Raw genomic sequence first — 144,179 nt, 5'->3', positions numbered from 1 at the left:
CTTACTATTATACTTAAGTGAAAATTGAGGAAATTTAAGAATAGGGCAACTAAGTAAATTGACCAAGGTCCATCAGCAAATAACATATGGTGCTGAGGTTCAAATTCAGGCAATTTGACTCCAGTATTTGCCCTCTTAAACACTACACTATACCATGACATAATTCAGAAAACATAATTTCATATCACTGACCAATGGAGGAAGAATCTCAGGTATGAATAACAACTATGAAAATACTAATATGTACACTGAGGAGTTACATAAAGTTTCATAAAAGTTCTATGTTCATCATCCCTAATGAACTTCAAATTCAGAATAAAGATTATTGAATAAAGTTGAACTTATGATATCAAAAACATATTACAACTTATATGGTACTTCACTTTTGCTGAATAACTCAGAAAAAGTAAGAGTATATTGCCATGAAGAGAGTACTGAATGTAATTCCAAATTTGGGGAAAATTTTTCTACCCTTCGCCATGGGAAAGGTCACCGCTGAGTTTTCACACAGCTTCTATTTTGTGTTCTTGCAAAAAGATGAATGAGATGCAAGTCAATGTTACTTTCATTCATAGTTGCAAGGCAGAGATCAGTTGACCTATTTGCTCTATCATCATACAGCAGAGATGAGAATTGTGATAGAATACATGTCTTGGAGAGAGGATTATGAGCCTTACTTCAAAGAAGGTTATTCTTTAAAATAGACAGCACTGTAGAATATGAAACAAGGTAATATTCAACCTATTCCAATTCACTGTAAATGTATCTTATTCTTTACATTGGACTCTGTTGTAAAGTATGGTATCCAGACTATATGTGAGGTGATAGAAAACAAATGGAGAGGAGAGTACGTCGTAAACTTTCATTATTTAGTTTTATAAAACCTTTGTTCTTTGCCTTCCATAGGAAACAGATTTTAAATATATTTCATTGACTCCTTAATTTCCCAGCCTTGGCTTTAAATCTATTTTATAAGCTTCAAAATTATTGTAGTTTGAACCATAAAAATAGATGTCATAGCTACTTAAAGATCTCTTTAAGTCACTTATGAAATCAGACAGGGTAGGTTAGGTATTGATACCTTTTCAGTACTTGTGTAAGTACACATTTAAGTGATTATATATAACATTTTCCATAGTAGACCTCTCTCCCATCCTGCCATCCTCATGTTCCAGTACAACAGTTATAAGCCCTTTTTGCTACGTCTTTCATAGATCTGTAGTAGTATCCATGTATTTTTTTTAATATGCAATATATTTACAGTTAAAAGTCATATAAGCACTGACAAAAGTATTTTCCCTAAATCAAAAGAATGGTGAATGTATTATAAAGTAAATATTTACTCAAAGTTTAAGAGAAGCTGTGTTTTCATTCTTGCACCATTCATTAAAAGCAAGGTAACAATCTCCTTGAGCTTGATGGAAAGAAGCCTGTGTCTAATTCTGAGATTCTCTCTGTATTTAGGATTTGCGTTTTTCCTCATAATAACCTTCACTTATTTGTACTGTAATTATAAATGTAACACTCATTGTATCTGAGTCAAAATTCCTGCTCTACCATTTACAAGTCATGATAACACTGAGAAAATTATTTAACTTTTCTGAGGATTTATTTCCTCTTCTTTTAATAAAGTTTATACTACTGACTTCACAGAATTGTTGTCAAAACAAAACAAGTTAGAATACTTAAAATACTTAGTAGAGGACTCAGCATAGATTGTGCTCACTGCACATGACAATAGGTGCTACTGTTGTTTTTGATATTATAATATCTCAAATGACTTTAATCAATAGCTAGCCCAATCTTAGGAAAAAATCAAAACAAAACACACGCACACGATTCTTAATTTATTACAACCATACTTGTTTTGAATTGGCTAGCTAAGGTCTTGAGAGATAAAATCAGGAAGATATTTCCTTTTCAAAATAAGACAATCAAAGGAGTCATTTATAAATATGAAACTAATGATAGTTATAAAATTTAAAGCTAATCTAAAAGTTTTTTTATTTTTAATAACAATTGGGGGAGGGAGTTATTAATTGTAAAGAAAAAAAGGTATATTCTAAAATAAATGTCATTCACATAAGTAGTACTATAATTCTTTAATGGCTGGACATATTATTGAAGGTTAGGACAATAATTGACCTATCCACACAGATAAAATGACTAAGCACAGAAATTATTTTGAGATTCTAAAAGTGCAATTTCCACATAAAAATATATATTTTTAAAGTTTGGTATTATGAGACCATACCTTCTTATTTATGTATTTATCAACATGTTCACTAGGTATTATCACATATTGAATGACACCCCCCCAAAAAAAAAAGACAATCAGAATTTGGTATCCTGTCATTTTGCCTAGAGGAAGCTACAATAACACAGTTGAAAATCCATTTAACACAGATATCAATTACCAGAAGGGAAAAACAAACACACACACACACACCAAGTGTAAGTAAACGATCAAGCTTAAGAGAAGTGCTTAAAGAGCCATAAGTCAGGAAGAGTTTGAAAGTGAGGGGATTATTAAGGTTAACTGTTGTAAGATAAGAAGGTGAGAAAACTTGACAGAACAAAAAGATAGTTATCACTGCTTTAAGGTAAAAATCATTACTTTAGAAGGGCAATTTAATTTGTTCCTAAATAAAAGAAGATTGATTTTCGTTTTCATTTTGTAGGTTTTATTTTCCTATTGAAATTCCAAGCTGTGGATGGAGGGTGGTGGAAAGAATAGAAATACTGATGCATTAAAAAAAAATCTTGTTAAGAGAAATTCATAAGTGTATGTTTCTTTTTGTGACTATTAAAAACTGAAAAATAAAAGTCCCCAAACAACTGGCAACCTATTTTCATTTAATCTAGCTTACTATTATGTTTGCAAAACTAGAAATTTTCATGAAATGAAGAAAATTTATAGAAGAGATATAAGCCTAGGGAATTGCCAACCTTTTGCATACAAGTTTACATTAACTCAGTAATTTTACTAATGTAAGTAATTACTGATTATAGCAAAATGAGAGTAATAACATCTTCAGATATGTTTTACATCTATCCCTAAAAGAAACTGTGAGATGATTTTCAAGGTGAGGATCAGGATTCAAATAGCTCTTTCCTAATTAAGTGAGAATGGTTCTAAATTGCCTTTGGTAGACTCTAATCTTCAAAGCATAATGAAGCTAAATTGACAGAAAAACACATATGTAGAAAAATATAAATACAATGGATAAATACTGAGTCAGCAAAGTCTATGGTGTAAATAGCTTTTTATCTCTCTCTCTCTCTCTCTCTCTCTCTCTCTTTACCTTTTAAAGTGATGACTGTAACCCTGGGCAAGTTTTAGTTAAATATTTTGTTTCTTAAATTGTGCAATAAAAATAATATCCCTTCTGCACCTACTATGGGCTATATTAGGCACTGAAAGTTCAAATACAAATTAAATGTATTTTCTACACTCAAGAAAATCAGGGCTTCCCTGGTGGCACAGTGGTTGAGAATCTGCCTGCCGATGCAGGGGACACAGGTTCGTGCCCCAGTCCGGGAAGATCCCACATACCGTGGAGTGGCTGGGCCCGTGAGCCATGGCCGCTAAGCCTGTGCGTCTGGAGCCTGTGCTCCGCAACAGGAGAGGCCACAGCAGTGAGAGGCCCGCATAGCGCAAAAAAAAAAAAAAAAAAAAAAAGTTGGGACTTCCCTGGTGGTGCAGTGGTAAAGAATCCGCCTGCCAATGCAGGGGACACGGGTTCGAGCCCTGGGCGGGGAAGATCCCACATGCCACAGAGCAACTAAGCCCGTGCACAACAACTACCAAGCCTGTGCTCCGGAGCCTACGAGCCTCAACTACTGAGCCCACGTGCCACAACTACTGAAGCCCGCGCACCTAGAGCCCGTGCTCCACAACAAGAGAAGCCACCACGATGAGAAGCCCGCGCACCGCAACAAAGAGTAGCCCCTGCTTGCCGCAACTAGAGAAAGCCCACGCACAGCAATGAAGACCCAACATGGCCAAAAATAAATAAATAAAATAAAATAAAAAGAAAAAAGAAACCAAGTGTCAGGGCTGCACTACATTAACCCAACTATGTTAGTTCTCATGTTAAATGTAAATGGACTTAACATTCCAAAGTAAAAGCAAAATTAAAAAAAAAAAAAAGAAAATCAAAATCAAAGTTTAAAAACATGTCAAATAACGAAGAACATCCTAAGGATTGGGTTTTATAATTGAGATCGAATACTTGAATTATCCTTTAAAAATGGACATAAATAGGCAATTTCTTTTCTTCATTTCTCCACTACCACCACCACTGTCAAAGAGCTTACTATTGCAGCTGACAGTAAGAAAGTAAGCTCAATGGAATTTAGTAGCTTTACAAAACTTCTGCAACTGTTTCAAAGTTACATATGGTAGAGTCAATAAATCCTTCACCTTTCATAGTTGGATTATCACTTCTTTCTTATATTAGTGCCCCCCACGCAACAACTGTTGTGTAGAGAATATTGTTCTACTAAGCTCCATATTCATTTCAAAAGGTATCGTTACACACTAGAGGCTCATGCACCATTGCTGCAGAAATGCTAGTCACTTCAACCGTTAAACATTATATGGTATTTTCATTTAAATCATGAACTATTAGGGCTTTCACATTCACTACCAAGTTGAACTTCTTCAGAATACTCCAACCAGGGTTGTAGCGAAATCCAGAAAGCATTACCACATAGCCTACCCTCAGTGGACTGGTGCAATTAATTTTCTTGTTTAATTTATAGCCTGTTAAATCTGATTTATCTCACATCCTTGTACTCTTTAAACATTCTCCAATATGAGAGCCCTTACCGCATCATCGTATTCTACCTTGCTCCTCTCCTCTAACGTTGCTCCTCTTTTTACCCAATCCTATAATTCATGTTATCTGAAAACTCCATTCTATGGATAACAATTTTACATAAATCCTCAGGTCTTCATTCTTGTTTTTAATTAAAGAATTTCTTGTTGATGAGGGAATGACTTTACATGAACTCTTTTCAAGTCGTATATCTAGTGAACACTAAAATTGTGACCTAGAGTCTCTCTACTTTGACTGCTTTCCAGGACGTTTCTCTTCTTTGCTCATGAGTAGGTAGTGGTTAAATGTTGCTTCTTTGACACTTCGTCCACTTGACTAAAAATATTCTTTCCTCATCTTTGTCTTGAACTCTGTCACTTCTTCTAATACAATAAAGATTTCAGAACTTAACTTGTGGTCTTTCTTTCCACACCATGTCAATTGCCATCCTGACTTAACAATTCCTTTTCAATAATCTCCAAATATTATTCAAATAATAATTTGAAATAATAATTTCAAACTCCTATCCTTTTAATTATCCAACTATATTATTATCCCACTCCAATATTCCTCTACTTCTTTCCTACCTAACAGATCCTTCACTTTCTTTCATTTATATATCACATTTCATATCCCAACAGCTTACCTAATCTCTTGTCAATGTTCTTAACTCACCTTTCCAATATCCTGCCTGTCTATCCATTTGGCAAAATCACCCATCTGTGAATTTGACTACATTCTCTTTTCCTGCCTCCAGGTTACTGTGGTTGTCAGCCTCAAATTGGCCTCCAGTGATCCATGGCTCTTGATGTGCAGCCTCCTCCTACACTGTACCAAGATTGTTTAGTGTGGAAAACAGAATATAGCAAAAGTGATAGTATGGAACTTCCAAGATTAGGTCCTAAAAAGGCACTGTAACTTCTGACTGTCTCTGTCTCTCTCTTATCACTTGCTCTAGGAAAGCCATGTTGTGACCAATTATATGAACCTTTTTTAACAGCCATGTGAGTGACCTTGCAAGTGATCCTTCAGCCCTCAACAAGTCTTTAGAAACTATAGCTCATACAAATCAATACCAAAAAAACAAACAACCTGATTAAAAAATGGGTAGAAGACCTGATTAGGGCTTAACTTCAGAACACTTGCAGTTGTAAATTCTTTCTCTACCCCTTTGAGTTGTAAATCTCCCAGCTTTTTGCCAGTTTTATAACCCAGGAATGTCTTTCTCAAGTACCTGGGAGCCATCCCTTTGAAATGTAACCATCAAGAAAGATAATGCCACTACCTTCCAGTCTGTTGGGGGATATAAGACTAACATCAGTATATACTTTTTATGTTTTTTAAATTAGAAAACATATATGGCCTAATTATTCTGACCAACTCAGACCCTAATGTCCTTCAGCAGTTTTCCACTAGCTTATCCCAACATTTAAAAACTCCTGCCTTTTTGTTCAGCAGAGTTTACTTCAGTCTCTCTTCTGTGTTGCAATAGTATTGAAAAAAATCTTCCTTGCCTGTTTAACTTATTGGATATAATGTTTCTGACAGCACCCCTGTGTATTTGCTGTGGTGCTCTGGGGGGCACCTCAGTACATCTTTGGGAAACTATCATTCTATGCTTACTTTAATTCCATGGATCTAAGACATAAGAAGGAATAGTAAAACAAACAAAAACAAAACAACAAAAGACTATTATGTATAGAACACCTCTCCCCCCGCTTTTCCTGTCTCTCGTCCCAATTTCTACCCCATTTAACCTCATTTTTAAAGCAAACAGCTGTGGAGAAAAGTTAGAGAATATGATTGGGACTTTGTAATTCTAATAAAAACAAAGGAAATTTTTTCTTCTACTCATTTCTTAAATTGTACTGTGCCTCAGGATTCTCCTTGGCTCTTTCTAATCCAACAAAATATCTAAACAATTTCATCTATGGCCATACCTTCAATTACTACCAATCAGTTATTTTAAATGCGGTAGAAAGATGAAACTTCCACTGGGAAGGGGAAAGCTAATATCAAATCCATCAAGGGGAATTTCAAAATTACATGCCCCTTCCCACCACCCATTACCCAATATAATCCCCTATAGGGAATTCTTGCCTTCTGTTTGGGTATCATTTTTAACGTGAGTTATTGCCATAAAAAGAATGGTTGTAGAAAGAGTATTGGTAACTGCTGAATTCTGGTGACCCTCATTAAAATTCAATGTATTTTTATGCCTAAAACTTCTTTCCTGAGAACTGAACATGTATTTCCAATGGTGTATGGATAGCTGATGTACACTTCAAAAGCAACATATCAGAAGTGAAATTATTCTTTCCTTACCCAAATTAATTCTGCAACTTATTTCCCTAGAACAATAAATAACATGGGTCAAATTGATTCTGCCCTCTTAAAAAAATTGTAAATTGAATATAATTACCCTTCTTCATATACATGATTGCCATTCAAGGTCAGGTCACCAGGCTTCCTCACTTGGGTTTTTATAAGTCTGATCACTGCCATATCAGCTTTTAATATTAGATTATATTCATTGTGGTTAAAAAAAAGTAACATTCCACACAAAATCCGGCACAGAGAAGTATATAGCAGCTTTATTCACAATTTCCAAAACTTGGAAGCACCCAAGATGCCATTCAGTAGGTGAAAGGGTAAATAAACTGTAGTGCATCCAAACTATGGAATTCCTTTCAGCACAGATATCAATGGGTTATCAAGCAATGACAAGACATGGAGGAACCTTAAATGCATATTAGTAAGTGAAAAAAGCCAATCTGAAAAGGCTACATATTGTATGATTCCAACTATATGACACTCTTGAAAAGGCAAAACTATGATGAAAACAAAAAGATCAGTGGTTGCCAGGGTTGAGGGGGTAGGGATAAATAAGCAGAACACAGATTTTTAGGACAGTGAAAATACTTCACATGATATTATAATGATGGATACCTGTCCTTATACATTTGTCCAAATTCATAAAATGTACAACACTAAGAGTGAACTGTAATGTAAACTATGGACTTTGGGTAATACGATGTGTCAGTGTAGGTTCATCAACTGTATCAAGTACTCCTCTCTGGTGGGGATGCTGATAATGAAGAAGGCTATGCATGAGTGGGGAGAGGGAGTATATGGGAACTCTCTCTCGCTCTCAGTTTTGCTGTAAAATTGAAACTACTCAAAAAATAAAGTCTTAAACCACATAACATAAACTTTACCATCTTAACCATTTTTAAGTGTACAGTTCAGGGGTGTTAAGTAAAGTCATGCTGTTTTGCAAGAGAGCTCCAGAACTTTTTCATCTTGCAAAACTGAAACTATTGTCTACCCATTAAACAACTCCCTATTTCTCCCTCACCTAGGTCCTAGTAACCACCATTCTACTTCCTGTTTCTATGAATTTGACTACTTTAGATATTTCACACAGTTGAAATCATACAGTATTTGTCTTTTTGTGCCTTCTTTCACTTAGCATAATGTCCTCAAGGTTCATCTTATTGTTGCATGTAACAGAATTTCCTTCCTTTCTAAGGTCAAACAATGTTCCATTGTATGTATATAGTACATTTCGTTTATCAATTTATTTTCAACACAGACCTGTGAATCAATTTTTTAAAATGTAAATGTAATGATATCATTCACTTCCTTAAATACTTTCCGTAGCATCATTTGACATGTGGATAATCTTCAAGATAACTGGTATGCAATTAGTTAGTAATCTGATATGTTTTTGTTTTTGTTTAAATCCATACAGTCTCATCTCTCACCATTCTCCCTGCCTTGCCTTCTTCTTGGTAACCTATAATTTATTTATGGGGAACTTATTTTAGATTCTCAAACTCCTCAGGATTATTCTTATTTCTGGGCTTTGGTTTATACTGTCCACTCTATCATGAATATTCCATATTTGTTTGCAAATTTCAACTCATCTTTCATATTGTACTTTAAATGCTAATATCTTTGTGAGAATAGTAATAGTACCTATGTTTTTCATTATCTTATTCCAAAAAGCTAACAAAAGAACTACTTCTTGAATGATTAATGAATAAATTGAATATAAAATATTGAATGAGAATTCAGCCCAGTCAGTAATTTTTCACAAACTGTATTCTTAAAATAATGAAATAGTGAAAACTGCATTGTACTAATCTATTAAGACATGAGATATTAGAATGAATCTTTGTGATATAATCTAGGAAGTTGTTCAACAATGTTAGAGGCAAGTGTTTGCAATTAAACAGGAGCTCAAATCAGCAGAACTCTCCAGTCCATAAGCACTGAATTTGATGAAGAATTCATTAGTAATGCAAGGTTGAGATGATGCAATAACAAATTACTGATGTCTAGTTCTAATTCCCTGGCTCCTTAGGCTTTCAGAACAAATATTTCCCCAACAGATGAATACAAGGAGTACCAGAACTCAGAAACAAGTACAAATTCATGTTTATCTGATTCTGGCTTGATGACTCATTTCACAACTGAATCCTTGATAGTTTTCATTAAGTCCAAATATACCTTCATACACTTTCAGCTACTTTACGTTACTTCTCAATTTCAGTCACTCTTACTGATCTCCTGGAAAATAAAATTCAATCCTAAATTCCAGATCCATTGCTGAAATGGCATCGTATTTTACCCAATCTCACTTACTGCTTATGTACTGGAATCTTTACATATTCTCTATCTTTGACAACCCATTACAATGAGAAGACCACTTGCCTTAAATACCACCTGCCACTATATTCTCCTGCATCCCTGCATCCACTTAACCTGTATAAATGCTTGCTTGTTTGTTTATTTAACAAATCTTCTTGAGTGCTTACCATAAACAAGAAACAAATATAAAATTGCAGCTGTGACAAATGACATTAAATGACATTAAAGAGCATCAGTACAGTTCAGAATAATGAACCTCAAAGAGTACAGATTCTGGAAATGTATGGCTTACATTTGAATCCCAGATTTGCCATTTATAAGCTGTGTGCATTTGGGCACTTTACTCAAGTCTTCTCTTCTAATTCCTTATTTGATGTGGTCAGGCCACAAAGTAAAAAGGCTATGTAAGCCTAAAACACCTTAGAGCTAACCAGGATACTTCCTTGCAAGTTTTTAAACATCTCCATCCAAGGATCTTAAGAAACAGCAGCATGCCTGAAGATGGATTTCCCTAATATAAAAAACGTATCTATTTCTTAAGAGCAGCAGATGGAGGACACAATGGGCATCCTATGTGAGTTGCAGAGAAAAAGAAGAGCTCAGGGGCCATGGAGCTTCATAAAAAAGCAGATTAGGGTAAGGTTAACATCAAAGCCTCCACATGGTTTCTGAGCTGTTTTAGCCCACCCTTTCTGGTTATGCCTGGGGAAGAGGGAAGGGACTCCAAGATGCCTCCTATACATACTCTGTTCATAGAATTTTCATTATATTCACCCCAAGCATGTGCTCTTATGTGATTGCAGCATGAAGACTCAAGAGCCTTCCGAAAGGGCAGCAGCAGGGACTAGAGCAGCAACTGACACGACAGCAAACTTAAATTACCATTTCTTCAGTCCTTAGTCAAATATGGAACTAATAAAGTTAATGAAAAAGAAATAAAAGCAAGAGCAGCTGAAGAGGTAGCAGATATAGGTCTTTCACTTAAAAATGTACTGGCCACATTCCCCTCTATAGGAATCTAGGGCATCTTAATAATTGAGTAGAAACACATCTACAACTAGTTCAAGTTCTGCAAGTAACAGATTCAAAAACAAAAAACCGGAATTGGCTTTTTTTGAAGAACTTCAATGTCTGTCTCACTACAAAAACAGTGGTCCACTACATGAAAGAGATGGGCATTGTTTCTAAGACTATGGAGCCATAGCAATAGGGAGGGACATCATGGAGACAGCAGAAAGTGGAGAGCTAAAGATCACTTGCAATATCTGAGACCAATGGAACAATAACTTTGGAAGTTTATTAAATAGAAGCCAAAGCAGAAAGCTCCAATAAAGATCAAGATCATGAAAGTATCTTTATATGGCTAATTTCAGCTTGCTTACTACAATTAAACAAATAGTAGAAAACTATGCATTCTCAGAATGAAATGATGTCTTCTGATTTAATTCATGTGTTCACAGCCTTGTAGTGACCTCAAAGTGGATTCAGTGATGTAAACTATGCTGCAGCTTAAGACACGAATCTCCAGTCATGTGGAACACCATCTCACACCTTTGCTCATGAAGCCAATATAAGTTCTCCCCTTTGCCTCAACACCTTTATGGCTTTAGTTCCTCAAGATTGTGGGTTGGGAAAAAAAAGGACACCTGACCCTTGAAGAGACATTCAAGAGAAGGAGAAAGAGTAGATCAGCATACGGCACCAATAAAGTCAATCATCTAGACCTGCATGGTCCAATATTATAACCACTAGCCACATGTGGCTATTTAAATATCTATTCATTAAAATTATATATGGACCTTGAGGGTATTATACTTAGTGAAATATATTGGACAGAGAGAAAAACTGTATGTTTTCACTTATATGTGGAATCTAAAAATAAAACAAACAAATGTAACAAAATAGAAACAGACTCACAGATACAGAGAACAAACCAGTGGTTACCAGAGGGGAGATGGGTGAGGGGAGGGCCAAAATAGGTGAGGGGGATTAAGAGGGACAAACTACTATGTATAAAGTAAACAAGTTATAAGAGTGTCATGCACAGCACAGGGAATATAGCCCATAATTTATAATAGCTTTATAAAGAGCATAACCTATAAAAATATTGAATGACCATGTTATATATCTGAAATTAACAATATCCTAAGTCAAATATACTTCAATTTAAAAAATTATATAGAATTAAATATCCAAGTCTTCATTATGAATTAGGTGTATTTCAAGTACTGAAAAGCACATGCAGCTAGTGGCTACCTTTTAGACATCCCAGATGTTTACAATATTTATATCATGGCAGAAAGTTCTATTGCACAGTATCAATCTAGATGTAGCAATTTCATTCCTATATATCTACCCTGGAGAAACCCTCAAACATGCTTTCTAGGAGACAACTAGTAAGAATGTTTATAGCAGACGCATGTGTAATATAAAAACACTAAAAACAGCCCAAATGTCCATCAAGAAGAGAATTTATAAACTGAATTATATGCATACTGTGGGATACTATACAACATGGAAAATGAATAATAGATATACACGGTAGTGTGGATGAATATCACATAATGCTAAATTTTACAAAAAGGTCATATAAGAATACAGGTAATACAGTTATCTTGTTATATCAGCTAAAAAACAAAATCATCTTGTTATATCAGCTAAAAAACAAAATCAAACAATAAGTTATTTAGGATAAATATCTGGTAAAACTGTAGAGAAAAAACAGGGAATAAGAAATACAAATTTCACAACATTGATTTCTTCTAGGAAGGATAGTAGGAAGATACTTCTTCAGGGAAGTATGTAACAGCAACATCAACATTGTCAGGAATTATTCTATTTCTTAAGCAAGGTTGTGAGTAGGATGGTGTTTGTTGTTTTTTTTTTTTCACATTTTGATATTTGTAGTCAGGATGGTCTTTCAATCACTGTTAGCCACATAGCAGTTGTGATGTAGTTGTGTTTGCCTTAGAAATAAGTCGCCCAGGTCTTCCCTGGTGGCGCAGTGGTTGAGAATCCGCCTGCCGATGTAGGTGACACGGGTTCGTGCCCCGGTCCGGGAAGATCCCACATGCCACGGAGCGGCTGGGCCCGTGAGCCATGGCCGCTGAGCCTGCGCATCCGGAGCCTGTGCTCCACAAAGGGAGAGGCCACAGCAGTGAGAGGCCCACGTACCACGAAAAAAAAAAAAAAAAAAAAACAATAAAAAGAAATAAGTTGCCCAAAATGATTTCTCAATTTATGTGTAAAAATATGTCAAGAATCTGTGGAAATCTAAAGATCTCTTTTAATACATTTTAAAAAACCCTAAATCACAAGAAGATAAAAATCAGAGAACAAATGACTGAATTTTAAAGATCAACACTATCTCTTGCAAAATAGGAATACTGCTATTATGCATACAGAAAAGTGTTAATATTTCAATGTATGAAAATGATCATTTATATCTGAACCCACTATATTGTCTAAATTTAATATAGTCTTGGGTCTTTTTTATATTTTCTAGTTCCCTGTCAAAATTCTCACTGTGCTCATGTATTCTTTTCCCTAATTCAGTTAAAATTTTTTTTTTTTTTTTTTCGGTATGCGGGCCTCTCACTGTTGTGGCCTCTCCCGTTGCGGAGCACAGGCTCCGGACGCGCAGGCCTAGCGGCCATGGCTCACGGGCTTAGTTGCTCCGCGGCATGTGGGATCTTCCCGGACCAGGGCACGAACCCGTGTCTCCTGCATCGGCAGGCGGATTCTCAACCACTGTGCCACCAGGGAAGCCCGGTTCAGTTAAAATTTTTATTGTCAGTGTTTTGAACTCTTATCTGGTAAATTGTTTATTTCTTTCATTATTTTTTCAGGGTTTTTTTCAGGTTCTTTCGATAGAGAGCAGTTCCTCTGCCTTTTCATTTTGCTTAATTTTCTCTGCCTCTATGAATTTAGGTGAAACTGTTACCTATTGTGGTCTTGAAGGGGTGTTCTTATGTGGGAGCATCCCTATACAGACTGCATGTGCCCAATGCCTTTGGTGGGAGAGCTAGATTTGGTGTGGATGCAAGTCATATCTTTCCCCAGCATGTGCTGGCAGCTATCACCCTGGCAGGGGGTGGGGCTGTAGATAGAGGAGCTAGAGCTGAAGATAGGTGTGAGGCAGGACTTCCCCTCTGCTCAGTGGCCAATACTGCCCTTTCGGGGTAAGGTCTAATTCCAAGTTGATGGAGCAGAAGCCCTGAGGGTCCAGCTCAAGGACCCTGTTCTCTTTAAGTGTGTGTTTTTCCCTATCTGAGTACCAAGACCCTTGCCCCAGAGGGGGTAGTGCTGAAGCAAGGGGGACCCATGTGGGCTCTAAGCACATGTTGGCCACATACAGAGGTCTGAGCTGTCTATGATGCACTACCTATACAGGCACTTGCTATTGCTTCCCTCACTCTGCACAGATGCAGCCTTGAGTGAAAAGTCCCCTTGGTCCCCCGTAGCTGATCACTGCCCCAGCCTCCACCACCCCTGCCCTGTTATGGAGCCACACACAGAGCAGGTGGGACCCACACATGTATCAGGGCAAGTTGCAGTGGACCTTCTGACATGCTGCTTAGGTGCCAACAAGAGCTGCCACCACCCGACCCAGGCTCCACGGGGTCACCTCTGCATCCCAAGGTCAAGTCTTCTCCTTGACCCTGGCCACCCCAGATGCAGTGCTAAACTGTAACAGGGAGTGAGCAGGGCTGGAGCTTTTACTCAGCTCAGGTGACAAGCATGCCAAGGTGGTGGGGGGAAACCTGGCAGCTGCTAGAGCAGACCTCTCTCTGCCCTGCCTCAGGGGCTAGCCAGTGCACGCACGCTCCTCACAAGCAAAGTATGGGCTTCCCACAGCCCTCCCGTTAGTCCCAGGGGTCCTTCAACCAGCCAAGGGGGCTCACCTCCCCTGCGTCAGACCTCAGGTCTAGGGCATCCAACCTGTGGCTCTCCCCAGGGCAGGTCTCCACTTGTGTATTCTCCCTTTCCTCTGAATTGCCTTCCAGGGGCACAGGTCCCAACCAGATCACTTTTCTTTCCTTTCTACTCAATTATGTGTAGATCTTTTTTATAGCCTTGGTTGTACAGGAGTTTCTAACTAGTTTTTGGTGAGAACTGTTCCACACGTAGATGTATTTTTGATGTGTTCATGGGGAGAGGTGAGCTCCACATCCTCTTACTACATCATCTTGATTGATCGCCCTCCAATATAGTCTTTACATTGGTAGATGAGGTAAGGTGAGCATTAGCATAATGGAATGAAAGTGATCTTTTAATAATCACCTATGGACTGTGAGGAAACTGTTCTAAAACAGTAGGAAAACAAAATAGAGGATTTACACTATCTTCCTATGGGTTAAAATGTCCTAGAAGCTATCAAATAAACACATGACAGTGTATCCAAAGAAAGCTGTATTTTTCTCATTCTTACAAAAAGAGATCAGTAACTTTCATGACATATAAGTTATAGGTCTCAGGTACTCATTACAATTGTAGCTGATCTATCTCATGATTACATTTCTTTTAGAAAAATGCATGTTCCTAGTCTTTGTTAGACATCCAAATAGAGAAAATTTATTTTTTTCTTGGAGGTCTGCTTTTTGCATAGTACAATGCACCATTTACAAAAGCTTAAAGAGATTTCTTGGAGTAAATCAAAGTACCTAGCCCTAGTAAATGTTCATGAATGGCAATTCATAGAATATTCTTGAGAGTGGGTGACATGAGTGTTATATCACCACAAAAGAGACAGTTTGGGGACAGAAATTTTCAAATCCCATGTCTTTAGACAAATATGATGCAATATTCAATGTACTTTTTTCAGAAACAGGGGTGGGCTTCACTAAATTAATTTAAAGGAATGAACAAAATTCAGGTTCAGCACTCTAGAAAATAAAGTGTTAAAAAAAAGCAATTTATTCTCTATTATTTTTGTTTGACAATAAAAACATTTTAAAGAGTGGGAGAACTACTCATTAATTTGCTACAAGGACCAGAAAGGGGGGGAAAAGCTTGCCTTTGATTCAGCACTGGTTATCAAGTAAAATCATATTTTAGGTCCTCAGTAGTTTTTGTGTGTGTGTGTGTGTGGTACGCGGGCCTCTCACTGTTGTGGCCTCTCCTGTTGCGGAGCACAGGCTCCAGATGCGCAGGCTCAGCGGCCATGGCTCACGGGCCCAGCCGCTCCGCGGCATGTGGGTTCTTCCCGGACCGGGGCACGAACCCGTGTCCCCTGCATCGGCAGGCGGATTCTCAACAACTGTGCCTCCAGGGAAGCCCCTCAGTAGTTTTATTACTATTAGTGTTTCTCCTGACACATTTTTCCCCAAATTATCTTGCTTATTTCTCCTTCCTTAAAACCCTAAAGGCTGCTTCTGGCTGGCTTTCACAAGCCAAAAAGGTTAATATGCTAATTAACATTAGAGATTCACACTTGATAAGACTGAAAATACATCCCCCACCCCCAAAGGTAAATATCTCCATTCTCATTGCTGGTTTTTTTTTTTTTTTTTGGATTGTAGACAGTTTGAAGAATCCAGCAACACAGAAACTTTCACAGCTTTCATAGAAGAGTCCCTCTTTAGCCACAATTCTTCAATAGTAGTTCAATAAAAGTAGTGATAAGTTCTAGGCCATTGGATACTCTGGAATCAACAGCCTCACAGAGGGTAATAAATGGTCAGGAGCAAAGAATTCCTCCTTAAGATGACTCTGAATTTCCCTTGAGATTTAAAGATTTATTAGGGTGTAACCTTACCTATTTCTCCAGATAGGGCACATAAGTAGTTAAAAGTAGCTGAAAGAAAGAAGCCATGGTCTGAAGGCAATAAGGTTTGCTCACAAAAATGACTAGGGACAGAACTGGACACAATTCACTAGATTTTGTGATCAGAAGACAGCAGGATGTTTAGAGACACTAAGGGAGGACCAATAGCCTATGTCTCAGAGAACAGAACTGATCTAAGTCTAACCACTTCACAATACCTCCCACAATATCACAGAACTATATAAGCCAGGCACTCAGAAATAAACCCAGGGAGAAGAAGAGCGAGTGGACTGGGAAGTTTTAAACCTAAAAGATGTGAAAAGAATCTTCAATTTGATTTTATTTTCCTGGAAATGATTAAATTTTTGGCAGCAGGTTGAAATGGAAATGTAAGATAAAACATGAAGTCCACTATAAATCAAAACAGACAGTTCTGCTTTCTGAACATCAGAATGTGTGCCTTATGAAAATCATAACCACTGAGACTTGCATGTGAGTTAGCTGGTTACCATATGATGAATCTTTTTGAACTAGAAGTTATTCTACTGAGGTACTCTCAGAGTGCATATGAAATTTCTGGTAATCTTACTGCATTTGGCTTACAGGGGTCTTAAACTAAGACCTCTTAAACTTTCTTAAAATGATTTTTAACACAAAATACTACATGCACTTGTGCATTTTTTAAAACATAATTGTGTGAGCTTAGACTTCCCTCCACTAAAATGAACAAACAAAAAATTCCTACATGGTATGTAGTGGAAAGCACATGAGAATTACAATTCAACAAATATGGATTTATATGCCAGTTGGTTATGTAAAGGAGGAAATGTATGTAAACTGTCTTGGACAAGTACATATGAAACAAATGTTTTACTTTCTCCTTTTCATTCTTCATGCCATATTAAATTTGATTAATTATTCCCACCTATGACATATATGAACATGCTGATTCTGTTTGAGTTCAGTCTCTGAAATCTATAAATGTAATAAGGGCAGATGATCAGTGTTTTAATTGTCTACTCATTATTCATTTCCTCAGTTTTCCCTGAAAAAAGAATGCATTGTTTCAGGACAACCTCATCTTAACACCTACATTCATAGTCTCCCTTACAGCAATGAATGGCTATATGACACTGGGCAGCCTAATTAATGGAACATTAGTGTGGGCTATTTTTTTAACTTTTTATTTTACATTGAAGTACAGTTGATAAACAATGTTGTGACAGTTTCAGGTATACAGCAAAGTGATTCAGTTAAACATATACATGTACCTATTCTTTTTCAAATTATTTTCCCATTTAGGTTGTTACATAATATTGAGCAGAGTTCCCTGTGTTATCCAGTAGGTCCTTGTTGGTTATCAATTTTAAATATAGCAATGTGTACATGTCAATCTAGTGTGGGGTTTTGATAAAGCTTTTGCTTTCCTGATTAAGGAAGACAAGTGGTTGTTATTACTGTTGGCTCCATTTTCACTCCTACTTCCTCTATTGAACAAAGATTTAGCATCTGAAGCTGCAGTAGCCACATTTTGACCATGACATAGGTTACAAGATAACATTTTCAGGAAATGGCGTATAAAGATAGGTAGGATCCTGGATCCTTAGTAATACAGCTGAACAATTAAAACAACTCTAGTGCATTTTTCATAGAAACAGAAAACTAATCCTGAAATCTGCATGGAACCACAGAAGACTCCAAATAGTCAAAGCAATCTTGAGAAAGAATAACAAAGCTTAAGGCATCTCATGTCCTGATTTCAAAACATATTACAAAGTACAAAGTTATAGTAATCAAAACAGTATTGTCTGGCATTAAAAACAGACATATAGATCAACAGAAGAGAATAAACATCCCAGAAATAATCCCATGCATATGTGGTCAATTAATTTTCAACAAAGAAGCCAAGAATATACAACAGAGAAAGGATAATCTCTTCAATAAATGGTGTTAGGAAAACTGGATAATTACATGCAAAAGCATGAAAGTGGACCCCATCTTATATCATACAGAAAAAATTAATATTAACTGTATTAAAGATTTTCATATAAGCTCTAAAACCATAAAACTCCTAGATGAAAATAGGGGATAAGCTCCTGAACACTGATCTTGGAAATAATTTTTTGGATTTGACACCAAAAGCAAAGGCAACAAGAGCAAAAGTAAAAAAGTGGGACTACATCAAACTAAAAAGCTTCTCCTCAGCAAAAAAAACCCATCAGTATGCTCATACAGCTCAACATCAAAAATAAATAAACAGATTAAAAATGGGCAGAAGAACTGAACATTTTTTCCAACGAGGACAAGCAGATGACCAACAGGCACATGAAAAGATGCTCAACATTGCTAATCATCAGAGAAATACAAATCAAAACCACAATGAGATAGCACCTCACATCTATCAGAATGGCTATCATCAAAAAGAACACAAATAACAAATGTTGGCAATGATATGGAGAAAAGGAAACGCTAATACACTGTTGGTGGGAATGTAAACTGGTGCAGCCACTCTGGAAAACAGTATGGAGGTGTCTCACAAAACTAAAAATAGAAATACCTTGTGACCCAGCAATTCCACTCCTGGGTATATATCCAAAAAAAAAAACACCAAAAACACTAATTCAAAAAGACACATGCACCCCAGTGTTCATAGAAGCATTGTTTACAATTGCCAAGATATGGAAGCAACCTACATGTCCATCAAGAGATGAATGGATAAAGAAGATGTGGTATATATATACAATGGAATACTACTAAGCCATAAAAAAGAATGGAATTTTGACATTTGCAGCAACATAAATGGACTTGGAGTGAAATAAGTCAGACAGAGAAAGACAAATACTGTATGATATCACTTATATGTGGAATCTAAAAAACCCCAACAAACTAGTGAATATAACAAAAAAGAAGCAGACTCATACATATAGAGAACAAACTAGTGGCTACCAGTGGGGAGAGGGAAGGGGGGAGGGGTAGTATAGGGGTAGGGGATTAAGATGTACAAACTATTAGGTATAAAATAAGCTACAAGGATGTATTGTACAACCGGGAAATATAGCAAATATTTTATGATAAATATAAATGATAAATAAAAATTATGAATTAGTATATTATACACCTGCAACTTACATATTGTATATCAACTATACTTCAATAAAAAATCAATAAAATGAAAAGACACCTACAAAATGGCAGAAAATATTTGCAAACCACCTAGGATTAATATTCAAAATATATAAGGAACTCGAATAACTCGATAGTAAAAAACCAAATAACCCAATTAAAAACTGGGCAAAATACCTGAATAGATATTTTTCCAAAGAAGATACACAATGGCTAACAAATATATGAAAGAGACTCAATTTCAATAATCATCAGGGAAATGCAAATCAAAACCACAATGAGATATCTCGTTATGTCCATTAGAATGGCTATTATAAAAAAAAAATAGAAAAGTGATTGCCAGGGTGTGGGGGAAGTCAGGAGAGATTAGTAAAAGGGTACATACTTTCGATTATAAGATGAGTAAGGTCTGAGTATCTAATGTATAACATGCTCACTAAAATTGATAACACTGTATTGCACAATTGAAATTTGCTCAGAAAGTAGAACTTAAATAAGGTAAATATGTGATGGGGAATAATTCAATGGGGAATCCTTTCACAATGTAGACATATATTAAATCATGCTGTATACTTTAAATGTCTTACAATTTTATTTGTCAATTAAACCTCAATAAAGCTGGAAAAAAGCCATTTCACTCCTGGGTATATATCTGAAAAAAATAAAAACACTAATTTGAAAAGACACATGCACCCCAATGTTGCATCAGTTTAATGGCAATTAGTGTTAGAGTATTATTTTAAAGACTAAAATTGCCATCTGTTTAATGGCAATTAGTATTAACATATTATTTTAAAGACTAAAATTCCAAGGTTCATCCACATTGTGTGGGGAATTAGTGACAAAAAGCACTAGAATTATCAAAATATATATTGGTCTGTGACAAAGACAGTCAGAGCTGTCAGTTTCTTCATTATATATTGCAATGTAATTTTAAATTATACATAGAGAAGTGGATAGGGTATAGACCTGACTTTCTATGCCTATACATGGAAATGTAACTCTCCAGCTTTAGAATGAGAATAAATAGGGCATACTTTATGTCTGACAGAATGCTCAGTTGCCTCAACTATGTCCTACATAATCTCTGATTTAATATTGTTTTACCTCTGTAGGCTTAATTAGAGAATTTTTCTTTCATTGGTATGGGAATAAAGATCAATAGTTTAAATAAGAAAAAAAAACTTTACCAAATTCTTAACTCTAAATTTTTCACTACACAAGAAAAGTAAACTATTTGTTTAAGCCACACTAAAATGTTTTATTGCAGCTGAGCACAATCCAGACTAAGCAGTTATATGCCATCTGTGCTTTAATCCAAGTAACTATGTTAAATATTAAACCATATATGAATAATAGAGCTCTATGACATGCTTGCAAAGAAAGTTATTTTTAGATTGATGGGAATTTATTATTCAACACATCCTATGTACAACTGTTAAATAATTTATAAATGTATGTAACTCAAACTCACAATTTTATCATAAGATAGTGTCACATGAAACTATCACTTATAAAAATTATTTGAAAATATTTAATCAAATAATAATGAAAGAATATAAAATTAAAGTTTTGAAAGAAATAAGTAGGTCCTTACACCCATTTGGTGCCTACTGTCAAAAAAACCAAAAAGTAACAACTGTTGTTGAAGATGCAGAGAAACTGGAATGCTTGCACACTGGTAATTGGAATGTAAAATGAAGCAGCCACTATGAAAAACAGTATGGAGGCTCATTAAATTTTTTTAAAGAATTATTATAAGATCCAGCAATTCCACTTTGGAGTATATTCCCAAAGGAATTGAAAGCAAGATCTAGAAGAAATTATTTATAAAGCTATGTTCATATTAGCACTATTCACAATGGCCAAAAGGTAGGAACAATCTACATGTCCACTGGCAGTTGAATGAATAAGCAAAATGTGGTATGCACATTCAATTATTAAGCCTTAAAAAGGAAGGGAATTCTGAACCATGCCACAAAATGGATAAACCTTGAGGACATAGTGTTAAGCAAAATAATCCAGTCACAAAAAGACAAATTCTGTAAAATTCGACTTATATGATCTAGAGTAATCAAATTCAGAGAAACACAATGTTTTTGTACTTCTTGGGGTTAATAACTAACTTTTTTGGCACATTTTTAGTTTTCTATGTCTCTCTCACTAATTATTTCCAATGAAATTATAAACCTCTCTGAGTAGTAGTCTCCACTTTATGTTACACGTTAGGTACTCACTCATTCCTTCCTTTTCACTCCATCATGGTAAAGCCCTCATGAAACGCTATTTTCCTTCTTCAATCTGTACTGTTTACTGTCTAAATCTGACAAACAGCTATTTTCCTGAGACTCTTTGCCTCAGTTGTGGTTAAACCCTGGTTCCCAGATTCCTTGCTAATTTCTTTTCTGGCTGATTCTATCATTCAATGCCTCAGATTATTCAAAGTTTCTTAAAAAGGGAAATTACACGTTTTTGAAAAATCTATGCTTATAAATAACATCTTTTTGCACTCATTATTTTTCAGAGGGGGGGCCAGGTACAGATTTTTAGATATTTTTGTTCAGAATTTTAAACAGAGATTTACGTTGTTTTCTAGTATGCAGTGTTGTTAATAAGAAATCCTTTCCAATTTGAATTCCTGATCTTTGGTAAGTAACCTATTTTCTCTCTTTATTTTGGTTTTGGACTCCGTGACCTTTTGTGTTGACTACTTTCTCGTGTCTGGCAATCTTCATTGTCCTGTCATTTAATGTTTGAAAGTAGTGTGCATGGGGAAAGCCACTCACCTGCTGTGCTTCACTGTGTGGTGACTATCTGAAGACTCAATTACATTGTCAGAGAATCCCAAATAGTAGAATCTATAGTTTTTAAATTTTGTTTCATCTGAGCCTACTCAGTTTCTCCAAAGAAAGATCCTCTCATCTCCTTCCAAGGGGATAAACACTTGGCTGGACTTCAGTATTCTTTTTCTTTTTAATCTTTTTTAAAAAAATTAATTAATTTAATTTAATTTATTTTTGGCTGTGTTGGGTGTTTGTTGCTGCATGCGGGCTTTCTCTAGTTGCAGCGAGCAGGGTCTACTCTTCATTGCAGTGCACAGGCTTCTCATTGTGCAGAGCACAGGCTCTAGGCACGTGGGCTTCAGCAGCTGCAGCACTGTGGGCTCAGTAGTTGTGGCTCTCAGGCTGTAGAGCGCAGGCTCAGTAGTTGTGGCACGTGGGCTTAGTTGCTCCGTGGCATGAGGGAGCAACTAAGGGCTCAAACCTGTGTCCCCTGCATCGGCAGGCAGATTCTTAACCACTGCGCCACCAGGGAAGACGCTGGACTTAGGTATTATTAAAGCCTAATAATGCAAGAGGGTTGGAAGAATGAGTACTTTCACTTATTCCCCTGTTTCTATTGACTGCCTTTCCCCAGCTATTCACTCTGTCTTAATTCCCTAGGACTATAGTCTCTTTATTCCAATTTATGAATAGAAAATATATCAATCTTTGTAGGAGGGGAGGTTCTTGTACAGATGTATGAACAAGGGAGGGGACCTCAGGATCTCACTACTTTTATGCAAGCCCTCACCTGTTTCCCATCTTTAGCCATTGACTCACCTTGCCTTCATCATCATGCCTTCTGGCTCCGATCCCTGAGGCTTTCTGGGAATATGTGGCTTGGACTATCTTTTTTATCACAGGTACCCCCATGTGCAGGCCCTTGGTGTTTACTTTTTTCAGGAATGCTAAATCCCTTTATTTATTTCCACTACTTGTTGACAGTATTTATTCACTGTTGCCTCCTTATTTTTACTGCATTAATCTCTGTTTTTACAGGTTTATACATTCACTTTTTGTTGTTCTCACATTAACAAAGTTTCAGTATGGGAGCAAAGGTAAATACTTTTGTCTAAACTGCCATGAGACAAACATTCTTTACATCGTATACAGGGCTAGTTAGGAAGGTCTAATGAGAAAAGAATACAAAAATATTATGTAAACTTCAAAATATTATAAAATCTAATGTTATTCCTACAAATATCATGCTCATCAGTTTAAAGCTTTATTTTCCTCTTTTACAAAAGCCTAAAACCATTGTTGAAATCCTGACACAGATCTGCCAGCACCTTGATCTTACACTTCTAGCCTTCAGAACTGTAAGAAATAGTTATTTGTTGTAAGCCACCCAGTCTGTGTTACTTTTGTTATAGTAGTCAGAAATAAGATATCTGAAAACACATATTTTATAACTTATGTTAAATATAGATATATATTAAAACTACATATTTTACATTATGAATAAGTGAACAGTATAATATTTTAAACCTCAGCCAAAAAAAAAAACCATACTAGAATAAGCTCAGGGGTCAGCGGCAGGAGATCAGGATTCTATTCCTAAATTTGCCATTTCTCTGTATAGTTTTGATGAAAAATATTTCATCATTTGTGTTTAGTTTATTAATTTTTATAATAAGAGGACTGGAGTGAGTGTATGTGTGTATATATATATATCTGTGTATATATATATATATATGTATGTCTGTGTATATATATGCCCTCTTAGTTTCCTTATAGGACCAACATTCCATTTATCTATCATGTCTTGAAAATTTCAGATGATTAAGGTGAGTATACATGAGGATGATAACAGTATTGAGAATACTGGATTCATCGAGAGATTTGCCTAAATTATCCAATCATAATGCTTTTATTAAATGGTAGGTAATACAACTCAGGCCAGAAATAAATTTAGCTTTATGTGCTTTATACTCATACTATGATAATACTGATTTCCTCCCGAAGTTCATCTCTTGAGTCTCCTGAATCCCTTGGCTTCCTCCTGTCATTTTCCTACGGCTTCTTAAGCCATTTTGTTCTAATAGATGCTCTTTGCCTTAGAGAGAAACTTGGACTGCATATTAAGATTAGAGTAAATCTCCCACTGCTGTGCATGAGTTAATAACTAGAATAGGAAAAAAGACATTTCAACTGAATATACTCTAGGCAACACTAAAAACCTGGATAGAGGCCTTTTATATATTAGCCCTTTTTGATAAAGTTGAGTGGTTTTTTGGTTTGTTTGCTTGTTTGTTTTATGAAAAAGGAAAATGACATATCTGCCTATCATGATATTTCTTTAGGACATGGATAGAGACCATCATTGGACCCATTAGTTCTCTACACTTACCTAAAATTAAGTAATGCTGAACACTTTACAGAAAATGTGAGCCATTAACTAAATATAAAAATAAATTTACAATGTTCTTACCAGGTAGAAGACAGCTAAATATGCAAGTATCTCAATGGCTTCTTAAGTGATGGGGAAGATGTGATGCATGAAAGACACCAACTCAAGTCTCACAGCTCTAAAAAGGATGAATCAACCAGAGTTAGAATATTTAACTCTAATTTCCAATGTTTTTCTAAAATATTTAATGCAAACTAATACTATGTGAGTTGTCTGTTAGGAAAGAAATTAAATAAAAGTCCTGACTTTCACTAAGGTATAAGCAGGACAACACAAGTGAAATACAATATGATTCCTGAATTTAATTAATTTAGCAAAGCAGGAGCTCAGAGCCAGCAGAAACCATGAAAATGCTAGAGTCAGGGAATGTGAAGAACAATCTTTGAGAGGACATTGTTCTGTAGGGATGCAAAAAGACATCTTAAATATTAAGGACCAAAGAGGCCCTCCCTGGCATCTGGTTATAAGTGCAAGACTTCTGTTTTAAAAGCATTTTCCAAGGTGTTTTAAGGAACTGAGAATCCTGAGATAAAGTTAAATATTGGATATTAGTTTGGCTGTCATTTTGCTTCCAAAGGGATGCTAAAATTTAGTTATTTTTTGGTGAAAAAATTTAATTTAATCAAAATACTTTATTTGTTCAGAATCAGATGTACTTTTAGAAACAGTGGGAAAAACAATAATTCTGAATATTTTAGAAAGATGTGAGTCATTAACTAAAAATGAAAAGATATTAAAAATTTATTTCAGTGGTAAGATTGTAATCTTATTGGAGGAGAATGGTAAGTTTGCAGTTAATGCTGGGAATGAGGCTCATAAGTCCAAGCCATTGAGTTTGGATATACCAGCCTGGGACAGTGCAGTCTAAGAATATTTGAAAGTAAATTGTTCCAAACATTCAAATATTTGAAAGTCATCATGAATTTCAGTGATCTGTTCTTCCTGAAAGGAAAAATTCTACTATTGGTAGAATAAAGAAACTGGTTGAAGAATAGCCCATTGCTTAGTTATACAAGTATTATCAGTTTGTTGACTATATTTCTTAAATATGAACTTGTTTTGCATTTAATAATTATGGTCGATATAATACTAAATGTTCTCTCAGCTATATATTTACATTTTGGTAACTTGGTTTACACTGATTCACTGGAGATAATTTCGTTATGTTATCATTGTTTTATTTAGACTGAGACTGTTTATAGGTCATTCTACACAACCATGTTCCTTAAATGCACTGCATAAGCAGAAGCCCATTCAAAGAAAGGGAGCCTCCCTTTCCTTTAGGCACAAACAACCTCAAGGAGCTAATCTCTTGAACGTCCTCACTCTCTCGCTGAAAGGACTGCACAGTCAAAATTCCCTCCTGGTTAGGAAAAGGGAAGCAAAACCACGGTGTCTCTTCCTTCCTGATCCGAAAAAACCTCTTCTTCCCCTCTCCTAGATTTATAGTAGTATGAAAGAGAAGAGAGGGCTAGAGTGATAATTTGAGGTCACAGAACCAACTCTTTCACCTATTAATATGCCATCTTTTCTCAAGATTCCTTTATAATGAAGCTTTCTTGACTCCTCTCAACCTTTAACTTGCATTTCCAGGTGCCAATGCTGGGTAAACCGTGAAACTCCACTCAACATCTTATCCCTCCTTCATAGAGGAATTGTAACTTTTTGATAGAATATGCTGCTAGTTCATTAACATTTATTTTAAATATTGCTCATAAATAGACAATATGTAAAATTCAATTACTATCATATATTAATTAAACATATGATATAGTAGATATTCCAGTGTTTTGGAAACTACAACTGTTTTAAAAGATAACAATAGCCAAAATGTTAAGGAAACCATTGACCGAAAGTGCCTGCCCTGGCCAGGCACCGTAGTAACCACTTGCATGAGATACCTTACAACAGGAGGTCCTGGTAAGGAATGCGGAACTGCTACAAACCAAAGAATTCAGGAAAGGTCAAAAGGAGAGAGGAGATGCCAGTCCATATGTCTTACCAAGCTCCCAGAATTCTTCTCACTGGAATCCATCTTGGCTGAGTGATGCGCATGCCACCAGGAAGGACCCTGACTCAGAGTGATCGGCCAGAGACAACCCGGAAACTAACCCCATCACCATAAAACCCGAGACTGCAAGCCACGTGACAGAGCAGTCCTCCTGGGTTCCCTTACCCTGGTGCTCTCCACCCGGGTGCCCCTTCCCAATAAAGTCTCTTGCTTTGTCAGCATGTGTCTCCTCAGATAATTCATTTACAAGTGTTAGACGAAAGCCCACTCTCAGGCCCTGGAAGGGGTCCCCTTTCCTGCAATACAAATTCCCTTAGAGAATTCTCTTTTCTTCCTTTTTCTCCTTCTGTGCTAGCTACCCTTAATTCTTCTCACACACACAGACATACACACTTTAACCCAAATACAGTAATCCACGCTATTTTCTACTTGTTAGAAAAAAAAAAGAAACTACTGCCAAAGGACACAAAGTAAAATATATTGTCAGGGAACTATTTCTGTAAAGACTGATTCCTCCAGAGACATATTTTAGCAGCAATTATACTAGGAAGAAGGCATTAGTATAAAAAAGTCACTTTTAAATTTGGAGATGTGAAAAGAGAATATATATTCAGAAGATATTAAACTTACGTAGGTTGATTCGGGTTTCTATAAGACCTAAAACTGATGCTTTTTTGATTGGGGTCTCCATGTTTCATTAGTGTGGAGACCGATCTTATGAAGATTAACTTTAGAATAATATAGCATACTTCCTTTACTCTATTATTATATATATAGTATGGAAATTCTGACTGGAACTTCAGATTTTATGTTAAAATATTTTCTCCAATTATCTAGAGGTACTAAATCAGAACCAGCTGAAATTCACAATTTCACGAGTTTAATTCAAATTTTACTGGCTCTAAGTATGATTTAAAAGTAACTATAGGGTTTCAGCTCTTTTTTATTTTGTGTAAAGAGACGCCATAAACATAACTGACACTTTTTATCTAGCAATCAAAACAACATACTTCAAACTGTCCTCATGAAAAAGGACTGAGTTGAATAAGTTTTCAGGACAAAGTAATATTAAAAAAATCCCATTTACTCATTTCACAATCTGTACAAGGAACTAAACAAATAATTTACCTGCTAGATGACTCATTTTATTGATAAGTATCTCCCTACAACAGAGCATTATTATTGCAGTATTTGCTATGGAGGAAGATACTGAATATATACTTTGTTTTTTTCTCAGACATCACCAATGGAAAGAATTAAAAATTTTACATACCTAAATATGTATAGATATATATTTATACATATGTACATGCATGTGTATATACATATACCTGTGTATGTGTTTACATATATATGTTTGTGTGTATATATATATATATATGTATGTGCGTGTGTGTGTGTGTGTGTATGTATATAATCAGAAACATTCACTGATAAACTTGCCCAATTCTGACCATATAGAGTAATACCTCTATGTATTTTAAATCAGATGTCAGTGAACTTTTCATCCAAAGGCCCATATCATAAATATTCTAAGCTTTGCAGGCCATTTGGTTTCTGTGGCAACTATTGAACTCTACCACTGTAGCATAAAAGCAGCCACAGACAGTACATAAATGAATGAATTCGCTGCACTGCAATAAAATGTTATTTACAAAAACAGGTGGTGGGCTGCATTTGGCCTTGTACTAGTAACCTAGAGCTACCAAAAAAATTTCCATTTGGTGGCTTAAAACAATGGTTTATGTTCTCACAGTTCTGGAACCTAGAGGTCTGAAATCAAGGTGTCAGTCAGTAGGGTTGACTCCTTCTGGGCACTCTGAAAGAGAATTAGTTCCATGCCCCTCTCCTAGCTTCTAGTGATTGCTGGCAATCCTTTGGGTTTCCTTGTAGATTTCTCTCTCCAATCTCAGTCTCCACTGTCACATGGTGTTCTCCCTGTGTCTCTTCTCTTCTTATAAAGATACCACTCACATTATTAGATTAGGGCCCACTCTAGTAGAAACCCTATTTCCAAATAGGATCACATTCACAAGTACCACGGGTTAGGACTCCAACACATCTTTCTGGGGAATATAATTCAACCCATAAAAATTCCCTGGGCTATAGTTTCCTAACCCCTGGTTTAAATAATGTACAGTTTAAGATAACTGGTAAGAGGTAGATAATAGCAGAGGAAGATAAATGTATAAGATGACCTTCCAAATACTTTCTCCATGAAAATTTTTCAATGCACCTTTTTTTTAAATCCAGAGCTAACAACTTCATGACTTGTCTGGTTACCTACTGTTGTATAAAAAATCACCCCAAAATGTAGCAACTCAAAAAATGACCATTTATTTATTCTTATGATTCTGTGGGTTGACAAGGTAGTTCTGAAACTTCTCTTGGTTTCAGGCACTGGATATTTAAAAATGGACTCACTCACCTAGTTGGCACTTGGTGCTAGTTGCTGATTAAAAGCTCACCTTAGATAGCTAGAAGCTTCAGTTCTCTAACATGTCAGCCTCTTCATGAGGCTGCTTGGGTTTACTCAGAGGGAGATAATAGGTTCCAAGAAGGAGTGTTCCAAGATGCAAAGGCAGAACCTGTGGTTGTCTTAAAATTCAGCCTTGAAAGTTACACAGCATCCCTTCCACAATATACTATCTGTCAAAATATGTCAAAAGGTCAGCTCATAAACAAGGAAAGAAGAAACATTCTCCTTCATTTGATGGGCTAAGTTACATCTCAAAATAGAATGTGGGGTGGAAAATATGCCAACCAATCTGTAGTAGATATTCCTCATATTCAGTGTTCATATATTTTGTATAAATAAAAGTACTGTTATAATCTTCCTGCAACTAGACATCTAGTGTTTGGAAGTGGTTTAATTATTTTTGATAGAATAAATTAATAAATATATATATTGTGAGCACTTTGCATATTGTTTGTGTGTATACAATATTTTTAGATGCATAAGCAAAAATGTGTATTCTTCTATTATTTCTCACCACCTGCCAATCTGTCTTCTTCCACATGCAGACTTCTTTGCATATATTACAATGTTAGACTATTTAATACTTATTACATAATGAAAGGAATGCTACCATAGAAAATAGACAAAATTGACTTTTAAGTTTCAAAAGTCTTTGTCCTTAAAGGGAACTTGGCAACTTGGAGTCTGAGGACATAGAACAATTATCCCTTCAAAAAACCAATGATAACTCAGAGGAAGGTTTCCAGCTGTCAAAGCTACAAAGAGATTTCTAAGGCTGAGAGTTTAGCTTAGGTGATTAAGTTATTTAATACTTTAATATTACATGGTACCCAGGATTATATCACACACTCAATAAATATGTGATAAATTAATTAACTTTCCTCCAGGAAATTTGGAGAAATAAGAAATCTATAGTAAAATTTGCAAAGTGTAGACTCAAAGCGAGAAATGTAAAAATTAACCCAACACACCATATGTGCCCATACTGATCTGGAAATTTTAGGCAAAAGTACAATGCATTGATCTGAATTGCATAGAACAGTGTTTCTTATATCTGTGTTTTCTTACCTCCACAAAATCCTTGAGCCTTTATATTTGTTTAATTTTTTATATTGTAATGTTAATCTAAAAATTAATATAAGCACATTCTGAATCATCTGGATAATCACCCTAAAACTGAATACTCAATTTTATTTTATTGACCAAAATTTTGTGTTTTCAACTGTCATTTGACATCATTTTACTGCGCAGTGTATGAATAAAAAATTGCAGTATTTTAATAGAGATATATAAAGGAAAGATTGAGAAATCATACTGCAAGTTAGTAAAGATGTGTCAAATTCAAAAGAATTTGTGTTACTGTACTCTAGACTATGCTATATATACCTTTCAAGCAGATGTAGTGTATGAGCACAATATTTCTTTGAAGTAATTTTATTAGTAAGTACAATTGTAAATCAACAGAGAAAATTTTTCCTATTTTTTTTCAGAATTATATTTTTGTCATGTGTTAGTAAACAGTTTGAAGATAATGGACCTCAATTTAAAATTATCTTTTAAAATCAAAGTAATAATTTTCTGAATTATGTATGATCCATGTCCTAAGAACAAAAGCAGCAAGTCTATAAGGGAAACATAAAATATAAAATTCATATTTTACTACTAAACTGATATAATTCTTAAGCATCTATACAATTTTAAATTATTTTAAATCTATTAAATTGATGTTTTAATTTGAACTGTATTGGTTTGTTAAAGTTTTATGTATGTTGCAAATATTATGGTTTGTATTAATATATTAAAAATCGAGGTAGAATATCTCATTCCATATTGCAAATGTTTCTACAGTATAAATTTTTTAAACTATTTAATTCAGTACTGGTAGTCCTCATGATCTTTTTTCTTGAGAACATTTCAAGTTTGAGATAAAACCATTCTAGACAATTTCAACTACTGACATTATTTAGCATTTGTAGTTTGTTTTCTACTCTTAATTTCAGGCACACATATTGCTATGCTCATCTCCCAAATTTGTGTAAGTAATTAGATAGTCAAGAATTGAGCTATTTGCTAAACATCTTATTACAATTATGCCAATAACTAAATTGCCACTCAAAGTTGGCAAGGCACTCATATGTTGGGATGTTAATATTCTGTTCTATTTGGGAAACCATATTAACAAAGAAGATACTGTTGTGTGGAGACTGTTAATTGCCTTGATCACATGAATGATGTATGGTTACTTCTGGATGTGTTAAAATATTGATACCTTTGTAAAAAGACCAAAGTTATTCATTTTATTTAACTGCTTATTAATTTTTATTCTCAGTAATGTTTGTCATGTAGTAAGTAAAATGTCAGATTTTCCAGCATCTTTGACTAGATACTTGACCTTTATTCATTAATGGCTTTCAAGCTTACTGGTTCAAATTACTATCATATTAAGAATCCAAAGAGCTTCACTATCTATCATTACACTGAAATTAAATGCTGTATGATTTATATAAAGACATTCAAAAGGAGACAATATTATATATATTTTTCTCCTAAAAGCAATTTCTGTGAAATAGTTAATAGCATTCCAGTTGGTTTGCTGACAAAACAGATATATTTACTGCTATAAAAAAGAAAAAAAAAAGAATGGAATCTACATGTTCTTAAATATTTAATGAAAGCCTGTCATATTAGTGATGTTTGCTATTCAAAAATGATTGATAATTGCATACTGGCTTTAAATTGTGTTTTGGAACACCATGAAACTTTGTGCTCACTGCTATGTATTTGTTCCACAGAAAAATGGACTACTATGTGACATGATTTTTCTAAAGTCACATAAATAACTATAACATTATATTCAAATTTGTGTGATAAGACATGTACTTAACACCTTTCTGAAATAATCTGTACCATCTATTTGTGTATTTGGTACTATTATGATATATGATCAATGGCATATAGCAGTAAGACTCTACAGCTTCTTATGCTAGCAATTCTCAAAACATTTTGTTTTCAGGACCACTTTATACTCTTAAAAGTTGTTGAGAGCCCCAAGGAACTTCAGTTATTTAGGTATGTGTCTATCTTTTTCACATATATTCACAGACATATTTTTCATATTAAAAATAAAAACAGAAATTTAAATATATTAATATGTATTGAGTTTATTAATTACTAATTGAATGATAGTAAATACACTGCTGTTAATCAATTTTTAAATTTAAGAAAAAGTATATGTGCAAACTACTTTTTCTATATGTCCACTATGAATGACATACAAAAGGCTGTATGTATTTAATGTATGCAACTTGATGAGTTTATAGATAGTATACATTTGTGAAGCCATCACCACGAAAACATATACTTCATCTCCAAAATTTTTCTCCTACCTACTTTATTTACTATTATTATCCAATGATAATTATTTAATAAAAGATTTACCCTCTTAGCAATTTTTAATGTATACAATATTAAATGTAAGCACTATATTGTAGATTCCTAAAATGTATTTTTCTTGCATAACCAAAACATTGTACCATTTGACTAATACCTTCTCATTTCCCCTGCCCCATCCCAGCCCCTAGCAACCACCATTCCATTTTTTGCTTTTATGAGTTTGACATTTTTAGATCCTTCACATATGTGGTATCAAGCATTGTCATTTTGTTCCTGGTTTATATCGCAGTATAATATTCTCCAGTTTCATCCATGGTTGCAAATGGCAGGATTTCTTTCTTTTTTAAGGCTGAATAATATTCCATTACATATATGCATATTTATGTACATTTTCTTTATCCATTCATTCAACAGTGGGCATTTAGGTTACTCCCATATCTTGACCACTGTGAATAACGCTGCAATGAATATGAGAGTGCAGGTGTCTCTTTGAGATCCTGATTTCAATTTCTTTGGATAGATACCCAGAAAGGAGATTGCTGGATCATATAGTAGTTCTCTTTTTAACATTTGGAGGATTCACCATACTGCTTCCCATAGGTGCACCGATTAACATTCCCACCAACAATGCTTGAGGTTTCCCTTTACTTCCACATCCTTGCCAACAGTTATATTTCATTTTTTTTAGGACAGCCATCCTAACTGGTATAAAATGATATCTCATTGTAATTTTATTTGCATTTCTTTGATAATTGATGATTTTGAGCATCTTTTCATATACCTGTTGGCCATCTGTATGTCTTCTTTGTAGAAATATCTATTCAGGTCCTTGCCCATTTTTAAAGTAGGTATTTGGTTTTTGGCTGTTGGGTTGTAGGAGTTCCCTATATATTTTGGCTATTAACCCTTTATTAGTATAAGGTTTGCAAACATTTTCTACCATTCCACAGGCTGGCATTCATTTTGTGGTTTCCTCTGCTATATAGAAGTTTTTAATTTCATGTAGTCCTACTTATCTAAATTTGTTTTTGATGCCTATGTTTTTGGTTTCATATCATTACTAAAACCAATGTCAAGAACCTTTCCCATGTTTTCATCTAAAAGGTTTATGGTTTCAGGTCTTGCTTTTAAGTATTTTGAGTTGATTTTTGTGTATGGTGTCAGATAAGTGTCTAAATTCATTTTTTTGCATGGATATGCATTCTTTCGTTGATATCCAGTTTTCTCAACACCATTTACTGAAGAGATTATTCTTTTCCTATTGTGTATTCTTGTATCAACTTTTAAAAATCTTTGTGGAAGATCTGTTGATTGTATATGCATGGGTTTATTTCTGGGCTTTCTATTCTGTTCCATTGGTCTCTGTCAGTTTTTATGCCAATACCACAGTATTTTGATTACTATAGCTTTGTAATATAGTTTGAAACCAGGAAGTGCGATGCCTCTAGCTTTGTTCTTGCTTAAAATTATTTTGGCTCTTAAGGGTCTTTTGTGGTTCCTGTTAAATTTTAGAATTGTTATTTCTATGTCTGTAAAAAATGTCATTGGAATTTGATAGGGATTGCACTGAATCTGGAGATCACTTTTGTTAATATGGACATCTAGTTTTCCATGAACTAAGCAGCTAATATAGCTCACAACTCAAACAAACACACAAGTGCTTTACTAGATCCAACCATCATTTTGGGGCATGAATAATAAGTGTGTTATATGCACTTCTCATTTCATCACTCACTCAGAACATTCTTTTGTGAAACTAGCAATTATCCTTTTGTTTTATTCTGTGTGGGCTTGGCAGTGAAGAATACAACTAAGTTGGATGCCATCTTTAAGACAATTAGCTTTCTAATTCAAGAGCAAAAGTTATCCTTTAATATATTTAATTATTCTTCAACAATATTTATTCCTAAGTAGTTTATGGCTTCTACTGATGTTTAATTGGTATTTCTATGAAATTTCATTTTTTACATACACAACCATTTTATCTGTAAAATATTAAAAATCTTGTTTTTAAATTTTATGTTTTTCACCTATCTTTATCACTCTATTACACTATCTGGGACCTCTAGCACATGATTTGATAAAATTGTTGATATCAGGTATATTTTTATTCCTGATTCAGGAAAATCTATCAATAAATCATATTAATATATATTCTCTAGGTTTTTGCTATAATTTAAAACATTAAGAAAATTATCCTCCATCTTTATTTTTCCATTTCTGTAAAACTTCAAATCAGTGTTAAAATTTGTCAAAAATTTTTTCTGGATGTATTGTCAACATTAATTTTTACTTTTTCCCTGTGTTAATGCAGTGAATGAGTATACTAGATATGATTTTTGAATGTTATTCACAATAAACCCTGGTCAAAGACCTATTGTTTTATACCTCTAATTTGTTTTGATAATATTTTAATTAGAAGTTTTGCATCTATGTTCATGAAAAAAGTGGATTTTTAATAATTCTCTGTGGTAAAATCATTGTCAAATTTTTAGTTAAAGTTATAGTTGCTTCATATAACTAGTTGGAAAGTGTTGTTTCTATTCTTTGGAATAATTATTTTAAATTGATATAAAATGTGCCTTAAATACTTAAAAGTATTCACTATTGATGCCATCTAGGCCAGTATATAGTTATTTTTGGTGAATTTAATATGTGCAGTCAAGAATGTATTCTGTCATTTTGTTTTCTAAAGTGCAATGTTCTTTGTATTTCCATTAGGTCACTTTGATCAAATGGTTTTTCAATTCTTTTATACCTTGACTAATGTATCATCTACTTGCTTTGTTAACTACTGAGAGATGTTAAAGCTTCCCAATATGATTACAAATTCTTTAATTTCTCTTTCAGTTCTGTCAATTTTGCTATATATATTTTTCTATCTTCACTGATATATGAGTTATATACAATAAACTGTACCAATTTAAAGTGTACAATTTGATATTATTTGACATGTGTATACATCTACAAAACCATCACCAAAATCAAGATCAAGAACACATAGCTCACCGCCCCATATTTCCTCTTGTTCCTTTGTTATCTCTATCTCTCACCTCTCCTCATCTCCCCACTCCAATTCTGCAAGCAACCACGCACCTGCTTTCTGTCACTATAGATTTCTTTGCAATTTACTAGAGATTTATATAAAATAAATCATATCATGATATATACTTTTTTATATAAGAGGTATAAACAGTTTATAATTCACTTAGTCATACAAACTTAAAATTATGCCACTGATTTTAGTTATTTGCTAGAATTATTTTACTAATATCTTAAATATACACTTTTTTTAACTTCAAACTTAATTTAACTTGTCATAAATCATCCTACCAAAAGCTCAAAGAACTCTCCAAAATATATATATGTACACTTTACAGAAAATATTTTCTTTATACATGATATTCTTAGTAAATTATTACATATGGGCATAATTCATCATATCACTTATCATCGTGAGATTTAGAAGACAAAACTGAAATATAAGAAAACTATGAGGGTTATTTTAACTTTAAGCACTTTTCTAAAGAATTAGAAAATTTTTCTCAGTAAGAAAAATATTTTTTTAAGTTCTTAATTCTTTGTGAATAAAGAATTTGTGAATAAAAACAGGAAACAGTGATGATAACAGCACTGGAAATATAAACCCCTGTACTCTATTTTCAGCATAGATTAGACTGCAAATCCACTACTTTAGTTGCAATTTTACCTTTTATAATTGGGACTTGGAGAACACTTATCTTTCAATTAAATACGCAACAAAGAATATTTTTCTTTTTCCAGAATTTCTTACATGGAGTGTACTTCATTATGCTTTTTAATGTCCTATCTGTCCTCTAAAGTTTTTATATCAAGGTTAAATTGAATACTTTTGTAAAAACGTTGGTTTATGTGGTGAAGCTCAATCCACACTAGTAAACAATAAAGCCAAAATAAATTTCATAAAATGAACTGGTTCGGGCTTCGCCGGTGGCACAGTGGTTGAGAATCCGCCTGCCGATGCAGGGGACACGAGTTTGTGCCCCGGTCCGGGAAGATCCCACATGCCACGGAGCGGCTGGGCCCGTGAGCCATGGCTGCTGAGCCTGCGCGTCCGGAGCCTGTGCTCCGCAACGGGAGAGGCCACAACAATGAGAGGCCCGCGTACCGCAAAAAAAAATAATAAATAAAATTTAAAAATAAAAAAATAAAAATAAATAAAATTAAAAACAAATAAAATGAACTGGTTCAAGATATGAACATATGAGTAAAACTCTTCATCAGTAAAGAAAATTTAAACTAACATAAAATACAAATGGTTTTTGGAAGCAGAATTTAAAGCAAACTAAGGTAATGTTTATTCAAATAATGAGTTTTTTAAATGGGTCAACTGAATACTATTGCAAATTGTATAGAAAGTTTCTAAAGTTTCACAGGAAATGTCAACTTATTGACAATCACTAAATTAATTTGTCTACTTTATGCCTGGACTTGAATTGTTCAATTAAGTAATTTGAATGAATGAGCCAGCATCTGGTCAATAATGAGGAACTGAAGGTTAGACGTGATGTTTTGAGGAGTGGCTTTCCTTGCACATCCTTTCCAATAACCACTGAAAATGCAGCTTTAAGTACTAGAAACTGTTCTCTGAAATCAATGGACTAAGTGATAAAACTGTCACAAGATTTAAGGGATCCATAATCATATCAGAAGTAATTATTCCATCCTAATCACTTTTCCCAACCAACTTCTCCTTCTAGTGACTGCATTTTAGGGTCATGGAAGAAAAATTATGTTCATATATGCATATTTTGCATGGGTTAATTTGTTTTATACTATAGGAGGAGAAAAGTGAAGAGAAGACATCATTATTTTTTAGACATTTGGGCAATTCATAGCAATGAGAACAAATGCAACACCAGTGCTAAGACAAAATAATCACAAGTGTGTAAATGAAAATGTGTCTTCGAAAATGCTAATATTCTGGCCTGTAAAACTCTTAAAAAGTTGCTTTACAAACTGCTTCTCTCTTAAATAATTTCACTGTTACCTCTCTCCAAAGGGTATTTACATTTTAAGTACCTTCTTTTATAATTATGTAAGAATAATTACATTATATTTTGTTTGTTTACATTATTTTGTGTTTGCATCCTATAATCATCAAGGGGGATACGTAGAAACATAGATACTGAGTTGCAAGAGTTTCTTACTAGAAATCTGAGCAACACAAATTGTAATAGGAGTGAGGGGAGCTTCCATGGCTCACAATAAAAGCTCATGTGTATGTAGAAAATGAATAAAATTTCCATGATGTTTTAAATATGAACTATTTCAAAACACAATGATTTCTGTTAAATATGAACTATATGACTACATCCCCAATCCTCCATTCCATTTGGGAAATCCAACAGAGATTTAAATACCATTAACACAAATTTTAATTAGGAGAAAAGTCATAAGGCTTGTGTCTATCATTGTTTCTTAATAGTTATTGACTCTTTCCATCATTATTTAGTAATGAGTTAATTTGACCTTAAAATAAATATTCTAATAAATGCTAGATCAAGTACTAGATCCTTGGAAAATACATTTTAAAAATATGACAAAATGCCTGACTTCACTGAGATTTCATAAATAAGAAAACAAATATATAGTACCATTTTAAATAGTTTTGTATTCAGTAGGAGAATCACAGCAGGATAAGGGGTATGGAACTGTAGATGACGAAGTATAGTACTTCAGTGATGGTATGGACTGAATATTTGTGTTTTCCTAAATCCATATGTTGAAGTCCTAACCTCCAGTGTAGCTGTATTTGGAGATGGGGCCTCAAAGGAAGTAATCAAGGTTAAATGAAGTCATTAGGGTGGGGTCTTGATTAAAAAGAATTACTGTCATTATGAGACACCAGACAATTTGTAAGTGCTCTCTCGCTCTCTCTCTCTCTCTCTCTCTCTCTCTCTCTCTCTGTGCAGGCACTGAGGAAAGGCCCTGTGAGGACATAGCAGGAAGGCAATGATCTACAAGTCATGAAGAGATTCCACACTAGAAATCGAATTTGCCGGTACCCTGAATCTGGACTTCCAAGACTCCAGGACTGTGAGAAAATATGTTGTTTAAATACGTTGTTCTGTTGTTTAAGCCATCCAGTCTTGTGGTATTCTGTTTTTGCAGCCTGGGCAGACTAAGACAAGTGGGAAGAAGACCTCTCTCTGAGATAAACATTATGTATATTTCTTATATGAATAAAGATATAATAACGTGAAGAAATGAGCCAGTTAGGAGATGAGGAAGTTGGGCAGAATTTCATGTAAAGGAGACAATAATGGTAAGGTTTTAAAGCATGAATCAGATTGGTAGGTTTGACAGAGATTAATAGGTGCCATGCAGCTCATCTGGAATGTACCAGGGAAACATGGTTGGAAATTAGAAAAACTGGCAGGGATCAAATCATATAAGATCTACCTTCTAAAAACATTACAAGGATTTTGGATTTGATTCCAAGGATGATGTGAAGCTCTTGGAATGATCTGAACACAGTAGAGACATGATGAGTTTGTTTTTGGAAGATCACTATAGCAGTTGTAATTATGAATAGGCTTGTGTGGATTCAAGGAGCCCGATAAAGAAAATTCTGAAATATCAGGTTGGCCAGAAAGTTTGTTTGGGTTTTTTGTCACATCTTATGCAAAAATCCGAATGAACTTTTTGGCCAATCCAATACTTCACGTCATCTTCAATATTCCATTAAGCCAAGTGGCAAAAGAAATAATTGAAACTCATTTGAGCAGAATGTTGAGATTTATGGAGAAAGAGCAGTGGTGTCTTAAGTTAATAAGAAGTCTTTCTAGCATATTTTAAAGATAAAAACCTAATGTATCAACTTTAATGAATAATTTGTTCTGAATTCAGTGCTGTATCCAGTGTTTAGGCAGAGAACAAAGATACATAGAGATATTTAATACATATCTATATATCTCTATAAATATGTATGTAATTTTATAATAAAATATATATATAGTGCAGAGAGATAAATAAATCACATAATTATGTATTTATTTTATGGATATATCCATAAAAATGGTATTATGACTTGGATAACATGACTTTAGGAGATATAAGACCTAGATTTCTGCAGTATAATGATAGGTTTATTCCACAGAAATAGGAGAGAGAGAGAAATCCTCAATTCTAAACTTTTTAGAAATAGCATCAGGACATAAGAAAGCTATTAGCAGATAAAAAAGAAATATAGGATGAAAACTTTGAGTAACAAAAAGTTAAAGTGAATTACTTTCTTTAATACAATGTGATTTTTAAAAATATTAATTTGTCAATGAAGGGAAAAGGATAACCACCAGCTTTCTGAAATTCATTTGAGCATGATGAGCTCACCACAGACCTAAGATAAGAAGATCTATATTCTAGGAAATAGGTAATGACACAGTTAAACAATGAAAAATATCTTGTCTAATTGAATATATATTTAATTCTTCAATGGAAAAGGAAGACAGATGGCATTATTAAAACAGCTTCAGTAATAAGTAGATTTCCAAAGTTGAGGATGTACTTTAGACACAGAAATCAAAACAGAAAGTCCTTCGCAAAAGGAGGCTAGATAAACTTGTTCAGACACTACAAACAGGAATGTGTTGCAAAAACTCTTTACATATTACGAACTCTTCAGTATCTTATGAAGAAGACTGCTTGCACCAGTAATCTTTCTTCATACCCACTTAAGAGTTGATGACACAATTTGTCCTTGAAATGTTCATATCTTTCAGAAGAGCCTAGGATATACCACAGTAACAAATTCACACTTTCATCTCAATAGCTTATATGAAAAATAATTTCACTCAGGGTTCATGCCAGTGCAAGGACTCTACATAAGCACCCAGGGATCCAGACTCACAGAACCTCCACAAGCATTAACTGTACAATTTTAAATGTATGCTATTCTCCACTTAAAGTTTATCTCAGTGTTAAATAAGTAGAGATTTATAAATATTCATAGAAATGACAAATTATATGAGAGATCAGTAAATTATCCAGTTATATGATGCTCTCTGACTGCTTATTGTGTACAGTTTACTCGAGGCCTGGTCATAGACCTTTTAGACGGATGGAAGCACCAACTTGATTTTGCCTGTCTTCTTCCTTTTAGGCTGGTAAAGTAATTGGCTGATAACTTAGTTTTGATTTTTCAAAACGCATTTTTGGTACATAGGTCTTTTTACAGAGATGAATAAAAACTTGATTAATCTGAAGAATAAAAGAGGATGACTTCTATCAAAATATTTATAAATTGTTAGGAAGACTAGAGTTTTTACTCTATCATTATAAATTGCATAATGCAATAATTTCACCACACTGACCAAAAGCAAAGTTCATATGACTCACACAGTTGGTATGGAGTAATCAAAACTCACCTCGGATACAAAAGGAAAATTTATAAGTGAATTATAATATCCAATATTAAGTCAACCCCATATCATTTGCAGGATTGTTCTGAGAAAACATTTCATAAAGGAAGTGAGTATGATGTTTTCTGACCTTGAAGGAGTTAAAAAAGAGAAACTATTCTGATGGCCTTAAGCCAACTCATTCTCAGCCCTATACCTTGGTTACAGGTAGTCCTATTTAGGGGATACAATTATTTATTCAAGAGAGTTTAAATCCATCTATTTCTTGGGCTGATAGCAGGAATAGCTATAATTCAGGGAAAAAAAAACCATTCAACTATTTTTCCTAAAAAAATTGTATATATTAAGTAGATATGTTTAAAAGAAACAAATATGCATATGTAGAGAAAAAAGCAGTTCATATATTGATTAACCATAACTTCCTTCTCAATGCTTTAAAAATACAAATTATTAACTTATAATGTAAATCTTACACAAATATTTGAGCTGCACATTACTTGAAATATATGGGCTATAGGTTACTAATGTTATGTATTGCTCAGAATCCTTTATAATTCTTATCACTTTGTGCATGTAAATAAAACTTATTTATTGGAAGTTATCCCTCTTCGAGAATTGTTTCTCAGTTGTTCCTTATCTGAAAACGAGTAAGTTTCTCTCAATATACTTGGAGATGGCTGGGTTCGGAAAGAATCACTCACATTAGCCAAACTTACGTAAGATGCATGAATTATTCAGAATATCAACTTCCTGAATGTAAATGAGAAACAGAACTATTAAAAAGATTGGATCATTCATACCTTTCCTAGGAGATAAGGTAGTAATGTCATATTTTGCTTTTCAGTATTCCCTAGACATAGTATATGATAGCATGTTCATATTCTAGATTCTAATAAAAGTCATTTAGCATATTTTCCTAAATTTTAGTTGATAAAAATATATTTGGGATTTTAATGTCAATTTGGAAATATAATTTTAAAATAAATTATATATATACATATAATCAATTAGACAAATGGATATTAAATTACAAATTACAATTTTTGTTTGCTTATTTGAAAATAAATATGAATATGGGTATTAAGACTGACATGTAATTGTGTCATTTCTCTTGATTATTCATCACTTAAAATTATCTTCCAACTTGCATATCTTCTCATAATATTTTAAAATATATTTAGTGTTCATCAGATTTTTTTAAGCATAAAGTAAGCTGGAGGATGTTCATTAACAAGGAATTCTATTACATCCTTACACCCACAAAATAAATATTTGTTGAGCAACTACCAGGTATTAGTCATAATTACTGGCATGGGGTTACAATTTTGAATAAAACCAAATGTTTACTTTCAAGTAGTGCACATTCTATTGGATAATATGGACAATAAGCAAGAAAGTATATAAAATATCTTGACATGTAATGTTAAGTTCTATTCTCTTTATAAAGAAAATAAAGTGGGATAAGGTCATTAGAGAATGACTGATGACTGTGAAAAGGGTTATGTTTTTTATCCCAGCAGTGGTCAAGAAATGTCATTCTATTAACATGACATTCAGTGGAGACAAGAAGAAAGTAAAAAAATTAGACATGCAGCTATCTAGGGGAAAAGGTAAAAGACAATGATAATAAATGGTCTCCAATGATAGAAAAAGCACACTGTCAAATGGATGTATAATAACTTGTCAGTTCTTTTACACAAAAATATTGATATTTAAAGTGCTTCCATTTTCCCAACAGGAAAGAATGGATAATGACCATCTTTGAAAAACTCATCTATGATTATTTCCTGAAACTAGATTTTGAGATGTGGAATATGAAAAGTTATTATTACCTCATCAATGGGGATTTTTTTTTTACTTTTTAAAAGGTTGTAAAGAAAATGTTTTAAATTTACACTCCCACTATCATTGTTTGGCTCTTCATTTCACTGAATTTTAGTCAGTGTTGATTATTACTGAATGCTACTTTTTTCTGCTTTAAGTGGCATTGTTATGAAAAGCAAAAAATGGAAAACTCTACAATTTTTCTGATTTCTAATAGCATTAATTGGTTTACCTTTGTGAGTTATCTGTGTTTCAAAAACTTTCAGAGTTATTATTAATATAGTAAAAAAAAATCAGTTAGCTCTTGCAGGAAAGTGGCCAAGATGGCAGAGTAGAAAAATCCTGAACTCACCGCCTACCACGGATACACTAAAATTAAAACTACTTTTAAAGAAACTATCTATGAGAATAACCTGAAGACTGACAGAAAAGATTTTCCATAACTAAATACAGAAAGAAGGAACCACACCAAGATAGGTAGGAGGGGTAGAGACACAGTACATTCAGGACTAACACCTCCAGGTCAGCAACCCACAAACAGGAGGAATATTACAACTTTAGAAGTCCTCCCCAAGAAGCAAGGATTCCAAGCCACATATCGGGCTCCCCAACCTGGGAGTCTGGCACCAGGAAAATGAGCAGATAGAATGCCTGGCTTTGAAAATCAACAGAGCTTACATTCGGGAAATCCAGAGGGCTAGTTTGAGTCAGATCCACTTGCTGATCTTGGAGAACCTTTCAGAGAGGCAGGAGGCAACTGGAACTCCCCCTAGTTGTAGAGATACTGGCAGCAGTTGATACCAGAAACTTGTTCTCCATCAGTAACACTGGTGCTGGCAAGTGCCATTTTGAAATCTTCTGTTGGCCAATTAGAACCAGAGCTGGCCCTACCCACCTACCCAGGACCAGCTCTGAGCCCCTCGAGGCTGTACAGACAGTGCACAGGGACCCAGTCCCAGTCTCCAGTGGGCTGACACCAGCCCTGAGACTCCCAGGCTGTGAAGACAGCCAGCCACATGGGGAACCAGCCTTGCCCACCTACCAGCTGAATGGCAGCAACTCCACATCTCCTGGGCCATACAGACAGCCATGTGGGGACCCAGCTCCTAACCACCAGCAGGCCAGCACCAGCCTAGGGCCACCTGGGCCATGAGCCAACTGTGTAGGAAGCTGACCACACCTTCCAATGACCCCACAGCCACCATACAAGGCACAGCCTTACAGCCAACAGGACCAGGAGCCAGCCCTGCCTACCAGCCAAAAGTAGTCAGCCTGGCCACAACAGAAGGGTACACTCAGTCCACATAGGAGGCATCCTAGGAATACAGCTCTGGTGACCAGAGGGGAGTGTGCTACTGGGCCCCATTGGACATCTGCTATGTAAGGCTACTTCTCCAAGATTGGGAAGTGTAACTGACCTAACTTAATATACAGAAATAAAGACAGAATTAGGAAAAATGAGGAGATAGAGGAATATGTTCTAAATGACAACACAAAAAAAGACAAACCTTGGAAAAAGAACTAGATGAAGTGGAGATAAGCAATATACCTCATAAGAGTTCAAGGTAATGATGATCAAGATGCTCAACAAACTCAAGGACGCATGGATCAACCCAGTGAGAATATCAACAAGACAGAAAATATAAAGAAGAATCAGAGCTGAAGAATACACTAAATGAAATAAAAAAAAAAAAACTAAAAGGAATCAATAGTACATCATATAATATAGAGGAACAGATCAGTAATCTGGAACACAGAGTAGTGGAAATCACCCAAGCTGAACAGAAAAAAGAATTTTTAAAAATGAGGATAGTTTAAGAACCCTCTTAGACAACATCAAGTGTAATAACATTCATATTATAGAGGTCCCAGAAGGAGTAGAGAAAGAGAAAGGAATAGAGAACTTATTTAAAGAGATAATAGCTGAAAACTTCCCTAATCTGGAGAAGTAAACAGACATCCAAGTCCAGGAAGCCATTACATGGATAAGCAATAACATGGATGGACCTAGAGTATATTATCCTTAGTGAAGAGAGTCAGAGAAAGACAAATACTGTATAGTCCACTTATATATAGAATCTAAAAAACAAAGCAAATGAACAAACAAAAGAAAACAACAGAATCAGATACAGAGAACAAGCAGGTGGTTGCCAGAAGAGAGGAGGTTAGAAGGGGGAGAGAAGTAGTTGAGGGATTTCCAGTTACAAAATAAGTGAATCATGGGTATAAAATGTACAGTGTGGAGAATACAGTCAATAATTATGTAATATCTGTCTATAGAGACAAATGTTAACTAGACTTATGGTGGTGATAATTCTGAAATATGTAGATATAGTGAATCACTATGTTGTGCACCAAGAACTAAAATAGTGTTGTAAGTCAATTATATTTCAAAAACAAACAAACTCATAGAAAAAGAGATCAGATTTGTGGTTACTAGAGGGTGGAGGAAGGGGTGATTGAATGAAGGTAGTCAAAAGGTACAAACTTCCAGTTTTAAGATAAATAAGTACCAGGGATATAATGTACATGATAAATATAATTAACCCTGCTGTATGTTATATATGAAAGTTGTTAAAAGATTAAATCCTAAGAGTTCTCACCACAAGGAAAATAAATTTTCTATTTCTTTTATTTTGTATCTATATGAGATGTTGGATACTTTACTAAATGTATTGTGGTAATCATATCATGATGTATGTAAATCAAATCATTATGCTTCACACCGTAAAGTTATACAGTACTTTATGTCAATTATATCTCAATAAAACTGGAAGAAAAACAAAACAATTGTAATATGGGAGAAGACTAGGTGATTCTCTGATTACTGATAATAATAGTGATGATGACATTATGAAAATATCTTCCATCTGTTCATGCTAGCCAAGCCTGTGTCAAGTTAAACTTGGGATTTCATCCTTAGTAAGTAAAAATACTACATAGGTAAAGAGATTTGTTTTAGTCTCCCAAGAATGAGAACAATAGTGTCAACTGATCTATCTGTTCACAGGAACTAAAAATGTTTTCAAATAACTAATACACATATTGATTTGTAACATCAGCTACCTTGGGTGGTAACAGATAAACACTTTTCGAGATGTTCACGCCTTTCATTTTCTTCTGATGCTTAAATAAATAGACACCTTTAATATTTAGTTTTGCCAATACATTTCAATATCTTAATTCAGATTGTGTTTTCCTTTATTTATCATACCTGGAGGCACTGTCAAAAGTTACCTTGGTACTCCTCAAACTCTGTTGAACACTTTCTGGTTACTTGGCATTAGATTTAATATGATTATTTCAGTTTGATTAGAAGACTGCCTTAGGAATCATCCATATCTTTTTGCTGCTCACCATAATTAAAATTAATCAGATCCTTCCTTTTTATGGTCTTGAGATTTAATATGAAATATGTTGGAGGCCTGGGATTCTCTATGAGGAAAACTCTCATTATTACATTTTGTCCCCTTTGGGAAGATGAAATATATTTTTTGGAACAACTCAAACTTTTCAATTAATAGAAAGTATAAGAGTAAACATTATGTAGATTTGGTGTCAACCCTGGGCTTAAGTTCAGGATGCGTAGGCAAATATTACAGAAAGAAATGTCTTACATGCTGATAATCTATATAACAATGTAACATATATTCAAATTTACTATACAAAAATATAAATTCTTATTTATTTAAATTAGACTGCTTCAATGGATTTTTGGAATTGGAAGCCCTTGTTAGATAATATGCAAGTTAGGATACGGAAACACTTTAAATCTAGTGCTAACCCTTTAATGTAACTGGAAAGATTTTGGTCTTTGTGAAAACAAACTATTTTTTAAAAATTAAGCTCATGCTAGGGAATGCACAGCAAATTTAGCAACCAGAGAATGTTTATATATTATCATATAAAGTAGTATCGAAAACTATGCAGAACTCACCTTGGTGTGCCTCCAGCTAGTCATTTCTTATCACTGGAACACTGAAGAAACCCTTATAAATTGGATACTAAGTTTACCTTCTATTCCAATCCCTACTGCAGACTCTATTTTTCTTGTTTTATAGCTAAAATTCTTTACTCCTAAACCCAACTTTTCCCATTTTTGCTGTTTGGCTTTGCTCCAGGATTGTCTATGGTATATGGAAAAGGGCAACAAATCTAGAGTATTAGTTTGTTCACCATTTGCTAATGAGAGTAATATTGAAATCTTTCTGAAGTTATTATATCTTTAATTGTTCAAATTGAAGGTCAGTAGAAAGGTCCTGAATTTGAGATCTTAAAATAAGTACCAATAGGGTTTACTTCATTGTATAGAAATCTTTTCCTTTCAGAATGTCTGCTATATGAACTGAACTCATTCAGAGAAATAACAATGCTAAAAATAATAACTGATATTTACTGAGAGCTTCATAAGCGCTGAGCAAAGGTATCAGCTTTTTCACTTCACACTCTCACCCTCTTAGTTGTTAGTTATGACCCAATTTTACTGATGGGAAAAGTTAGATACAGAGAGATTAAGTGGCTGACCCATGTCTCTCAGATCCATGTCACTGACTTTCAAATAAAACGTGTCCAAATGGTCATTATGCCATGATGGTAACTTTAAACAAAACCTTAAAATTAGGGACAGAAATTATACAATATATCCCCTAATTGTTTTGGTTGTTACATTTGGAAATGTCATCTCAGTGCCTTGACCTTTCCTGCCCCATGGCTCTTGTCCTCTACTCTGCTTCCATCATCTTCATTGCAAGCGTTCCAGTCTCCAACCAACACTTCTTAACTTTACAGGTTACTACCGCTAGTATCCTGTCTCCAAAAATCTTCTGACCTTCTAGGACTAAAAGTACATTTATTATACCAACTTTTCACTATTGCTTAACTAATTCATATCATACTTCCCTTCCTTCCAAGTGAAATCTCATAGTCCACTGTTAAATTATTCCCTTCACTATATCCTCAACTCCTTTGCCAGTGTCTACTTTCATCACACCTACCTGGTCTAACCTCAAAACCACTGAATTTCCACCCTCTTCCTACTCTTCACCTGCATGTGTACTGCATTGGATAATGTGCCTGAATTGAGGTAACAAAACCAAAGCCCTACACTAAACAAAAAGGAACTCACAAACATGCCAACTACCCTCACTGAAAACTGATAAACATTTCAGGTTGTTCTAAGTGCTGCCCAGTAACCATTCTATATCTTGCCAGCCTACTAATTCACATGAATGTTTCACACCTTCTCATACATATCAAAACTTCAAGCATCTTTCTACTTTAAGCTGTGAACCTTGTAATTCCATGTTCACGGTACTGCCTTTGTTCTCAGTTGCATCTGTGACAGTATTTTCTTCCTTCTTTCTTGTTACTGCTCCATAAAGTATGTTCACTTTTGCAATAAACATGATCCTTTTCCATTTACCAAAGACTCTCTCCTGCCCATCTATTATGTATGTGTAATTTTGCTCACCTTAATTCTTTTCTCTGGACCCACATCACTTTTTCTGCTCCCCTTCCAATTCCTCTCTTCCCACTCTTGCATCAGCTATTTGAAGCACAGGCTTAACTCACAACTTCACCTAAACTGTTCCTGTCAAGGTTACCAGTGATCTCAATATTGTTAAATCTAATTGTCTATTCTCAGTCATCTTACTTGGTCAGCAGCAATTAACACAATTGATTACCTGATTTTTTTTTTCAATTTGGCCAAGGGACATTCTATTCTGATTATATTCCTGCTTCATTAATCATTCCTCTCAGTGACTTTTTCTACTTCCTTCTTATCTCTTGATCTTTAAATGTTGGAATTCCCTGAAGCTTTAAATTTTAGACCTCTTTTCTTCTCTAACTTCACTCAATTCACTCTTCCATAATGATATCTAGACTTATGGCTTTAAAAATCATTTAAACACAGATGACTACCCCAAAGTAGGTCTCCAGCTGTACCTCTTCCCTATATTTTAGATAAATACATCCATGCTTTCAATATCTCCACTTGTATATCTACTTGGCATCTTAAACCCAACATACAAAAATCCAAACTTACTCTTTTTTAGCCAGAATTACTCTTCCAGTCTCTTCCTTTGCAGGTAATTGAAATTCTTCACAGTGGCGTAGGCAAAAAATGTTGAAGTCTCTCTTGACTTTTCCTCTCTCTCACATTGTACAGCCAAAAATAAAGACAAATACAGTGAGATATCATGTCCTACATAAGCAGAACACTGGCTACCTGTCACATATTAACTACAACCACTCTCTTCCTGGCATACACTTTCCTCTCCAAACTTCCTTACAATACCAGTATAGTTAAGGCTGTTCCTACCACAGGGTCTTTGCACTTGCTGTCCTCTCAGCCTTAAGAGTTCTTTCTTCTTATATCCATGACCTCATCTTTTCTAGGTTTCTGCTTAAATGTGACCATATTAGCAAAGCCTTTAGTACTACCTATACTCTTCATTGTTTATTTTTTCTTCACAGGACTCATTACCACCTAACATAATGTATATTTTAGTTTTCATTAGTTTTCTATCTGTCTCCTTCATGAACATGTGTACTGTAAGGGCATGGGATTTTGAAAGGTTTTTTTATGTTATATCCTGTCACTATACAAATGCTGCCAAAATAGAAAGGCACATGGGCTTCCCTGGCGGCGCAGTGGTTGAGAGTCCGCCTGCCAATGCAGGGGACACGGGTTCGTGCCCCGGTCCAGGAGGATCCCACGTGCCGCGGAGCGGCTGGGCCCGTGGGCCATGGCCGCTGGGCCTGCGCGTCCGGAGCCTGTGCTCTGCAACGGGGGAGGCCACAGCAGTGAGAGGCCCGTGTACCGCAAAAAAAAAAAAAAAAAAAGAAAGGCACAATATGCACTGTTGAATTAATTAATTAAGAACAAAATAGACAAGTGTCTTGTTAAATATCCAGATGAAACAATGCAGTATGGTAATTCCAGCGAATCATCAATAAACAAAACAAAAATGAACAAAACACCAATAAGTATGGGGGAAACCTGCACAGATGAAGTGGATAAAGAGTAAAAAAAAAGATGGGTTAGCACCACCAACTCTCAATACACACACAAACTTGGGAGCTCCTTAAGAAAAAAAGAAAACAAACAAAAAAAATAACCAAATAAACAAAAAAGCAGCTATGTGTTAGAAGACATGGTAGGCTATGTTCCTTAAAGATTAAATACTCATCTAGGATATAAAATACGGAAATTCTGTGAAAATAGTTCAACTCAATGTGCTATAGCTTTTCAGTTAATTGCAATTAACATTTATAAGATTCCAAGATGGGCCTGGTAGATTTCTTCTGATGTATCTTTAGAAGACAAGAATAAATAAAACTTACAATTGGAAAGTATCAAGAAGCTTTTCACAATGTGGTAGCCAATTATGCTGCTGTTAAGTACTTCCAGTTGTAATCCATTTCTGGTTTATGGTAAGTTTATAAATCCTGTCCACCTTTTGGTTGAATGCAGTTACTACTGCTGCTTCTGACCAGTGAGTTGTTATCAGATACATGCCACTTCTGGGCCAAAATATTTAATTCCTAGTAAAAGACCCTCCTGAGCTGTGTTTCCTTTCAGGCATGCCAATCAGCAACATTTGAGACTGGTGGGTGCTTCATTAATAACCTTGGTTTCTTACTGACTACGATGAAAAGATATCCAATCCCCAATCTGCACTAACCTGCAGTGCAAGTAGCATGATAGAGTGAAAAAAATACATGTCTATACCTATGTCTCTTTATTTCTATATCTCTGCCTCTATCTCTACCTTTATCTCGACCTCTATACCTAGCCTATTCTGAATGATGCAAAGAGGAAGCCATGGAAACAGCTGTGTCTTAGTATAGGTATAGCTACACTTTTCTAAATTATTGCAGGTGAAATTATGCTTTAATTATATTTATTTTTTGACCACCATTCAAAATATATTTTGAAATCAACTTGGCTTTTTCTACTGTAACATTTATATATTGCTGCATAACAAAAGGTAGCAGCTTAAAACAGCAAAATATGTTATCTTAGAGTGTCTGTGGATCCGGAATTCAGGAGTGGCTTAATTGGGTCCTCTGTCTCTGGGCTGCAATCAAGGACTGTGGTCATCTAAAGGTTTGACTTGGGAATATCCACTTCTACTGATTATTTTTGCAGGCCTCAGAGTCTTGCTAACTCTTGGCAAGAGTCATCTGTTCCTTGCCTCATGGGCCTCTCTTCAGGGCAGCTTACAACATGGCAACTGGCTTCCCTTCAGAGCAAGCAAAAGAGATAGTGAAAGAGGGTGAGACGAGAGGCACAGACTTTATAACCTAATCTCCAATGTGACATATTTTTTCTGTATTGTATTTGTATCAATCATTAGGTCTAGTCCACACTCAAGAAGAGGAGACTCACACAAAGGGGTAAATATCAGCCAGTGAAAATCACTGGGGGCCATTTCAGAGGCTGCCCACCACATCATTACTAGATCTTTTCGTGCCTCTGACCCACTTCTTTGGTCAATCGGTGCTTAACTGGTTTTAAGAAGGTAACTTAAAGCATAATATATATTACCTGTGTTTTTAACTCCACTGGTTTTAAAAAAATTAAACCCAATATTTTTTAACATCTTTATTGGAGTATAATTGCTTTACAATGGTGTGTCAGTCTCTGCTTTATAACAAAGTGAATCAGCTATACATATATCCCCATATCTCTTCCCTCTTGCGTCTCCTTCCCTCCCACCCTCCCTATCCCACCCCTCTAGGTGGTCACAAAGCACCGAGCTGATCTCCCTGTGCTATGCAGCTGCTTACCACTAGCTATCTATTTTACATTTGGTAGGGTATATATGTCCATGCCACTCTCTAAGTGTCCACTGACAGATAAATGGATAAGGAAGATGTGGCACATATATACAATGGAATATTACTCAGCCATAAAAAGAAACGAAATTGAGTTATTTGTAGTGAGGTGGATGGACCTAGAGTCTGTCATACAGAGTGAAGTAAGAAAGAAAAACAAATACCATATGCTAACACATATATATGGAATCTAAACCCAATATTCACATTAAAAAAAATGTACTCTCTTGATCTTAAGAAATTTAAAGAAATAAATGTAAACTGCCTATACCTTGAACATTCCTGATCTATAAGAATTTGCATGGTTGATGGTATTCCTTAGAGACTAACACCTGTCAATCAACCTGTGTAATTATTTCTTCCCTTAAATCAAGTTATCTAACTTACAAAAGTTGAAACACTTGTTATAGGTCTACTGTTATAAGCTCTATGACATTTGACTCAGCATTCCTTTTGTTTTACAAGCTCTGTTTTTCTATCATAATTCTAGTATAAAATCCCTCCATGAAAATTTCAATTATTTAAGGAAAAAACTGAGGAAATTATATAAACTAAACACAGACACAGGGAAGAGTGCAAAGAGACTGCTTTATGGCAATTAGAACTCTGAGACATAGAGCAATTATTTAGAAATTGACAGGATAGATACACAGATATCTTTAACAATTCTAATGGTGAATTAAAAATAAAAACCTATGTCTAACTCAGTTGAGGGGTATTGCTACTACTTATACTACCCCTTGGCATCAATAATTACTCCCAGGACTCCAGATAATATTATCTCTGACTGAGTCATCCTTCTGACACTGTGACCTCATACTCAGTTTGCTATTAAATATCATTACACAGAAAATCCTTCAAAGTCTAAGCATCAAAACTTTCAAAAATTTTAGTTTTTTCAATTATATTTAAAAAACAAAAATTCCTAACTCTTAGACAACCTAGAAAGTTCTGCCAATCTCTCCATTCACATTTTGTATCACTGAACTCCCTATTTTTCTATGATAGATACACACTTGATAGGAATAGAGTAGGATAATTAAATAGTTAGTTTAGAAATCCCATTAGGGGATTAAAGACAGAAAGGGAATTTTAAGGGAGTTTGGGAGACTGTTGTAAGCTAATGACCACTCAAGAAAAGAATCCATTAACCTAGCAACAATCTAATCTACCTTGAAAGACCAGGTACATTCAAGTGCCAGGCACACTCAAGCCACAAATCCTGATAGTTAAAACAAAAGACAATAGATATGGGATCTGAATCTTATTACATAAAGTCAGGGAGTTAATAATGGTCCTTGAAGAGTTGCATTTCTGCACACATAGCCAAGACAGGAAGATAGGTGAAAGGAGAAAGAAACTAAGTGAAAGGGGACATTATACCAAAATCTGATTTGAATTACCATATTTTAATATATGTTACAACCCTTCTGTTAATATACATATAATTTAAACAGTGCCATGACAGTCCTGGTTAGACCATATAGGGTCAAAGGAGGAACTAATAATGTAAGCCTTGACGTCTGCCCAAGAATGAGAAAAAAAGTGGTCTTCTCCCATCCCCACTTTCTTTGATTATAAAAATGTAGCCCTCTTTGTTCTCAGGGCTGTGCTCCCTTGCCTGTCCACTTGTACCTCTCACAAGTGTCCTATGCTAACAAACTCACTCGTTGCCTGCCACTTTGCCTCACTCTGAATTTTTTTTTTTGAAAATGCTTTTTTACTTTACCTTCAATTATTTTTCTTAATTTATTTATTCTATTGATTGATTTGTGGCTGCATTGGGTATCCGTTGCTGTGCACGGGCTTTCTCTAGTTGCAGCAAGTGAGGTCTACTCTTTGTTGCAGTGCGCAGGCTTCTCATCGCGGTGGCTTCTCTTGCTGCAGAGCATGGGCTCTAGGTGCACGGGCTTCAGTAGTTATAGCACATGGGCTCAGTAGTTGTGGCTCGTGGGCTCTAGAGCACAGGCTCAGTAGTTGTGGTGCACGGGCTTAGCTCCTCTGTGGCATGTGGGATCTTCCCAGACCAGGGCTTGAATCTGTGTCCCCTGCAAGCGGATTCTTAACCACTGCGCCACCAGGGAAGCCCTAAATTCTTTCTTCAACAAGAAAAAAGAACCTGAGCTTCAGTAAGTGCTGGCTCCAGGTGAGTGGTTTCAATTAAAAGACAGTGGGTTCTAGTCCCTTTCTAAGTCAGGGAACATGGGGTCAAGTCCCAATTTGAGTTTGGGCTGGGTTTGAGTCCCATGAGAGCAGGAGTGCTGTTTCACACTGATCTTCACTTCTGTTCCCATAGTCACTGAAGAACCCTCACAAGCACAATTATAATTATCTTGAGAAAAGAGTGAGAAAATAATTTATACTTTACATATCCACAAGACAGATGCTACAGACTGCCTTGTGATAAGGAATCTCTTAGCCATATAGTATATATTTCTAAATTAAAAGGGGTTTATAAACACATAAATACACACAAACAGGTTACAAGAAAGCGTCTTTCCCTGATAAAGCTTGAATTTTTTTAATACATACACACGTGTGTATGTACATGTACACACATATATGACGGGTATTAAAAAAATTTAAGCATAATCAGGGAAAGAAGCTTCCATGTATCCTAAAAATATCAACTTGTACTTGAAGTGAATAGAAAAGTTTTTCACTTTTTGGAGATAAGTTTAGCAAATCCTCTTGGAAATTACAAGATTTATTAAAATTATTCTCTTATGAAAGTTTTTCTGCTAATTGGCATTGGATACTTCACAAGCCAGCTATCACCTAATTACAGGACCTGAAAATATTTTAGGAGGTTTTACTCTGAATTGAAAACTCCACATAAAAATAAATGAAATTGCTAACATTTTAAAAATCATAAAGCCTGCAGTCTCATTTCTTACTTGGTTTCATATATAACAGGGTCTAAAAATAAGAAAATACAGCATGACACATGAGAATGAAAAAAAGTTTCAATTTTGGGAGGGAGAAAAATGACCCTGAAGTTTTGTGTGAATAAATAACATTCTTAATGTTAATTTCCCACATGGTGGTTACTAGTTTCATTTAACCATTGTAACTCTTGAATCTGGCAAGTGAAACAAAATGCTGTAGACTGCTTGAAAATAAACCCCCTGTATTTGTTTATCTTTAAATGAGTTATCTCTGGAATAACAAGAATATTTCATTAAATTCTCAGAGTTTTGCATTTGTTTAATAAAAGTAGATTTAGAGTTTCCTCCATAATAAAAAACAGAAATATTGTAAGTTGGACTAGACTAACTTGCACATTGTATCAAAACTTACCTGTGTGCAGCCTTTACAAAGGCAAGCCACCTTATGTAAAAAAAAAAAAAAAAAAAAAGCTATTACTTAAAAAATGTTAAACTTGTAATATTGAAAATTTTAATTGTCATGTCTGATATTTCAATATCCATAAAGCAATTACAGACCCAAATAGTATACCACTAATTTCTCATAACAGAATAACTAAACTATGGACTAAAATAGATAAATAACTACCAGTATAGCTTAGATATTGGCTATATTTTTGTCTTTAAATTTGGCTGAAAATTGGAGGGAATGGAAAGTGGTTCTTTACAACACCAGGAAGCAAATAATTTAACCATCTCTGCTTTTATGGTTCTTGTATCTACTGGAAACTTTGAAAATCTCTCACCCCAATGCTTCTCCACAGGCCCTCTTCATCCTCAACTGTCATCTTACAGATTCACCCATGTGTTTATCTTACTCTCTCAAAATCACGCATATTGTTTTCTGTTATATTCCAAATTCTTTTATTTTCTTAAACAGAACATTTTAACCATCTCTTTGTTACCCTGCTCCCTTAGAAGCTGTGCCCTATGAGCCTTAGATTTTATAGTCAAAAACAATTAACAAGCTATTTTCAAAAATCAAATGCCATGAATTCTCAAAATAAATTACAACACTTTCTTAAGACAGATGTTGTTACATTCAAATAAATTATTTAGCAAATCCTCTTATATTTCTATATTTTTATAATAAACTTTACATTTTAGTATATTTTTAGATTTATAGAATTGACCAGATAGAAAATAAAATTCCACATATCCACCTCCCACTTCTGCAGTTTCCTTTATTATTAACATCGTGCATTATTGTGGTATACTTTTTCCAAATAAAGAATCAATGTTGATACATTATTATTAAATATAATCCATAATTTACATTAGGGCTCACTCTTTGTGTTGTATAGTTCTATAAATTTTGACAAATGCATATTCCCATGTGGATATATGGATATACCATTATATAGTTTCATACAGGATAGTTTTACCACCCTAAAAATTCCCTGTGCTTCACCTAGTCATCCTTTCTGAAGGGGAACAAAATATACCACGCCAAAATATAGCTTTAGCATATTGATTATTTTGAGCTGGTTATTTTTAAGAAACAGCAGACATAGGAGAAGCTCTGAAAACTGAGTAGAAGTTACCATTTTGTAAGAGATATTTACATTGTTAGAGAACTCTCCATTTGTAAGAGTTTCTCCCTTTCTGTACCAGGAAGAGCAGGATGACTATAAATCTCTAGAAACTCTTACCAATGGAGAAGGCAACAAGTTAAATTTGTATAATAACCTTACTCTTGTTTACTGTGCTTTTCCTGGTAACCTCCTATAACTGGCCACCCCTCACCCCCAACCTCTTCTTTTGTCTTCAGCTGGAAATGGTATTTAAGGTGGTGGCTTGGGCCATTTAGGGGAGTTAGTTTTCCTGGGTAAATCCCATGTATACAGGAGGTATACATGTTATTAAACTTTTTTGTTTTTCTCCTATTAATCTTTTATCACAGAGAGTATCTCATCCAAGAACCTAGAAGGGTGGAGGGCAAATTATTTTTCCTCCCCTACACTTCCCTCCTTTCCAGAGAACATCTGGCAATTACTCATCTTTTTACTCTCTCTGTAGTTTTGCCTTTTCCATAATGTTATATAATTAAACACATTCATTACTCATACTCATTCTTTCACTCCAGAATATGCATTTATATGCATTTAATGTTCGTCAGGTCTTTATAAACATCATGTGCAGATTACTGTGTGGACATACGTTTTCATCTCACTTGGTAAGTATCTTAAGTGGCCTGTTACTGTGGTAGCAAAGTTCGGTGTGTGGGGGAGGAGAGCACTTTCCATAATCCTATGATTGAGTCTCAGTCTCATAGGGGAACTGTGGCCCTGGCTCATAACTTTTCAAGAGCTTCTCAACATTTCTGGTCCCTTAGTTGAGGAAGTCCAGAGGGGGCTGGAGTTGGGTAATTTCCTCTCCCCCAAGTCAGATAAAGCTTTAGTGAAGTCTTTTCCTTTAATTGATGGGCATTTATTGTGGAGGTCATTGGAGGCCCTTTTTTTTTTTTTTTTTTTTTTTTTTTTTGCGGTACGCGGGCCTCTCACTGTTGTGGCCTCACCCTTTGCGGAGCACAGGCTCCGGACGCACAGGCTCAGCGGCCATGGCTCACGGGCCCAGCCGCTCCGCGGCATGTGGGATCTTCCTGGACCGTGGCACGAACCCGCGTCCCCTGCATCGGCAGGCGGACTCTCAACCACTGTGCCACCAGGGAAGCCCTGCAGGCTCTTTTGAAACCACATTTTCTCTTGGTGTTTGCCAAAATGGTGACTTTTCCCTTCCCCTTGCCAAGCACAGGGGGATTTTTCTCTCATCTTCACTATGAGAACCTGGTGGGGCTCCAAGAGGTAAAACCCACAAAACCGGGGGGTGGGGAAGGGTGCTTAGACTGGGTCCCCAGGAGTTTTTAACCCTCAAGCTGATCCACACTCAGCTTCCATCAATTTACTAAAGTTACCCTGTAAGTATTCTGGCTCCAGCCACTTCTGCTTCAGGTAAACTGATCTTTATTCTCTGTATTCACATTTCTTGCCAGTTTTCGGGGTGGTGGTTTATACCGTGACCTCAGTTCTCTGAAAGATCTAAGAAATTTTGATTTCCAGTTCCTTCAGCTTTTTTCCTGCTGTGAGGTTGAAAGCGATGACTTACACAAGTTCTTTACATGTTGGAGTGGAAATCAGAAATCCTTCAAACGTAGTTTTAACAACAGTTCCCTACCGCCTCCGCACCACCACCCCCGCTCTCTCTCTCTCTGCTCAGAGGAAAGAAAAAAAATAAAGCATGGGGAGAAGGAAGAGGCAGATCAATACTGTCTGCAAAATTCATGTTTGGAATACAGGTCTAGTATACTATTAGCAGTTTATGTGTTTTTTGGTTTTTTTAAAACTAGTAACCAATATGGACTTCATGTTCCCCTCAGCTTGACTAAGCTTTTTTTTTTTTTTTTTTTTTTTGTGGTACGCGGGCCTCTCACTGTTGTGGCCTCTCCCGTTGCGGAGCACAGGCTCCGAACGCGCAGGCTCAGCAGCCATGGCTCACGGGCCCAGCAGCTCCGGGGCATGTGGGATCTTCCCAGACCGGGGCATGAACCCGCTTCCCCTGCATTGGCAGGCGGACTCTCAACCACTGCGCCACCAGAGAAGCCCTTGACTAAGCTTTTGACAAGCTTCTTCCTGACTCTAGATCCCTGACCTCCCATTTCTTAGAGCTTTTACTTTAGAAAACAGATCATTGTAAATTCTTCCTCTATCCCTTAGATCTGTGAATCTTTTTATAAACAACAACTCAGGAATGTCTTTCTTAAGGACCCCAGAATATTCCCTTGAAATGTAATCTTCAAGGGAGAGAGCACACCATCTCCCAGTTTTTGTGGGAGGGTAGGAGCCTAACTTCCCTAGTGCTTTGCTCCAAGTTGCAAAACTACTACCTCTTGCCACAAAAATAAATTTGACTTTTCCTTTGGGTAAAGCCAGTTAGCAAACACAAACAACCTGTGTTTCTCTTTTCACTCCTTTGCTTAAAAATCTTCCTATCTTTTGTTTCAGCCAAGTCAAGGTCAGACTGAGTTCTGATCTCTTCGCTACTGGCAATCACATGCTCACATGTATGTGTGTGTGCATGTATGAGAGATGGAGAGGGAGAAGATGGTGACTCACACAATAAAACTTGAGAATGTAATATAATTCTCATGATCCTCTGTTTATATAAAAGGGAGACAGTAGGACTGTAAGTAGAAGATTATGTAGTATATATAAAAGACCAATGGAATTCTACATATCTTTCCAGAATCAAGTTTTCCAGGAGTTATTCAACATCTAAAAATCTAAGTGAATATTAAACTACCATGAATAAATTACCCCAATTACCCCAATTGTTTTATCATCTAATGTAAAAGGTCAATTTGTTAAATTTGAGACTGCCTCAATTTCCTTACAATCAACAGACTAAAGTATAAGAAATTGGTTTTTATGCAGGAAATAAAAAGGTTCAATATTGGAAATTTAATTTGGATTGACCTAAATACAATATGATTAAAATAATGGACTTTCTTGAAGAGTACTTTTGACAACCTCTTCATGATGGAGCACTGTAAAATGTAACAATAATTATTGTAAATTATAATTACATATTATTAATTGGGCTCCGATTTCATTAGTGTTACAACTTTGTAAAGGGAATCACTTTAAAAATAATTCCTACTTATGGCCCAGCAATTCCACTCCTGGGTATATATCCAAGAAAAATGAAAACACTAATTCAAAAAGCACACCCCAATGTTCATAGCTGCATTATTTACCATAGCTATCATGGAAGCAAGTGTCCATCAACAGATTAATGGATAAAAAAGATGTGGAATATATATACAACAGAATGCTACTCAACCATAAAAAAGAATGAAATTTTGCCATTTGCAATAACATGAATGGACTTGGAGGGTGTTATGCTAGTGAAATAAGTCAAAGAAAGACAAATACTACATGATATCACTTATATGCAGGATCTCAATAAAACTAGTGAATATAACAAAAAGGAAACAGACCCACAGATATAGACAACAAACTGGTGGTTACCAGTGGGGAGAAGGAAGGGGGAGGGGCAAGATGGGGTAGGGGATTAAGAGGTATAAACTATTATGTATAAAGTAAATAAACTACAAGGATATATTGTACAACCCAGGGAATATAGTCAATATTTTATAACAACTATAAATGGAGTATAACCTTTAAAAATTGTGAATAACTATTCAATATATTGTACATCTATAATTTATATAATACTGTACATCATCTTAAATTTTTTTAAATAGTACTAAAAAATATAATTCCTACTTTTACCCCTCCCCAAATCTATCCTCATATGTGAAGAGAGGAGCTTGTCTCCCAACTAGCATCTACTATTCCAGAGACAAACAGATGTATGTTCAGCTGAATACTGCATATAAATATGCATTTTAAGCATTTGTCTCTTACCTACTTTTGCAGTTGTAAATTATGGTCTTTTTAAATTAGAGTACACAACACATGGTATAGAGTTAAAGTGATGTTTCCTTTAATATAAACTACTGTGCCAAGTGATCTCGCACTACAACAGTTTATTCATTCACTAGACCAATGTATATACTGCACTAAAATATACTAGTTTAAATGGGCATTTCAGCCACGTTTGCCATATCGTGAGTCTGGCTTTAAACACAACGTTACTGTAGTGTACTCACCCTATCTAAAGGAAAGAAAAAAATGACAGATGCAGAGAACCTAGTAAGAAATCACACTCTGTGAAATGACAAGATTCAGTATGATAAGAAATTCTATTTCTATCCCCACTTTCCTTTATGGGAAAAGAAATCTTACAAATCCATGATTATAATAATAATGTGGTTTTAACTAAAATGAGTTTCACAGAAAGCAAACTAATAGACTGCTGAAGTACTTTAGCTTCTTCTTGTGTATGTCATTATATTTGTAAATAATAAAAAAGACATGTCATACATACAGTAGGGGATGATTATTCAGTGGGGTTTTGACCATGGATGCCAATGTATTTTAAACAGGTCATGCAGTACTTATATATACATGTATAATATATATACACGTGTACTATCTTGTTTGTGCAAGAGTGTTTGGACATTTTCTGATTATATTATTACACTTTAGGACACACTCAATAAAATTCCCCCAACTTAAAAATGTCTTGAGTTCATAAAATATGCATCCATACAAAGGACCCAAAATATTTAACAGGATGGTAGTCTTTTTTATGGTCATAAACATAATGAAGTCAATTTTATAGGAAATAAAACACTAAAACACATTACAACAGCCAAAGTAATTTGATCTTTCTACACTTTTACAGATCTAGATTTCAATTACGTTAACATATAGAGGCAAGAAAGGTCTGATGTGTGCAACTGGAGAGAGAATTTAAATTCAATTATTTACCTAGTCTTAGTCATTTAAGTATAACCACCCCAGATTATTTTCCAGACCATGAAAATTGTCCCAAGTCAATGGAGGTGTGTGAGGAAGCACTGAATGCACCTTACAGAAGTATCACTGCAGATATATTTATTTCCACTGAAAATATCTTTATGAGTCCTTTAGATCACTGTCTGGTGTAGCTTTTTTGAGTGAGCTGTATTCAGTGAGGGTACACAAAGGAAAAAGAAATATTTAATGGGACTGTCAGTTCTTTACCAAGTAGCTCTCTTTGTATTTTTCCATAGTCATATGCTCTCTAGCATCAGATGTCCCCCTTTAGGTCATTTGTGGGGAGCTGATGTGTAGATCATTCATTGGCCCTGCAGGACCCTCTGAACTGTTCAGCTTTCAGATTTTGTGATGCACTTCCTAGCTAACCTCTTTAAACCTCCTCAGCTCTTGCCTAGCCCTACCCAGTGACGCACTCTGTAAACTTACTGCTGCAGTTACTCTGTTCCAACAGACCATGTTGGTTGGGTCCCCATCAAGATGGAGAACATCCAGCTCCTATTTTGGATGTATACATTGCCCATTACTGGACTTCTTGGCATGAAAATTACAGGTAGTACAGACTTCTCCAATGCCTTTATTTCTTCATTCCAGCTTTGACAGGAAGTTCCAGCTGGCCACTACCCTCAAAATTCTCCAGTCTATTTTTTATTTTTTTAAATACATGATATTCAATTACAGAAAACAGATGGTGACCTTTCCAAAGAACTCTCTCACTACTTCTCTGATACAATGAAGTGGTTATACAATTTTCTATTGCTCACTCAGCAAATATGTAGCCAGGAAGAGAGACGTTAGTTTTCTCTTTGTGAAAATACCTCCTTCTCTCAAGCAACTTTGTTTAAAGTGGGGCAGAAACAACTCTGGAGAGAACAATCTCTCTCCAGAGATTATAGTGATAATCCTCTAGGCTAACACACCACAGATTCTACACTCGTCCTTTTCTATTTTCTTATGTAGGCTGGAAGTGGGTAATCAGGAAGTTATTATCAGGACCTTTTTTATTTCTTTACATTTTGTACATCTTTCATGAACTGGTCTAGCACTTCTCTTTAGAAAATGGAATATTTATCACACATTATTCCAATATAACAAAGACAAAATTTAAAACCACTACCCTGGGACTTCCCTGGTGGCACAGTGGTTAAAAATCCGCCACCTACGCAGGGGACACAGGTTCCAGTCCTGGTCTGGGAAGATCCCACATGCCGCAGAGCAACTAAGCCCGTGTGCCACAACTAATGAGCCTGAGCTCTAGAGCCCACAAGCCACAACTACGGAAGCTAGCGTGCCTAGAGCCCATGATCCGCAACAAGAGAAGCCACCACAATGAGAAGCCCGCAAACCACAACGAAGACCCAACGCAGCCAAAAATAAATTAATTAATTTAAAAAATAAATAAATAAAATAAAATAAAACCACCATCCTGTTGCACAGGTTTTTGCTGTGAATATTTTGGATACTTAAGACATACCACTTTTTGAGCATACTGTTAGGTTGATTTTTAACATAACCAAATGTGTTAAATTATGTTTTTGAAACTTAAGAAAGTAATATTTTATGTTAATCATTCCAAATCTAAAAGATTAAAATTTAATCTTTTTTTCAAAATTATTACTTCTACTTTTTCATAATTATTACTTCTTAATCTTTTAAATGTTGATATACTTGATACTTCCAAGACTCTGCCAGGTGAAATCAATTAAGTGTATCACGTTTTAAAATCTGAATAGAATTTATGGTAAATGTACAGTAGTTCATAACTATTAGGACACAATGCATATCCGTACACATATTTAAATTTACCTTCCTGTCATTTTTACATCAAGTAAAAATTACATCATTAGAACTTTATGTCTTGTAATTTTTTTTCCACAAATGAGTTATTTTTAAAGAAATTACACATTAGAATACTTTGATTTTCTTTTAAAGCATCTGAAGGAGGTTTAAATTATTTGTATGCCTTAGTCCATTCAGGCTGCTGTAATAAAAACCAATAGGATGGGTGGCTTATAAACAACAAACACTACCTAAACTTACACCTAAACCAGCTAAAGAAGAACAAACAAAACCCAAAGTTAGTAAAAGGAAAGAAATCATAAAGATGAGAGCAAAAATAAATAAGAGAAGAAAACAACAGAGAAGATCAATGAAACTAAAAGCTGATTCTCTTAAAAGATAAACAAAATTGATAAACCTTTAGCCAGACTCATCAAATAAAAAAAAAGGAGAGGGCTCAAATTAATAAAATTAGAAATGAAAAAGGAGAAGTTACAACTGACACCACAGAAATACAAAAGATCATAAGAGACTACTATCAGAAACTCTATGCCAATAAAATGGACAACCTAGAAGAAACAAATTCCTAAAAAGGTATAACCTTCCAAGACTGAACCAGGAAGAAACAGAAAATATGAACAGACCAATCACAAGTACTGAAATTGAAACTGTGTTTTTAAAACTTCCAACAAACAAAGTCCAGGACCAGATGGCTTCACAGGCAAATTCAATCATTTAGAGAAGAGTTAACACCTACCCTTCTGAAACTCTTCCAAAAAATTGTAAAGGAAGGAACACTTCTGAACTCATCTATGAAGCCAGCATCATCCTGATATTTAAACCAGACAAGGATGCCACACACACACACAAAAACTACAGACCAATATCACTGATGAACATAGATGCAAAGCTCCTTAACAAAACCAAATCCAACAATACATTAAAAAGGTCATACACCATGATCAAGTGGGATTTATCCCAAGGATGCAAGGATTTTTCAATATCCACAAATCAATCGGTTTGAAACACCACATCAACAAATTGAAGAATAAAAACCATATGATCATCTCAATAGATGCAGAAAAAGCTTCTGACAAAATTCAACACCCATTATGATAAAAACTCTCCAGAAAGTGGGCATAGAGGAAAACTGCCTCAACATCATAAAGGTCATATTTGACAAATCCACAGCTAACATCACACTCAATGATGAAAAGCTGAAAGCCTTTACCCTAAGATCAGGAATCAGACAAGAATGTCCACTCTCACCACTTTTACTCAACATACTTTCGGAAGTCCTACCCACAGTGATCAGAGAAGAAAAAAATAAATAAATATAATCCAACCTGGAAAAGAAAAAGTAAAAATGTCATTGTTTGCAGATGACTTGATGCCATACATAGAAAATCCTAGAGATGCTACCAGAAAACTGCTAGAACTCATCAATGAATCTGGTAAAGTTGCAGAATACAAAATTGATACACAAAAATCTCTTGCATTCCTATATACTTACAACAAGAGATGAGAAAGATAAATTATGGACAAAATCCCATTTACCATTGCATCAAAAGGAATAAAAAACCTAGGAATAAGCTTACCTAATAAGACAAAAGACCTGTACTCTGAAAACTATGACACTGATGAAAGAAATCAAAGGTGACACAAACAGATGGAAAGATATATCATAATCTTGGATGGGAAGAACCAATACTGTCAAAATGACTATATTACCGAAAGTAATCTAGAGATTCAATGCAATTTCTATCAAATTACCAATGGCATTTTTCAAAGAACTAGAACAAAAAAATTTTTAATTTGCATGGAAACACAAAAGATGTCAAATAGCCAAAGCAATATTGAGAAAGAAGGGACTTCCCTGGCAGTCCAGTGGTTAAGACTCTGTGTTTCCAATACAGGGGGCAAGGGTTCAATCCCTGGTCAGGGAACTAAGATCCCACACGCCATGTGGCACTGCCAAAAAATAAAAATAAAGGGCTTCCCTGGTGGCACAGTGGTTAAGAGTCCGCCTGCTGATGCAGGGGATATGGGTTCGTGTCCCGGTCTGGGAAGATCCCACATGCCGTGGAGCAGCTGGGCCTGTGAGCCATGGCCGCTGAGCCTGTGCATCCGGAGCCTGTGCTCTGCAACAGGAGAGGCCACAACAGTGAGAGGCCTGGGTATGGCAAAAATAAAATAAAACAAAATAAAAACAAAAATAAAATACAATAAAACAAGAACTCAAGTATCTCAAAAATGAGGAAATCTGTTTCTGTACATCCTTATTGGAACTCATTAAAGGAGGAAAACGATCTGAAAACAATATATATTGAGAAAGAAAAATGGATCTGGAGGAATCAGGCTCCCTGACTTCAGAGTATACTACAAGGCTACAGTAATCAAAACAGTATGATAATGGCACAAAAAAACAGAAATATAGATCAATGGAACAGGGTAGAAAGCCCAGAGGTAAACCCACACACATATGGTCACCTTATCTTTGATAAAGGAGGGAAGGATATACAATGGAGAAAAGACAGCCTCTTCAATAAGTGCTGGGAAAACTGGACAGCTACATGTAAAAGAATGAAATTAGAACATTCCCTAACACCACACTCAAAAATAAACTCAAAATGGATTAAAGACCTAAGTGTAAGGCAAGACATTATCAAACTCTTAGAGGAAAACATAGGCAGAACACTCTATGACATAAATCACAGCAAGATCTTTTTTGATCCACCTCCTAGAGTAATGAAAATAAAAACAAAAATAAACAAATGGGACCTAATGAAACTTAAAAACTTTTGCACAGAAAAGGATACCGTAAACAAGACCAAAAGACAGCCCTCATAATGAGAGAAAATATTTGCAAATGAAGCAACTGACAAAGGATTAATATCCAAAATTTATAAGCAACTCATGCAGCTCAATAACAAAAAAACAAACAACCCAATCCAAAAATGGCTAGAAGAACTAAATAGACATTTCTCCAAAGAAGATACACAGATTGCCAACAAACACATGAAAGAATGCTCAACATCATTAATCATTAGAGAAATGCAAATCAAAACTACAATGAGATATCATCTCACACTGGTTAGAATGGCCATCCTCAAAAACTCTACAAACAATAAATGCTAGAGAGGGTTTGGAGAAAACAGAACACTCTTGCACTGCTGGTCGGAATGTAAATTGGTAGAGCCACTATGGAGAACATTATGGAGGTACCTTAAAAAACTACAAATAGAACTACCATATGACCCCGCAGTCCCACTACTGGGCATATACCCTGAGAAAACCATAATTCAAAAAGAGTCATGTAACAAAATGTTTATTGCAGCTCTATTCACGATAGCCAGGACATGGAAGCAACCTAAGTGTCCATCAACAGATGAATGGATAAAGAAGATGTGGCACATATATACAATGGAATATCACTCAGCCATAAAAAGAAATGAAACTGAGTTATTTGTAATGAGGTGGCTAGACCTGGAGTCTGTCATACAGAGTGAAGTAAGTCAGAATGAGAAAAACAAATACCATATGCTAACACATATATATGGAATCTAAGAAAAAAAAATGTCATGAAGAGATTAGTGGTAGGACGGGAATAAAACACAGACCTACTAGAGCATGGACTTGATATGGGGTGGGGGAAGGGTAAGCTGTGGCAAAGTGAGAGAGTGGCATGGACATATATGCACTACCAAATGTAAATTAGATAGCTAATGGGAAGCTGCTGCATAGCACAGGGAGATCACCTCTGTGTTTTGTGACCACCTAGAGGGGTGGGATAGGGAGGGTGGGAGGGAGGGTGATGCAAGAGGGAAAAGATATGGGAACATATGTATTTGTATAACTGATTCAGTTTGTTGTAAAGCAGAAACTAACACACCATTGTAAAACAGTTATACTCCAATAAAATGTTAAAAAAAGTAAGCTACAAAAATATATTATATAACATAGGGAATATAGCCAATATTTATAATATTTTATAATAAATGGAGTATAACCTTAAAAATTGTGAATTATTCCCAGAATTGGCAATCTGTATTTCTTTCATTTATTCATAAGATGTCCTAGAGGACTAACAATTTTATTTGATTTTCAAAGAATTTAAACTTTAGTTTGATCTTCTCTTTGTATACATTTAAATTTTTATTTCTGATTTGCTCTCAATTATTTCTTTCTTTCTACTTGTATTTATGCTTAATTTAATGTCTTTTTCCTAGATTATTAAGAAAAAAGAAAGCTCCCTTACAAGCTTTATTTTTCATATTTCCATTTTTCAGTGTGGAATACTTGCAAATTTTGTTTTATTTTTCCTTTAACCTATGGGTTCCTATGAGTTATTTAGAAGTATGCTGCTTGCTTGCTTAATGGATTTTCTATTACTTAATTCTAGCTTAATCCCGCTGTTGTCAAATAATATTTTTTTCTAATTTTAGTCTGGCTTCTGAAATTTGTGGAGCCTTGCTTTTAATGACCAGTACATGATCCATTTTGGTGTTTCAAATGCATTTGAAAATATCTTTCATTGTGGAGGTGTTAGTTGATGTGCTTTATATACATCATTTTGTTCAAGTTTCTTTTTCATGTTGTTCAATTAGTCTTTGTTTTGGGATTTTTTTGGGGGGAGGGTCTACATGGACTATCAGTTACTAAGTTTCCTTTAAGCTTCCAAATATGGGAGCTCCCTGGCTTTCCAGTGGTTAAGATTCTGCACTTCCACTACAGGGGGATCAGGTTCCATCCCTGTTTGGAGAACTAAGATCCCACATGCTGTGTGGCTGTGTGCCACGGACAAAAATTTTTTTAAAAAAACTTCCAAATATGATTCTGAATTTATCTATTTCTCCTTTTATTTCTGCCAGTTTTGCCTTATATATTTTAAACCATGTCAATGCATACAATCTCAGTGTTATTATATATGGAAGTTTAACTTAGTGCTTTAATATTATGAAATGTCCCTCTTTAACTCAGCAATGATTTTTGCCTGAAACTCTACTTATAGAATGTTGGTATTACTAAATTGGCTTTATTATATTTACAGTTTTCCTATCCTTTTATGTTTAACATTTCTGTTTTCTAATACTGAAGATAGATCAGGAGGAAATGATGCTCCTGGATGAAATCTGACTTTTTCCCTAATCCTCCACCTCACCCATGTAATATAATATTTATATTATGGTAAATAATACAGAAAAATAACATTTCTTTAATAATATATTTTTAGAAGACTGAAAATATTATTGGCTTTTTATGTAACATTAAAAATTTACTTTACTCACATCATTGTTTCATAAACTAAACTGTTTCATAATATTGTCAAGAGAAATTTAATCACCCTTTCAAGTAACACAAAGCTTAAGTAATACACCTTGCCATTTAAAGAATTTAAAATAGGTAAATTATTTTTATTTTTTATTTTAAATTCACATTTGAGAAGGAATGCCAATGATGAACTGGGGAAAAATGCATGATGGAAGTAATATAAATTTGACAGACTCATAGGAAAATAACATAATTCAGCAGTTCAGTCAATATTAAAGCTTTTAAAGGGGAATGTTTATAATTTAGACAACTTGAATACGAATGAAGTTGACAAGCATGACCTTTAAATAGTTTCCTCTTTGATGCTAAGAATAAAACACTTTGCAGAAGCATGCCATGACTGACCTTACTACCTACAATATGATATGCAATATTTTGTTGGAAAAGCTGAAATAAATCAGGAGGGGTTTACTTTGTGAAAAAGAATATGAAAAACTTGCTCTTCAATCCTTTTTATAAAGCAAAACACCTTTGTGTCATCTCATTGTGTCTCAGATGACTTGACATTTAGCAGCTTAAAATGCAATTGGCAGCTTAAAATGCAACTGGCACTAAATACTAAGAATTTATTAAAAAATTTATATTTCATATTTTAAAGGAAAAAACATTAATAACACTAAACCAGTGATTTCAATTACCAAAGGAAATGAAGGATTGTTGGACTTAGAATGTTTATAAGACAACCTTTATATTTTCATCCAGAATCATTTCCTCTGTTTTATGACCAGAAGAGTAAGTTCTTCATAGTGGAATTCTGGCTGTGTCCAGCTATTTGTTATTCAATCTCTCAAACATGTGGGAAAAGGGAGACAAATGTAAATTGGAAGAAATATGGATTTGTTTCAAATATAGTTCTTAAAATATTTTTCTGTTCTTGGTTTTATAATACGCTGGTTAAAACTTTGAATTTGACAGACTCCTAGAATGAAAATCTTAGCTCAGCAACAAACAAGTTTAGTGAAAATAAAGATCTTATATAAAATCAGTGTAAATGGGAATGATAAGTTTTCGCATGTGTAAATGGGAATGATAATACCTACTTTATGAATTGCTCTACTGCAATGGCTACTTTTAAGTGTCAATTTGATTAGACTATTGTCCCAGAAATTTAATCAAACACTAATGTCAGTGTTCCTGTGAAGGTATTTTGTAGATATGGTTAACATTTACAATCAGTTGACTTTAAATAAAAAAGACTATTTTTGAGGTAGTGTCTTTGTCTGGTTTTGATATCAGGGTAACGATGGTCTGGTAGAATGAATTTGGGAGTGTTCCCTCCTCTTCAATGTTTTAGAATAGTTTGAGGATAGGTATTAGTTCTTCTTTATATGTTTGGCAGAATTCACCCTGTGAAGTTGCCCAGTCCTGGACTTCTGTTTGCTGGGAGACTTTTTTATTAAAAATTCAATTTCATTACTGATGACCAGTCTGTTCAGACTGTCTATTTCTTCCTGATTCAGACTTGAAAAATTGCATAGTTCTAGAAATTTACCCATTTCTTCTAGGTTATCCAATTTGTTACCATATAAATGTAGTATTCTCTTATGATTTCTTTTAATCTCTGTGGTATCCTTTGTTATTTCTCCTCTTTCATTTATTACTTTGTATATTTGGGTACTTATTTTCTTCCTGATGAGTCTGGTTAAGGCTTACCTATTTGTTTCTCTTTTCAAAAAACTAGCTCTTGGTTTCATTAATCTTTTCCACTTTTGTGTGTGTGTGTGTGGTTTCTATTTTATTTATTTACTCTCTGATCTTTATTATTTCCTTCCTTCTGACTTGGGCTTTCTTTTTCTTCCTAATTCTTTTAGATGGTATATTTATTTCTGATATAAGTTAGCTGTTCTTTCTCTTGTTTTCCTGAGGAAACTTGTCAGAGATTTATCAATTTTACTAGAACTTCCAAAAAAATCTTGAGGGTTTTATTTTTACTTGTCATTATATTTTATTTCTTCATTAATTTCTGTTTCTTCTCTTATCTCATTCTTTCTACTTTCTTTGGGTAGAATGTGCTTTTCTTCTATATTCCTTATATTTTTAAATTAATTTTTATTGAAGTATAGTTGTTTTACAATGTTGTATTAGTTTCTACTGTATAGCAAAATGAATCAGCTATACATACACATATACCCTTCCTTTTTGTATTTCTTTCCCATTCAGGTCACCAACAGTGCATTAAGTAGAGTTCCCTGTGTCTTCTATATTCTTTAGGTATAGACTTCCTCTTGCAACTACTCTCTCCCTCCCTTCTTTCTCGCTCTTCCTGTTCATCATTATCTCTTTGATTGTGGGTAACAGGGTATTAAATCCATCCACTGAACTTTTAATTTTGATTAGTATGCATTTCAGCTTTGAAAGTTCCTAGTTCTCTGCCATATGCTTAATTTTTTATATTTCTAAAATATAAAACAGTTATTTTATATCTAAGTCTGATGACTCATATCTAGAGCTTCTATGAATCTATTTTTATTTTCTGTAACTTTCATTGCTTTTGGTCATGTTGCTCTTTCTTCTCTTCTGGCTGGTTATTTTTTATTGTGTACCACATATCCATGAAAATTGTAGAAATAATGTGAAGTACAACATATTAATCTTTGAGGAACTTATCTTTGCTTCTGCCCTGTGTTTGAGGCACATTCTGTCTGCAATTACTTAATCCAATTTCAGGAATTGAGATTATTTGAGCAAATGGGTTCATCAGAGTTCCCTCTTGTTGTGTTCTTGACACAATAGCCCAACAACGTTAAATCTTTAGCTCAGCTTCTTAACCTACTCATTCTCCTCAAGAAAAAAAAAAAAGATTTAGAAAACAGGACAAAGGGGCATCAACTGCTAGTCTCATGTCACTGGAATTTCATCCTGTCCAGATCTGCTCTATATTTCTCCACTGAATTGTCAGGTATCTTTGCCCTCAAACATGTGTGTCACATATGCTTTCAAGTGAATGGCTGGCCGAAATTATGTGGTCTACCATTACTCAAAGCCTGTATACTGCCTTTGACTCTCCAAAGAGATCTTTAATTATTTGAGAACATTTTTGGAAAAAGATAACCATAAAATTTAGCATTCCATTTAGGTAACTATGAATAGTTTATCACTATCTTCTCTTTGAAACATTTTCTTCACATGCCTATCAGTTCATTTCATTGCTCTCTTGATTATCCTCCTACTTCAATGCCTTCTCCACAGGCTCCTTTGATAAGTTATCTTTATTTCGTTAACACTGCAGTTCCCCAGGGTTCTGCCTCTTGAATTCTCTTTTACATTTATAACCACTTACTTGATGAGCTCAGTCACATGCTTTTATTTACATACTATGTTTATGTATATTTTGGCATATTTCAAATTTATATCTCCAGTCAGAATTCTCCTGAGTTCTGAGAAGATTAATCTATCCAGTTACCTACTAGATATTTCCAAACTTAGCCTATTTCCTACTTGACAGAAACTCAGCATGCCCTGAACTGAACTACTGTTCTTGTTCATCCTTAAACCTGCCTTTTGCACAACTTTTTCCTTCTCCATTAATAAAATCTCCATCTCCAAGTGAAAACCTTAGCAACATGTTCAACTCCAGTCTTTCTCTTACAGCTTACATGTGCTGTTTGAACACATCCTTTTGCTTTTGTTTTGGAAAAATTAAAACATCCAGTCTCTAACCATGTCCACTGCTATTTGCCTGGTGCAAGCCACCATTATTTCTAACCTGGATTAATTAATTAGAAGGTTTCATGCTTCAATCTATTCTTAGCACAACAGCCAAAGTAGTCTTGTCAAAACATAAACCAGATGATATCATTCCTTAATATATTCCAAAGGCTTCCTCTGACACTTAGGGTAAATGTCAAAGTCCTTCCAATCATTTACCTCCCTAATCTCTTCAAGTGCTATTTTTCCTCTTTTTTCAAAGCCCCAGCTTCTTTTACTTCATCAAATATTCAAATGGTTTCTAATTCAAAAACAATAGCTAATGAATGAAATTCATAAGGATTAAGTAAAATGATGCATATATAAATATCTGACACAACTGCTAGCAAGTAATGGATTATCGTTTTTTGTTGTCGTTGAACTTTCATTTTTATTATATTTAAAAGGACCATATTTAGGTCACAGAAGCACACACTATTTTAAGGATATATGTCTCCATATCATTGAATCTGCCTTCCTAAATGCCTTATCTTCAGTGACTCCACAAAATATTAACTTTCTAAAACTATGATTTTTATATGATACTATATTTTTACCCAAATTAGTTTCCAGCAAAAAACAAAAAAACTTCCTGTGATTTACAGAATAATAAGCACTTAAACTTGTTAAGCTCTTCACTGTGTCTGTTTTGGTCTCTTTCAATGTACATATTAAAAAACAAGTAAACTAGTACACAGATTATTGTTATAGAATTTGTAACTTCCACTAACCATCATTTTTTAAAAATCCATCTGTAAATATTGAGACAGTTATTCATTGATTTTTCCTTGTACAAAGTCAATTATCTGACCATGTTTTAATCCTTAAAGAGGTTTTCTCCAAAGAACACTAGGTGCCCATTACAATTATCTCAGCAATATAACAAAAAACTACCTCTGTGAACTTTTAGTCATTGACAGTGGCCTTCCATATTTTGTTCCATATTTACAAGAATTTTACAAGACTATTTGGGCATGAGTTTTACAAAGAAACCACTGAGAGGTTTTAGGTTAAATTTCATCTAATATCTGATTATTGTGTCGTTGTATTATACAAACAACAGTAAATGAAGTACTTTCTTAGAGTAAACCTTAACTGTATCTCAGAAGGACTATTTCAATCGTTCTTTATAATTTATTAGTAAATGTTTTACTACCCAGAGTATTTGAAAAGTGTATTAGTAAAATACATTTTATCCTATGAATAATATATCAAAGACCTCAAAGGAAAAAATGTTTAGTATATTTTTTACTGTACAGAGTCCAAAAGAATATAAAATGAAACAACTATATATTCTGAATTAGTCACATATCAATGGTAACTTTAGGTAAATAATAGTCATACAACAGTAGTAGTTTCATAGAAAAATATTAAGGACCATTTGTAAAATAAAATTCAAAAGCAAAATAGATATGAATCTTTACTTAAAATAAACAATGACCATTTTCTTACCTTTCTCAAGCCCCGATATCATAGAATAAATCAGAATCTGTTTCTCCTGTAATTTTTTAACCATTCATAGCTATTCCCAGTTCTGAACTTTTTAACAAGACAATATTAAGTTCTTTTGTATTCTCCCTGACCTCTCTTGGCATATATGGACTTGGATATACTGCTGCCATTTCTTTGGGACAAAAATGATCATATTCTTGAAGATTAGGTAAACACCTAACCTGACCATATTTCTACTTTTCTTCAAATTTAATTATTCCACACAAGAAGGTAAAGAAGAATGTAGTCTACTATTTTTATGTGCTTAAATATTTCTTGTCCACTAATTATGAGTTATTCATTTATTCTTTTTTAAGGAGCTACTAGATGCTATACATCCAAGGGTAAATCACATTGTTCTTATCTTTAACATCCCCTGCAGTCTAATGGGACAACTACCACTATTGCTACTGCTCCTTCTCTGTCTGCTACTACTACAAATTATTCCTTGCATAACACTTAGCATATGCTAGACACAGTTTTAAATTCTTTACATGTACAATTTTATATGCCATATCTCATGTTACTTATTTGTAACAACAATTGTTCTAGTTGAGGTGTCTTCCCTGTAATGGGTAAAAGTGCTCTTCATGAGTGACTGCTATGACTTTTATTTCCAGTGAAGAGGAATTAGAATGCATTGATAAAGTGGATAATCTTACATTAAAATGCCCTACAGCAAATATTTTAGCAATTATTTGGTAGAGAAAATAACTGAAAAACTGAATATTCATATTTTAAAATAATTTATTTCTCACCTTAAACAAAGATGCAAAAATGGCTACTTAATTCTAGGGGAAATAATAATGCAAGGAAGAGAGTACAAATGATTTTTTATGGTTATTTCTATTTACTTACCCATGACAAAGTTAAGCAGTAACCCTCTGCCTAACTCAACTAACAATTATCTAATTATCTTGTTTTGTGATGTGTATAAATCTTGTGATATTGCTCTTATTGCTATTTCAACTACTGCAAAGGAAAAATGTTTTGAAAAGTTGTGTGTCTCATCTAATGTTACTGAATTAGTATGTATTTGAATGAAAATAAACATTAGAAAGTCTAGCTCAAGATCTTGTGTGCTTAACGTTACATTATTACTCATATCATCAGATTAATCGTGGATTTAAGATAGGAATTTCAGAGAAGCAAAGTTATCCATTCTGAATGACCGAGACAAGTAAATGAGTCTACTTAAGAGTATTAGAGACGTACAATCACAACAACAATTAAAAAAACAACAAAAAACTGTTGCACTACTAAATTATGACAAAGAAGAAAAGATGAGGCAATATAGTACAGATAAGTAGTGGCCTTTGAATTCTCTCTCTGACACTTAAAAAACTGTGTGACCTTAGGCAAATCACTCAACCTCTCTGTGCATCAGTTTCTTCTTCTTTTTTTTGTGTGTGTGGTACACGGGCCTCTCACTGTTGTGGCCTCTCCCGTTGTGGAGCACAGGCTCCGGACACACAGGCTCAGCGGCCATGGCTCATGGGCCCAGCCGCTCCACAGCATGTGGGATCCTCCCGGACCGGGGCGTGAACCCATGTCCCCTGCATCAGCAGGCAGATTCTCAACCACTGCACCACCAGGGAAGCCCAGTTTCTTCATTTTTAAAAGAGACAATAATAGTAACTACCTCATAATATGGTTGTAAGTAAGTGAATTAATATATGTAAATTATATAACAGTGCCTGATATGTAGCATTCTCTGAATTTTAATTACTGACATTATTACTTCACATTATTGCTCAGTAGACATTATTACTCAATGTACAAAGATTATCTTTGTAAAAAGAAAAATATATACATAAGCCTTATATACTTAAAAATCTGTCATTTTATTTATTATAAAAGATTGCTTGGGTTGTGGTCACTAAGTTGTACTGTGTCCTTAATAAGAGAGCCCTAAAATATTCTATTTGGTCACAGTAAAAAAAAAAAAAAAAAAAACAATCGTGCCTCTCATTAATGTCTTTGTCTGTTCTAAAAAATGTTTTTAAATGGTATGGATATTGATAAACGTGATGATAATGCATATTTACTTTTTAGTATCAATTGCTGGGAAACTCAGAGCCAGTTTTTACTTATCACTCAGAGGTAATTTTTCTAAACTAACATTTAACCTGACACAATATTTCAGTCCTCATTTATTTTTCTGTTCATTAATTCCTTCTCTTTTTCAATTTTCAATTGCATTGTATTGTCATTTTCAAGTTTTGCTGATAATATGCAAGACAAAAAGCATTAGCTAACATTTGCAGATTACCTCCTCTGGAACAGACTCTATGATAAATGCCATATGTATATTAATGTATTCAAACACATCAATCATTATAACCTTTGAAGTAGATTCTATTATTATTAGGATAAAACAAGAGAATTGCTCTTTGGGGAGTCTAAGCATGTCAAATAGTAACTTTTCTGTAGATTGTTTAATATTTAGAAAATCAGATTGCCTGCAAATAATATTTTAAATTCGTCCTTTCCAATTTGTATTTCTTTTATTTCATTTTTTTACATATTGCACTGTCTAAGACCTTCAGTGCAATGTTGAATAGAAATGGTTAGAGTGGACAACCATGTCTCATCCTCCATGTCAGAGAGAAGACATTCAGTCTTGGACTATTAATTATGCTGTTAGCCGTGGGTTTTACATAGCTACCCTTCATTTGTTGAGAGTTTTTATAATGAAAGAAGATTGAATTTTGCCAAATTTTTTTTAATGTTCTACAAGGCAATCATATGGCTTTTCTTCTTTAGTCTGTGAATATAGTGAATTACATTGATTTTTGTGTTAACAGAATAATCCCTACTTGGTTATGATGTATTAATCCTTTAATATATTACTAGATTTGATATGCTAACTTTGTGTTAAGGACTTCTGTGTCTAGGTTCATAGTTTTTGTTCTTTCATAGTTTTGGGTTTGTTTGGTTCTTTTGGTAATCTCTTCATCTGAATCAGTTATCAGAGTAACACCAGTCTTATAAAATACATTTTGGAGTATTTGTCCCTTTTCAGTTTTCTAGAAGTATCTATATAGAATTGGTATTATTTCTTAAATATTTGGTATAATCATCCAGGCAACAATCTAAGGGTAGTTATTTTATGCATTTTTTTGCTATGAAACCAATTTCTTTAATAGATATAGGACTACTCAGTATATCTATTTCTTCTTGAGTGACCTTTGGTAATTTTTGTCTTTCAAGGAATTTTTCCATTTTATTTAATTAACCAGACTTCTTGATGGCTGTTAGTAACATTCTCTTATTATTCTCATTGTGTATGTAGGATGTGCAGTAATGTCACCTCTGTCATTCCTGATATTGAAGATTTGTATCTTCTCTCTTTCTTTCCTAAGTTTATTGGTCATTTCAAAGAAACTATTTGTTTCATTGTTTTTCTCTACTGTTTTCTATATGCAAATGTTTATAGCAAATATATAAATCGTCTAAACATCTAAATATATACAATCACCTAAAACAGAAAACTACTGAAATGTCCACCAACAGCTGAACGAATAAACAAATTGTGGAATACCCATACAAGGAAATACTAGCCAGCAACTACTTTTGATACCTGCAAAACCATGAATGAGTCTCAAAATAATTATGCTGAATGAAAGAAGTCAAACCAAAAAGGTACATATTGCAATGATCCCACTCATTAAAAAAAATCTAGAAAAGTCAAACTATCCAGAGAGCAAATCAGTGCTTTCCAGGAGAGAAAGGTAGGGAAAAATGGATTTAAAAGGGGGTACAAGAAAACTTTTTGGAGTGACTACTATGTTTACATCTGAATTATGGCAATGGTTTCTTAGGTATATATGTATTTATGAAAACTCATCAAATTGCATACTTTAAATGTGTTTAGTTTGTTGTAAATCGGTTACACCTAAATTAACTATAAAATAAAACAGCCAAATATAACAATCTCATATGGTTTAGCCTAATATCTTCTCCATTTCATATAAAAGTAACCAGAAAGACAGAAATATAAAATAATTTTCTAAAATCACAAAGCTAGTAAGTTATAGAGATATGATTCAAAGTCAAAGAATATGTCTCCAGAGCCTGAACAATTACACACTACTTAATAGTGCCTCTTTATGTGTTGAGGCACTTTAACAATAAACTTATTGAAACCATATCACACTATTTTCATTCTCCTGAATGTACATGATGGATCAAATAATTTTTCTTTATGAGTTTACTTAAGGGCATATATCTTTAAGTAAGCTCACAAATCAACATATGTATCTATGGAACAAAACTGAATTGTTATTTACAGGTAACATATCTGAGGGGAAATTGTCCTCAGATTGGTAAACACCTATTATCGTGTACTCTTTCTCACATATGTTGTTCATGTATAACAATAATGGAGATTCCAGACTGCTCCCAACTGCTTTGCCAAGAGTTGGGGCCTATCCCTATTATAATATTTATCATACTTTACTATAATTAGTGATGCATTAGATAATTTCTTTTACTGATTAGACAAAAGTTCTTTAAGAAAAGAGTTGTTATATTGACCCTTGTTTACCCAGAGTAAGAACATAAACGTTCAGTAAGAAGTTGTACAATTAATGTAAAAGATGCATATTTTAGAGAGAAATTTTAAAGGTTAAGATTAAACATTACTAAGTAGATAATCTGCTACAGTTGAAATATGAAAACTATAAAAAACTGAGTTTGATTTTAGTAGATGAAAAGATCAGGTTAAGTAGCATGATGGAGCTGCATACTGGAGAGATATCTGTCTAGTCTTTCAAGAGTAATTACAAAAAATTGAAATATTTTCAAAGAATAATCTTGTGTTGAGTTCACTATGCCACACATATATGACTCTGCATATAGTGGTTCTAGAAAATGTACTTTTAAAAATCACACAGAATTTACAGGCAATAATTTGAAGGTTCCCACACATGTTCACAGCACAACTTTTACATATAAATATAACTTGGGAAATACTGCATAACAATATTACATTTAAATTTTTTCTCTAATACAAAACAATTGATACAGAAATGATGAAGGTTCTGTATTTCAGAATTCCTCAGGCTAATATATACTCATATAGCATAAGATTTACCAATCTTAAATGATAGTATCATATGAAAAGAGAGAATTAAAAATCTTGAATATTATATCACTTTTATTCAAAAACAAAAGTATTATTCCGAGATACAGGAATTCGATGTTATCATGATTAACCATCTGCAATCATTCTTAACTATCCTTTCCTTTCAATCAACTTAATCTTATTTTCCCCTCATTTCGTCTTTCCTCTTAATTAATACCCAATCCCTATTGGAACACAACCCCCAAACACTCTGCTTATAAAGCTCCCAAATTATTACATGTAATTTTAATTATGATTAACTAGCAAGGGTAAAATATTCATTGCAAAGGGAATAATCCAATTACATCTAAAAAACTCTACTTGACTCTGTCACCCTGCATTTTATTTCTAAAGCCTAGTTACCCAGCAAAATACTCCTAAGTACTTTTAGCAATTTTCTGTGAACATGAGAGAAGAAAGAAACTCCAAATACCATGTCTCCAATCTGCTGCTTATCCTTAAACTACAAGTGAGTTTTAATCATATACAAGTAATGTAATGATGTATTTATTGTAAATGTATATAAGGAACTATGAACACAATGAATGTTAAATTTGAAGATGAGAGGAAAAACCATCTCTTAGAAATTTTCAAAGGAATTATTTAAAAACTATTTTCACAACTATTAGACCCCTGAGTGTAATGCAGGTAGAAAATATGCAGATGTAGGAGAAAGATTTATTGATGAGAACTCTTGGGTAAGAGCTCTTGCAATCTGTAAGCACTTCAGAGGTAGAGTCCACTTATCCACAGAAGGGTTATGAAGTTATGTCCCTGGAGCCCTCTGAAGAGGAAGACAAAGAGAATCTGGCCCTGTCTCAGGCTATCATCAAGCTCAAGTGTGCTGTACCAGCCTGGCAGAGATGGCTGCATGAGGGTAGGCCTGCATTCCTGGTATTCATCAACACAAGGTGTATGCTAGGATTTCCTATAAACTGGTTTATATATTTTATATATTTCTGGTAAGAAAGAAACTGTGTGTACAGACTGGAGGTTCCTACCACTTCCTCCTTAGGTTCGATTAATTCGCAGAGCGACTCACAGAACTCAGAGAAACATTTTACTCACTAGATCACTGGTTTATTATAAAAGGATATAACTCAAGAACAGCCAGATTCAAGACAAGCACAGGGCAAGGCATGTGTGAAGGAGCACAAGTTATGTGGGAAAAGGTTCCATGCTCTCCGGTAGCACCATTCCCCCAGCATCCCCTCGTGTTCACCAACTCAGAAAGTCTCTGAACCCCACCCTTTGGGTTTTTATGGAGACTTTATTACATAAGCATGATTGATTAAATCACTGACCCTTAGTGACTGATTCAAACTGCAGTCCTTCCCCGGTCCGCAGAGGGCAGGGGGTGAACTGAAGTTCCAACCCCCTAATCACATGGCTGGTTCCCCTGACAACCAGCCCCCTGCCTTTGGATGCCCTTTACCATCCTCAGGTGTTTTCCAAAAGTCTCCTCATTAACATGAACTCAGGTGTAGTTGAAAGGGGTTTGTTGTGAATATCAAGACACTTTTATTACTCTTATCACTTAGGAAACTCTAATGGTTTTAGAAGCTGTGTCAGAAATGAGGATGAAGACCAGATACGTATTTCTTATTATAATTCACATTACCACAGTGTGTATCTATCAAAGGATGAAGGAATTCCAGCAGAAAAGAACTGGGTGATGCAAGATTCCTAAAGACTGGTATAAATTGCCTCTGCCTAGGTCAAAGGAATTGTAGAACAAAGGGGCCTAGAAGGGAACCTTTGTCGTCAGAAAAGACCTCCTTCACAAGGTTAGCTTTAAGCATCTTCAGTCCCAGAGAGTGAGAAGCTAGCTGCCAGTGTAAAATCCTTTCCTGTTCCTTTCCTATTCTCTTCCATTTCTTTTTCCACATCCCCTGGATAGTAACTGACTAATGAGATTGGAGACTGGGAGAAGGAGGGAGGAAGAGGAGAAGCAGAAAGGGGAGAAAGAGACAAAATTCAAGCCTTAGCCCTTATTCCAATAAAGGCTTCTATTGACAGCAGGCTTGAGCTAGTTAAGAGGAGGTTTGCCATTAAAACAAGTTCAGAGTTTGGATAATAATCTGTACTCAAAATTCCAATTCCTTAACTGAGATTATGCTTATAATTTTTGGAAAAGTCATTATGTTAGTTTGGGTACCTAAAGAAGATGATAGATATATATTTGGGCAAATCCCTATGAAGAAAAAGTACTGGGAGCCAGAAAAGGTTGGGAGAGCCTTCAGACTTGAAAGCAGGCCTGATGCCTGTCTCCCTGAAGGAGACTGGGTGGAAAGCATCTCAGATGGCAGAACATGTCTAAGAAAGTTTCCTCCAGTCAGACGGGCAATCTCTGAGTCAAAGTTGCCCATTAGAGGACTTCAATATCTTGCATAAATATCCCTTTCTCATACACCTGCTGTGTATAACCATTGACTATTAGCAGTCCATGGGATCCAGTGTTTGTTAGATCCAAAAAGGCTACAGCTGGTGGCCATCAGAAAATTAAGTTGTCTGGCACAGTAAAATAACTGAACGACACATTTTTATGACCAACAAAGCCATATACTTGCTTGAATTTTCACCCAGGGCACAGGAAATGACTCACACTAAACAGATGTTAAAAAAATCTTGGGAGATAAAACAATACAGTATTTTCAGTATATCAGGATACATGTGTAATTCACATACCTGTGGCTTATCCCATGGTCCCCTAGCATCCTATCATCACTATTTTAAGAGAAAAATGAAATGACTCAAGACCTATTCCACATAATAGCTACGTTCTATTAGTTCTAATGTGTTGTCAACACCAGGCCCCCTCCAGTAAAGCAGTAAAGGTCAATTTCCTTGGTTAATTTGGTGAAAATGGGTTTGCTGCATGTGTGTTCCTGAGTCATAATATCCTATATACTGCTTGATGGGGGTCTTTTGGCTTCCATTTATGGTTCTTCCTTCCTAGAGTTCCTAGGACATGATAATATACAATAATCTAGTAGAGGAATTTATTTTCAAAAGTTTGAAAGAAAGTTTCTGGGAGCTGCTGCTTAATAAGTCAATGCATCTGCAGAAACTTCCAGTATTTCTAAATTGGTAAATTTGTTTGCAAGACATAGTCATGGCTGGACAAGCAAACACCTGTTTGCCTCGGCACAGCTGTATCTGATGGAGGAAAATGCAATATTTGTTCTTCCCTACTTCATGTCATACCATAAAATCACTAGACCTAGTCTGCAGGTTACAGGACAAAGTAGAAGAAACCAATTTTTTTTTTTTTTTTTTTTTTTGCCTCGTGTTCCCTTTCCTTTGCTTTTCTTCTTGACTAACATTCTTGTTTTCTTTCTCCAATCTACCATCTTCCTTTTAACTAAGAGTCAGAATGAACCTTTGATCTATGAAAATCTAAAAGGCTTTACAATTCCGACTCGTTTATTTCCAGACATCAGGGAAAAAAAAAAATTAAAGGATGTAATTTTCTCTAGTTTGAATTAATCTTCTGGGCTAACACCTGGGGCCTGGGCTGGATGGGTGGCATGTGGAGTTTCCCAAGGAGGCAAATAGGGCACAGTTGGAGCCCACAGGGTACGCTTGTGGGAAGTAAGGGCAGGTCCTGATAAAGGGACAGGAAAAGGACAGGTTCTGATGTGCTGAGCTTCAAAGGCGGCACCCCGACCACTCCTCCCAAAAGAAGCTCACGGGATATCAGGAGGGAACTCCTGGGATGAGAAAACACCTGGGTGCCTTTGGTGCCGGGATCCCCTCCTATCTCGCAAACACCAATCCTCTAGGAGGACTGCCTCCCCTTATCCCCCCAAAATCCCATATTCAGACTCACCGTGCAGCACCTCCTCGCTGCAAAGGCCGAGTCAGGTGCGAGGGAAAGGCTGTCGCTCTCATGCCTTGCAGGAAAGAAGCCCGCGAGGCTGGCGCAGGACGCAGGCGCAGGACGCAGGCGCAGGAGACAGGCGCAGGCGCAGAACTGAACTGCGCATGCGTGCCCTGGAAATCTCGAGCCTTTTAGAAGCCAGAAGTACCCCAAAGGCGTCCGGTTCGGATCAAGTCGGCCATCGAGGGTCAAGGCGGCAGCAACCTAGAGTCGCTCTGTTGCACATCGTTGGGGCCAGTTGTTCCTACTAGCAGCTGCAAGGTGAGACTGTCGCTACCTGTTCCTTGAGCCTTTCCCCTGAAGAGCAGCCTCAGGGAATTAGTCTTTCTCCCTAACCTACCTCATCTAGCAACACCTAGACATGAGGGAACTAGCTCCTTCACCTTTTAAATTTATTTTTATTTTTTAGCTTTTAAAACTTTATTTCACTTCAAAACATTTATTAGAGACATGGTTCTATTCTGGGGTAGGAGGTGGCCTTGAGCTCCTTAGCGGCTCTGATCTTAACTCTTCCCCCGGCAGGAAAAACCAGACGTCTCCCTCCCCAGTAAAGGGATGCAGCCTGGAGCTCATGGCCAGACTGTGGAGGGGGTGTCAGGCTTCCGAGTGCTCACTGAGACGGAAAGATTTTGAGTCACTCCAATGGAGGATCAAAGTTTGGGTGCTAGCTTCCCCTCACCCTGGAAAAGGGGTGGGGAAGTCTCAGGGGTTTTTGGAGGGAGCAGAAAACAAGCACCCACCTCTCCATCTGGCTGCAGGAAGCTGGGACAGGGGCCAAGAGGGGCCCATCTGTCACCCTCCAGTCCTGCCAGGTTGCTGGCCTGGGACAGGGGGTGGGGGACAGCCATCTGGCCTGGGTCCTCTCAGGCCAGGGTGGGAATGGGGCCACTTTTGGAGGGTGGGAAGTATGGGTGTTTTGTTTTAAAGTTTTTTTATTTTTTTCTAATGCCTAAGTAAATAAAGTAAAATAGATATATCTTTATAGATATGTATATACATAAATTCTTGTGGAGTGGGCTAAGGTGGGCGCTGTGGGTGCCTGCCCTCCCAGTTTCATTCCTCATCAAAGTTCTGGGTCAGGAGGAAATTGCAGCCAAGTTCTCCAGTTTTTCTCGCAAGAAAAGTGGTTCTGGATCACCAGGTTCTCTGGGAAGCCCAGGGTTTTCAAGTATAGCTTCTTTCTCCTGAATTTTCACTTGGATGTAGTTCATCTGCCAGGCCTCCTCTCTTATGGACCCACCTCAGACTCCACATCCAAGATATCCACCAGCTCCCCAGGGTGCTCATTTCAGCATCTGGATGAATTGCTCCTGTTGCTGGCTAATTTACAGCAACAGCTGAGAGTTCTCCTGGCCCACAATTAAATAAAGGGACGTGCATGGATTTTAACTCACTTTAAACATCCCACAGCAAAAATCTATTTCATAGGGTAGAGGGGTATAAATGAGCAGTGTGCATTTCTCAGGCAGGAATGTTTTTATTTGCTCACCTACTTTGGCAGATATAGGATTATCTTTATGGGTAATATTTTATTTATGCATTATAAAAATAGTCTGGCTGAGATTTTATGTTTAAAGGATAGGTCTGAGCACTGGGGACACAGCAATGAACAATGGCAAAAAAAGAAAAACAAAAATTCCTGCCCACCCCTTATGCTTAAATTTGTTTGGGAATAAAAATATATATATAGACACACATATACATATTATATATATATACTTATACATATTATATACATATACATATATATATATATATATACATACACCACATCTTTACCCATTTGTCTGTTGACGGGCAGTTGAGTAGCTTCCATATCTTGGCTATTGTTAATAATGCAGTGGACATAGGGGTGCATATATCTTTTCTAATTAATGTTCTTGTTTTCTTCAGGTAAATACCTAGGAGTGGAATTAGCAGATTATATGATAGTTCTATTTTAAATTGTTTTTAGGAATCTCCACACTGTTTTCCATAGTGGCTGCACCAATTTACATTCTGACCAACAGTACATGAGGGTTCCTTCTTCTCTACAACCATGACAACACTTGTTATTTGTTGTCTTTTTGATAATAGCCATTCTGAGGCTTTTATCAAATAGGTCTGAGGTCATAGCTCATTTGGGTTTGATTTACATTTACTTGCTGGTCAAAAAAAATGTGAAGGCCAATGTAAAGAACTTACTATGATTTTTTTCTAGAACTTTTATGGTTTCAGTTCTCACATTTAACTCTTCATTCCATTTTGAGTTTATTTTTGTATATGGTGTGAGAAACTAGTCCAGTATGCTTCTTTTTTATGTAACTGTCCAGTTTTCCCAGCTCCATTTATTAAAGAGGCTGTCTTTTCCCCATGATAATATACTTGTCTCCTATGTCATAGATTAATTGACCATATGAGGGTGGATTTATTTCTGGGCTCTCTTTTCTGTCCCATTGATTTGTGTGTGTGCTAGCACCATAGTGCTTTGATTACTGTAGCTTCATAGTATAGTTTGAAATCAAAGAACATGATACCTCCAGCTTTGTTTTTCTTTCTCAAGAATGTTTTGGTTTTTGAGCTATTTTGTGTTTCCTTATGGATTTTAGAATTATTTGTTTTAGTTCTGTGAAAAATTCCATTGTATTTTGATAGGAATTGCATTGAATCTGTAGATTACCTTGAGTAGTATGGTCATTTTAATAATATTAATTGTTCCAATCCATGAACAGGGTACATATTTCCATTTGTGTCATCTTCAATTTACTTCATCAGTGTTTTATAGTTTTTTGAGTACAGGTTTATCTTCTTAGATTTATTCTTTCTGTTGCAAGTGTAAATGAGATTCTTTTCTTAAGTTCTCTCTCTGATAATTCATTATTAGTGTATAGGAATGCAACTGATTTCTGGGTATTAATTTTGTGTCCTACAACTTTATTGAATTCATGTTTTACTTCTAATAACTTTCTGGTAGCATTTTTAGCTTTTTTATATATAGTATCACGTCATTGGCAAATAATGACAGTTTTACTTCTTTCTTTCCGATTTGGGTGCCTTTTATTTCCTTTTTTAAAAATTCTGTCTGATTGCTGTGTCTAGGATGTCTCATACTATGTTGAATAAAAGTGGTGAAGATGGGCATCCTTGTCTTGTTCCTGATCTTAGAAAAAAAGCTTTCATATATAGCTTTTATTATATTGAGATGTGTTCCCTCTATAGCCACTTTGTTGAGAGTTTTTATCATTAATGGATATTGAATTTTGTCAGAAGCTTTTTCTGCACCTTTGAGATCATCATAAGATTTTTATTCTTCAATTTGTTAATGGGATGTATCACATTGACTGATTTTCAAATACTGAACCATCCTTGAATCACTGGGATAAATCCCACTTGTTCATGGTGTATGATCTTCTTAATGTACTGTTGAATTTGGTTCCCTAATTTTTTTTTTGAGGATTTTGCATCTGTATTCATTAGTGATGGCCTGTAAATTTCTTTTTTTGCGGTATCTGGTCTTGGACTTTTGTTTGTTGGGAGTTTTTAAAATTACTGATTCAATTTCATTATTGTTAATTGGTCTGATTATATTTTTTGTTTCTTCCTGATTTGGTCTTGGGAGATTGAATGTTTCTAGGAATTTATCCATTTCTTCTAGGTTGTTCATTTTATTGACATATAATTATAGTACCCTCTTATAATCCTTTGTATTTAATTTCTGACTTTATTTCCTTGGACCCTTTCTCCTTCTTTCTTGATGAGTCTGCTAAAGGTTTATCAATTTTGTTTATTTTTTCAAAAAACCAGCTCTTAGTTTCATTGATCTTTTCTACTGTTTTTCTTATCCTCTATTTCATTTATTTCTGTTCTGATCTTTATTGTTTCTTTCCTTCTACTAATTTTTGGTTTTGTTTATTCTTCTATTTCTAGTTCCACCAGGTTTAAAATTAGGTCATTTAAGATTTTTCTTGTTTCCTGAGGTAGGCTTGTATCTCTATACACTAACCTCTCAGAACTGCTTTTGTTGTGTCCCATAGATTTGGGATCATTGTGTTTCCATTTTCGTTTGTCTCCAAGTATTTTTTGGTTTCCTCTTTGATTTTTTCAGTGATTCATTGGTTGTTTAGTAGCATAGTGTTTAGGCTCCACACATTTATGCTTTTTGCATGTTTTTTGTTTGTTTATTTGATTTGTTTTGTCTTTCTTTTTGTTTTTTCCTTGTAGTTGATTTCTGGTCTCATACTGTTGTGGTCTGAAAATATACTTGATATGATTTCAGCCTTCTGCTTGGGTGATTTCCACTACTGTATCTTCTAGTTTGCTGATCCATTCTTCTGTATCATCTAATCTACTGTTGATTCTTTCTAGTGTATTTTTTATTTTAGTTATTGTAGTTTTCAGCTCTATTTGGTTCTGTTTTATATTTTCTCTTTGTTAAACTTCTGTGTTCATCCATTTTTATCCTGAGCTCATTGAGCTTCTTTATGGTCATTAACTTGGACTCTTAATTGGAGAGATTTCTTATCTCCACTTCAGTTAGTTCTTTCTCTGACATTTTATCTTGTTCCTTCCTTTTGAAAATATTCTTTTGTCATCTCATTCTCCTGACATCTGTTTTTATTTCTACATATTAGGCAGGTCAGTTACCTTTCTTGTTTTGGAGAAGTGACTTTATGTAGGAGACATCCTATGTGCCCCAGCAACACTCTCCCCTCTGTCACAGAGCTATATGCTCAAGGGGTGCTCCAAAGGTGGGCTGCATGGGCCCTTCTGTTGTTGCTGGGCTGACTGCTATGAGTGTGTTGATAGGTGGAACTGTCCTTTGATCCAGTTGGCTGCCAGGCCTTACTTCATGCAGGCTTCAGGCTGCTGGTGGGTGGGGCTGTATCATGGGGCACTGCTTGTAGGATTCAGGGGTCCTAGTGCTGGTGCCCAGCCTGCTGGTGGACAGGGTTGGGTCCTCACGTGACTGACTGCTTTGCCTGAGATGTCTCAGGACTGGAGCTGACCAGCTGGTGGGTGGGTAAGACCTCAGTGTTGACTCCAGAATGGCACTTGCCAGCACCAGTGTCCTCATGGTAGAACAAGCTCCCCAAAATAGCTTCTGCCTGTATCTGTGTCCCCAGAGGGTTCTGAGTTTCATCCTGTTTCATTTGGAGGCTCTCCAACATCAGCAAGTGGGTCTGACCCAGTCTCCTTTCAAATGATTGCCTCCACACTGGATCTTGGAGCATGTGAGATTTTTCCTGACCTGAGTCCCTTAAGCATGAAGTGTCTGTTTTCTTCAGCCCTCTGGCTCTCCCATACATAAGCCCCACTGGCCTTCAAAACCAGATGTTCTGGTGGGTCGTCTTCCTAGTTCAAGTCCCTAGGGCAGGGAGCCTAAAGTGGGTCTGAGACCCCTCACTCCTTGGGGAGAACCTCTTCAGTTGTAATTATCCTCCCATTTGTGGGTGTCCTACTCAGGAATGTGGGTCTTGACTATACCACTTCTCCACCCCTCCTACAGTCTCACTGCGGTTCTTTATTTATATCTTTAGTTGTGGAAAATCTTTTCCATTAGTCTTCAGTCATTCTCATCAATAGTTGCTCTGCAAATAGGTGTCATATTGGTGTGCCTATGAGAGTAATTGAGCTCTGGGTCTTCCTACTTTGCCCTCTTGGTCACACCCTTGTTCCAAAGCCTTTTTGAATTAATCAACTTCTTAACATTGTTTGAAAACATTGCATATTTTTCTTCCATGTGAAATAAGTCTTATTAAAGCAAAATTAATTGTTACTAACTATATTGCTTGATATAAAATATAAAGACCCTTTTATGGTTGTTGAACAAGGACATTGCTCATATGCTGAAAAGCATTAGTCTGGATTAATGCCAGAGGAACTCATTGATTAGTGAATTAAAAGAAGTTTATATCTTAAGTTTTGAACTTGCAGAAGGCTGTTTGCTCTGTTTTTTAAATTAAGTCAGTTTCAACTCAGTTCTCAGAAAACAAAGAGTAGATAAAAAATTGACTACTTTATAAGTCAGGGATAATACCTAAACTATAACTTGCACATTTTATTTGTAGGCTTCAGGAGTTCTTAATTTGAAACTAAAATTTTTGATTCTGTTTTACTTAATATAAAATTGTATTCAAATGTATCTGTTCTAAGGTCATGAGTAATTTTTATAACATAAAAATGAGATAAACTTTATCCCTTTAGGCATTTCCTTCAAGTGTGTTCAAATTTAACTTTGGTTCCTCAGAATTACATGAACAACAAGGTGAAGAAATTTAGATTTTCCTTACTCACCACACATGGCTGCAACTAGAGAAAGCCCAGGAACAGCAACAAGGACCAATGCAGCCAAAAATAAATAAATAAATAAAATTTTTTTTTTTTAAAGTTACCTTTAAATTGCTCCAAAAATTAGCAATGTAATATGTGCAAGATTTGTATTTTGAAAAGTACACAAAGCTGATAAAAGAAAGAAAAGGCGTAAATAAGAGAGAGAGATACAACATGTTCATGGATTTGAAGACTCAGTATAAAGACATTAATTCTCTCAAATTGTTCTATGGATTAAAGAAATCCCAATCAAATTCCAGCAGGACTTTTTGTGATATTTACATGTGGGATCGAAATTGTTTATGGAACACAAAATTATTGGGATAGCCAAAATGATTTTGAAAAGAACAAAGCTAGAAGTCTCAATATCTGGTTTTATCTATAACTGTATTAAGCTACATTAATCAAACTAGTGTTATCTTTGTGAGAGGATAGAAATATAGATGTGTAAAATAGAATAGAGTGCAGAAATAGAGTCACATAAACATATTCAATTGATTTTGACAAAGATAAAAAGGTAATTTAATGGTAAAAGGATAGACTTTGCAACAAATTATGCTATAACAACTGAATATCAATATACAAAAAAAAATTAAACATTGATCTTTGCCTTTGCAAGGGAGGTAAAATATTTTCCTCTATCCATCTTAGGTTATCATTAGGGGCCCTGTGTAGGAGACTGGCCAAAAACATGTTAATGAGAGAAAAACAAATAAGCTTAGTATCATGTGCATAGCACTTACAACTGGGAGTACTCAGAGATGAGTAACTGGAATTGGTAAAAACTTTGGTTTATATATCATCTTAAGCTAAAAGAAAGGAAAAGGGATTTTGGATTTCTGGGCAGAGGGAGCAAGTTATGGGAAGGTGACCAGGAAAAAAAACTGGTAAACAAGGGTTGTTTAGTAAGGTGTGTGTTGCAGCTTTAGGTCAGTGCCTGCTCCATTAGTAAGAATTGTTAAGAAACCTCCTCTTCTTGGTAGACATTTCTAAGGAAACGGAAATTTCCTTTATAAATGTAAATTTCCTTAAAAAGGAAAATTTGTGCCCTGATTTTAGAGTTTTCCCTGTGTCTCTTGGTTCTCAGTGCCCTTTGGCTCCCAATGATTCATATGCCACAGAAACATATTTTGGGGTTGCACAGTCTGGTACCTTTTACCTTATACTTTGTATAAAAATTAATTTAAAATGAATGATGTGTCTAAATATAAGTGTAAAACTAATATTTTTAGAAGAAAAGAGAAAATTTTCAGGACCACAGATTAACTCAACTGTTCTTTGTTAAAACATCAAAATCATGATTCATAAAAGAAAAATTTGATAATTGGGCTTCATCAAAATTAAAAATTTTTGCTCTGAGAAAAATACTGTTAATAGAATAAAGAGACAAGCTAAAGATGGAAGAATATATTTTCTCCATAGCTGTTGACAGATGAAGTTAAAATATTTGAATAAATTTGAATATTTGAATGATAATTTACTACTGAAGATATACTAATGGCAAATATGCACAGTAAAAGATGCTCAACATCATTAGGCATTGGAAAATGTAAAATAAAACCCCAGTGAGATACCACTGCACACCTATTAAAATGAATACATATTTTTAAAATGACAATAGTAAATGTTGAGGATCTGAGCAAATGTAACTCATGAATTGCCAGAGGGAATGCAAAAATGTATTTCTTATAAATTAAACATACTTTTACAATATGACCAAGCAATTCCATTCTTAGTTGTATATTCAGAGAAATAGAAACTTGTTGACAACCTTCTTATGAATGTCTGTAGCAGTATAATTTATAATTATTGAAATCTAGAAACAGATGTCCTATGGATGTACAGTCATACAGTGGTACAATACTCAGCAGTAAAAAGAACATGCAGCAACATAGATGAGTCTCAAATGCTTCCTGAAACAATCCATAATCAAGGTTACTACCATACTGTATGGTTTAATTTACATGACATTCTGGAAAAGTCAAAACAGTTAGTGGTAGCCATGGGTTGATATGTGAAGAGAATGTGAATAAAACAGGAGATATTTTTACAGTAAGGAAATTTTTCTGTATTCCAATCATTGTTGTGATTACATGACTACATGAATTTCTCAAAATTCACTGAATATACATATATATATTCTGTTCAGTTTTCCAATATACATATAGTCCATTCAGTGAATTTTCTGTGCGAATGCATATATATATGTGTTTATGCATATAAATATATATGTGTATTTAATTATTATAGCATATAACTAAACCAAATTTAAACAAAATTCCAATTAGACATATTTTAGGATTTCTATTTCTCTTCTCAGTGTCTCCATCATACTCTCTATCCCTCTGTGAATTTTTGCTAATTCAACAGGATTTCATTAGAGCTATCTTTCTTGTTACAATTTCTCTTTTTAGCTGCATCTGCTATACTGCGACCTATCCTCTGTGTTTTCATTACAATTATACTGTTTTTCTTAGAAGTTCTGGTTGGTTATTTTTCCTATCTGTTCTGTGTTCTAGGGGTAATACCTTTTTTCTTATTCTCTTGTACTATCTTTTATTTACTAAAATATTTTACATGTCTATTTTATATTCTATATAAATTCATATTATGTATTTTGTTATTTTTTGTTTTTTTAATTGGAGTATAGTTGATTTATAATATATTAGTTTCAGGTACAGCATAATAATTCAGTATTTTTTTAGATTATACTTCAGTAAAAGTTATTATAAGATAATAGTTATAATTCCCTGTACTATGTAATATATCCTTTTTGCTTATCTGTGTTATGCATAGTAATTTGTATCCCATACCCCTAACTTGTCCCACCCCCTTCCCTCTCCCCTCTGGTAACCGCTAGTTTGTTTTTTTTTTTAAATCTATGAGTCTGTTTCTGTTTTGCTATAAACATTTGTTATTTTTTAGATTCCACATATAAGTGATAACATGCGGTATTTGTCTTTGACTTATTTCACGAAGCATAATATTCCTTAAGTCCATCCATATTGCTGCAAATGGCAGAATTTCATTTCTTTTTATGACTGGGTGGTAATCCATATGTGTGTGTGTGTGCGTGTTTGTGTGTGTGTGTGTGTGTGTGTGACATCTTCTATATCTCTTCCTCTGTTAATAGACCCTTAGGTTGCTTCTGTGCTTCTGTTTCTTGGCTATTGTAAGTGATGCTGCTGTGAACATTGGAGTGCATGTATCTTATTGAATTAGTGTTTTGTTTTTTCTGTATGTATAGCCAGGAGTAGTATTGCTGGATCATATGGTAGTTCTAGTTTTAGTTTTTTGAAGAACTTCTATACTCTTTCCATAGTGACTGCACCAATTTACATTCCCACCAACAGTATACAAAGGTTCCCTTTTCTCCACATCCTCTCCAACATTTGTTATTTGTAGACTTTTTGATGATAACCATTCTGAGGAGTGATATTTCATTGTTGTTTTACCATTTCTCTAATAACTAGTGTGTTGAGCATCTTTTCCTATGCCTGTTAGATAACTGTATGTACTCTTTGGGAAAATGTCTGTTCAGGTCCTCTGCCCATTTTTTGATTGGGTTGTTTGGTTTTTGATATTGAGTTGTATGAGCTCTTTATATATTTCGGATATTAATCCTTTGTCGGTGATATCATTTGCAAATATGTTCTTTCATCTGTAGGTTGTCTTTTTGCTTTGTTGATGGTTTCTTTTTTCTGTGCAGAAGCTTTTAAGCTTAAATAGGTACTATTTGGTTATTTTTGCTTTTGTTTCTTTTGCCTTAGGAGATATATCCAAAAAAATACTGCTATGATTTATGTCAAAAAGTGTTCAGCCTATGTTCTTTTCTAGGAATTTTATGGTTTCGGGTTTTACATTTAGGTCTTTAATCCATTTTGATTTTATTTTTGTATATAGTGTGAGGAAATATTTTAATCTCATTGTTTTACATGTAGCTGTTTATTTCCTAGAACCACTTATTGAAAAGACTGTCCTTTCTCCATTGTATATTCTTGCCTGTTTTGTTTTAGATTAATTGACCAAAGTGTGTGGGTTTGTTTCTGGGCTATCCACTCTGTTCCATTGATCTGTGTGTCTGTTCTTCTGCTAGTAGTGTTTTGATCACTGTAGCTTTGTAATATAGTTTGAAGTCCAGAAGTTGATACTTCTAGCTTTGTTCTTTTTTTTTTTTTTTTTTTTTTGGTACACGGGCCTCTCACTGTTGTGACCTCTCCCGTTGCGGAGCACAGGCTCCAGACGCACAGTCTCAGCGGCCATGGCTCACAGGCCTAGCCGCTCCGCAGCATGTGGGATCTTCACGGACCGGGGCACCAACCCGTGTCCCCTGCATCGGCAGGCAGACTCTCAACCACTGCGCCACCAGGGAAGCCCCTAGCTTTGTTCTTTTTTCTCTAGACTGCTTTGGCAGTGTGGGGTCTTTTATGATTCCATATGAATTTTAGAATTATTTGCTCTACATCTGTGAAAAATGTCATGGGTATTTTGGTAGGGATTACATTAAATCTGTAGATTGTTTTGGGTAGTATGGACATTTCAACAACATTAATTATTCCAATTAAATCTTTCTACTTCATTTTAATTCTTCCAATTAAATCTTTCCACTTCATTTTATCATCTTCAATTTCCTTCATCAGTGCTTTCTAGTTTTTTAGAGTATAGGTCTTTCATCTCCTTGGTTAAGTTTATTCCTAGGTATTTTATTCCTCCTCTACAAAGCAGATATTTTTCTGCTTAGACTGGAAATATCATATAATTTGTGTACTTTATATGTAGCTGATGTAACTAAATTTATTCCTAGTTATTCCAAAAACTGATAATTACGCTGATAAGAGTCTTGGCCAATGAGCCAGATTGGATATGTAGAGAGGGAATGAATGATCTAGAAGCATGTCCAGAAGCAAAAAAAGTTATGCTTCAAGTAGGTCACACACAGATTTGGCAAACATTAAGTGATAGGTTCATCAGCCTGGAACTGGCCGGCTAATGGGAGTCAATCCAGAATGGGTAAACAAACACATGGATTGGCTTGGATTTAAATTGGATTTAAATGTGAACACAGTTGACTAAAATGTGTCACATTGAAGAAGCCACAGAGGAGATTCCAAGAGTGAAGAATTTGGGATGACCAATGTGTAAGAAAAAGCAACATAGCAGAAAAAGAGAGGAGCAAGAGTATATTCATACACTTCTATACAAAATTTTTGCAGGTGTGTCATTTGTGCAATTGTCTAGTCTCTACAGGTGCTTCACTTGTGAATCCTGAAGATTATCATCAAATCTCTAATACTCAGTATTTCTGTGCTTTCCTTATCTGGAATGTGTTGGCAGAGTGGCACTAAGAGTCTATGCTTATCAACAGAAGCAATCTTAATCCTTTCCCCCATGTGCTGCAAAAGTAAAATTTCAAAATGTGTAACTTTCTATTTCAGTTTGCACAGAAAGCAATGTCTTTGCAGATTTGTACTTCTTTTGTTTTTGTTGTTTACATAATTTGAAAACCTATGAGAAAATGATTATGAAAGAGCACTTTAAGTGTTTTTAAGTAGGATAAAATTTTTAAGCAAGATAGTGACTTGAATTTATATATTTACCTGTTTTTAACTTACTTTCTGAGATATTAAATAGTTCTCTCAGTTTAATATAATAATATTTCGTAAATATATTTAAAAATCAAACCAGTTTACAGAAGGTTTTTATAAAATGTGCAATGGCAATTCTACTAAATGATGGCATGACAAAGGATAATGAATGTTTATAAAAGCATTAGTTTCACAGATATGTGTTCCCAGATTCATTAATATCAATTGATATTAATATTGATATCAATTTATTTAACGTATTTCTAATCTTTAAGCCAATCATTTTTCAATCACATTTAGAGTTAAAGGAAGCCATCACAAAATATGGACATATGTGAATATACTGTAGTTGATCAAGAAAAATCATTTAAATATTTACATAAATGATTATTTTTAAATATTAAAGCATAGACTTGCAATTATCTCATTTGGTGATAAACAACATCTGGTTGATTTTTATCTGCTTCCCACCTACTTACTAGAGTTCTGATGATAGTGATTTTAATAAAACAGACAATTTCAAAATTTTATGTGTACAGTTATAACTCCTCTAACAAAAGTCGTAAACATAAGACTAAATAGTTCATACTTATGAAAAGATTTTTTAAATATTATAATAATTTTAAAACACATACAATCTACCATTGAAAACAATAACATTTTTCTCAAGCTTTTTGCAATCTACCTGATAGCACAAAGTTAGGTCTTTACTAATTTGAACAACACTGGAATGAAAACACATTTATTCAAATGAGAATAAAAAAAAGAAACTCAGCATGATTATTGTAGGATGTACAATTACTAAGTAATAATTTACAATAGAGATATAATGCATATGAAGCTGTTGGCTTATTATTCTTCCAGGGAATGAAAGGATAATGGCTATTGAAATTCCTTCTACATGTCATTATATTCTAACTTCAAATATTTCAAACCCTTTACAGACTATTGAATACATTGGTTCATTCATTAAGTTCTCTAGCTTTTCAGCTCACAGAAGTAATTCCTTTGTATGTGCCCATGCCAAGGTTCTAAGTCCTTTTATGTGTTGTTCTCTTTTTGTGTTTTATTGGCATTGACCCCCACCCTTCTATCACTAAATACATTATTAGAGTAAGTAAGTTCTAAATAGGAAGAATAAACAGGGAACACTTTGTGGATCTTTAGAGTAGTAAAGCAAATGTCTAGAATAAAAGTAGAAAAGAGCGGGATTGAAAAGGTAAGTGTCAGTGTTACAAGGAAACTGAAGTTTACACCAGTCTGATTTTGCTGGTTTGTAGACAACCACAGTTTTAAAGCAAAATACATATTAAAGAAACACACTTTGAGAATAACTCTGTAAACTACATATAAAACTAGTCATCTTTAAGCCAGGCTTTTCTGTAATCATGTTCCAATACAAATGAAAAGTAAATGCCTCTCTGGAAGATTACTCTTCATTAGCAGAGCCCCATTGCTCTCTATAATCTTATATCCTTCCACTTCACACATTTTATGTTAGTGTCTATTCTCTGTAAGGATATGAATTTGAAACCCCTGCCAAATATACCAATTTATTGAAAAGAACAAGATCATGCATGTGCTGTGAGAAAAGTCATTTTCTTCCTTTATCTTAGAGCTTGTTCATAATTACAATGGCAAATAATTTTACTTACCTTGTAATTAATATTTGGCATTACTTAATCCTCTCATTTATTTTTTCTAACAGCATTGTACATAAAGTGTTATAAATGCTCCTTTTCCAGATTAAGTGGAAAAGGATCAGAGGGGTTACATGGCATTTCCAAGGTCACACAGCTATATTTCAGGGCCTCTGGCTTTCTAAGACCGAACAATAGAGTGAAGAATCTATATTCAAAATGAAAAGCACTAGATAAAATATCTCTCTATAGCTGTGTTAAAAATTATTCTTTTCTATGACTATATAATATATAATTCACCCTTTATGGGACAGTTTTAATCATTTTCAAGACCCTGTCTTTGTGGCATAAAATATAAGAATTATATCATCAAATTGCTGAGGAAAACTAACTGAAAATCTAGAATTCTATATTCTGCTAAAGTATCTTTTAAGAATTAGAGCAAAATTAGGTCATTTTAAGACATTAAAAAAAGCAAATACGTTAAGTCCCCTACATACAAACCTTCAAGTTGTGAACTTTCAGACATGTGTTCACATGTCCAATCACATGTTAGTTCACACGTCTGGCATACATAGTCACGTGCGTTTATCCTTGACAAGTGGTTGTGCTTTTGTGCATTTGTACAGTACTCTATAGATTAGTACAGTATTTATTTCAAGCCCAGGATATCCGGAAGCAAGTGTAAAAGCAGCCGTGATATAGCTGGTACTGCTAAAAAGTGCCAAGAGATAACAATGGAAACAAAAGTGAAAATAATTGAGAGAGTGGAGCAACAAGAGGAAGAAGAAGTAACTGAAGAACCAAAGAGATTCATGACGCAGGAAATGGCAAGGGGATTTTCTTTATTTGAGGCGGCACTGTTAGTTTTTGAGGCACAGGACCCAAACGTAGAACGGTACACGAAGGTTGCAGCAGCTGTTCAGAATGCAATCCAGTGCTACCGTATCATCTATGATGAGAAAAAAAGCTACTACCCAGACATCACTGGATAGTTTTTTCAAAGGGGTTGATAGAATCGAATCCAGTGAGGAACCAGAACCTGTGCCATCAATGTCAGGCGTAGTGAAATTGCAGTTTGCTCTCCGTCTCCTATTGCTGATGATCCTTCAGCCCTGCTATCTCCCACCTCCTCTCCCTCCTCCAGTCAGTAACTCTTCTTGCCTGTTCACCCAATGCCAGCCCCTGTATGCCAGCTGTTGTACTACTGTACTTTTCAAGGTACTGTGCTATAAGATTTTAAATGTTTTCTTTATTTTTTGCATTTGTTTGCTTTTTATGTATTATTTGTATGAAATGTATTATAAACCTATTCCAGTACAGTACTATGTAGCTGATTGTGTTAGTTGGGTACCTAACTTTGTTGGACTTAACAAACAAATTAGACTTACAAATGCGCTCTTGGAACAGGACTTGTTGGTATGTAGGGGACTTACTGTACTTTTTATACCCATAAACTTCCAGTGGCACTTCTGAAATTATAATATGTATGTGATAACACATTGAGAGAGTTTCAGTGTTGTGTTTATTAGTTTATTCATTTTCAGTTATTTCATTTAGAATATAGCTACAACGTCCAAAATAACTCAAAAATGCATTACTCTTCATTTTTCAGTTGTTCCCGAAACTTTGAATAATGAAGATTGGTACAAATATATTTTCTTCATACATATTCTCTTTATTATTCTTTCATTTTCTCATATATATATATACACACACACACATATACATGTATATATGTACAAATATATATAATTGTTTATATATTGGCTTTATATACATTTATTTTAATATATATTTCCCCTGAGTTATCCAAATTTCTTTGTTCCTTCTTAAATAAATTCTTCAATGCCATCATTTGTTCTGTTAGTAGTAAATAATTGTAAAATGCACAAATGCAAACAATTCAGGACACATAGCATTTATGAGTGCAGTTGTTGAAATAGTTCATGTGAAGCTCTATTAAAAGGTCAAGACTCTTTCCTCTACTAAATCATTTTTCTCTGGTCTGGTGTGTCTTCTCTCTTGATCCATTATTCTCACTATTTTTTAGAGAAGGATTCACCAGTGCCTCTAGATATATTTCCTAGGTATTAAATTCATTTTCATTAGATCAGTAGATTTAAGAAGACAACAGAAATGGAATTTAAAAGATAACCATCACATCCTGTAGCATATGACTGAAATCTGTTTGTGGTATTAAAGTTCTTCCTTGCAATGGAAGGAACAATTGGGGAACATCAGGTTGTATTTACTTCACCAACTGCACTTGCTTTTCAAAGATCCAGTAATTATAAATGTCACTGCTGGTACTTTTAAAATAATCCCTCCTAGGTGTACTCAAGCAACACAACAATTTTCTGAGTTTCTTGAAACAGCTAACAGTAAAATGTTAAATAGAATTAACTGGCCAACTAAGCTGACAAGATTAATTTTAATGCTAAATAAACCTCATCCTTTGGAAGAACAATAGAGCAAGCAAACTTTTCTTTTCTGCCCTCAAAATAAATGCATATGCATTACACAGTAAATTTATATAGAAAAGCCCCAAGTAAATAAAATTTGGTAAAACTAACTGAAATATACAAACATGAATTTATGTTTAAGCTGATTATAAATTAAACAATTAAATTTAATAAATTAAAATTAATGAGAGGAGCCACCTTTACTTCATTAGGCAAATGCTCACAATATATTACCATAATCTAAAGAAACCCATTGAGTGACAGAGAAAGATCGTGGGTAGAATAAACCAGAGAAATTTCTAGAACGTCCACACACTAGAGTCTCCTCCACTGTATACTCTAACAGGTATAGAAAGCCAATTCACATGGTGTCCAAAGATGGATGCATATTAGTTTCAGAAGGAATTAATCTCTATGGAGATCTAACGTGGTGTGAGGAGACATGATAAAGAGAATTCTAGGGGAAAGTAATAGATAAACCCAGATGGATTTGTAATCAGTTTAAAGCCCATTTGTATAAGTTAAAATTGCTTAGCAGGAAGTTAAATTGTTTCTGGACACATAGCTATGTACGTTTCCCGATAGTCTAGTAAAAAAAAATTTCAGATACTCCAGATAAAATGAATCTCAGTGTTAAGATAAATCTAGGACCCACTAATGTTGAGGGTGATGCAAGACTAAACTCAGATTGGCTGAGCTTCATATCAGAAACAAAGTTTCTAGGTGGGAAGCACTAGAGAAGTGAAACACTGAAATAATATATATATAATTTCATGATATCATTTATAAATCTCACTTTCCACTTTTATTGATTTTATATCACGATTTTCATGCTATTAATAAAATATTTCATCTGATGTATCTTTCCATGAAATTATAAATTGACCACAGTGAAATAATATGTTCCTACATTTTTATATAGTTATCACATTCTTAGGTAAAGTAATCAATGAACTGATTATTAAATACCACCTAATGATTATAATGATGATGGTGATGGTGATGATCACTCAGGAAGCAATTAAAAATATAATAAAGTAAAAAACTTCTTTTAACATCTTTATTGGAGTATAACTGCTTTACAATGGTGTGTTAGTTTCTGCTTTATAACAAAGTAAATCAGCTATACATACACATATATCCCCATATCTCCTCCCTCTTGCATCTCCCTCCAACACTCCCTATCCCACCCCCTAGGTGGATACAGATCACCAAGCTGATCTCCCTGTGCTATGCGGCTCCTTCCGACTAGCTATCTGATTTACATTTGGTAGTGTATATATATGTCCATGCAACTCTCTCACTTCGTCCCAGCTTACCCTTCCCCCTCCCCATGTCCTCAAGTCCATTCTCTACGTCTGTGTCTTTATTCCTGACCTGCCGCTAGGTTCTTCAGATACTTTTTTTTTCAGATTCCATATATATGTGTCAGCATAGAGTATTTGTTTCTCTTTCTGACTTCACTCTGCATGACAGTCTCTAGGTCCATCCACCTCACTATAAATAACTCAATTTCATTTCTTTTTATAGCTGAGTAATATTCCAATGTATATATGTGCCACATCTTCTTTATCCATTCATCTGTTGATGGACACTTAGGTTGCTTTCATGTCCTAGCTATTGTAAATAGAGCTGCAGTGAACATTGTGGTACATGACTCTTTGAATTATGGTTTTCTCAGGGTATATGCCCAGTAGTGGAATTGCTAGGTAATATGGTAGTTCTACTTTTAGTTTTTTAAGGAACCTCTATACTGTTCTCCATAGTGGCTGTATCAATTTACATTTCCACCAACAGTGCAAGAGGGTTCCCTTTTCTCCACACCCTCTCCAACACTTGTTGTTTGTAGATTTTTTGATGATGGCCCTTTTGACCAGTGTGAGCTGATACCTCATTGTACTTTTGACTTGCATTTCTCTAATGATGAGTGATGTTGAGCATTCTTTCATGTGTTTGTTGGCAATCTGTATATCTTCTTTGGAAAAATGCCTGTTTAGATCTTCTGCCCATTTTTGGATTGGGTTGTTTATTTTTTTGATATTGAGCTTCATGAGCTGCTTGTAAATTTTAGAGATTAATCCTTTGTTAGTTGCTTCATTTGCAAATATTTTCTCCCATTCTGAGGGTTGTCATTTTGTCTTGTTTATGGTTTCCTTTGCTGTGCAAAAGCTTTTAAGTTTCATTGGGTCCCATTTGTTTATTTTTATTTTTATTTTTATTTCCATTTCTCTAGGAGGTGGGTCAAAAAGGATCTTGCTGTGATTTATGTAATAGAGTGTTCTGCCTATGTTTGCTTCTTAGAGTTTTATAGTGTCTGGCCTTACATTTAGGACTTTAATCCATTTTGAGTTTATTTTTGTGTATGGTGTTAGGGAGTGTTCTAATTTTATTCTTTTACATGTACCTGTCCAGTTTTCCCAGCACCACTTATTGGAGAAGCTGTCTTTTCTCCATTATATATTCTTGCCTCTCTTATCAAAGATAAAGTGGGTTTTTCTCTAGGCTTTCTGTCCTGTTCCATTGATCTATATGTCTGTTTTTGTGCCAGTGCCATACTGTCTTGATTACTGTGGCTTTGTAATGTAGTCTGAAGTCTGGGAGCCTGTTTCCTCCAGCTCTTGTTTTTCTTTCTCAAGATTGCTTTGGCTATTCAGGTTCTTTTGCGTTTACATACAAATTGTGAAAGTTTTTGTTCTAGTTATGTGAGAAATGCCATTGGTAGTTTGATAGGGATAGAATTGAATCTGTACTTTGCTTTGGGTAGTATAGTGATTTTCACAATGTTGATTCTTCCAATCCAAGAACATGGTATATCTCTCCATCTGTTTGTATCATCTTTAATTTCTTTCATCACTGTCGTATAGTTTTCTTCATACAGGTCTTTTGTCTCCTTAGGTAGGTTTATTCCTAGGTATTTTATTCTTTTTGTTGCAGTGGTGAAGGGGACTGTTTCATTAATTTCTCTTTCAGATTTTTCATCATTAGTATATAGGAATGTAAGAGATTTCTGTGCATTAATTTTGTACCCTGCTACTTTACCAAATTCATTGATTAGCTCTAGTAGTTTCCTAGTAGCATCTTTGGGATTCTCTATGTATAGTATCATGTCATCTGCAAACAGTGACAGCTTTACTTCTTCTTTTCCTATTTGGATTCCTTTTATTTCTTTATTTTCTCTGATTGCTGTGGCTAGAACTTCCAAAACTAGGTTGAATAAGAGTGGTGAGAGTGGGCAACCTTGTCTTGTTCCTGACCTTAGTGGAAATGGTTTCAGTTTTTCACCATTGAGAACAATGCTGGCTGTGGGTTTGTCATATATGGCCTTTATTATGTTGAGGTATGTTCCCTCTATGCCTACTTTCTGCAGGGTTTTTATCATAAATCGGTGTTGAATTTTGTCAAAAGCTTTCTCTGCATCTATTGAGATGATCATATGATTTTTCTCCTTCAGTTTGTTGATATGGTGTATCACATTGATTGATTTGCGTATATTGAAGAATCCTTGAATTCCTGGGATAAACCCCACTTGATCATGGTGTATGATCCTTTTAATGTGCTGTTGGATTCTGTTTGCTAGTATTTTGTTGAAGAGTTTTGCATCTATGTTCATCAGTGATATTGGCTTGTAGTTTTCTTTCTTTGTGACATCTTTGTCTGGTTTTGGAATCAGGGTGATGGTGGCCTCGTAGAATGAGTTTGGGAGTGTTCCTCCCTCTTCTATCTTTTGGAAGAGTTTGAGAAGGATAGGTTTTAGCTCTTCCCTAAATGTTTGATAGAATTCGCCTGTGAAGCCATCTGGTCCTGGGCTTTTGTTTTTTGGAAGATTTTTAATCACAGTCTCAATTTCAGTGCTTGTGATTGGTCTGTTTATGTTTCTATTTCTTCCTGGTTCAATCTTGGAAGGTTGTGCCTTTCTAAGTATTTGTCCGTTTCTTCCAGGTTGTCCATTTTATTGGCATAGAGTTGCTTGTAGTAATCTCTAATAATATTTTGTATTTCTGCAGAGTCAGTTGTTACATCTCCTTTTTCATTTCTAATTCTATTGATTTGAGTCTTCTCCCTTTTTTTCTTGATGAGTCTGGCTAATGGTTTATCAATTTTATTAATCTTCTCAAAGAACCAGCTTTTAGTTTTATTGATCTTTGCTATCATTTCCTTCATTTCTTTTTCAGTTATTTCTGATCTGATCTTTATGATTTCTTGTGCTCACGTTGGGGGTTTTTTGTTCTTTCTCTAATTGCTTTAGGTGTAAGGTTATGTTGTTTATTTGAGATTTTTCTTGTTTTTTGAGGTAGGATTGTATTGCTATAAACTTCCCTCTTAGAATTGCTTTTGCTGCATCCCATAGATTTTGGGTTGTCGTGTTTTGATTGTCTCTTGGTTCTAGGTATTTTTTATTTCCTCTTTGATTTCTTCAGTGATCTCTTGGTTATTTAATAGAGTATTGTTTAGCCTCCATGTGTATGTATGTTTTGTAGATTTTTTTCCTGTAATTGATATCTAGCCTTATAGCATTGTGGTTGGAAAAGATACTTGCTACATTTTCAGTTTTGTTAAATTTACCAAGGTTTGATTTGTGACCCAAGATATGAGCTATCCTGAAGAACATTCCACGAGCACTTGAGAAGAAAGTGTGTTCTGTTGTTTTGGAATGGAATGTCTTATAAATATAAGTGCAACTTGTTTAAAGTATCATTTAAAGCTCATGTTTCCTTATTTATTTTCATTTTGGATGATCTGTCCATTGGTGAAACTTGGGGTCATAAAGTCCCCTATTATTTTGTTACTGTCAATTTCCTCTTTTATGGCTGTTAGCATTTGCCTGATGTATTGAGGTGCTTCTATGTTGGGTGCATAAATATTTACAATTCTTATATCTTCTTCTTGGATTGATCCCTTGATCATTATGTAGTGTCCTTCTTTGTCTTTTGTAATAGTCTTTATTTTAAAGTCTGTTTTGTCTGATATGAGAATTGTTATTCCAGATTTCTTTTGTTTTCCATTTGCATGGAATCTGTTTTTCCAAACCCTCACTTTCACTCTGTATTTGTCCCTAGGTCTGAAGTGAGTCTCTTGTAGACAGCATAAATACAGTTCATGTTTTTATATCCATTCAGCCAGCCTATGTCTTTTGGTTGGGGCATTTAATCCATTTACATTTAAGGTAGTTATCAACATGTATGTTCCTATTACCATTTCCTTAATTGATTTGGCTTTGTTATTGTAGGTCTTTTCCTTCTCTTGTGTTTCCTGCCTAGAGAAGTTCCTTTAGCATTTGTTGTAAAGCTGCTTTGGTGGTGCTGAATTCTCTTAGCTTTTGCTTGTGTGTAAGGTTTTAATTTCTCTGTTGAATCTGAATGAGATCCTTGCTGGGTAGAGTAATCTTGGTTATAGGTTTTTCCCTTACAGCACTTTAAATATGTCCTGCCACTCCCTTCTGGCTTGTAGAGTTTCTGCTGAAAGATCAGCTGTTAACCTTATGAAGATTCTCTTGTATGTTATTTGTTGCTTTCCCTTGCTGTTTTAATATTTTTTCTTTATACTTAATTTTTGATAGTTTGATTAATATGTGTCTTGGTGTATTTCTCCTTGGATTTATCCTGAATGGGACTCTGTGTGCTTCCTGTATTTGACTGACTCTTTCCTTTCCCATATTAGGGAAGTTTTCAACTATAATCTCTTCAAATAGTTTCTCAGTCCCTTTCTTTTTGTTTTCTTCTTCTGGGACCCTTATAATTCAAATGTTGGTGCATTTAATGTTGTCCCAGAAGTCTCTGAGACTGTCCTCAATTCTTTTCATTCTTTTTTCTCTATTCTGCTCTGTGGTAGTTATTTCTACTATTTTATCTTTCAATTCACTTATCCATTCTTCTGCCTCAGTTATTCTGCTATTGATTCCTTCTAGAGAATTTTTAATTTCATTTATTGTATTGTACATCATTGTTTGTTTGCTCTTTAGTTCTTCTAGGTCCTTGTTAAACAGTTCTTGTATTTTCTCCATTCTATTTCCAAGATTTTGGATCATCTTTACTGTCATTACTCTGAATTCTTTTTCAGGTAGACTTCCTATTTCCTCTTCATTTGTTTGCTCTGGTGGGTTTTTACCTTGTTCCTTCATCTGCTGTGTATTTCTCTGTCTTCTCATTTTGTTTAACTTACTATTTTGGGGTCCCCTTTTTGCAGGCTGCAAGTTCGTAGTTCCCATTGTTTTTGGTGTCTTCCCCCACTGGGTAAGGTTGGATCAGTGGGTTGTGTAGGCTTTCTGGTCGAGGGGACTGGTGCCTTTGTTCTTGTGGATGAGGCTGAATCTTGTCTTTCTGGTGGGCAGTACTGCATCTGGTGGTGTGTTTGGGGTTGTCTGAGAACATATTATGATTTTAGGCAGCCTCTCTGCTAATGGGTGGTGTTGTGTTCCTGTCTTGCTAGTTTTTGGCATACCGTATCCAGCAGCGTAGCTTGCTGGTTCTTGAGTGGTGCTGGGTCTTAGAGTTGAGATGGAGATCTCTGGGAGAGCTTTCGCCATTTGATATTACATGGAGCTTGGATGTCTCTGGGGGACAAGTGTCCTATACTCGGTTCTCCCACCCCAGAGTCTTAGGCCTGACCCACGGCTGGAGCACTAAGACCCTGTCAGCCACACGGCTCAGAAGAAAAGGGAGGAAAAAGAAAGAAAGAAAGAGAGAAAGAGAGAGAGAGAGAGAGGGAGGGAGGGAGGAAGGAAGGAAGGAAGAAAGAAAGAGGAGAGGGAGGGAGGGAGGGAGGGAGAGAGGGAGGAAGGAAATAAAATAAATAAAGGTATTAAAATTATTAAGATTATAAAAGTAATTAAAAAAAGAAAGAAGAGAGCAACCAAACCAAAAAACAAACCCACCAATGATAACAAGTGCTAAAAACTATAGAAAAAAAAAAAAAACAACAGGGCCTCCCTGGTGGTGCATTGGTTGAGAGTCCGCCTGCTGATGCAGGGGACATGGGTTCCTGCCCTGGTCCGGGAAGATAGCACGTGCTGCGGAGTGGCTAGGCCCGTGAGCCATGGCCGCTGAGCCTGCGCATCCAGAGCCTGTGCTCCACAACAGGAGAGGCCACAACAGTGAGAGGCCCATGTACCACAAAACAACAACAACAACAACAACAAAAAGACAGAACCCTAGGACAAATGGTAAAAGCAAAGCTATGCAGACAAAATGACACAAAGAGACATATACACACTGACAAAAAGAGAAAAAGGAAAGAAAAAGTGTATATATATATATTTTTTTAAAGGGAGAGCAACTAAGTCAATAAACAAATCTACCAATGATAATAAGCTCTAAATACCAAACTAAGATAAGCATAAAACCAGAAACAAATTAGATTCAGAAAGCAAACCCCAAGTCCACAGTTGTTCCCAAAGTCCTCTGCCTCATTTTTGTGGTGATTCGTTGTCTATTCAGGTATTCCACAGATGCAGGGTACATCAAGTTGATTGTAGAGATTTAATCTACTGCTCCTGAGGCTGCTGGGAGAGATTTCCCTTTCTCTTCTTTGTTCGCACAGCTCCTGGGGTTCAGCTTTGGATTTGGCACCACCTCTCTGTGTAGGTCACCTGAGGGCATCTGTGCTTCACCCAGAGAGGAGGGGGTTAAAGGAGCAGCTGGTTGGGGGGCTCTGGCTCACTCAGGCTGGGGGGTTGGGAGGGGTATCGAATGCGGGGTGAGCCTGCGGCAGCAGAGGCCAACATGACGTTGCAACAGCCTGAGGTGTGCCATGCGTTCTCCCAGGGAAGTTGTCCCTGGATCACGAGACCCTGGCAGTGGCAGGCTGCACAGGCTCCCGGGAGGGGAGTTGTGGATAGTGACCTGTGCTTGCATACAGGCTTCTTGGTGGCTGTAGCAGCAGCCTTAGTTTTTCATGTCTCTTGTGTCCATGCTGATAGTCACGGCTTGCGCCTGTCTCTGGAGCTCATTGAGGTGGTGCTTTGAATCCCCTCTCCTTGAGCACCTTGAAACAATGGTCTCCTGCCTCTTCGGCATCTCCAGACTTTTTCCAGGACTTCCTCCCAGCTAGCTGTGCTGCACTAACCCCTTCAGGCTGTGTTCACGCAGCCAACTCCAGTCCTCTCACGGGGATCTGACCTCCGAAGCCCGAGCCTCAGCTCCCAGCCCCCGCCCACCCCGGCAGGTGAGCAGACAAGCCTCTCAGGCTGGTGAGTGCTGGTCGGCACCGATCCTCTGCGGGAATCTCTCCGCTTTGCCCTCTGCACCCCTGTTGCTGCGCTCTCCTCCGTGGCTCCGAAGCTTCCCCCCCACCACCCCCATCTCCACCAGTGAAGGGGCTTCCTAGTGTGTGGAAACTTTTCCTCCTTCACAGCTCCCTCCCAGAGGTGCTGGTCCCGTCCCTGTTCTTTTGTCTCTGTTTTTTCTTTTTTCCTTTTGCCCTATCCAGGTACATGCGGGAGTTTCTTGCCTTTTGGGAAGTCTGAGGTCTTCTGCCAGCATTCAGTAGGTGTTCTGTAGGAGTTGTTACACATGTAGATGTATTTTTGATGTATTTATGGGGAGGAAGGTGATTGCCAGGTCTTACTCTGCCATCTTGAAGGTCCTAAAATACATTTTTTTACAGAGGTGTAAGCACAAATAGATTAGATATTTATATTTCTTTGCGAGAAGCATATACACTTTGTTTTCTAAAAGGTTGTAATGCATTGCAAATAAACATATTCTGTGATCTTTTTAGTGTGTGAATAACTTTTAAAGAAAATTTAAATATATATATAAATATACAATATATGTAAATAAAAACATGTTCATAACTTCCTCCATATTCCCCTTTATAGGTGTGTGAAAAGCATTATTTTCCTTACAGAGATTCAATCAAACCACAGTTATCTGCCTTAAATTGAAGACAGAAGTAGCACAGATAGCCCCTAAACAAAAGAAGTGTAAAAACCACAAACACTGACTTTTGAATATATTATGAGTTATGTTTACAACATTTATAGGGTGCTATTAATGCTACTTTTAAGGCATTGTTAAAATCAGTTAATATACCTGAAGCACACAGTTAAATAATGGTGAGGAAAGATGAATAAGCAACTTCGTTTGTGGTGGCAGAAGCCTTCCTGACATTAAACATATGGCATAAATCACATCCTTACTAGATAATCAAGGAGAAAAATTGACTGATATTATACTGCAGTTTAATAATTAAGACCGGACTTGAAGACAATTATTTGATCCCTAGTGTACCTACAATATAGTTGAATTCTTAGAATATTCTATGATAAAAGTGATACCATTATAGTACATTTTTCACAAAGCAGTGGTAGGCATGGTGGAAAGTTGTTTCAATGTCATTTTGAGACCAGTTCTTTATATTATCAAAATTCCCATTCTTTTATGACAACTGATCTCATCCAGGCATAAAATAAACAAGATCCTTATTCAACAAATTAATATTAACACCTAAATAACTGAATATTAATGTGTCTTAAATTTGCATTTATAAGAAAAAATAAGGTAACATATTTTATAATTAGTAGAGTTTTAATCATAGAACAAAACCAAAGTGAAGAATTTTACCCTGTGAGTAATGTTTAGCGTATGATGTAGTTAGGACATCCTTACATTGCCTCTTAAATCTGTTATTATATAAGACAACTACTCTCTCTGCACATAAAGCAAGAGTTGAAGTCATCACATTCCATTTCTGTTTCACTAACTAAAATTACACTGTACTTTGCTATTTCCTTTTTCTTTCTTCTTTTACCCCCTTTAAAAAAATTTTCCACACTTCAAATGCTATTTATAGGATTAACCCTATCTCATTATATAGCTTTCATACTTAGGGTCTAGTGTGAATTCTATCCACTGCCCATACCTGAAAGAATGCCAAATTGCAACCACTTAATGATAAAGCAGAATCATTATAAGAAAAGCAAACCTAAGGTTTTACTTCATCCAGAGGGCTTTTGAAATTTTTATTGACCTGTTTCTGACCAAGGCTAAGAAGATTGTATTATTTATCTAGCAGTGATGTTAGCATCCCAGATAAGCAAGAGGCCTATCCATTTTTAACTTTTACGATGAATTCATCTTGTACTTGAATACATTAAACAGACACTACTAAATGTTACATCACTGCATATATAATAAAATGCTATTGAGAGAGGAAGAATATATGCAGTTGATGTGTGAAGAATTACAGAACAGAACTAAAAGACTCTCAGGGATTTTTAAACACTACAGAATCTACCAACTTTCATTTAAATGGCAAGAAAAAACACACACAGGTAAACATTTTTGTAAAGGTATCTTACACAAATTTTTAAGTTCTTTCCCTCTAATTAAAGTTCATAAAATTGCATCCCAACTTCGCATAGCAAGAGGGATATTGGTGATAGAAGGAGAAAGTGATCTCTTGAGATGACCTTCTCATGTGAATAGGGACCTCTGATTGGTATTCAGTGCTTTCTTTGTCAACAGTGCTTCTAGGTGACTTCCACTCTGAGTGATTTCTTAGCTTAAGCAGAAAAATAGAACTTTTGGAAAAAAAACGGCAGAGGTTTAGAGCAATGATTACTAGTGGATGAGATTTGAGGGTAAAAACTTATTCTAAACCCTTTATTTTATAGAAAAGGAAGTAAAACAGATTGAAGTGATTTTTCTCAAATTTGCACACAGATGTTTCCTGTCAGATCTTGGAAGAGAATCATTGCTCTGTCCACTGATGAAGGCTCCAGATCTACACTGTGATTAGAACTAAAAGTTGGGAGAGGTGCATAGAATTAGTGGTTTGGATACTAATTACTGACAACAAATAACCTTCCAGGGTCCATAGTGAGTACTGTTATTCAATAGAATAAGGTTACACCCTCAGTCTTTCAAACCTCTTTTAAGTGATAGCACTAAGGAATATAGGGTATTGACTAGATCTAATAATTTAAATGTGGATACTGTGAAACAGAATCTTTATGCTTTCTCTCTTAAAATTGTTGTATTTCCTAGACAATTTTTTGCCTTTTTTATTTTGCCCTTTCACTTTCTTTTTATATTTTACTTTTGATGACTACTGGAAAATAAGAAATGCCACTTTGTTTAAGGAATTCATAGCTTACTTGGGAGCAAAACAGTAAACAGGTAAATAACAGTCCAAAGCAGTGAAGAGCTCTTAGTACAGTAAGACAACTTTCTTTTAGAATACAGACAATAGCAACTCAGTTCTTCAGGGAACTGAGAAGGCTTCACAAAGGAAGTGACTTGTGAGTCGTTACTTGACTGTTGAGTAGAATCTTGCCAGCGATGGAGAGCAAAATGGGCAGCAAGAGTTGCGCTGTTGGTGAAGCTCAATGCTAGAACCTAATAAACCCAGCTGGTACAGTAGGGGGCTATTCTTCATTCATGTGCCTTTTGCTATCATTAGATCATAACTCACTAATAGTCAGTGTTACTCCCTGTCCTTCAAGAACAAGTAAGTAGCAAGGAAAGAGCCTTGAAGCAGAACAGAAGAAAGTACACTCTTTTTTGCATATGATGAGGCATGTTTCTTTCTTTGATGGATAGAACTTACCTCAGCAATAGAGGTCCCAAGAGGAAATGACTTCCATTCTCCACACTGACAAGGAACATGTCTTTATTGTCCTCTGAAGCACTTAGCACACTTTGGATGTTTAATTAATGAAGACCTCTCTCGCTGCAGTGAGTAATGTTGAATTCTAATATCCAGGCTTATGTTTCACTGTTCCTACGATGGAAATTTAGAGCCTCTTCTCAAGTGCAGAGTCAAGTGACAAGTTGGTAACTTTTTTTCCTTCAAATGCAGAGTCAATAACACTTAACAAAGAGTTGTTACTTTTAAATCACCTTGTTCAGTGGCTCCTAACCTGTTGAGTGTTTCTCCTAGTTATAAACTAAAACCTGATTCATTTATACTAGGCCAACTACAATCTATGGCTAAGTGTGGATTTTCAGAATATTAAACACTCAATATGATTCTTGAGTGACACTCAATATATTTGTCACAAGAACATTCATGATTTGGCATTTGCTTTTAGTCAACATAGAAACATTTTCTACATTTAATAGACTTCCAAAGTTTTAACCTCAAAGGAAAACAAAGGAGTGACTGGTACCTTTACAAGTATGTTTCTAGCATTAAATGAGGTTGATTCTACCCCAATAATGAGTGATATTAGTGTTGAGAAGTTAAATGAGAATAAATTTTTTATATTAATTCTATGCTAGAGTATTTTTCTTATCATACTGTTGGTGTAAATATGTATGAGGTGAATCCAAGTAGCAAGTCACAGTAATCCTGGACTATAAAAAGGCCCATAGATTCCCATATAGATTTGGAAGTTTCACGTATCTGACCTAGAAGTAAATGAAATTAGATTTTAGTGACCAGTAAAGAGTCATTATGAGGTAGTTATTAATAACTAATAAAACATATATGAACACATACCAATAAACATACACTATATTCTTCTTAGAAATGGTATGCATTATTACCAATCACAAGGTATTTAAAACATAAATGTGTTTCATCTTTGAATTCCAGTTGTGGGATATTTAATAAAGAGAAAAAGGGAACAAATAAAGCAGCAAAAAACAACAAAGAAAACCAAAATAGAAATTTCCAAAGTAATATTAATATTGACCTAACGTTTCTTAATATTTTTAGCAATACAGAAGCTAGTTATACTAATTGAACAAAATGAAGCCCAAGTCTCAGTTACATTGGATATTTTTTCAAAACTCGGGGCTACAATAAGTTACAGTCTCTAGGAGTAATGTGAGTCTTACTTTTTGTTTTGTTTTGTTTTGTTTTTTTGTTTTTTTTTTTTTTTTTTTTTTGCAGTATGCGGGCCTCTCACTGTTGTGGCCTCTCCCGTTGCGGAGCACAGGCTCCGGACGCGCAGGCCTAGCGGCCATGGCTCACGGGCTTAGTTGCTCCGCGGCATGTGGGATCTTCCCGGACCAGGGCACGAACCCGTGTCTCCTGCATCGGCAGGCGGATTCTCAACCACTGCGCCACCAGGGAAGCCCGAGTCTTACTTTTTAACCCTTGATCTGATCAATGATCAGGGGGGAATTTGGAAATACACTGTTGTAAGAACCTTACACTACTGGTGAAGTAAGGCAAGATTATTTGGAAGTAGAGTCTGATTAATTAAAGATGCATAATCTGAATCCTGAAGCAGCCAATCAAAAAACAATCAAGGAAAAAAAATCAAATCATAGAAGAAAAGCTCAATTAAAACCAGATAAGTCCAATAATTCCCCATGAATTGTATGTTTTTCCAGCTTGGCTGGTGTGAATGCTTAGAACTGGTCTATAATTAACACTCTACCAAATTCTCTGGGGATACCATTTTCACATTTCTGAAAAAGTTGAAAGTTTTCCAATATTTACCATATTTTTCCATTTACTTTGTTAATGGTGAGCATATGATGTAAACTATGGAAATGTGATTTTCAAAATACTTATTGAATATTAGATTGGGAAAAAAGTTATAAAATTTTAATTCATCTATTGCTATATATTATAGTATCCAGTGTTGAAATATTGTTGAGAAAATAATTTTCAAAACTTTAATGGGCACTGTTCTGGGAGAGAATAGATTTCTTAAGGGGACAACTTTGTTTGCAGTTTTCGATATCCTTTTTTTTTTTTTTTTTTTTTTTTTTTAATTCCCAATAGCAACTGGCAGGCCTTTGCTCCTACAGTGATACATGTTTGTTGAATAAAGGAAAGAATGAATGTGTGAGTGAATGACTGACATGGAATAAGATTAGTCAATAGATGGCTACAGATATTGTTATTATTTATCTGATTGCTTTACTTTCTCTTTGCAACATACCTTTAGAAAGGCTATATAAGTCAGGTTTGTTGTGGCAAGGAAATAATCCCCAAATCAGTGTATTTCAACAGTAAAAAGTTATTTCAGACTCACAGTTTTGCAGGTCAGTTCTGTTCTGCTCTGTTCAGCTTAGCTCTATTGTGTTCAGCTCTGCTCCTCAAGTCACCTTCCTCCATGACCTATGACCTAGGATAGCACGTAACTGGAGCAAGCTGTTCTCATGGAAGAAGAGGGGAGCAAGAAACTTAACTGAACTGGGCAAGTACGCTTACATCTTCTATTCATATATGGTGTACCCATCCGTTTTCTTGGTCAAAGTAAGTCACATGACTAAGCCTCAAAATAAGAGGGACTATATTGCAACTAAAAGGAGACTTGGCAAGAATGAGGACGGATGATACTCCTACAGGAGAGAGTGGATTATTGAGGACAATAATACAAAGACCTTGATGCATTTTTACGTTATCTGAACCTAGAGATTCTCTTGGGTCTATTTACATGAATTTCACAATCTTCTGTCATGGTGGACATGAACACCAGAATATTATTTTCCAAAAAGTTTTAGAACAATCCTAGTATTGTGTGAACAGATATTTGCTGGATTTACATATTGCTTGAATTCTAAGGATGTGTTTTAAAAACATATTTGTCTATTAAATAAGAATGCTCCTTTCACATATTCCCAATCTTCTTGGGCTATAAATATTTATCATTATTTATCCAGATTATATTCAATTGAAGCTCGAAAGCACAAAGTTTTAGTAACATGAATATAAACATGTAAAAACTTCCTAAAATGAAATAAAAAGAGAAAACTTTCAAAATATAAAAAAGAGGTTTAGTAAATAATATGTCCTACTGTTAAAATAAATATGTATATTAAGTGAAATTAATAATTATAAGATATACTGGAAAGTATACCTTAAAGGCAGAAGTCAAATACCTTTAAATGTGAATGTCCTTCTTTGACTGTCCCTGGGATACCCAAGTTCATACATTTCTATGTATCTTGCAAAATTTAAAGTATAAAATACAATAGATAATTTACATCAGGTTGATTGAGAAAAGTGAGAATTTGTTACACACACCCCTGAAAATGACAGAAGTGAGAGGTAAACACCTTTATATGGCAGTATAAAATTAATTTTTAAATGAACATGGCAGTTTACCTAAATTGATTGGAGATGGAAACACCCAATCTTCTTTAATGAATGGCAGTTTAAACTCTGTATAATAATGTTAGAACCACTCGAAACCACCTTTAAGATAGAGACAGTTTCTATTTAAATAATCCTAGTATTTCTGCTTAATCAAAAATTATTCATGTCAAGTTGTATCAGACTATCTGTAGAGTTCATTAGAATAATTGGCAAGAGCAGAATAAACACTGATGACTTTTTTCCCACATAACAATATCTTTATTTAGGAAGTAGGCTGTTTAACTGGGGGCACACTTATTTAAAATCATCTGCTGCATATTAGTTATGTGAACCCTGGTAAGTGATGACTACAAGACCTGTGCTTTATAAATTGCCATATATATGATTTTGGGGGGGAGAACTGGAGTAAAACTAATATACTGTATGTTAAGAGTATGGGAAAGTTGGGCAGAAGCAGGAGTGATCTCGGAGCCAGCAGGGAAAACAAGAGACTGAGAGGCAGAAGACTGATCAAGGGCAATGTTAACACCCAACTTCAGCCACCACTCCTAGTTAGCAGTTAGATTTGGGAACAGAGGCATTTATAAAGTTGTATGCTCTGAGATAAGTGTATTATGTAAGATAGTGTTTAAGATATTAATAGTGTTTCCATACGATGGCTCACTTGATTACTATGTAATGGTTAGTTTTGGATGTCAGCAGAACCAGCGTATGAAAAAGCTGGATATCTGTTAGATGTGGATTCTAACATTCATCCATTCATCCATTTGTTTATGTAGAAATTGGTATGTGTGTTTATTCACATAGAAAATAAACATATGCAATACCTATGAAAATAACTAATGTTCATATGGCACTTTAAAATTGCAAGATATTTTCATATATTTAGTCCTCATAATAGTCTTATGGAGTAAATATTTATATTATCTCATTTTGCCAGAGTGTGATGCATTATATTCAGGAGACTGAAAAATTGAGATTGAAACACAGGTCTCTGAAAAACCAAATTCTTACAAATCACTTAAAGAGCAGTATTTGAAAAATATGTAAGTGTTGATCACTGTATAAATATTTCCAGTAGAGAATATTATACCGAGACATCTGTCATTCTGACCTTTAAAGAGCTACTGGAAATGTCATGTCTAGCCTAAATAGGATACCCAATATATGCTGAAGTGTTCAACAAAATCTAAGCTGGGAACAAACAAGGACAATCTGTCAAGCCAGCTGTTCCCAGAATTTGATAACACACTCTCCTTCAGAAAAAGAAGCTTGTCTCTGGTACTGTTCTCTACTCAGTGGTGATAAATGCCAGTGTGTCAATTCTTCACATATTAAAAGGTTTCTATGTATCAAATTTGACAACAACATGTGGGGTCTCCACTCAACAGAGCAAACACAGCACTGCTAAGACATTTGTGCTTATAATGTAATTAGAGTCTGAATTTGTAGATTACTTGATATTTTTGCTAATGGGTCAAGAAGAAAGAAAGAAGTAGGGAAAAATACAATTAGAACTATTTCATGTTTTTTCTTTTCCCCAACTCCAAATCATTTATTATTTCTTGTAACATTGTTCTTTTAATTTAAGCTGAACTCTCAAAATGCCAACATTACACGTAACAGGAAAATACTATTAAGTTAATCTTTATTAAGGTACCTCAAACCACTTTCTGCCTTTTTTGTTAGAGAAGAACACTTAAAAAAATGAAAATATGAAGAAGAGTATGACTTTTTAATTATTGAATAAAAATTTAGGAGGTAATTAAATTAGAACTTCAGTTAAAATTGACTTTGGAAAATGTGTTTTATCAGATATTAATATAAAATTAGCCTAAAGAGGAAAAGTAGTGATCAAGAATGGGGCAGCATTTAACATCTTTACAAATCGTAATGTTCTTTAAAGCAATCGTTACAACCTGGTACTGTTCACTTTCTGACATTTCTGGGTTTAATATATAAAAACTAGCAAAACAGAGGGGGAAGAGAATGGACTTCTGTTGGATCAAAGTTGCTGTATTCCCTGGCTTGAAAAATATAGTACATTTTGGTGCCCTTTCCTGGGATAAAGAAAGCTGAGGCAAAAATAGGTTATATACAATATATGAATTGAGTCCGAAGCATATTAAGATGCATGTGAGATATGTTAAGTTTTCAGTAAAGAGGCAGGAGATTTAAATTTGAGTATTTTTAGCATGAAGATATGATTGATAGCGAAGGGAAAAAATAAAAAGATGATGCTATCAGTTAAAGTCACGGGGTAGAAAGAGAAGGGGTCTAGGTCTAAAGTAGACAACAGAAATATTTGGGAATCTTGCATGCAAAAGAATCAAATTAAGAAAATATTTTAGTGACGAATAATAAACAGTCTCTATCCTAAAGGCATTTAAAATCTAGATTGGAATCAGACCAGAAACATGATAATTTAAATAGAAAATGATGTGTTAGCAGAGGGTTAGGATGTTTGTCAAGCACTCCGGAGACCTAAAGGACAAGCAGCAAGCAAAGCAAGTTGAGACTTACCAGGCAGCAGGCTTAGGTATGGGGTCCCCAGAGCTGGAAGGAAGTGTAAGAGACAAAGAGAGACAGTGAACATAAGCTGGGCGTGAAGGGCCCTCTTTATCCTGAGGTGGAGGAGAGCCACTGAAGGTGGTTAAACCTGCAAGGGAGGGTGGGGTGGGGGGAGTAGAAGGTGATATATAATGTATTATATTGATGTGTATATATCATAGTAGAGAGAAGAATGCATCAGGTCATTAATAGTCATTAACAAGTATGAAGAATTTGTTCCAGGAAACAAAAGGGGGAGAGGAATTAATGTCAGAATTATATTCTTGCCCTAAAACTGTGGGAAAATAGGGCTTTAAAATCTACCCAGAATTTGTAATCTAGTTGGAAGGTCAAAATCTTTGCATACAAAAATATTAGAGAGTACATATATTAGCCTACAGGGTGGAGATTTCAATGCAGTAGTGGTTCAGGGAAAGGCCTGCTCCAGAGAAGACTGAAGCAGCCTCAAGAGACCTTATGGGGCTTCCCTGGTGGTGCAGTGGTTAAGAATCCGCCTGTTTATAATCTGGTGGGGATGACCCACTAGAGGAGGAAGTTTGATGATGCATAATGGGGAGCAGAAAAGGAAAGGGGTGCATTTGAAAAGATAAGGGCATAGGTAGAGGAATTGGCCTTTGATAGTGAACTGTCAAGTCGTCCATGAATAAGGTGCTAAGATAGATGCATATTTAAGTAGATTTGTAGATTTTACAGTATTCACATATGCCGATGTGTATTTTTCAGAGTTATGAGGCAACATATTGAACTGGAAAATCCTACTAAAAAACTTAAGTTGATATTTACACATAGTTTTCATATATATAATGAAGTACTTTCAAAGAATGAAAACTTGATAGCTAGAAACAGGGACAAAATGCACTTCAGGCATCAAGGACATTTCTGAATCATTTGTATAGGAAGATATTTTAATGCACCAATTGGTTGTATGAAGTTAATCCCAAAATCCTAATCAGAAATAGAAAGGTAATGAGACAAAGAGGAGCTAAATGCTCCGTATAATGATGTAAAAAATTATCTTTCTGAACTGCAGCCCTGAGTGTATCACTCAAGCTAGAGGCAGCTCTGAGAGAAGGGAGAACCTATTTTTGTAATCTATTTGAACCCTGGAAGAGGTTGAATACCTGATTTGGGGGTGATGAAAATAGTCATTGGGGGTGGCTAGGGAATGAGAGAACCGAGAGGTGGAGGATTGGATCCTTTCAACATTTTAGCAGACCAGGAGAGAGATTGACAAGAAACCAGCCAAGGAAAAACAAGACCTACAGAGTTACTCCAGAGAAAGCAGTATCAGTTGTCTCATTTTAGGAATATTTCATTGTACTTTTCATATGCTATGTCTAAGCTTTCAGACATGTTATTTAAAAAGTTATTTATGACAATAAAAGTTGACCAAAGGTCACCTTAACAATGATTGGCTGAGGTACAGAAGAACAATGGATTTGTAGACCATGTAAGCTCTCCCTTAGAATTCTTAAAAATAAAATAAAAACAAAACAAAAAAGAAAGAAAAGTTTTAAAAAATATACTTTGGATGGAAAGCCCAATAAAAGAATTGAAGTGCTGCAGTGTTGCTGGAGAAGACTTTGAAATTTCATTTGGCTGTTAGAGGAATGGATTACATTCTGCAAGATGGAAGATTTGAGAAGATTTCTGTTTCATTATGGGATGATCTCTACAGTTGTTTTAAACTCTGGTACCCCATTTAACTGTAGAGAGGATTCGCTTTTTTAACCAGTGAAATTATCCCTAAAAATCAATCAATATTCCCATTTATCAGCAAAAGTGGTAGATGTCTGAAATGAAAAAAGTGAAAGGCAAAACCAGAATTACTTCTCCTATTTATTTGGTTTATTAACATTATCCTTGGACTCCATTTCTATAGATTCTATAAATGGGCTTTCTAGAAGACAAATATCTTTAGAGTTATCTGCTTAAAAGATTCCCAATAGATCAAATCCCAACCAAAAAAAAGATTTTAGCAGAAGTGATGACATATGAATGAGAATTATGTTGGCTCATAACTGACCACACATTATATAAATTGGTTATATAGGAGTCATACCAGTGAATGGTCCCAATGAATTAAGGAGATCAACTCAAAGACACTTTCTTCTATCAGATGTAATATTCTGTTACTTGTAAATAAAATAGTTATCCTCTACAAAATGGATATCTTGGTGGCTTTCAGAATTGTTCCACTGAAATCTAGGGAGAAATAAGAAAATTTAAAGGGGGAGGACAGTTGGAGAAGGGAATATAGAGTAGTAGAAGAACTAAACAAGGAATAGTGAATATAGTTGTATGTGTGTTTTCTAAGTAAACTTTTGATTGAAGTATGTCATAGACACATAAAAGTACACAAATCATAACTGTATAACAATAATTCTTCACAAAGTTAACACATAGACAGCATTCAAATGAAAAAAGAAAACATTACATGCACTCTAGAGGCTACATTTAAACTCTTTTCTAGTCACCACATTCCTAGAAAGTTAACACTAAGATGTTATGTTATTTTTGCCTAATTTAAAATTTTATGTAATGGAAATATACATTAAATATTCTTTTATCTTGGATTTTTCTCAATGCTATGTTTGTGAGATCCATTTATGTTGATGTGTGTAGCTGTTTTGTTCATTCTCATTATGGCACAGAATTGCATTGACTAAATATACCATAATTTATATATTCATTTTACAGTTAATGGCCAGTGGGTTGTTTCTAGTTTGGGGCAATTATGAACAGTGCTGGAATCAACATTTTTGTTAAGCATCTTTTGGTACACATTTTTCTTGGTTATAGACTTAGAAGTAGAACTGCTGGGTCATCAGCATGAGAATGTTCTTTGATGGTAGATAATGCCAAAAGGCTTTTCAAAGTAGTTAGTCAGTTTGTACTCACAATATATGAAAGCTTCAGTTGTTCCACATACTAAATAACATATAATATTATCCATCTTTTAAAATTTAGTCATGAGGGGACATAAGTAATAGTAGTTCATTATAATATTGTGCATTTTTCAGATGAAAAGTGATGTTGAATATTTTTCATGGTTATTGGTCAATTTGATATCCACATTTGTAAAGTGTCTTTTTCTGTTCCTTTTGTTCATTTTTAATTGTGAGTTTCTTTTTTAATAAATTTGTTGAAATTTATTATATATTTTGAATGAGTAATTTTCTGATTTTTATTTTGCCCTTTCTTTATATGTTTGAAATAATTAAAGTGACAACATTAGGCCTGGGATTTCCTATTTTAAAATATTAAAACATTCCTTTCAAAGATATAGGTATATTCACATTTTCCATATCTTCTTGGATCTTTTTTGGAAAGTTGAGATTTCAAGAGATACAATCATTTCATCTAAATTGTAAATTTTTAACTAGGGGAAAGTAATTTTTAAAGTGTAGAGAAAATACAGACACTATCACAAGGGCTTAGTGTGTATTTAAGAGTATCAGTGAAATTAAATTGGAGAACAAAAAATGAAATAACTTATAACCAAACTGACCCTAATAAGTAATAAAAGTGAAACATGTTTAAAGAAATGTTTGTAGTAACAAAGCAAACATACTATGTGTTCAGATTTATAGAGCTCTGACATAACTACACAGGACTCATTAAGAGCATCATCAAAAACCTCTCAAAAAATTAAATAGAAGCCAAAAATCCCCCCAACTGTCCTTCCTGGCACATGATACAGAGATCTGCATTCCTGAATTTGGGAGGTTCGCTTTTGAACCATTCTTTCTTATTTCTGCCAATGGAGACAATATATAACAGCATGTCTTCTTTACCAAGAATTTAAAGAATCCTTCCTTTATGTCTGAGTTTCAGAGAGATTTTAGAAATGTGAATATTAGAGCATAAAAAAGAGCAACAAACTACACTATGATATAATAAGAAATATATATTTGGTTTTTGCCCCCAGTTCTAGACACAGAACTTCTAAAACCCTTGAGTGATAAGTGTGTCATTTTTATGATAATAAGATGACTGGTTACTGGGTGTCCCTAGATAGCTTCAGCATGGGAGATGGTCAGCCCTACCCCCTGACTTCTGAGGAAGAGAGAGAGTTGGAAGTTGAGTTCAATCACCAATGGCCAATGATTTAATCAATCGTGCCTATTTAACACCTCACACCAGGTTTGGAGAGTTTCTGGGTTAGTGAACACATCAAGATCCTGGGAGGGTGGTGCTCCTGAAGACGTCACAGAGCTCCCTGCTCCATCCACCCATACCTTGCCCAATGCATCTCTTCCATTTGGCTGTTCCTGAGTTGTATTCTTTATAATAAACTGGTAATAATAAGCAAAGTACTTTTCTGAGTTTTGTGAAACGTTCTAGCAAATTATCAAATCTGAAGAGCAAGTAGTGGGAACTCCCAGCTTTATAGGTGGTTGGTCAGAAGTATGTGTGGCCCGGACTTGTAATTGGCATCTGAAGTGAGAGCCATCTTGTGGGAGTGATTTCTTAACCTGTGAAATCTGCATAAGCTCTGGGTAGTCAGTGTCAGAACTGGATTGAATTCTAGAATACCAGTTGGTGTCCAGGTAGTTGGAAAATTGGTTGGTGCAAGGAAAAAAAATCCACACATTTGGTGTCAGAAACACTGTGAGTAAAAATAGTTCACACTCTAAGGGGCAGCTTCTCAGAGAAGACAAGTTCCTAGGATGGTTTTAATGGCTGAATTGAGAAAGAAATACAAAGAAGTATTAAATAGAATTTTCCAGGCATAGAGAGCAGCAGGGAAAAATACAGGACTTTCAGAGAGAATTGAACACTTAGAGAACACCCAGCTTTCAATACTGAAGAATTAGATTATTTGTAAGTGGAAATTGATAAGTAGATATGAAACTTCAATGTTTTGCCCCGGTGCAGTGATCTACAGAGGGAATAGAAGTGTCCTTTGCGTTTAGAAACTTGTATGCCACTGGTGTCCATGGTGAGAGCTTCTACCATGACTTGTTGAGGTCAACATTTTAAGCAGTACCAAGAAATTTTGTAGATAGCATGATAGCTGTCTTAATTTAACTAACTAAAAATCCCAAGGCTATGGGCTAATTCATTTTCAGTTATTTCAGGCATATATATAATTTAAAAATTACATATGGCAAATACACTTATCTATCATTTATTTATTTACTTATATATTTATGTTTACACATGGTTAGAAGCAGAGAAACTATTTCTAACCATGAATGCTCCCCTACAATGCAATAGATTTCCTCTTGAAGTGATTTATTATGAGGCAGTTTTCAAGTAAAACTTCAGGTACTGTTGCTAGATTAACTGAGTTAGGTGAGAGCTTACATTTGAATAACTTTGGAAAGACCCTTAACTTGAAAATTTCAGAATTCTATTACTTTCTCCTAACCCTTGAGAATCTTTCAATATATCAATTAGAGATTTCTGGGGGGGAAAAGGGAGCACCATTTTTCGCCTTGTAATTAAGCAATGTTTAAAATTATCAAGATTCTTCAAAAGTGACTATAGTCAAGAGTGACCATCATATTCATCTTTTAGAATGTGATAGGAACTTAAAATATAAGAGGGACTTCCCTGGTGGTGCAGTGGTTAAGAATCCTCCTGCCAATGCAGGGGACACGGGTTTGAGCCCTCACCCGGGAAGATCCCACATGCCGCAGAGCAAATAAGCCCGTGCACCACAACTACTGAGCCTGCACTCTAGAGCCCGCGAACCACAACTACTGAGCCCACATGCTGCAGCCACTAAAAACTGCACACCTAGAGCCCATGCTCCACAACAAGAGAAGCCCGCGCACTGCAATGAAGCGTAGCAACTAGAGAAAGCCCGTGTGCAGCAACAAAGACCCAGTGGCAGCCAACAAACAAATTTATTTATTTATTTTAAAAGAATAAAGTAAAATAAAATATAAGAGCATTAGTGTACCCTACTTTTTACCTTCAGAAATACCCACCTTACTGATCACTCTCATTAACCATACACAGTCTCAGCACTGTCCATACTAATCAATATCCCATGATTAGCACCGTCCCCTCATGAGAGGAATGCTTGCAGAAGACTGTGCTTAACTATGCCTTGAGATTCACAGTATCAGTTTTTACATAGGGAATGAACTTTTCCCTAGTGGTACACAGTTTAATGGACCAGTGAGACACAATTAAAGACAACTTTGTGGTACAGATTGCCTAGAGTTTCATAGCTTTCTTGAAGGAAAGGCAGTTTTCCACACTTCATGCACGTATTACATACTTATTTCAAATATACAAATACTTAGCTCCAGCTCAGAAGCAGAAATGGAAGATGGAATAGTTTTCATTCTTAACACTATTCTGAGGTTAAGTGGAGGAATATTTTTTTAGAAAGAATGCTTGAAATATAGCTGGAAAGTACAATCATATCAATTACTGTATGTTATATGTACATGGCTATTTACAAATGTAAATTCTATTTGCTACAACTTGGATGAACCTGGAGGACATTAAGCTAAGTGAAATAAGACAGTAATAGACAAATACTACATGATTCCACTTGCATGAAGAATCTAAAATGAAAGTAGAATGTTGGTTGTCAGGAGGAGAGGGAAAAGGGAAACAGAGAGGTATTAGTCAAAGGATACAAAGTTTCAGTTATACAAGAAGAGTAAGTCCTAGAAATCTGATCTTCAACATAAAGCATATAAATAATACCGTATTGTATACTTTAAAACATGTTAAGAGGGTAGATCTTATGTTAAATTTTATTTATTTGTCACAAAAGAAATAAAAAGGATGGGAGTACAGTTTTGGAGGTGATGGATATGTTTAAGGCATATATTGTGGTGCAAGTCTCAAGGATATATACTTATCTCCAAATTCATCAAATTGTATATATTACATATGTACATATTTTTTCAATCATACCTTAGTAAACTTAAAAAATGTAAATTCTGTATATGGTTTTGGCCTTTTATTAGGGACAATTAACATTGCACAACATGTACAGTTCTGACTCCAATAAGAAATTATGTGTTATTTTTAAAATTTTAAATGTATCTTTAAATTTTTAGAATCTTAAATGTAATTTTAACTCACAAAACTCAGAAAATGCAAACCCCTTGTCATTTGCTGAGATTACTAGTGTAGTACTTAAAGAGTGAATCAGAATCCCTGGCAAGAATATCATAAAGCACAGTTGATATTCTTGATAGTCCTTGTTGTTTTTCAAAAAATTTTAATTATGTGATATTTGATTGGCTTGACTGGCTTTTGATCATTGACTACCCAGAATTAATGGTTGTGCTTTCTATTTATTTGTTTTCTTTTTTTCAGTTGGCATTTATATAATTCTAAAATTATGGATTTATTATTACTTGCTTAGCAATGAAAAAGTATGAGAGGAAAAAAAGACTTAGTGCCAGATTTAAAGAATGAAAGTGTCTGACAATTTAAATCACAATCCATGCACAGGTGTACATAACATTAAATTAATATAACCCATTTTTATGGATATAAATATTAACCTTCAATTAATTCAGAACAGAAAATGTGAATCTATGATATTGTGTTTATCTGCCTAGCTAGCGATCTGTCTATCCAGAGAATGACCAGAATACATTAACAGCATACTTAGAAGTTTTTTGAATGCATATACATATGCATAGACATACAGATAATACTAACTGTGCACCACTGTCAGTTTCTATTTCAGATATGACCACTAGTTAGGCTATTTCATGGGTCATACAAGTACAAGGATGACAGAAAATATTTGCAAAATCTTCCTCTGTGTCACACAGATAAAACAGATTCAATAAACTATATCTCACTTTTATAATTAATCCCTAGATCGCCTAAAAGTGATTATTACATGGCAGGTGGCCAAAACACATTTGCTAGTTTCATTTAATTGATAGGCCACAATTTGATTGACGTATGGTTTGGAACTGAGACAAATTTTCCTTCTTCCCCTTTCAAGACTGGGTATAACTAACAGTCTCTTGGATGTGAGAAGAGAATAGAATCTAATATGCATCTGTTCCAGTTAAAATATGGAAGAAGTTTGTAAAATGATTTGTGGTTGAAACCAAACAAAGCTTTGAGTAAGAATACAAGGGCTTCCCTGATGGCGCAGTAGTTGAGAGTCTGCCTGCTGATGCAGGGGACACAGGTTCATGCCCTGGTCTGGGAGGATCCCACATGCCACGGAGTGGCTAGGCCCGTGAGCCGTGGCCACTGAGCCTGCGCGTCTGGAACCTGTGCTCCGCAACGGGAGAGTCCACAACAGTGAGAGGCCCGCGTACCGCAAAAAAAAAAAAAAAAAAAAAAAAAAGAATACATTTGATTGCTTTTCTTTTTTTCATTAATTAATTAATTAATTTTTGGCTGCATTGGGTCTTTGTTGCTGCACATGGGCCTTCTTTAGTTTTGGTGAGCAGGGGCTACTCTTCGTTGCGGTGTGTGGGCTTCTCATTGCGGTGGCTTCTCGTTGTGGAGCATGAGCTTTAGGCACGTGGGCTCAATAGTTGTGGCTCATGGGCTCGGTAGTTGTGGCTTGCGAGTTCTAGAGCACAGGATCAGCAGCTGCAGCACACGGGCTTAGTTGCTCTGCTGTATGTGAGATCTTCCTGAACCAGGGCTCGAACCCGTGTGCCCTATATTGGCAGGCGGGTTCTTAACCACTGCGCCACCAAGGAAGCCCTGATTGCTTTTCTTGAGAAATATAGATGTGTGTATTAATAAGCTTGTTCATAATTTGAATGTAAGGCATTCAGGTCCCTTCCAATACTGAAAATATTTAGAGAGAAGATTTATAAATGACATGTGCAGGAATTCATATCAAGGTGATAATTATAATATTGCAAAAGTGGTTTTTTCCTTACTTTCTATAACTCAGCATGATTTACATACTTGCATTCATATTTGATCTCTTATGACAGTCCATTGCTAATAAAAGCCAAGGAATTTACTTCCATCTTAAATAGATTTAGTAGCCATGAGCTCAAAAATTCATAAGTACTTTTTTCTAATCTCTTTACTGTGTAAATTCACGAGGGTCTCTTAGAAGTTAAGTATTAAGTGAATTTGTTACAATGTTAATTCCTTACAGCTGAATTTAGACATTAAATACAATTAGGTTTACTATAAGATATTAGTTATCTCATACTTATCTTCTTGATGTTTTAAAATCATTTTTATAATCTATTTTATTCATTTTTACTACTTTACTCATATTAAATTTAAATGCTTTTTATATCTTTCTTATGTTTTTAAATAATGTAATTTTTACTTTTTCTTTGAAATTTCATAATCAACTTGTGGTTTATAATGACAAAATTGGGCCAAATTTAATACAAGGATATATATTTTGTAAAACATTTAAATGTTAAAGTTTAGGATATAATCCATCAGATGCATTTGGAATAAGGTTTGCCATTTATCTCATTTACATGAGAGATAGTGATTGTTGTAAACACATTTGATTCAGGGATATGAAGATGGTGGCCTTATTATTCATAATTGTGAATTATTTTCTTCAGCTGTATCATTACAGTAGTCATTTACATGTGCATTGGGAAGCTATTATATTCTCAATGAAATTATATGCTACTTGTTTCTATAGTTGCTTTAAGAATAATTTTTAGACTATCACTATCATATTGTTAACAATTGTGTTAAATTCCAAAGAATATATATGACATATATATGACAACATCTATATTAAGAAAATTTAATAGCCATCTGTGATATCTGGGATATCACTTTACATATATATATAAACATATACCTATATATACTTATGTACCTATACATAATATACATGTATATAATATATATAAATTAAATTATAGTGTATTTTAAAAGCATGCTAAATATGCCATAAATTTAAATAATGAAATGTATATGTACATTATAGCATAAAACACACTACTGATTCTCTATCAGTTCCTCATTGACATTAACCACAAAAATATGATTTTTCACAACACTATCTCAGATTTTCCAAGAGGGTTTTGTAATTTCTATTCTGTTTTTTTTTAAATCATCCTGTCCATATTCAATCTGAAATTTATTTGCTTACATAGGACAGTTTTGATTGTCTAATCGAATCTAATTATTTGTACTTTGAGGATTCAAGTTTGTCTTTGAGTTGCTGGCACTTGTTTGGGGAGATGATTTAAATCTTTGGAAATGTCAAGTTCCCTACACTTCTGTCTTAACTAGGTGAAGATACTGAGTGGCTTATTGGAAACATGAGTTGTGGAGCTCAATAGAAATAGAGGTATTTGTTGTGTATGTAGTTACCTGTGGTGGTGTGTGTGATTGAAACATTGTAATTTAATATGGAACCATACTGAGTAAATTAGTAGGGTGAAAGTAGAAAAATAGCAATATAATAAAAGTAACAAGGAATCACCAACTAGGGAAAGATTGACTAGAAAGATTGATGATAGAAGTAGAATTTGAGAAGCATTATTCATCTACTAACAGAACAAAGAGAGGACTTCATTGTAGAAGCCATGACCCATGAGATTTCCAAAAGGAGGAGAATGTAAGAATTTCCAACTTCCCCCTTGGGGTCAAAAATATATGATCTAAGAAGAAGGTCATTAAATTTAGTAATTGCAAGATAATTAGTGATTTTAGTCACCATAGAACAAATTGGAAACAAGATTTTGATTGATACTAGAATGAAAGGGATTTGAAGAACTTCAGATAGTAAATTTAATCTATTATTTTTACTTGACCTGCATTGTGTCCAATTCTGTAATAATAGTCAAATTATAAATAACTTAATATCTTTGTGCTATAAATTATATGAATTTTAATGGTTATCCCACCTTCACAAATACCTCATAAGTTAGACACTATAATTTTCATTTTATCTATATGAAAACTAAGAAGGGTTTGGGAACTTACCCAAGAATTCATAATGCGGAATGAGAGAGATAGGCTATTAATTCATGTACATAGTCCAACTCCAGTGTTTTTGCCTGTGAACACTAAATTCAGTCTTCCTTAGCATTCTGACTCTCCTCCACTGGGCTCTCTAATTTACCAGAATTCTGAGTGGTAACTGACTCCACCTTGTTATTTTTTTTTTTTAATGAAAATAGCTCTTTATTGTTTGTTTTTTCCAACAAGTCAATATCAGTGGCCTCTCTAGTTAATGGTACTTACATCCACTGAGTAGGAAGGGCTAAAAGAATAATTTTGAAAATACTTAGCTTTTCCTCAGCCACTCCACTCCCCCCAAAATACAAAAATACTTGACTTTACATTATTCTGGTTCTTGCCAGCCCTCAGATGATCCATTATCTACCTAGAACCTTCTCAATCTGTGATTTCCATCCTTTTTCAAAATGTTCTGTGTTGTGAAAACAAAGAAAAAATATGTGTTTATTTTCTTAGTTCTAACACTGGAGCATTTTTTTTTTTTTTTTTTTTTTTGTGGTACGCGGGCCTCTCACTGTTGTGGCCTCTCCCATTGCGGAGCACAGGCTCCAGACGCGCAGGCTCAGTGGCCATGGCTCACGGGCCCAGCCGCTCCGCGGCATGTGGGATCTTCCCGGATCGGGGCACGAACCCGTGTCCCCTGCATCGGCAGGCGGATTCTCAACCACTGCGCCACCAGGGAAGCCCTACACTGGAGCATTTTGAATGTAACTCATTGTTTCAAGGGCCCAAACTTCTTAAATATGATGCATTGCCTTGAGATTTTGATGATCATCTATCATTACTTTTCAAAACAGAAAGATCTGTTGAGGCAGTAATTCTGAGCAATGATAGGTCGGTCCTCATTGTATATTCTAACATGAACCAAGAAAAAGCATGTGGATGCCTGTCAATGATCTTTCTTGTACATGTCTTCAGTTATTCCGAAGCTTTTTCTCATCTTTCTCCACACAAAGATACTGAGATTATTAATTTACAGAAGCAAAATCAAATTGTGTCTTTGCTAATGTTCAGCCTGCTAAACAAGCCACATACCAACTGCTTCACCCAAGATTGGAAAAGAAAAATAGAATTAAAGTGTATGTAGGCATATTCCTTACATAATTATTTTATCATATTTTAAATTATTCTTTTGCATCTTACTGGACTATCAAGGCATAGAAGTAAGGGCAACATGGGACTTCATGAATGATGTCCAGTTGGACCTCCCATTGAGATGATAGTTTCCTGAAGTGACCTCTACATATCATGAGTAGATGATTGGCCTTGGACCCCAGGTCTTCAAAACAGAAAGACAACCCTGATAAGCTTTATGAGCTAAAGTTCAAAGCTCAACAAATTATAAACTATTATAAACCAATTTGCCTCCTCAGTTCTAATCAGCCTCTCTAACTTCTCATCCATAAAATCAGAGCCAACTAACACCTTCCCACAAGGCCCCATGACCAAACAGACAATTGTGGTATTGACACAATTAATATATCAAGCGTTCCTAAGACAGTGGGATATCTTAGTGGTGAAAGCCTACACACTTTTACATAAAGGAATTACAGGAATTAGGAAGAAAAGTGAATTCTAATGAATATCTAGAAAAATACAGAAAAGAAATACTTCTACATATTGTTAATGACTCTCAAGAGTTTGGTGACAGCAGCCTGTCAGCTTATTCAGAATTGCAAGTTCAACATCCTGAACATGAAAATACCCAGCTGATTCTAGAGTACCAGTGGAAAATGTACACCCCAGAATTTGAATCTAAAGAAACCCAACCCTTTGAAAGGCTTGCCTCATGCAGGATCACAAGAAAGAGAATGACAATGAATGAGAAATAGTCAAGAACTAAGTATGGAAGGTGCAGGGAATGAACATCAGTATATTGCAGACATGTGGTGTAAGGCCTGAGCAATGTCACTCATGGAATTTGTGTGTGTCTGCAGGAGAGGGCTTTAAAGGGAAGCATTGATTTCAGCTAACTACAAAGAACTATGTACAATGGACAAAAAGATCTGCAAAAAACCAATAACAAAAAAAAAAAAATCAGCAAAAAACAAAACAAACCATCCATCTGTCTTCAGGATTTTTTCCAAGCTCTCTCAAAGAGCTATACACCTTACAGAGAAAATTGTATTTATAATTGATCATGTCAGAGTGATAGTTTTGATGGGTTTTACTGTAAAAAAAAAAAACTCTATGATCCTGTTTGATGACCCTGAATTAGTGGAATTTATAGAGGGTTTTATTGTTTCTCACATTCTCTTTTCTTATATATAGTACCGTGATTATTTATATAAATTTGTATATAAATATGAATATATTTATGTCAAAATGGAGATAGATTCCATTTGTTTTTCTAGAAAAAGAAAATGTTAATTTGATATTTTAAAAGCAAGTAATAAGGGCCTATTGTTTGCATGGTGATTTTCTCAATTGAGGAAACAAAAGCCTTTGAAAAAAACTATGTAAACCATTTACCCACCTAGTATACTACATTCTAATGGGAAGATACTCATGAATACAGAAATACATATACATATAAATGTATGAGTTTAACAAAAACAAAACAAAAACTATTCACAAAGGGCTTAGGAAAAGGAAGGTACAGTATCTCAAGGGTAGTGACAACAGAAAGTTGTTGACACCCCTCAGCCTAAAATTAGAAGGAGAAGCAGACTCTGAACCCAGAGACATAGCTGCAAGGATAGGGCAGCCTGCGCATAGAGCTGTTGTTTACACTGGAAAGGTAAAACCTATGCACAAGAACTCAATGAAAGGGCTCTGGGTAACAAATACCCTAATCTTATTTTCTTCCCATTTTCTTCTGTTAACTGCCTTCAACAGGGAAACTAAATTGGAAGACAGAGGGCAAGAAAGCCACCCAGGACACAGATCAAAGCTGAGAAGTATAGGGAGTGGGGTTGGGAGAAAAGAAAGTTATCTAGTACATAGGTAGAATGCATTTTCAATGAAAGTTGACTCTTCCACACATCACACAAGTGAGAGTGTATTAAAAAGTCTGAAAAGAACCTCCTCTAAACTACTGATAGTGCTTACTCCTTGGAAGTGAAATTGGGTAGGGGGAAGAAAGGACTTTATGTAACTTTGAGGCAAGGGAGGAGTGAAGCAGGGGGATAAAGGTAATTTTTAACTTATTTTTGATATTTTCAATGTCTACCAAATTTCCCTTATAAACAAGCATTTAGTTTGAAATAAACGTTGAGATCTAATAAAATGTTAAACTGTGCCTAAACTGATGGTTTATAAATTCAATTTAGTTCCAACATAGTGGAATAAACCATCACTACATTTATCACTTGGCAAATTCAGTTTTTTTAACCAAGGCTTTTAAAAACCAATCATACACAAATATTTCACAGCATACATCACATTCATAGATTGAAAAGATTTAAGAGAAAAGAAGAGGAAGTCACATTAAAATCTTAAACTTGTTAAATGCTATTACATAAATTATCTTAATGTGTAAATCAATCTAGGAAGGTAGATATTTAACTTTTCCATTAATATAGATGAAAAAATTAGCTTAGAAATTAAAAAAAATACTAACATAGTAAGGGAAATAATTAGAATTCTTTAGTTAAGTTCTATTTAATGTATATTTTTGGGAACTTACTATTTATCAAGTATGGTTCTAAACAGAGAATAATAATTCCAAAAGGAGTAAGACCACATACACTGATTTTCATCTATTTTGTGCATTTTTAGTCTTTAATAAGCAAAATATTTGAATTGAAAAAATGCACCGAGACAGTAAAATATCAGAACGTTATCATTGATGTGATATGAATAGATTTTTGGAGAAACAACATTTTGGAAAATCATGTTAGTCAATTGAATAATTGACAAGTTATTTTGGAAAGTAGATGCAAGAATTATGTTTGCAGGTATAGATATAATGACTATAGGAGAAAAAAGTTATTTTGAAAAATGTATATGACTTTTTCATAACTTTTCTGCATAGACATCCTATAGATCATTGTATTAAAAAGGGGAGGAAGCATTTGATCTTAAAGTCTATATTATGTTAATATTTTAATATTCATAATATCTTTTTTGTTTTATTTGTGTGATTCATAGGCAACATAGAATTGAGTATATTTTATACAAAATTTTTGCAGCAGTTCTTAAGATCAGAGAATCATTAGAATATTTAAGGATGAATTTTAGGAAGACCATGAATAGTTTTAAAAAGTACAAAAACCATGTGTGTATAGGTGTGTGTTTATATGTAAGATTATATGCATTTTTCTAAGTACAGTAATTTATAGTTTTCATGACATATTTTAGTGTGACAGTTGGTTTTTCTTTTTTGTAATGCAAGTGCTGGCTTAACCTTTGATTGCCAAGGCATCCACTTTAAGACAGCTATATTGAATAATAACATTGCCAGTCACAGGACTAGATAAAGAGGTAGGCTTTCCACCACCCCAGGCTCCTTAGATAACTGACCATTTAGGCCTCTTATTTTCTCTCTTTCTGCACTTTAAATTTCCGCTCTTAGTTTTAAATTCACTAATAAAGAATGAGCCCATCGAACCCTAGGCCATCAATCCATGACTCCAATAAAAGCAGAACCGCAGGCCCATATGCTCTCAGTCTCTCTCTACCTGTGACCTTGATATGTGGCTCCATGTATGTCATATAATTTCTGGGACTTACAAGTAATAAACCTTGTCTCTTTCAAAGCTTCCTGATGGTTATTGCTGAGGATGTCTTGCAATCACGATAAGAACCACAAGGGCTAGTCCAACCACACCATTGGTTAGCAGTAGGCTAAGATCGGCACAAAACACATATTCAAATGGTTATGATGTGCAAAAAATGTTTTAAAGCATGAGCTCTGAATTCTGGGAATGTTTGTTAACAACAAATAACTGATTCTGCCATATTTATATTTTAAAATATTTAGAAACAAAGAATAAATTAGAGCAATATATCATGCTGAAGCTTGAGTCATTAAATATCATTAGATTACTGGAAGTTTGAAGCTAGAACAATCTAGGCAAACTGAGACCAAATCAACAGTATGAGACACCTCTGGGTGTACTACTTAAGCAAAGAGAATATCTGGTAAATGAATGATGCCCTAGAAAAGAATTAGTTTTCTGCTATCCATAACTGATCTGCTATGTGAATTGCAGAGAGCTGGTGACAGGTTGCAGTTTGAGTTTTAAATCAGTTCATAGTATACATTTTCTTATAAAAATTTCAAACTTTGATTAGTGAAATGTAGCCAAAAGAAATCTGGTCGTATATTGTTTTAGGTTTCTTCCTTCTCTAATATCATAAAATATGTCATTTATTTTCTTCAATTTTTTTGCATTTTTTTGTTTCTATAGCTCTTTAAATCAGTTGGTATTTATTTTAGTGTATTAGGAGGTAGAAAACCTTTGTCATCAAATTGTTCTGTAATCCATGACAACACATACAGAATCATCTCAGGTGAAGATTTTCCATGTTATTTTTGGTGTAATTTTATTCTGCTTTGCTAATGTCTTTTTTTGAAGGGGGAGGGAGGCAGCCTAATGTGTCAAGATAATATTGGGAGGATTAACACACATCAGAGCATCTTGCCTATACCAAGGATTAGCACAGATTTCTTTTATCAAAGAATCATGCATAGAAAAATTAGACCCAGCTTCCTTGATAACTTGTCACTTTTGCAAATTATGCACTGTGTTATTCTTTAACTAATGCATTAGTTTCCTAAGGCTGCCATAACAAATTACTACAAAACTGGTGACTTAAATCAACAGGAATTTATTATCTGACAGTGCTGGAGGCTAAGTCTGAAATCAAGGTATCAGCGAAACTGGTTCATTCTGGAAGTTCTGAAGGTGACTGTTCTAATGTATGGTGGTTGCCAAAAATCTTTGGCATTTCTTTGCTTGTAGCTGGGTTACTCAAATCTCTGCTTCCATCATCACGTGACCTTCTTTCCTGTGTGCATCTTTCCTCTTCTTATAAGGACATTAGTGATTGGATTTACAGCCCAGCATCCAGTCTGACCTCATGCTAACTAACTGCTTCTGCAGAGACTCTAAAAAGAAGTCAAAATCTGAGGTTTCAGGTGGACATGAGTTCTCAGAGGACACTATTCAACCCGTTATAACTGGGAATTGTTTAATTTGGTCAATAATTGAATATTTCTATCACGTTCAATTTATAGAATAAGGAACAAAAGCCCACTTATAATTTCCTTCCATTATCTAACTTTCTAATGGAATTTCAGCATGTGTATTTAAATTGATGCCATTTTTTATTTCCCTTTCAAATGTAAGAACTGTTTTCTAAACAAGCCAGTTATTGCTATCAAACTCAAACTCATGCCTCAGATAAACCCTGAAGCAACATAACTGAAATATCTATGTTTCTCTTACTGAGTTAATTGAAAAACCACAGAAACTCTGAAGTCATTTGGGGGAGAGTAAGGCAATAGATTTGGATATAAATTTGTAAGGAGTATTTGAACCTGGATTAGCTTTGTCATCCGTTAAAACAGCAGCAGTGTTTTGCCTAGGTCTATGCTTATTACGTGTGAATTCTTTTCGAGTGATTTCTTCAGTGATGTTACACACGTAAATGAGAGTACCAGCAACATGCCTGATTCCTCATCTGTTCTCACTCTGACTCCATGTGTCAATCTAGATGATGTTAATTTGAATATCAACACACATAAAATATAAACTAATGTGCAGTTAACTTGGGAATTTGCCGTTCATGGTGGCTGAAATTTCACTTCAGAAGATATATTGGTGCTTTTTAATTTGAGATGAAATTCAACATGCAGGCGGCAAAATCTCCTCACTTCTCCAAAGAATTTCCACTTCTTTTAGGAATAGATGATTATTCACAAATTCTGGACATATAACTGGGAAAATATGGCTATGGTCCCAAAAGGGAAAGGAGAGAGTGAATGTTTTCCCAGCTACAGAGTTTCTCATCCTCTTCTTTCCCAATGTGAAGGAGTAGCATAATGTAGTAATACCTCCAGCTGCTCTAGTTCCTCAGGACATCAATTAAGCCATGTACTTCTGAATCTGTTTCTGTTTCTCAATTATGTGCATTTTTTGGATATGCATTTATTGCCCTCTAAATAACATTCCAGTTTTGCTAAGGAAAATGGTGAAAGCATGCAATCTAAGCCTAAGCCCCTCTGTTGGTTAGAAAATAAATGACTCTTGTACTATTCATATTGATACTTCTATAAATATTGTACTAATTTAACATTGCTCTGGACCTTCCATTTTGGCAATGACACTTGTCATGTTTCCACTTAAGTGCATTATATTCAAGAGTCGTAATATGTATTGTACCTAGAGCAAAGGCTTCAATAACATATTTATAATATAAAATATAAAGGCAAGATCAAATATTAAAATGGTAATTCTACACTTCAAATCTCATGAAATTATAATTGCATATTAATAACTACAAGAGGCTTTGGGTCTGATGAAATAATTTAACTTTTATGATAAAGAAAGATTTTTTTCCAGAAATAATGTTTCTTTTCACTGAGGTCAAACTAGCATAAGTACCTTAATAGTCATGGTGTTTAACCTGTCATTCTAGGCAAGTCTAATAGTTATGGCAGAGCTTATATCTTCAAATAAATATTGCATATAAAGTCTCATGAGAACGTAGGAGTTTGTAATTCCAGAAAGTATTCCTCTGACAGTAGATAGCTCTTGTACAAAATATAGCTGGTGGGAATTCCGTGGCAGTCCAGTGGTTAGGACTCCACGCTTTCATTGCCAAGGGCCTGGGCTCAGTCCCTGTTTGGGGAACTAAGATTCTGCAAGTCATGCAGTGCGGCCTGTATATATATATATATATTTTTTTTTCCATATACATATACGGAAAAAGTATTAGCCTGACTTTTATCTACCACAACGACTTGATTTTTACTCCTGCGATGACCTACTAAATCCAAAGGGAAACATATAAGTTCCTTTAAAAAAGAGAGACAGAGAGAGAGAGAGAGAGAGAGAGAGAAGAAAGAAGAGAGAAAGGGGGGAAGGGTTGGTTTAAATAAACCAAGAAGTACAATTGATAAGCTTGATTCAGACCAATTCAAATAGTTCAAAGATTAAAGCTAGGCCAAAAGAGTAAAGCTACAATGATAATGGCTTGTTTCAAATTTCTTACAATCAAATCCCTTCGTATCTCTTCAATGAGAGTCACTATACTACAGCATACTTATACTCTTCCCTTGGCTCTTGGATCTGCTTGGCACCTAGGAAGGCAAGCAAATTCCAGAGCTTAGGATCTTAACTTTAACTGAGACTTATTGTCATGTAATTAATACGACATTATCAGATCAAATAATGAAAATTTTTAATTGAGTTAGAGTTGATTCACAGTATCACATAAGTTTTAGGTGTACAACATAGTGATTTTAAATTTTTATAGATTATATTCCATTTATGGTTTTTATACAGTATTGGCTATATTCCCTGTGCAGTACAATATATCCAATATAGCTTATTTATTTTATACATAGTAGTTTGTTCTTAATACCCTGCCCATATCTTGCCCCCCTCCACTGGTAACTGCTAGTTCTCTATATCTGTGAATCTGTTTCTTTTTTGTTATATTCACTACTTTATTTTATTTTCAGATTCCACATATAAGTGATAACATACAGTATTTGTCTTTCTGTACCTGACTTGTTTCACTAAGCACAATACCTTCCAGGGCCATCCAGGCTGGTGCAAATGGAAAATTTTATTCTTTTTTATGGCTGAATAGTATTCCATGTCTTCTTTATCAGTTCATCTGCTGATGGACATTTAGGTTGCTTCCATATCTTGGCTATTGTAAATACTGCTACTGTGAAAGTTGAGGTGCATGCATCTTTTTGAATTAGTGTTTTCATTTTCTTCAGATATGTACCCAGCAGTGGAATTGCTGGATAATGGGGTAATTCTACTTTTAGCTTTTTGAGGGACTTCCGTACTGTTTTCCACAGTGGCTGCACCAATTTACATTCCCATAAACAGTGTACAGGGGTTCCTTTTTCTCAACATCCTCACCAACATTTCTTATTTGGGGTCTTTTTGATGATAGCCATTCTGACAGATGTGAGGTGATATGTTTTTCATTTGCATTTCTCTGATGATTAGTGATGTTTAGCATCTTTTCATGTGCCTGTATGTCTTCTTTGGAAAAATCTCCATCCAGGTCTTCTGAAGGTTTTTTAATCAGGTCATTTTGTTTTGTTTTTTGGGTTTTTTTTTTTTTAATATAGAATTGTATTAGCTGTTTATATATTTTGGATATTAACCCTTTATTGGTCATATCATTTGCAAATATTTTCTCCCATTCAGCAATTTGTCTTTTCTTATTAATGAAGATTTTCTTTGCTGTACAAAAGCTTTTAAATTTGATTAGGTCCCATTTGTTTAGTTTTGTTTTTGTTTCCTTTGCCTTAGGGGACAGATCCAAAAATATATTGCTTTGATATATGTCAGAGAATGTTCTGCCTATGTTCTTTTTTAGAAGTGTTATGATCTCAGGTTTACATTTAAATCTTTAATCCATTTTGAGTTCATTTTTCTATATGATGTGAGAAAATGTTCTGATTTCATTCTTTTATGTGCAGCTGTCCAATTTTCCCAGCACCACTTATTGAAGAGACTGTCTTTTCTCCGTTATATACTCTTGCCTACTTTGTCATAGACTAATTGACCATACGTGCCTGGGTTTATCTCTGGACTCTCTATTCTGTTCCATTGACCTATGTGTCTGCTTTTGTGCCAATACCATGCTGTTGTGATTACTTAGCTTTGCAGTATAGTCTGAAGTCTGGGAATGTGATACCTCCAGCTACGTTATTCTTTCTCAAGATTGTTTTGCCTATTCAGGGTCTTTTGTGGGCCTATCATATATAGCCTTTATTATGCTGAGGTATGTTCCCTCTATGCCCACTTTCCGGAGAGTTTTATAATTAATTGATTGATGTTGAATTTTGTCAAAAGCCTTTTCTGCATCTGGTTTTTATTCTTCAATGTGTTAATGTGGTGTGTTGCAGTGATTGATTTGTGGGTATTGAAAAATCTTTGCATCTCTGGGATAAATTCCACTTGATCATATGTATGATCCTTTTAAACAGATTGCTGAATTTGGTTTACTAATATTTTATTGAGGATTTTTGCAACTATGTTCATCAGTGATATTTGCCTGTACTTTTACTTATTTGTAGTGTGTTTATCTGGTTTTAGTATAAGGATAACACTCGCCTTGTAGAATGAGTTTGGAACTGTCCCCTCCTCTTCAATTTTTTTTTGAATAGTTTGAGAAGGGATATGTATTAACTTTTCTCTAAATGTTTTGTAGAATTCACCTGTGAAGCCATCTGGTCCTGGACTTTTGTTTCTTGGGAGGTTTTTTGTATTTTTGCTTTTTTTGTTTTTTTAAACTACTGATTCAATTTCATTATTGATAATTAGTCTGTTCATATTATCTATTTCTTCCCGTTCAGTCTTGAGAGATTGTACATTTCTAGGAATTTGTCTGTTTCTTCTAGGTTGTCCATTTTATTGGTGTAGAGTTGCTCTTAGTAGTCTCATGATTATTTGTATTTCTGTGGTGTCAGGTGTAACTCTCCTTTTTCAGTTCTGACTTTATTGATTTGGACCCTCTCTTTTTTTCTTGATGAGTCTGGCTAAACGTTTATCAATTTTGTTTATCTTTTCAGAGAACTAGTTCTTTTTTTTGTCTCTATTTCATTTATTTCTGCTCTCATCTTTGTGATTTCTTTCCTTCTACTAACTTTGGGTTTTGTTTGTTCTTCTTTTTCTAGTTCCTTTAGGTGTAAGTTTAGGTTGTTTATTTGAGATTTTTCTTATTGCCAGTGGTAAGGTTGTATTGTTATAAATGTTCCTCTTAGAACTGCTTTTGCTGCATACCATAAATTTTGGATAATTATGTTTCTATTTTTATATATCTCCAGGAATTTTTTGATTTCCTTGATTTCTTCAGTGATCCAATAGTCATTTGGTAGCCTCCACTTGTTTGTCCATCTGGTATGATGTGTCATTTAAGGCCAGTGTTTCCTTAATGATTTTCTGTCAGGATGATCTGACCATTGATGTAAGTATAGTGTTGAAGTCCCCTACTATTATTGTATTGCTGTCAGTTTTTCCCTTTATATCTGTTAATATTTGCTTTATGTATTTAGGTGCTCCCGTGTTGGGGATATATACAATTGTTATATCTTCTTCTTTGGTCAATCCCTTGATCATTATGTAATGTTCTTCTTTGTCTCTTATAACAGTTTCTGTTTTAAAGTGTATTTTGTCTGATATAAGGATTGATACTCGAGCTTTCTTTTGATTCCCATTTGCACAGAATACATTTTTCCAACCCCTCACTTTCAGTATATGTGTGTCTTTAGATCTGAAGTGAGTCTCTTGTAGGCAGTATATATACAAGCCCTGTTTTTGTATCCATTCAGCCACTCTTGTGTCTTCTGATTGGAGCATTTAGTCTGTTTACATTTAAAGTAATTATCGATTTGTGTGTTCTTATTACCACTTTGTAAATGGTTTGGGGATTGTTTTTGTAGGGTTTTTGTTTGTTTGTTTGTTTTCTTATGTTCTCTTCCCTTGTGATTAGATGATTATCTTTCTGTTAAGTTTGGATTCCTTTCTCCTGTATGTGTGTGTGTATCATTATAGATTTCTGGTTTTGGTTACCATGAGGTTTATATATAGTAAACCATATATATATAGAGAGAGACGGGGGTGGGAGGAAGAAAGAGAGAGAGTTAGGAGCCTAACTTCAGTTAGCTTCTCATTCTAGGTGGTAAAACTACCTCCTGTCATGACAAAAGGAGAAAATTTAATTTTCCTTTGGGTATGACCAGTTAGCAAACACAGGTAGCCTACAATCCCCCCACCCCAGCTCTTAAAAACTCTGCTGCTTTTGTTTCAGTGGAATTGAGTTCAGTGTCTCTTCCCTGTTGTAATACAATTGGGATAAAATTGACTTCTGTTTGTTCATCCTGTTCAGTATTTATTTTTTCTTTAACAATTGCCACCTTGGACCTGAGATGGCTATCCCTAGATTTACTGTTATTTGAAAGAAAGTTAATCTCAATCTTATTTAGTTACTGTTATTTTTGAAATTGAATCTAATCTCTAACTGATATATAATAACCCTCTAAGAGAGCCAGAAATTTTAAGGTTGAATCACAGCTTACAACCACTTAAAGCTCAATCCTCTTAGGTATGTAAATCGAGAGAGAGAGAGAGAGAGAGAGAGAGAGAGAGAGAAAGGAAGGAAGGAGGTGAAGGAAGGGGTGGGGGGGAGGGAGGGAGGAAGGAAGGAAAGAAGGAAGGAAGGGAGGGAGGAAGGGAGGGAGGGAGAGGGAGAGAGAGAGAGAAAGAAAGAAAAAGAAAGAAAGAAAGGAAGGAAGGGGGAGGGAGGGAGGAAGGAAAGGAGAAAGAAAGGAGGGAGGGAGGAAGGAAGGAAAAAAGGAAGGAAAGAACGGAGACAAAGAGAACAAGAAAAATGCAATCCAAGTATTAAACTGAACGATTGAAGTCAATTTTTATAAAATAGTAATTTAAAAAATCGTGGAGCTAAGGAAGATTAGCTATTCTATGATGAAACCAATCCTTACTATCTAAAATGTTTTACATTTATTTCTTAATAAAATTAAATAACTCTTTTATTGAAAATTTTATCTTAGAGAAAAAGACAATTATTTGCCATTTATCGTAAAATCTTTCCAAAAGTAAAAATTGAAAAAAAAAAGAAAAAATATCATGCAGTTAGTTTTAATTTGCCTGTTGTTTTCATATGTGTATTCAGTAAAAGTACAGAGAATCTTGTGTAGGAAAAACTATTTGTCATTCAGAGTGGAAATACAGAAAAGCAATGCCATACCTAATTAAATTAGCTAAATGTTGCTGTCTAAGTTTATCTAGCTGTTGTAATTTAATCAAAGCTAAATGAAATCATAATTTAAAATTGAAACTAATTCATTGTTCCAACTGTTGTTTCTATGAAAATGCAATTTCTTAACAAAACCACTTTGATGAAGTGAAGAGATCTTTTAGAACATTGCCTTAGGACCATTGCTCTGAATTGAAGTCATTCACAATATAATCATTTTCTTATTTTGAATTAACATACAACATTGAAGAGGAAATATTTACTTTAAGTATTGGGCCTCCTAACTGTATTTTTAAGACAAAAAATTTATTTATTTATTAAAATAACTTTTTTGAGGAAATATAATAGGCACTAAAACAGTTAAAAGAGTTGAATTAAAAAAATTTACTCACCTTCTATTCATTTTCTGACCCAAACTGATCTGATTTCCATTTCTGCTACACTGCTTATAAATATTTTTCAGTTTTAATTTTACAAAATGTTTTAGTGTTATTTGACTTGATTGATCTTTCTGTCTGACTTACCTGATTTCTGCTCCATTCCTCTCTCCTGATTTTTCTTATACTAACTCTGCTTTGGTTAGGCAGTGCTCATCCTAATCCACTGAAAGTGTGACATTTCTTATCATTTCTACTTTTCATTGATGGTTTGCACCCAGGGTGTGGACCAGAGAGGGGGGGTCAGTGTTCAGGTGCATTCCTGACATCTGTAGCAGTTTGAGCAAAGCCATGATGGCACTTGCTAGCATGTTTGGGAATCTCAAGTAGTTTCAGCTAGAAGAAGCCTAGATTTGGAAACAACAAAGTTAAAAATTATCGTTTGTTTCTGGTGTTTTTTCCCCCCATCTCAATAAGTTGAAAGAATTGATACTAGTTCTGTAACCAGAAAGGGAAACATACATTTCTTGCTCTATTTTTCTTTACCACATCTCATTATCACTGTATTTTTCTTTTGAACTCTGATCCAATATGCCCTTCCACATCACCATGGTGACAGGCAACCAAGAGAAAGACTCAGGACAGAATTGTCTCACTCTCCGTTGCACATGAGCACTCTGATCCTGTGCACCTTGGTGGAAATGGGCTATTCTTTATTAAGTTTAGCTCACCAAAGTGTTAGCATCCATACTGTGCGTGAGAAAAATAGGGAGCTCTTGACTCATGCACCCTAAAGGCTTGGTGGGGCTATCTTTCTATAATCACTCTTCCTCTGGCTAAAACCAGGGGAATGTTGAAAACTACTTTTGGCTAAATATCAGCCTGTCCAAGTGAGATATGTTTTTTTTTATAAAAATATTCAAACATAATATAAAATGCCAACATTCTCAGGGTAGAGAATGGCTTAGGATGTAGAAATCTTCTTTTTCCCTTATGTTATATTTTCAAGCTACTGAGTATATTCATGACCTAAGAAGAAGGAAGAAATATACTTCTGTTAGGATCCTAGGAAGGGTTTTGCCCTTAATTCATATGCAGTCTTTGGGCTCTCATAATCCTTTCAGAAACTCAACAGCTCCTCTCTTTTGTTCAGGTTATGGCTGCCTGAGGAATAGAGGAGTTTAAAATAAAGCATACACCTAAAAGTACACTGGATGATGACAAAATTTATAAACTGGCTAAGGGGAAACCAATCTAATCATGTTTCTGACACCAATTGGCTTTGTGCTCTTGGAAAATTATACTACCTTTTAAAGCATTTCCTCATCTCTGAGTGAAGGAGGTGATTGGGTCATTTCAAACACACCTTCCATTATTTAATGTTACTTACTTTTTGTTCCAGAATGCATAGAAGGTTTGCGTGTGCTCTAACATTGCCCATACTGTGTTAGTAGCTGGTAATAAAGAGACAAATATAATTCATCCTCTGCTTCCAAAGAGTCCACATCGTAATGGGAGAAGAATAATAAATGAATAAGAAATGTCTTCCTAAAAGTTACTTTTAAACAGACTTCATGTTATATGGCTTTTATATGGAAACATATTAGGTGAAAAAAAGTGGGAATACAAAGACCATTACAAAAAATCCCTATCTTTAAGCAGGGTATTACCCAATGGAGAATACAAAATGTAAACAGATAAATTGAGTGTGGAATGACATTTTCTAGGATACATTTCTAGGATACATTTTCTAGGATAGGTATGTACAACTTGCGGTAACATACACCTGAGGGCTATATCACCCAAATTAGAAGGTCAGGGAAGATGTATTCTGAAGCTGTGGCTTGAGACAAAGCATAAATTTGTAATATCAATTATTTATTAAAGAAAAATTCTCCAGACAACCAAAGACAACTACTAACACCCAAGATATTTGCTTGACCACTGAGCCACAGCTCAATGAACTAGAGCAAAAGAATCCAGGAGAGAGACTTGTGTCTTCTCAGTAGCCATCTAAATACACAGCCAAATACATACATGTTTTTTAATTTAGATACTGAATACTATATTCTGGACACTAGGCATAGTGTACAAAAGTGGCATTGGTCTTTATTAAACTCACAGTTATGGGGGAGACTAACAAAAACCAAGTAAGCAACTAATACATATAAAATTGCAAGTTGTGATTGTGGTCATATAGAAATTAAATAAGATGTGTTGATAGAAAATACAGAGAGGTTCTGGCAATTTAGTTTAACTTGGTGGCCAGAAAATTCTACCTGATGAAATTAACCTTGGACTAAGACTTGAAGGAGGAGAAGGAATCTATCTGGAGATTTTGTTTAGGAGAAGCTAAACAAAAATTGGTGCGATACTGTAAGTGAATGTGTTAGATGGGGGTGAAATAGAAGGGGAGGCAAAATGCAGTTAGTTACTCAACCTGTTAGTCTACAAGAGACAAATCAAAGCACTTCATTAAGAAAGCTTTGCTAAGGAGAAAACAAAACAGATACAAAACAAACAAACAGCTGAGCTTAGTGAAGTGTTTCATTTACATTCAATGAACTTATCTGTTTGCTGACCTATGACATACCATTTGCGCTAACTAGTAAGTCCATTACACTTGTCTAGAGTACACAAGATATAGAAAGTAAAATGTGAAAAGACCCTTGAAGAATTTGTCATGCTCCTTGAATAGACAACGGAACACAGAGTCTAGTGTGTAGCAAGTTTGCTCCGGCAGCATATGAAATTATGAAGGGGTCAGATTTCTCAAGACTTAACTTGTTGGGCTTCCCTGGTGGCGCAGTGGTTGAGAATCCGCCTGCGGATGCAGGAGACACGGGTTCGTGCCCTGGTCCGGGAAGATCCCACATGCCGCGGAGCAACTAAGCCCGTGAGCCATGGCCGCTGAGCCTGTGCGTCCGGAGCCTGTGCTCCGCAACGGGAGAGGCCACAACAGTGAGAGGCCCGCATACCGCAAAAAAAAAAAAAAAAAAAAAAAAAAGACTTAACTTGTTAGATCAAGAAGTCTGGATTTATTTTTATATATAACCAAAAAGCACAAATGACTTTTCAGAGGGTAATTATATATTTCAGTTTATAGTTTTTTTAAAAATTATTATTTTGTTGGCAACTGTCTCTTCTCATAAAGAAAATTAAGGTAAATGCAAGAGTCAGAAAATGAATTAAGGAGGTATTATATCAAGTTATTAAAGTTTGTCATTTTACCAGATGCCCTATACTGAGAACATTTGATAGTTGCCAAATCTACCACTTACATTTGTCAGGGAGGAGGAAATTTCCCCCTCTACCCCTTCTGAGTTCTTGTGGCTGGACTATTAACAAAAATGACGCAAGACAGATTAACAGGAGAAAAAGAAACAAATTTTAGTTCATAGAAATGGGACCTAAGAAGTGGCCGGAAGAGGCAGCTTTTATACTTTTTTGAAAAAGAAACGATAGATTTGTAAGAAATTGACAGCACCAAGAAACTTAGGTTTTGGGTGCTCAATTAGTGAAGAATATAAACAGAGTGTGGCTTCAGGTAGTAAATTAAAGAAATAACAAGGTTTGTATATACAAGCTTTTCGGTTTAAATTCCCTATCTCTGGCGATAAGGGTTTCCTTTTACCTCCAGATGCTGGGAGTGTACCTTTCACACGAGAGATTTATTTCCTGCTCTCATGGGACGGAAAGGAGGGTCAGAGTGTCCCTTTTGCTTTGGCCATTTCTCAAGTAACTTTATTTTTTAAATTTATTTATTTATTTTTGGCTGTATTAGGTCTTCGTTGCTCCACACAGGCTTTCTCTAGCTGCGGCAAGCAAGGGCTACTCTTTGTTGTGGTGCACGTGCTTCTCATTGCAGTGGCTTCTCTTGTTGTGGAGCACGGGCTCTAGGCACATAGGCTTCAGTAGTTGTGGCTCCCGGGCTCTAGAACGCAGGCTCAGTAGTTCTGGTGCACGGGCTTAGTTGCTCTGCGGCATGTGGGATCTTCCCAGACCAGGGATCGAACCCATGTCCCCTGCATTGGCAGGCAGATTCTTAACCACTGCACCACCAGGGAAGTCCTTAAGTAACTTTAATTCAAAATAATCAATATACTATTGAGGTACATTTGGGGGCAACTTACCCTGGGCCCCAACACATTTATACTTTTCTTCCTGTCATT

The sequence above is a fragment of the Kogia breviceps genome, chromosome 12, assembly GCF_026419965.1.
Source record: "Kogia breviceps isolate mKogBre1 chromosome 12, mKogBre1 haplotype 1, whole genome shotgun sequence".
In the NCBI taxonomy this organism is placed as follows: Eukaryota; Metazoa; Chordata; class Mammalia; order Artiodactyla; family Physeteridae; genus Kogia; species Kogia breviceps.
Note: the sequence above shows the minus strand (reverse complement) of the source record.